Source organism: Amphiprion ocellaris, chromosome 13 (assembly GCF_022539595.1).
Source record: "Amphiprion ocellaris isolate individual 3 ecotype Okinawa chromosome 13, ASM2253959v1, whole genome shotgun sequence".
Taxonomy (NCBI): domain Eukaryota; kingdom Metazoa; phylum Chordata; class Actinopteri; family Pomacentridae; genus Amphiprion; species Amphiprion ocellaris.
Window position 1 is genome coordinate 31,729,049 of NC_072778.1, and position 111,342 is coordinate 31,840,390.

The 111,342-nt window shown below is 40.7% G+C and overlaps 6 protein-coding genes across 8 annotated transcripts; 4 read left to right on the forward strand and 2 right to left on the reverse strand.

Moving 5' to 3' along the window:
• Positions 1-5,722: 5,722 nt before the first annotated feature.
• On the reverse strand, positions 5,723-9,631 carry cysltr1 (cysteinyl leukotriene receptor 1). Of its 2 annotated transcripts, none has more exons than XM_035949063.2 (2): positions 9,092-9,631; positions 5,723-7,800 (listed from the first exon to the last, which is right to left on the reverse strand). In XM_035949063.2, exon 2 carries the CDS (start codon positions 7,792-7,794, stop codon positions 6,721-6,723), a length of 1,074 nt encoding a protein of 357 aa, XP_035804956.1. In that variant the 5' UTR covers positions 7,795-7,800; positions 9,092-9,631; the 3' UTR covers positions 5,723-6,720. The 2 variants fall into 2 exon arrangements, with proteins under 2 accessions (XP_035804956.1, XP_023128058.1); XM_023272290.3 differs by having other exon boundaries at positions 5,723-7,803; positions 9,092-9,629.
• Positions 9,632-19,413: 9,782 nt separating this feature from the next.
• On the forward strand, positions 19,414-21,842 carry LOC118470423 (uncharacterized). The gene is made up of 2 exons (XM_035949064.2): positions 19,414-19,616; positions 20,227-21,842. The coding sequence occupies exons 1-2, from the start codon at positions 19,582-19,584 to the stop codon at positions 20,981-20,983; spliced, it is 792 nt and encodes a 263-aa protein (XP_035804957.1). The 5' UTR covers positions 19,414-19,581; the 3' UTR covers positions 20,984-21,842.
• A 9,958-nt stretch (positions 21,843-31,800) lies between these two features.
• lpar4 (lysophosphatidic acid receptor 4) lies at positions 31,801-41,720 on the forward strand. Its single transcript, XM_023272281.3, has 3 exons — positions 31,801-32,121; positions 38,462-39,240; positions 40,101-41,720. Exons 2-3 carry the CDS (start codon positions 38,665-38,667, stop codon positions 40,584-40,586), a joined length of 1,062 nt encoding a protein of 353 aa, XP_023128049.1. The 5' UTR covers positions 31,801-32,121; positions 38,462-38,664; the 3' UTR covers positions 40,587-41,720.
• Positions 41,721-41,867: 147 nt separating this feature from the next.
• On the forward strand, positions 41,868-61,039 carry LOC111569873 (uncharacterized). The gene is made up of 6 exons (XM_035949060.2): positions 41,868-44,328; positions 46,981-47,230; positions 47,307-47,487; positions 47,572-48,489; positions 58,019-58,243; positions 60,051-61,039. Exons 2-6 carry the CDS (start codon positions 47,037-47,039, stop codon positions 60,870-60,872), a joined length of 2,340 nt encoding a protein of 779 aa, XP_035804953.2. The 5' UTR covers positions 41,868-44,328; positions 46,981-47,036; the 3' UTR covers positions 60,873-61,039.
• A 194-nt stretch (positions 61,040-61,233) lies between these two features.
• On the reverse strand, positions 61,234-70,914 carry LOC111569859 (integral membrane protein 2A-like). Its single transcript, XM_023272278.3, has 6 exons — positions 70,540-70,914; positions 69,908-70,045; positions 66,899-67,078; positions 66,684-66,794; positions 64,814-64,958; positions 61,234-62,578 (listed from the first exon to the last, which is right to left on the reverse strand). The coding sequence occupies exons 1-6, from the start codon at positions 70,609-70,611 to the stop codon at positions 62,484-62,486; spliced, it is 741 nt and encodes a 246-aa protein (XP_023128046.2). The 5' UTR covers positions 70,612-70,914; the 3' UTR covers positions 61,234-62,483.
• A 3,401-nt stretch (positions 70,915-74,315) lies between these two features.
• Positions 74,316-108,092, forward strand: tbx22 (T-box transcription factor 22). 2 transcript variants are annotated; one of them, XM_023272274.3, is made up of 10 exons: positions 74,316-74,434; positions 79,398-79,495; positions 94,285-94,537; positions 95,786-95,887; positions 95,966-96,140; positions 99,111-99,275; positions 100,086-100,150; positions 100,393-100,478; positions 100,557-106,650; positions 107,585-108,092. In XM_023272274.3, exons 2-9 carry the CDS (start codon positions 79,414-79,416, stop codon positions 101,084-101,086), a joined length of 1,458 nt encoding a protein of 485 aa, XP_023128042.2. In that variant the 5' UTR covers positions 74,316-74,434; positions 79,398-79,413; the 3' UTR covers positions 101,087-106,650; positions 107,585-108,092. The 2 variants fall into 2 exon arrangements, with proteins under 2 accessions (XP_023128042.2, XP_035804951.2); XM_035949058.2 differs by lacking the exons at positions 74,316-74,434; positions 79,398-79,495 and adding an exon at positions 93,354-93,888.
• The last annotated feature ends 3,250 nt before the right edge of the window (positions 108,093-111,342 follow it).

The window sequence follows — 111,342 nt, forward strand, 5'->3', positions numbered from 1 at the left end:
GTAACATTTTAGATCCAATCGGCTTGATAATTTTAATTAATTATAAAAGATAATTTGTGTTTTTCCAGCATGTGACAGGAGGGAGGTTTTTCAGCTTCATTTTCTCATGTGCCATTATTTGTTTACAGTCGTCCTCTGTAATGGATGAAGAGTGACAGCCTGATGAAACAATGCGTGCATGTACGGCTCCGAACCAATTTTCATGGGACAAAACAAGCCTTCAAACAGCCCAGTGCATTTCCCTGCAGACGGGGAAGAATGTCAGCTAAGCAGACAGGAAAATTGTGTAAATCTAACTGGGAGATCACCAGAATGACCCACTTTCACTGGACATGTTGCAGTGTGTTCGTGAATGCGCTACCATTTCCCTCCTCACTGCTTCAGCAAATCCTCTTTTTTCACCTCATTGATTTACAAAGAAGTTTTTCTGCCTCAGAAACTCAAAGCTGCAAAGCGATCGTTTCTTTGGAGCAGGAACAGAGACGTTTTCAGTTTGAATAACAATCCCCAAACTCAGGTTGTTGCATCCATTTACAGCTCTGGCATTAACCTCCTCTCCTACTGTGTATCCAGTATCTGGGCGGCTGGACGCCACAGCTGTGCAACTCCTGCTCACATTTAGCCAACTTACATTACACAGGCTTGGATGGCTAAATAGGAAAGGAAATAAGTGAAGTGTTGAAAGAAGCAGATTTTTTATTCCTTGTGAAACATGTGCAAGGCAGTGACTCATGACCATGAAGCTTATATTCAACTCTCCAGAGTATTATTCATTTTGTTTAGAGGAGAAGAAAAGGCACTTTTATAAGTTGTGCCTCCGGCAGGACATTTTGGGAGAAAGATGACTCTGTGGCTTCTGCTAAGAACAGCTGCACCGGAACCACAGGAGACAATGGATTAGCGGCATTAATTAATGGAACATTTGGACAAAGTTGTTAATATTTTCAATGTGGAATCAGCAATAAGACAGAGAAATGTTAACAGCGCTGAAAGCCTTCCTTCTCCTGATATCACCTGAGTTCCTCTCCGGTAGATGAGTTAATATAAGCAGGATAAGACAAGAAGACCATTGAAAAAAATCTAATGAAAGCGAGACAAAAAGCTCATTCTTTCATCTCTGCTTGGAGACGTTTGTGAAATCTGGAGAAGTGATGCATGATAACATCATAAAAATCAAGCAAACTGAGGGACTTTTCTTTCTGTGTGCATCACAATGCGAACAAAAATACTTTGGTGGCTCAAAATGCTTCCAGTGGCAAATACAGTCATTGTTGCTGTTCACAGGTTTCCTGTTAGAGCAGCGACAGACTCTGTTAGCAGGGGGTGGACCCTCGTCTGGATCTGTAGAGTGAGGAAGTTCAACATAAAGCAACAGGGACTCCCAGCGTGGCCGAAGTGTTAATGTCTGCTTTTATTGTTTAATGGTCTTCTTGCTGAAGATGAAACAGATGTCTGAGGAACAGCCTGACTTGACTCCTGTTCCTCTTCAGGCTCCAGACTCTGTAAATGGAAAACAAAACTGCACACAACTATACTCCAGCGTGGCCTGACAGGGGACAGTAAATCTGGCACAGGCTAACTATCTAAAGATGCCTACTAGCTAAATGCCAACAACTCCTCATCTTGAATTTCCCCCTTTAATGAAAACGATAGTTTCTGATGGAAAGAGTTAACTGGTCTGTGAGCTCTTTGACTGCCTCGCTGTCCTCCAATCTGAACTCAACAACGCCCATAAACCCTCAGCTTGGCCTTTAACCCTGCATGAGGTCTTTCCTGTGGCTCTGAATGGTCATATTCAGGGTGTCACATGTGGATGTGCACAGACACACACAAACATGCATGCAAACAGTATTCACGCACTCATTAGACAGAGCAGTGCTCCCCTCGTGTCCTTCATCTTTGCATGTAATTGACTTTACATGTTGCTGAGGTGTGTTCGACATGGCGAGTCAAAGCTACTTTCTAGAAATCATGAGAATCTCTGCACAGGAATCACATGAAGTGAAGTCAGTAAAGAGCACAAGGTTGTAGTTACTAATCCGACTAACCTCAGCCTGTTTTATATCTGAGGACACTGCAGAGACATGAGGCAGAAGATTTAATGCTGCTGATTCTGCTTCCTACACTGCTGAGGAGACCGTTTAGAGTTATTTTCTGTGACTTCATGGTTTCAGGCAGTTCTGGTTCCCTCAAATTGACAATTGTCTGTGGTTTTCCCAGTTATTGTCTGGAGAGGATTGTTTCAGTTCTAGGAAACCAGCTAAAACATGTACAATCATGAAAACACCTGCAGTCCTTCAAAGCTGCTTTAATCAGTATTTTTGATGGTAACAGTGGATGAATTATCACTTGACCCTGCAGTTCTGCAAAGTTCTTAATATTCTTAACATCTTTTAGCTCTTTGTTTTGGGTGTAAGGCTTTAATATTTTGGTTTACTGCTATCACTGATCGCAACAGTGTTCATTCAATGAGAATTTATTGGTTTTCTGTCTATAACATTGTAGTTCTTCACTGTTATTTCTCACATTATGCAGGTGAATTTCAAAGCACTTTGTGTCCGTATCATGTTGTTTTAGATGTGCTATATAAATTACTCTAACTTGACTTGTGCTCTTTCCTCTGTGGGTCAAAAAGCCATTTCATGCAGATTTTTGTACTACCCAATCATGTTTCATGCTATTTATTAAAGAGAATCTCTGATTTGCACAGTCTTCTGGTCTGGAGTTTTACTTTTTCGAGTTTAAAAACATACATAGCTTGGTTTTCAAGACCGAAAAACACAGAAAGCTTTTGCTACAAACTAGTTTGGAAGACATGACTGCCCTTTATGCAGGTAAGGTATATGAAATGGCATTATCAGGTAAGGTTCGATGTCTTAAGGGTTTCACCTTTACTAGAATCCAAACACTGGGTCAGATATCACTCCCTGGTTCCTACATAGTGCGTTACATTTACTGCCTGCTATTTTTGAGTGTGTACCGAGTTTTTCTTGGCTCAGAATGTACCTTTGTAAAATCTGCGTACGGTAAAAATCTGTGTTGCCCATCTAATCATTTTAACATTGGCGATTTTCTCTATGCATAAAAAAACCCTCTGTGTAAATGTATGCACAATATAGTGCACCCAAAAATACTACAAAATACCGCTGCTCAGTCTTAATTGGAGGTAAAAAAAAAAAAAAGCATTACTTCAGAAAGGAGGATCCCTGTGTTGCACGCATTTCTGAAGAATTCTTCTGCCATTTTTCAGACACACTTCTTGTCAGCTGTTCTATGTCGGAAAGGTTGTGTTGCTCCACTTTTCTCTTTAAAATACCCCAAAGTTGTTATACTGGATTCAGGCCGAGCGATGCCAGGTTGTTTTCTTCTTTAGAAACTCCTGCATGATTTTGGCAGTGTGCTTTGGATCATTATCATGCTGGAATATTCCTCTATTGCCAAGTTTCTGCAGAATGGAAGTCATCTCTTCGACCAGTATGTTGGTTTATCCACACACATTAACCCTTGTGTCGTCCTGCGGGTCAAACTGACTCATTTTAAAGTTTGAAAATGTGGAAAAATACATGTTTTCACAGTGAAACCTCTGATGTACACATTTTCAACATTTTTGGGAAAATGTTTTGGTGGAAAAAAAGAAATGTTAAAAAAATGTTTCTTAAGAATATTCACAAAAAATCAACCAAAATCCAGTGAATTTCTCTGGATTTTGGTTGATTTTTTTGTGAATGTTCTTAAAGAAAAAATCTGAAGTTTTACTGATGTATATGTAATCACTTTAGACATTTTTAGGATTTTATTGGAAGATTTTTACTAAATTTTTGAAGAATTTTCTTGCCCAAATTTGGGGGATTTTTTTAAAGGAATTATTGGAATTTTCTTCCTGAAGGTTTTGTAAATTTTCTAAAATTTGGGAAATTTGTTTTGCCGAATTTTAAAAATTTTTTTCAGACAAGGAAACAACATTTTTTGGTGACCGTAAATGAAGACAACAGGAGGGTTAAATTACACCTCCACGCTTCACTGCCAGGACTATGCATTCACTGTAGTCTTGACTGGTTTAAGTCAAACATGCTGGACTCTATCTGAGCCAAACAAAGTCAACTTGGTCTCATCTAATCAAAGGATTTGTCCCCAACTTTCACCAGGCTGCTTTTTATATATTTTAGCAAACTTAAATCTTTCTATAGATGTTCACATTATGCACTGTCCTTCACATGATCTGAGTTGTCACAGGAGTATAATCCATTGATAATTCCCCAACGTACTTATCAGTCTGTTTTCCACACCCAGATTGTAGAAGTAGTGCACTTTTTGTGGTGTCATTTTAGGAGGATTAGTAACACTATCACTTGTTCTTTACCTCCTGATTAAGTTGTTTGCCTGTCTTCTTTGTGAAGTCACACAGATTTTAAACTTCTTCTTGCTATTCATTTCCATGTGGAGCCATGGTGATAAACAGATAAACACAGCCCAGAGGTCCAAAACTGAGAAACTTCTGGTGTTTATCGCTCATTTTAAAACAGTGTTCATGCAGTTAAATTAACTGGAAAATGCAGGTGCATTTAATTTTGTTTCAGACTTAATGGAAAACCCCAAAGTAGAAACTCAATGCAACAAAAAGGAAAACTATATAGCTGTCAACTGAGAAATAATGCAATTACTAAGAGATGATACAGTTTGAAATCACTTGACATTGAAGTGATTGTATTCTCTTCTGTTGGATGCTGAATGTTGTCTACAGATGTGTTTAAAACTCTGACTGCAGGGTTATATCCCTTCAATAAAAGCAGTGCTCCGGAGAGCTCCTTCAACTGTTTCTGATCTGGCACAATGAACACTAACACGTGGCAAGACCAAATCTGTTTCCCCTGCAGTGTAACAAGATTTATTCCTAACCTTTCCTCCCCACACACTGCTGGTCAGCTAATAGAACAGACAAAACAGATTCCATTCTACTAACTTATCAACAAATACATGTCTCAGATCAGATACTACACTAATCAGTGCTAGGGCAGGGTCACTTAGCGGTTTATAAAGCTGAATAAGTAAAGCCATACTGATGATTGCCTTTAATGAACAGCATTGCATTGTGTTGCATATACCCCCTTAAGAAATAAATGCTAAGGAACTTGGCAGGGACTTTTCTTGCTTCCTGCATAGTGAGTATCTTTGCTGTGAGGTACACAAATACACAGAATCCCATCTCTAAGATAACCCTGCTTTACAGACTGAAACAAACGTGTTTTTGTGCAAACGGATGAGGGAGGTGATCATGTGCTTGATATTATCTGTTTATGAAGTGGTAATACAGTGGCCCTCTGTGTTCTAATGAGCAGACTTGGCCTCAGCAGTATAGTCTCTCTAGGTTGTTTTGTGTCTCTAACTAACTTGGAAGCCTGTTGGAGGAATGACGATGTCCTCTTAACCTCTTCTTGCCCTTATAACTGCAAGTTAATATGTTTATGAGGCGTACAAACAGTCTTTGGACTTATAGTTCAACACAAATCTAGTTTGTAGAAGACCGTGAATTTACCATGAATAAAAACAGCAACTCATTGTGTTCTCGGATTAAAAACAAATCATACAGATAAATGACCAGCACTGAATCTCTTAGAGAAAAGTCACAATATGTATGCTGGTGTGACCCCCAGTGGTCACAGTGTGGAACTCAGTATGAACTGTGATGGATTTCTGTGGCTCATATTGAACTGGCGCATATTGGTACATTTATTAATGCATTTATTCTACATAACATGAAAAATATACAACAAGAATACAGCAGCATATTTTCAGGTGTTTAAATGGATATTTTGACAATATTTCCTTCTTGCTAAGTGTTAAATGAAAAACTATAGAACAACCTTTATCATGTCTTTCTTGAAAATGTGAAACTACAGCCCTTTGTGGTTGGTTTCCAATCTGTAAACCTTATATTTTAAGGATTAAACCAACAAGATATCACTCATTGATTAGTGAGCATTAGAGGTGCTAGTGGTTGACCTTTGAGCTAATCAGCTGTTGGTTGTAGTTTCATATTTATTGTACAAACATGACAGTGGTGTTGTCTTCTTATCTAACAATTAGCGAAAAATTACACATCCTAAAATGTCTGTGTCTCTGAAGCTGCACTCCCAAATCTCAGTGTTTGCTTCCAGTGTGTATCTTTATTTTGTTTTGTTTTTAAAAATGTTATGTAATGGGAGAATTATTATAACTCAGAATAAAAAATGGCCAAAAAGGTAACAGAGGGACAATAATAAATAAAAAAAACAATAACTTCACTGCTAAAAATAACTACAATAGAGGAATATGTAGAAAATAATAGAGAAAAGTACATTTCTGCAGCATTTAACATATTGTTGTTATTGTACAGTGTGTAACAAAAAGCAGAGTTTAGCCCTTTTTTTGCAGGGTGCATTAAAACATTATTTCTACCATGTCTGGTTTATATTTGTAATCACATTGTAACTTTAGGAGCACCAGTACACCACATTTTGTGTTATACTGATAGTGCAGAACAACATTATTTAAATATTCAACAAGTAGGTATTGTTTATGATTATAAATATCAATTTAAGTGAAAAAATCCTCCTGAGACTTTCAGCTGAAATGTTTAAATACACATAATTGGACCAGCAACATCTGTTTAAGCTTTCTTTTCATGCCTCTCATTGTCCCATGTTTCTGTCATGAGAGTGATAGAACATCCTGAGCTCCTTGTCATCCCAGTCTGTTTGTTGTACTGTTACTGGACTTCAGCTGGCAGTTCTCCCCAGATTCTGAACCTGTGATGGGCTTCAGCTGTTTCATACGGTCCACTTGGCTGCTCGACTTTGACCTGTGCAGGGACGACATGCGGCTGCGGAAACCTTCTCCGGAGAAAAAATAAAGCAGTGGGTCAAAGCAGGAATTGGCAGCAGCCAGGCACAAGGTCACCACAACCGACTTCTGCATAGCAACCTTCTCCGAGCAGGTGGTGTCGGTCCGGGACAGGAAGTTCAGATGGACGGTGCGTTGGATGTGGTATGGCAGAAAGCTGATCAGGAAGGTCAGCAGGACGATGACGATCATTCGGATGGCTCTGGTGCCTGAACCCCGATTGCGCCGGGCGGCATGTTTGCGGGACAGCAGGGCGTGGATTATACCTGCATAGCAGAGCAAAATGACCAGGAACGGCAAGAGAAAGCCAATTACTAGAGACAAATAGTTCAGCATGACTAGCCTTTGCACACCATCGGCCTGTGGAGGCTCGAAGCATTTGAAGTTATTCGTGTCCGGGACTTGCTTCTGACCAACCATCAGGAAAGGGGAGGATGAGAAACAGATGAACACCCAGATTCCCAAACACACAAGACGAGCTCGGTTCTCGGTCATCAGGCGCAGATTCTGCACGGGGAACACAATGGCCAAGAACCGCGTGACAGACATGGCAGCCATGAAGTAAATGCTGCAGTAGAGGTTGACGTAGAGGGCGTAGGAGCTGAGACGACACAGGAAGTCCCCCAGGATCCACTCGCCCTTTTTCACATAATAAAGAACTCGCAGCGGCAGCGTCATGACACACAGCAGGTCAGACACAGCCAGGTTCAGCATGTAGATGTGAAAAGGAGAACTCTGGCGGTGCGTCCTGATCAGCACCACTAGGGCGAAACCGTTCCCCACCAGGCCCAGCAGGGTGATGAAGGAGTAGGACGTGGAGTAAACCTGGTTTCTGAAGTCATCGATGGGCGAACAGACAGTAGAGTTGCTCTCTACGCTGTCGGTCAGATTCTCTTCACCCATTTGTGGCCACATGTGCTGCTGCTGTTGAGACAGACAGAAATCACATGACGCTGTGTGCAGAAGCGTGTAAATGACAGACACTGTGTGTACGTCACAAACCAAAAAAGTAACCTACGCAGTCGTGCTGAGTGTGATGTGGTAGATTGTTTCAGAGATAGTCTTATTTTCTGCAGACTCTGGAGGAAGGTAGATAAGCTTTTGAGAAGGTTTTCCTGTCACGTGACAAAAGTTTGTTCTTCTCGTTTGGGTAAGAAATGGTAAATAGGTCATTTCTGTTTTTGCTGTAGAGGCAGTTTTTGAGAAATGTGATTTTACAGCTTTGGAAATAATCATTCCACCACCTGTTGTTTTCTTTGCAAAATCTACACAACAAGTCTTTGATGCTGATCATCATATTTGCATCTTACCTAAATAATTTCAGCATCTTTGAAAATACATGAAAAAGTCTTAAATTATGTTTTAAAAAAAACACCTCAGAACTCACACGAGATGGCCAAAAACATGGTTTGAGCCACCATTTATTGTTGTACATAAGCTGTATATGTAGAATCAAGAGATACTACAACCTAAATTATCACTAAACAACACCTAGAAGAAGAGAATTATTGATAAAATGACAAGAGGAAAGCCATTTTGATGCTGAAATCAACAAAAAAATATATTCATTACAACCTTAAGAAGAAAATGTAGTACAGTTTTAGCAAGAATTGCAAAAGAGGAGGCAGAAAGCAATGACTGCCTTGGTCTAAAAAGTGTCTCCAAAGCTTTACATAGCTGAAATACTGATAAAACTCGGCTGCATTGAAGGAGATAAGAGCATATTGATGACAAACTCTGTACATCAGGTTATAAATAATTAAAAACTTGCATACATGCTCCACTGTCTGTCAGTCTCAACTGAAACTGCAAAAGTAATTTAGAGAAGCTTTTTCTTACTGGCATTAATCATCTAAAATGCTTCCAGTAAAAGCAGAATCTCATTTACTGTCCTGGAAATTTGTTTATCTGCGTTGCTCTGATGCACTTTGCATCGAAGAGTCTGTTCACTGTGCAGCATAAATGAATGTTATCCATTCATTCATGCACACATTTTATCTTGACAGACTTTCTGTCGCTCTCCACCTTTTGACTGAGAGAGATCCAGTTTTAACATGGACTAACTGGAATGCTTATATTCTTCAAACACTGAACAATAGTGTATAACATTACAGTCACATGCTCTGTCAGTCGTTACCTCTTAAGAAAAGACAAAACATCTCAAAAGTAAATTTCATTTTGATCAAATCTGACTTTAACAAGTTTTGCTTACCGCTGAGTTGTTGTCTTTTGTCTAAACAGAGCAGCCGGTGTGTTGTGTTGATGTTCTCCTGGATGATGAACACAGCAGCAGCGTTGCTTCAGAGTGTCTCCTCTGCCTCATCTGCCAGATGTCACAGCAGCAGTGGGATGATGCTGCTTTTTCAGAACCTCATCTGTCTGCGAGCTGTTCAAAGTAGGACTGGTCTTTCTCCTCTACTGTGCAGCGCAGCAGCATCAAACCCACAAACACTCCAGCTCCACGTTCAAAGTAAATACAAGAGAACTGGGTGTTACATTTCAGCTATCTGGTTGCTCTAGACAATAATAATCCCGCTGCTTGAACACATTTGCCTAACTTCATCTTTCATGCACCTACAGGCTTTTCTCGGTGCTCAAATACCTCCTTGGCATATTATCACACAAAATCAAGTGTTTCGCAACACCATCTCTTTCTCTTCCTGAACTATCTCATATTTCTGTTTCAGTTATTTGTTTTTGCTTGTCAGACCTGTTGCTGTCTAACTGTAAACAAAACCGATATAAATTTAGGACCTGCCTGCGGTACTGCACCCTTTGACAAGTGTTTAGGCAGGGACACGTTTAAAATAACTGTTCTGCAAGATTGCAGAGCCTGCAGGGCAACAGTGTTGATTCATTATATTGAATATGTCATTTGGGACGCACCCTTTTTAGGCAACCTGTTGAGTTTCACGCAGCTGTTCTGTATGAACAAGTCAAGAGATCAGACGGCGGTGATAAAGACGACAGACATGAAGACATTTGAGTCAACCAAAGCAACCTCTCTTTCCTGGAGCATTTCCTTTGGATGTTGCTAATGAGTGCGGTTTACAGTTACTTAATGGAGTGCGGATACAACAGTGGAAATGGGAAAACCTCTTTGGTAGAAGGGCAGGGTTCATCTGTAACTCATTTAGTTGGACGTGAGCAAAGACAAACATTGAACAACACTTGCACTCGTGAGCCGTCTGTCAACACCACCAACTCGTTCATCACGATCATGGAGCTATTACTCTATTAGCCTGATAGTGCAGTAATTGCAAGGGCATCAGACTGTCAGAAGTGTTTCCGACCTTTTTGAAAGCTGTTCAAAGTGCACTGGTGATTCCTGAGTAATCCCATCTGAGGTTTCTGAGGAAGCAGATAACTCAGTCTTTAGCCATGATGCTTCTGTTTTATCACACACACAGTACATTTACAGTAAGTTCATTCTTCTTTGTGTGTCTTGATTGTTTACTGATTGAGGCAAGATGTCCTCTCTCCAGTCAGACAACTTAATAGGGCATCAAAACCAACTAAAAAACTGCCTTTATCTGCAGAGTTTAATCAGTACATCAGCAAATTCACATACAGGTACTCAGATTGCAGCTGCCCGTCTGGATCTGTACACTGTAGATGTCAAATGATGGTTGAGTCGAGTGCAGTTTTCATGAGCTGTTGTGGTTGTTTTGCAGATCGTAATTGCAACAATCTGCAAGATTGAATAATGTGGGTGGGTAAAGATGCCTAATGGCCTGCACTTAATGCATCATCCCAAGAAGTTTTTATTTGCAAGTGGATTTACCCTGGATTTTACAGCAACTGACTGAAATGGCTTCTTCACTGATGCTACTTCAGTTTACTCATCTCTGTATTCCAAGGTAAATAGTTTGTTTTAGTCAAGATACAAGAAAAACACGTGTTGCCAATAAAATAATGGCACACTTATAAGGAATGTAGTCATTCTGATGGTATTAATGAAATGAATTTAAAATGTCTGCTATGAGACAGACCTGTTGGTAGGTGGGAAGCCAGTGAGGGACCATTCCTGTTCTTTCAGCCAGAACTCCTGGTTACCTGGATGGTTGGTTAAGTGTGAGGAGGTGGGGTGTGCAAGTGTTAGTAAAGTTTTAGTAAAATGGACTGAATAAATGCTTATTGCTATTGAGGTGAAGTGTTGTTTGAGAAATGTGTATTTTGTCTTGTGAGATTCCTCTGAAAACTCAATATGTACAGAAGGAGACACACGGTTCTTTTTTGGTCTTTTTTGCCGTTATTGAAGTGCTCAGTGGAGAAAGAGACAGGAAACATTGGGAGAAGAGTGGGGGAAAGACATGCAGTAAATGGTCATGAGTTGGACTCAAACCCATGAGCACTGCATTGGGACTGTAGCCCTTGTTTATGAGTCGCCTGCTCAACCTGTTGAGCTAAAGGGGCGTCCAGAGACACACAGATCTGCCACTCTAAAACCAGAAAGGCATAACTAGAAGATCCTATAATGTTTTTAAAGTTCTTTTTCTTCATGTAATATCTGCTTATAGCAACAGCAGTGTATTAAAGGTTAGAAAGACACTGTGTAATGGCAAGCAAGCCATTAATGTGCCAAACATTGGAACATTAATACTGCATTAATATATCAGCAAGCAAATCTCTCTGTAAAGAAGAGCAATAGCATTCTTAGGAAAGAATGAAACCAAATTTCGTGTGTGTGCTGTAATTTGAGCTCCTCTGTTGTTTCTGCAGCCGGCCCAGCCTATTGACTGTTAGTGCATGTGAGTCCCTCCCTTTGAAACTGTTGACCCTCCAGTAGTTCTCAGTGTCACCTACAGAAGTTTGAGACACCGTTAGAGAAGTCATAGTCTCAATTTCAGATCTAGGACAGATTGCAGTTATGGGTGATAATCAAGAAAACATGTTACAAATCTGTGACATTTGCATCACTTTGATCTCCACGCCTTTAACTTCCTGTGTCCCTAAATGCATTGCTTTCTGCATTGGTACTGTAGTTAAACCCTGAAGCGCAGAATTCGCCTGTATGCATATCATTTTTAAGTATACTAGGTTGGCTCTAATGCATTAACAGGCACTGATGGTACCTTTTGTTTTTTATTCAGCATTTAGTAAATCAGGTTAGTCCCACTGAGATCAGAGATCTCAAGGGGAGATCTCAATTGTTTTTAATGTGGCATAGCAAGTTGAGATTGGGATTTATTCCAAGCATTCGGTGCAGAAAACCTAAAAGCTTTCTTGCCCAGTTCAGATTGAAGTTTGGGGACGGCAAACTGCAGAGTATCCATGGATCAGAGATTGTGACGTTCATGTTTCCCTGTTAAAAGACAAGACAAATAGGAAGGAACAGTACTCAGAATGGCTCTGTAAATAAACACCAATGACTGAGTAAGGGGACCACATCTGACAATGAATCTCCGTGCCCCATAGTACACACTGTCCAACATGCTAAGACAATTAGCAGAAGCCTTCACATACAACACATCTCCATAGTCAAATACAGCCGAAAAGGTTGTTTCCACCAACTTTTTCACACAAAAATAAAAGCTTCTTTCTGTAATAAAATCTTAATAAGAGTTTCTTTTTTTTTTTTTTTTTTACCATATACTGAATGTGTTCCTTCAAAGGCAGATGGTTGTCAGTTAAAAATCCTAGATAATGACAAGTACATACCAATTCTTTGTTGGCCATTTCTGTGTCAGATTTTTTGTAATTTTTCTTAGAAATGTGTAGAAGAGTGTGTGTCATCAGAGACTGTGGTTTTCCATGACATTTCCTTGTAAGAGTCAACAGTAGTTCCTCCTAAGCATAATCTTACCGTGAATTTAACCATGTAATTCCATCTGAGAAAACAGTGAGCCCTTATAAACAGGATTTACATATTAGCGGAAACAGGTTGCTTTAAAAAACCAAGTAATGTCTAAGTGTAAATGAAACTTGAGAGAATTTGCATGAAGAGCTTGAATTGTTAGTTGAAATTAAGTGAAGGTCAGATCACTAAATGTCATGTTTAGTTAGCTTACAACACTTAATAACACCAATTGCTTTGCCCACCTATTTTGCTTACTTGTCTGTCTTCAGTAAATGAGGATATTTAATTAGGAAAGCAAAGACAAAAAGCAAATAAAAGCACTTTCTTTAACAGTTCTACTTCAGTTTAGAACTTTTTTTTTTGGTAATGAGACGCACCATTTACGTCCATACCTTCATGACGTACTGTAGAAATGAGTGTGACAAACAACAACACCAAAGATAAAAGCTCTGTGGTGACTTTGAATGCAGTTCCTTGAAGCTGATGCCCACAAACACATCATCTCAGAGCCTGTTGTGAAAGTCTGCAGAGACCCAAGTGTCTGTGACCGATTTCCCAGCGGTGATGCATACGCCAAGCCGGTTGTGAAGGTTGTTTGTTGTCTTCTGGAGCAAACAATTTCCTCTAAATTACGACTTAATCTCTCATCATTATAGTAATGAGTCATTAGTCTAAGACCTTTAATCATAATTATGAAAAATATTGTCATTATTGTGAAATATAAGGTCATTTTTGTGACACAAATCCCATTTTTGACATAGTAGTTTATCATTATGGTATAAAAACATAAATGGGAAAGGCTCTCGCATTATTATGACATACTATGTGACAGTGTCCATATAATAAATGGTGTGATCTGCTAACTACATAATGATATAATAATAATAATAATAATAATAATAATAATAATAATAATAATAATAATAATAATAATAATAATAATAATAATAATAATAATAATAACACTACTTAATATAATACACCTACATTTGAATGTAATTAAACCAATCATTCATATGTTGTAGTTGAATTGTTTAATTAATGAATATGAAGTCTAAAGGTGAACTAGCATCAACTGCTTTTTGCTTGCTGTGATCAAACAGTGTGAGGTTCTGCAAAGACCTGTACTCTTCATTTTAACAAGCCACTTATCTCGCAGTACAGAGGAGAGCAACGAGGTCAGCAGAAGCAGAAACACTCAGATGAATTACCGGAGATGATCCCAGAGCCACAACAGCACTACTGAGTGAGCAGAACGATCTGGCACCAGAGTGCAGAAGAATCCGAAACCAGTCACTACACACTACATAGTGCTTTATATTTTGTGTTCGTCATTTTGAAGTGCTTTCCAAATGTTAACTTACAGTTGTTACACACTATACAGTGCACTCAAAGTATCCCTCTGTGAAAAGTAGTGCACAGCCAATGGTCACTTACCAGCAGTACGTACCATCATGCATTGAAAGAGATAAGTGAGCTAATTAAGGACTGGTGGTATTTCCACAGATTCCTGACAGCTGTTTGATACTGTTGAGATGTGTTTTCTTTGGAATATACGTTTTCTATACGTGTAGTTTGTCCAAATGACAACAGGCATTAGACAAATCCATAAGTTAGGCAGGAAAACATTCAATTAAAATGTGTTTTATGGCGGCAGACTGACGTACCACAAGACAAAGAAAGAAAGCAATTTTATTTATTGATTTTGGAAAGTATGCTAGGTAATATGGATTTATAATATGAATTTATAACAAAAATGTCAGTAGTCGGATATGATTTATTGAGCAACAGTTGTGATGAAATTAATAGAGCTAAGACTTGACCAGCTTCCAAAAGTGTTACATTTGCTGAGCGCTCTCTATGTAGCTCAGTGTCTAGTGATCAATAGGTAGGGAGTAAGGAATGACTGGATGATTTCAGACACAACCCAGTGTATTGTGGAGGTGCTGAAGAGCTGAATGAATTGTAGGTGTCACTAATCCGTCAAACCAGGAAGCCAAGTGACATCCTCAACCAGACTCAGTAGAGCAAAAGGGAGAGCAAAAAAGGAAATGGGTGGAAATAAAACCAAACACAAAACCAAATCCAACCAATAACACAACATAACAAAATAAGTTCCCTATTAAGCCGTCCTATTTTGTTCTTATGGTTGCCATTGATATGTGAACTCCAGAGAACTCCATCTTGGGCTTTTCCTTCCAGTTTGGTCCAGGTGAACCCAAACCCCTTGATGTCTGTTTGCAGATCCCTTCACCAGGTTATCTTTGGTCCTTCTTCACTTTCCTTGAGGGTTCCACATCAGGGGTTTTTCCTTGCTTGTTGCTGTGGAACTAGTTCTGTTAGTAGAATAACCATCCATCAGCTTAGCATGATCACCAAAGAAGAAGAAACCAGGGAGCATATGTTTACACTCCTAAAGAGGTCGGGGTATTAGGAAAGAAGGACTCAATGGTTCTTATATTTTATGGAAACTGATAACAGGTTCACACTTACATCTATGTATATATAATGTATAATATAAAAGCTGTTAAATTTGTACTTCGCCTTTGAGAATCTGGAGAATCAAATCTGCCAAGGACCCAGCAAAGTGTTTTGTGTTTTAACAATATAGCAAACTTCCAAAGCAGTTTGTCACTGTTTTTTGTAAAATAAGCCAAATCCAGTGCCTTCTTCTACTTCTTTTTCTTCTTCTTCTCCTTCCGATTTCTTCTTCCACTGACAGTTGCTGTTTTCAGCTATAGGTCTTTGTCACTGATCTCATCCAACCAGTGTATCTTGAGGATCTTTCTTAAGCAGTTGTTTGTCTATCTTCAGTCTCAGACCCGTAAAGAATTTTATGTTAGAGCTGAAAATCCTTACTTTAGTTTGTTGTAATATTCTAGAGCTCCATTTTTCAGGTGAACACAAACCATCTGTTTTAGCTCTACTTTTTGTCTCTACCGACTTCAGACAAAATGTTGTTGTATTTTGCTGCTAAAAGCTCTGTTATTATAACTAGGAAGTGGCTAACTTTCTCTGTTGTTTGGTGCCTGATAACAGAAAATCTAAGAGGAACTGCTAAGGATAACTTCTCTTGAGTCATTTTTGACACTGCGAATGCAAACATGTTAAAGACAGCAGCAGTTATGTTGACAAATCCTAATCATAGACATTAATCAGAAAACACTTGCGTGAGTTGTTGTGGAAGGCACGGACAAACCACTTATGTAGTTGCTGAGATATGAATGCTTTTGTTTATTAGACACCCTGCATATTTGACCCGAGCCCAGCAGCTCCTCTGCCTTTGCAACAGTCCTTTCATGGAAGTGAGAGCAGTCGTTTCTCTTTGTCCTGAGCAGATACACATCAGGGAACTTAATAATTTGTATGTTTTTATAGTGTTGGGAAGTTGTTAAGCTGCTGTTCACTCCAGTTAAGTAAAAATTTCAGTTGATGCATCATTATTTGGCAGACAGATTAATGGATCTGAGATAAGTGGAGGGATTTTAAAGTTAATACCTGGACCTGGGTGGTCTGCTGACGCTGCGATCTGTCGTAAATTACGACAGGATTCCATTTTTTTAAAAATTCAAATGGTCCGTTTTGTTTGTCTGACTAAAGTGGTGAAAACCTGCATGCCAGGATGTGTATGTAGGTCATCATTCGTCTCAGCAGTTCAGTGGATTGTTTCGCAAAGCAGAGCTCAGAGATAAAAACCCACCAGAAACCTGGGTGGAAACAAACAATATGTAAAGCTTTTGTGGTAAAGGTTTTGCTGACATTATAGATGCAGAATTATCTGTGTGCTGATGTAAAGATAATGTTTTCTACATCTTGGATGTTTCAGGACAGTGAAAAAAGTGCTCCCTCTGCGTGTGCATACATCAAAAAGGGAATTTCATACATATAATAGCATTTTATTGGTTAATATTACAAGCATATTAGAGAAAGCCACAGTATATTTGGACATGTGGTTGTACGAGGCTGCGGTATGTAATTTTTTCACTGTATTTGCAGGAAAACCTCCAGGCCTTGTTTAGATAACCTCCCAAAACTATCCAGTGAAGGTGCAACCAAAATCATTGATTGAGTCTGAACACACAGACAGATATATCAGTCTGACAGTTTATAAAAAGGATACTGGAGAAAAGTACATGTCTTTCCAGAGAGGACAGCATGAGGAAACTTCCTGTCACTGTTTATCTAATGATGAGCACTTTAAGCCATTTTGGTTTAAGCCACAAAGGAATAAAACTGTGACCATGCCTGCTGATTTAACAGCGATGAATCATCTTTATTGGCTCTAAATTCAAAGTAAGCTGAGGCATCATGTGAGTATTCCCAGATATGATCAAGCAGCTTCTTTAAAATCCATCCATTAGCTGTTATTATTGTTTTTCTGCAGAAGGTTGCAGAGGTCTGGAATCAAAGAACTATCTGGCTGTGAGGGTCACCACTGCTCCACTTTACAAATCATGCAGATACGTTGTTTTGGGTGTATTTTTGCTGTCTTTCATGCTGCACTCACAAAGCAAGCTCTGGGAAATTCATGTGGATTACATGTATTAAAAGTGTTGGAACTGAATTAAAAGACATAATAATTGTCTTGTTATCACACCATTTGTGCAGGATCAAAACCTAACCATTTGCCATAACAACTGCTTAAATACAAAGTTTGGAAATTTGGTAACTTTCCCATTTTCCCCCCCCATTTTTCCCATGAACATAATCCAGACAGGGCAGCAGTATGGTGCAGTGGTTTGCACTGTCGCCTGTGTGGGTTTTCTCCAGATGTCCCGGCTTCCTCCCACAGTCCAGAGACATGCATGGTCGGTTATAAGTGGTCACTCTGAATTAGCTGGTAGTGTGAGTGTGCACGGCTGTCAGTCCGTCTGTGTCAGCCTTGTGATCGACTAATGATCTGTCTGCTGGGATAAGCTCAACCTACAGGATAAAGTGAGTATAACTAATGGATGGATGTATAGCTTTTATGTTTAGAAAAATGTAATAGTTATTTTAACAAAAAGAAAACAGACAATGCCACAATATCGATGTTTATATTCAACTTATTGTTGGTTGGTATTTTGACTGGAACCTAAAGGCAGCATGGAATTTATTTGGCAAATTGATTTAAACCTGATTGATGGAAATAAGACCAAGACTGCACACTGTAAAAAAAGAAAACTTTCTGCCCAGCAAGCTCAATATAGTCTAGTCTTCCTTCACCGTTAAACAGACATTCTTGTGAGCTGACATCGCTGTATATCTTCTTCACGGGTGCAAACAGACTTTAGGTTCATTGCTGCCACCTACTGGGCTGGAGTGTTCATCAGTGTTACAGGTGTGCCACAAATTAGGGAACTGAGAAAGGGGCGATTAAATAAGTTATTTTTAACGCGTTATTTTTTTCTGTAATTATTAATTGAAACTAACGTGTTAAAGTCCCAGCCCTAGTAAAAATACAGATTTGTGATATGGACATTATTTAGTTTTAGCCCCTTTTTTACCTTTAGCATGTAAATACTTTTTTTTCTGTGATTTTTTTAAAAAAAATCTAGAATTTAACAAAACAAGGAAAATCTTTAAAATGATTGCATTTAAACAATAAAAGCACTCGGAGAGCGCAGTACTCCCCCAAGGGGGCTCATTCCTTGTATCATTTCCAACGGATGAAATCTTTAACAAATCCGTGGATCCAGACTATAAGCCGCATCACTACCAAAATCTAATCACTTGGTCCTTGTGTCATTTCTGACCTTCCCTGAAAATTTCATCCAAACCTGTTCATCCGTTTTTGAGTAATGTTGCTAACAGACAGACAGACAGACAGACAGACAAAAGACAGTCAAACCAATGCTGACTGTCACATAACTCCGCAGACGCTCCGCCTACTTGAAAGAACTCATAACTCATCTAGATGTTTTATATCCTCATCCTGCTAACCCACCACCTTTCTTCCATTACCTTCTTCCAACTGTGAGCACATTTAACATTTTTCCAGTTAGTTTTGTAAACAGTTTGTGCCAGGCGTCACACACAGATACTCGTGTAGTGCGCTGATCTTAATCACACACCTGGCCTATTAAACACCACTGTGTGTCATGTGACCAAACTAAAAGTAAAACCGCCTGTTTTCAATTGACACCTGGGAAAGTGGATAATATTACAGTCTGCGATTAATTTATTCATTTTGTTGTGTGATCTGGTACGAGTGAAACTTTTGGGCAATTGGTGACAGACATTTCCTCATTTTTTCATAAAGGAAAAAGTTTTTTCTGGAAAAAGAATAGCCAAAACATGCGGAAACCAGTGAATTAAGCAATGCATATCGGAAATCCAAAGTGAGTATGCCATTAGTCAGTTCAGAAGAAAGTCACATTACTTGGCACCATTGTAAAGGTGAGTTACTATTGTGGTCACGCCCTGGTTGCCATGGATACAGCTGTGTGTTTCACCCCACCCTCCCTAAATCAACATCCAAAACACTGCCAACGAATCAGGGACATAAATCAGACATCCGGCAGTGAAAACCATGTTATATGTGGTTCTATTAGTTGTGTATTAATCCTCATGACTAAAGGCTCTTCAGAAGCAGCTCCTTGATCCACACCTGGTATTAACACCCCCACAGAAAACTCCTTTTTTGGCTTTGTGTTGCCTGGAAAAACACAATGGAATACAGTCAGTGATGTAAGGAAGTCCCTGAGGCACAGAACCGTTACCATTGTGAGTCAGATGCTGTCTGGCTTCACTCCAGAGACATGATGGCATTTGTAGACTGCTCAAGTTGAGCTAGTGATAAAGAGAAGCCAGAGAGAATTTCTCCACACACTTTTCACCTCAGTGCTGTGGCAGTCAGGCTGGGATGAGGGGTTAACATGGGAGATAAAGAATACCAATCCACATACAGGTAAAACAGGACAATGACCTTCAATTTCAAGTCTCCGCCTTTACACAGGTGAGTCCCACGCAAATGTATTCTCTGTTCAAAGGCGTTTATGAAGTGGCTGTGAGTTAGATATCAGGAGGGAGGACACAGAGCTGCGGAAAAGTTCTTATGTCCCATTAATAAGAGTTAAATGTCTCAAATTCAATATAATATACATTCCAGCTATTATCTTCTATTTGTAAATCACTCAGACCTGCTTAATGTTAGTCACACATCATGTTATCTGTGTGTATTTAACCTTTTAAAGCCAGAGACTGAGTTGGAGCTGGATTTAGTTCCCTCAGTGTGAGATAATCTGTTTATGAGGCTCTGTTATCTCTTGTTTTCCGATGAAAAAGACGCCACGCTTATGTGTTTTCAGTGGAACTTCAACTGGTTGAAGGTTAACCACAGTCATCTTAATTGATAACTGTAACACTGAAGAATTTATTGGTGAATTGTTTGCTTGCCTGGGCCTATTTAGACAACACTGAATCCTGGTCATAAAGAAACAGGAAAAACGTGTTAAGAGAATCATGTGGAAGTCAGATAAGCCACCAGTGAGTAGACACTGGTGGTGCAGCAGAGACAATATTTAGACTAAATAAGTGTGACACTGAGCTTGTTCAATTCTCTGCAGTTCACGTCAAGTTCTGAAGTCTTTGTGGGAGATCAGCTCCCAGCGCTGGCCCGGTTCGGCGGCAGGAGGCATCCTCTCCAGAGAATGGCTGCGTCGCTTCTTACTGCTGAAGCTGCTGACTGTGCTGCTGTTCCCTCATGGATCAGGCCTCCCTCTGCTGGTGGGCTGCGTGTTCAGCCTGCTGGCCCTGTTGCTGCTGCGCTCCCCTCACATCTCCACCAAACCCTCCACTGTCTTACTGGGGCAGCTGGCTCGCACAGACGGCCTGGTGCTGCTGCAGTGGGCTCTCCGGCTGGGAGCGACGCTGGGCCGCTGGCTGGACGACTCAGGATGTGAGATGAAGGGGTGGAGGCCGGTTTGGCGAGGGGAGGCCGTGAGCGTGCTCTGTCAGCAGCTGCTTGATGCTCACCAGCTGGCCTCTCTGCTCCTGCTGGGGCTGCTGGGACTGGAGGCCACGTTGGTGTCACGCTGGCCTCAGCAGACTCGCAGATTCAGGACTTCTCACTGGGCGCAGATCAGCTGCGGTCTGGTGTGGATATTTGTGCTGCTAGAACTCGTGTCTTTGCTCTACTTGAAGCTTGTGCAGGACCTCAAACATGAGACGTATCCAACAACACTGCAAGACTCTCGGAGTTTCCCTCTGGGCCTCCCGACCTTCTGCCTCTGCCTGAGGAGGACTTTATGGCTGCTGAACTCATGGCTGCATTACGCCGTCTTCAATAGCAAACCACAGAGGAGGAAGAGCTCCTTTCATTGAAAGCTTGCCAAATAACATGCTATGTATTACAGTTTTAATTGTATTTAAGACTAATTAATTATAAATGTTGTAAATACTGCATATTTTATGTAAGATTGTGCTTTTTTTCCATTTTAGATGTTATATCTTTTGTGCTTTAATGAAGAGACCATCTCAGGAAATGTGTTTAGTCCAGAACAGAAGTGGAAGATTCTTTACTTGAGTTAAAGTGTCAGTGCAACAATATAAAATACTTTAAGTAAAAGTCCTTCATGAAAAATCACTTTAAAGCAGAAGTATATTAGTTTTAGCAGCAAAAAAGTATTTTAAATATTAAAGTGAAAGTACTGGTGTGGTCATTCTGACTGATATGTTATTATATACGACATCATTAGATGACTAATGGTGAAGCGTCAGTGTGTCAGCAGCATGTCAGTGTTGTAGCTGCTGCAGGTTTCAACTACTTTATATCCAGTTTTGCAAACATGAACAGCAGATAAAAAAGAAAAAAAATAAATTCTAGTTCAGACCTGTTCTAACTTTTGGAACTTTTTCCTCTAATATTTGATTTTTCGTCAGATATCGGACCATTTATTGAAATGAAACCTCTCACGGACATCTGAAATGACTACATACTTTGTCAGAAGTCCAAAAGGCTGGTGTCGTGTTTTATTTTTACATTCTACTCCACTGCATTTATCTGACATATTTCCCTGTGAAATGTAGTGGAATGGAAGTATAAAGTAGTGTGGAAAATACCTTCAAATAGTACTTAATAGGTGCAGCACTTCAGAAGATCTATTTAGTTAAACCACAGCTTTAGAATTAAAGACACAATAGTTAGACAAAAACAGACTGCATACCAAACATTTTAGTGAAATGGGTGTGTTACAGCAGGCCTGTAGATATTAGGTAATGAGAAATGTGTGATCTCCAACCAAAGGTTTCCTCAGTTTACATTTAGGATTCTTGTTAAATAAACTGATCTCACATTTTTACAGTTAGAGATTAGGATCTGCTTCTAACTGTAAACTTATTCTCATCCTGGAGCCTCACCAGTTATCTGGCACACGGCCCAGGAAGTGATGTTCTGCAAAAAAACAACACTAACGGTCAAAACGTTTGTGGTATTAAACAGCTCACAGCAGCATACTGTTGCTCCTCACAGTGTTGAACTCATCTGTCCTGCTGATAAATAGGTAACAAAGGTCCCTGATTGCATTTTTCTCATTTGTACAGCGAAGCTTAAATGCCAAAACACACAAACTGGAATGGCTCAGTGGCAAGATACTTTTTCAGATTAACAGAAATGACCCTAATTTGATTTATTTAATCTCCATCCACCCAGTCAGTCAGTTCACTACTATACATTCACACATTGGAACAGCATTTTCTGGGAACAGGAGTCAAACGTCAAACACCCACAGCTGCTACGCTCGCAGACAGCTTAGACATCAGCCACCACAATCATCCTCGCAGTACACAAATTTGTCACCGATGACCTCGAAGATGAAAGATCAAGATCCTGTAAGTAAACTGTTTACACTTGGAGAAAATCCGAAACCATATCCCACAACACAGTCACTGAGAAACATCTGCTGCGATTCAAAGGATGAGATCAAGGAGGAGAAAAAAAACTGAATACAGAGTCATTGTTTCAAAAAAAGCTGAATTTTACTTCAAAATTTGATTTTTGCAGGTGTGTCAAGCAGAAGGAAGCACAGGGAAACTGCTTTTTATAGATCCTGCTGTTAGGAACTCTTGGCAATGTGCAAAAGGCTGCAGAAGATGGATGAACTATTAGTATGACTGTTTCGGTGTGTAGCTGCTTCTTTAAGTGTTCCTGGAACTAATCAATTGAAGTTGGAAACTGAGGAACTACAGGCTGAAGAGGAGTAAAGAACACTGGTGGCCGCTTCCTTCCCATGATGCTCCCTGTTTGGCAGCAGTCATCCTCTGGTACCGTGGCTGCCACTCACCAGTAAACAATGTGGGAGGTCAGGCTATTAAAAATAACAATAGGTCCTGTTTGTGCTCCTCAACAAGTCAAGGTTCATTTGGGCTTTATGGACCTGAAAGGAGCAGAGAAGGAGCAGCACTGTGATGATTACAAAAACAGACAAAGAAAGGGGAGAGAGCAGTGTGAGGGAATAAAGGATCAAAAAAGCATAAAAAAAAGAGCAAAAAGTTATTGTATTACCCACAAACATGTTGCTCTCCATGAATAAAGTCATGCAGCTCATGTTTTCGGCATCATTAATATACTGACTGTCTTTTTGCTTTCACATGCGGTTCAACAGCACCCTCCTTTGGACTGATTTTTTTTACTGTGAGTATATAACACTGACTTCAGAAATGTTAAAGGCCTTGTTTCTGTATCATAGGTGAAGAATAATCAACATGCTATCTAATTAAATATCAGTTTTATCATTTTTATCTACATTTTTCATTCTTTTGAGTATTTCAACTGGTCCTACAGCAGGAGAAAAAGCACAGGAGCACGAATAACATGAACAGTGGATCTGCTCTGTTCTTGTGCCACAGTGAGCCACGACAGTGTGATAGTGGACCAGCATGAATAAGAAAAGCACTCAGAGAGCACAGTACTCCGCCAAGGCTGTTCATTCCCCCACATGGCATTGTCAGAAATGCAGCACATTTTTAAAAAAAAAATAATGCAGTATTTGTTTATTAGTTATTGATGATCACAAATCACGGCACTATAGAATGTGTCCATTTAATATAGAAGTAACCACAAACAAAATGACCTTGTGCTGAGCACAGGCATGTGTTATACATGTGTATGTTATGAATGGATACCGAATCGCGTGAACCAAATATGTAGCGGGCGGCGGGAATTGATGGGACTCGGAAACACCCCCACAATTTAATCAAGTGTTCCTTTTATGATATCGAGCGGATAAGTCCTGATAAGTCTACAGTGGTGGATTTGTAGTAGGATCACAATCATGTGATCGTCAGCAGGCAGCTGACGTAGTGTTCACTTGTTGTCATAGTTACAGTGATACAGAAATCTTTAACAAATCCCTGGATCCAGAGTATAAATCACATCACTGCCACAATCTAAGTAGGTGGTCCTTGTGTCATTTCTGACCTTCCCTGAAAATTTCATCCAAATCTGTTTGTTCATTTTTGAGTACTGTTGTGCACAGACAGACAGATTCGCAGATGAACAGACAAATGTACGCCGATCATCACATAACTCTGCCTCGTTCCTTGACAGAGAAATAACAGGCCAGAAAACACAATGAAATCATTTTAGAGGTCAACCTGACAGTTTTAAAATGAACAAAAATGAGTGTATTAAGAAAAAATATAGGGCAGCAGAGTTTTATTCATTGCAGCATGCAGATTTTGAAGTAATTAGACCTTAATGTTGGATAAAAAGTTGGTAACTCCATTTTATGGGGTAAGTTCCCAGTGATTCTCCAGAGAGTTACCTTAAAACAGCATAGCTGAAGAAACACCTACAAAAAGTACAATTGAAGTGCCCATTAGATTTTTAAAAAATGAAGGTGTGCTTATAAAATTGTAGGAGGAAGAAGAAATAGAGACTTTCTTTTTCAAGTAATTCGGGGACTTTTAGGGATTCTGACTGAATGATGTCAGTATTTGGTAACACACTATCATACAAAAGTTTGTGGTCACTTAGAAACGCCCTTATTTTTGAAAGAACAGCTTTTTTTACAATGAAGATAACATTAAATGAATCAGAAATGCAGTCTATACATTGTTAATGTGGTAAATGACTATTCTAGCTGGAAACAGCTGATTTTTAATGGAATATCTCCATAGGGGTACAGAGGAACATTTCCAGCAACCATCACTCCTGTGTTCTAATGCTACATTGTGTTAGCTAATGGTGTTGAAAGGCTAATTGATGATTAGAAAACCCTTGTGCAGTTATGTTAGCACATGAATAAAAGTGGGAGTTTTCATGGAAAACATGAAATTGTGTGGGTGACTCCAAACTTTTGAACAGTAGTGTAAGTCTGTTGTCTGCTGTATCACATCAATAAAGCAGATTAGGATTTAACTAAATTCATCATATCGTCAACTTCAAAGTCAACGAAGAACAACAAATTACTTTGAAATAGAACAAAAGAATTGCATTCCTTACAGTAAGAAGATTTTGAAGCAGTATTTAGACCTTCATGTTGACAATAAGTTGGTAAGACTCCATTTTAAGGGGATGTAAGTTCCTAATAATGTTAGTGGAAGTTACCTTAAAGTATGACTTTAAGTAAAAAACAGACAATAAGTTTTTTCAGAAGAAGAAAACATATCGATAGTTTCTTCTTTGAGTAATTAGTGGACATTTAGGGATTTTGACTTTATGACGTGGTTATTTGGTAACATAAGGCCTTTATCTGCTGTATCACACCAATAAAGCAGATTAGGACTAGACTAAATTCAATTATCTCCTTAAGTTGTGCCAATTTCTGAATCAATGAGAGCATGTTTGGAGAAGAGCTGATAAAATCTTTGACATTTTTTTACTGTATGTACCCTGAGACGAGGTACGTCAGCTCGTTACATCACAGAGACGAACAGCACCGTCTACACCAGCCGGGGTCAGTCTGGTCAGCCTGTCTGCTTCACCCATGGCTGCTCATGCTGCACCTATCAGTGCTGTGGGGAAAACAGCTGCTGCTCTATCTGAGCTTTTAGCTGCAGAGTCTCCCTCCGTGGCCTCAGTCACAGTCAGCACCATTGATCCGGTGTCGTCTCCGCTGTGCATGAACTGGCCTCTAATCAGGTCAGAGCTGAACGCTGCCTCTCAGGGGCGAAGGGCATCTCCAGACAGACACACAAACACACTCAGGACGCTCCCATCGCACTCATGTTAATATCAGTCCATAAAGCTCGAGGCTTCCTGTGTTGTACCGCCTCGCCGCTTTTGTCCGGCGTTGTTGTCAGGGCAGAGGTATGTACGGCACGACGGGGCTGCCCCTAAACCCTCCTGGAGCCAATGAATGAGAGGATGGACGGAGGCAAGGGGAGGAAGGCGAAGGAAATACACTCATCATCGCGTTAAAAGAGAGCAGGACAGAGGGGTCGGAGCAGAGGGGAGGTGGAGGCAGAAGCAGCAGAGGGGCTGCAGTAATGGGGTCTTTGTTCTGGTTGGTGTGACTCACAAAGCCTTAGCCAGGGCAGCACAGCTTAGTTACCAACTGTTACCAAACACAGAGAAAGAGGAGGAAGGAGAGTGTACAAGGACTTGGGGGTTGTTTCTGCACTCCAGTCAAACCATACATGTCTCCTGGTTCATCCAATCAACAGATTTCTCCTGTTCATGGTCTGTTTCAGATTTGATTAGATTTGTCTCTTGGCAGTTGGTTGCTTTGACTGTCAGACAGCCGTCATTACAGGACAGTTGCACAATCACCCTGTCAGAGCTGATTTGAAGTCATTCATTCAGCTTGTCAGACTTGGTTTTGAGGAGGCTACATGAAGCAGGTGAGTTTTGGAATAACTGACAGGTGACATGACCCTTTGTGTTAGTTTACTCAGCTTATTTATGCAAAACCATCTGGGGTATGTCAGAAAACATGGAATCACATAGTTGGAGTTGTGAGGTGTTTCTAAAGGTCCCTTATGGTGATAATCCAGTATTTTTGTGCTTCATGGTTGTTAAAACCTTCAAGGTGTGTAGTACTCCAGCATTCCTTTAAATGCTCACAACTAACCGGCAAGAGTTGCTATGTAGCAACCAGGCGTTGTGGTTTTCTCGCTCAAACTTTCCATAATCCTGTGTGCTGCTTACTAAATGAGTGATTCACAGTCACCCCACTCTGCCACTCATTTCATAAACATAACATCATCTGACAAACTCACCAAACACGAGTTAAAAACAACAGCTGTGCCGTGAATTCTGCAATATTTTCAAAAAGTCTTCATTTCACACACTCATTTATGTCAGCTGCTGCAGTCTATTGTTTGCTTCAGGCAGATGCAGAGAGAGTCTTCTTCCTGAAGGGGGCGGGGACAGCAGCAGCTCAGATGCATTTAAAGCTACAGACATTGAAATAGTTGGTTTAGAACAGGGCTAAAACCAGGAGCAGCCATGGTGAAATTAAACATTATTGTGGTATTCTGAGCTGAAAACAGACATATTCTGGGATCACATGAGATTTTCATTAATTTGCTGGAAAGGTACCTTTAAATAACCAGCTTGTACCACAGTGACTGGAAGGAAGGGATGACAGTTTAACAAGATTTGTAAAAACAACGCACATTTTAAAACTTTAGAGACCCCTCACTTTTTTGAAGAAATTTAACTGGAAAATATGTACTTTTAATATGATATGCTACAAACAGACATGAGAATGTTTTGTTCATAATATTAGCCACACTAAAGCAGCAATGGTGTCCGCTTTTATACAGACAGAAATATCTCAAAAACTGTTGGATGAACTGCCGTCACACTTGGTGTAGACATTCATGTTCCATTCAGGACAAACTGCCAGTTGTTTTTCCAACCAAAGAAGGATTTCTGAGATTAAACCATTAATTGCTTTGAGAGATCTGCGGGTAGTCATGTGTGCTTTTATTTATTCTCAAGCAGATTACTACACAGTGATGGAATATAAAGACGGACAAACCCTCTGTGACTTCACCCATGGGTTTCCTGAACAGTGGTGATTGAGTCCTCTTTACATCATAAAAAAGCAAACAGACAGAGCAGAGTGGCCTCACATTTTAATATGCAGAACTTTAAATCTCAATACAGTTGAAACGGGTGAGTTTTAAATAAATTCTCACAATGTACAGTGGTGAACATGGATATTTGCTATACACACCAAAATAGTTTTTTGTACCAGGCTGTAAACTTGTTTATTGCTGCAGTAAAGGAGAACATTTAAACACTGAGGGTCTATGGAGATTGACTCATTTTTGGAGACAGCCTCATGTGGACATCCAGAGAACTGCAGTTTTTGGTGCGTCTGTTTGGTTCATTTTTCATCTACTGTAACTCTCTTTACGTAAGTTTGAGTGTTATCGATCTCACACCTGCAAGTGCTACAGCTCGCCTTGCCATAAGTGAAACCACATTACTCCTACTTTAGCCTTATTTCACTGGTTACCTGTTTGTTTCAGAACTGATTTAAGAGTTTTTAACTGGGCTGGGTCCAACATATCTTGCTAAACTCTTGTTTCCCCCACTTAGGTGCTTCCAAAATCCTTTTAAATCCTTCTTAAAGACTTAGTACTTTGATCTGGCACATAATTCAGCCAGAGTTGAGACTATTTGTTATCTTACAAGATTTTCTAGGTTTTTTTCTCGTCTCTAACTGTTGTACAGCTCTTTGGTCAGTGTTTGTTGTTGTAATATGTGCTCTATAATTAAACTAGACTTCTGTCATTGCAGCTGAAATTAGCTTACATTTTACCAAATCAACGGAAAACACTTTAGATTGCAGCTAATGAAGCAATGACATGTTGAAGTTCTGTAAATGGAGGCGAATGCAGGAATCATGTTATGAAACAGCATTAAAGGAAATATGGCTTCTTCTGACTGTGTGAGTCATGCTTCTTTAAACGCATGTTCTTCAACACCAACAATTAAGACGGTTAAAGACATCTGGCGGTGTGTCGAGTGTTGTGTGTGTGTGTGTGTGTGTGTGTGTGTGAGTGTGTGTGTGTGTGTGTGTGTGTGTGTGTGTGTGCGTCTGGGTTCAGTTTATGCAGTGAGCAGGATGTCCTGTCCTCCCTGCTGCTATTGTGGAGTGGTCAGCCTGCCAGACGCTACCCCCAAAGACCACTTCCCCTCTGTCAAGTGCCTCCCTCTTTCTCCGTCACGCACAAACACACACACACACACACGCACACACACACACACACACACACACACACACACACGCACAAGTAGCCCCATGCCAGCCTGAACACAATGGGAACCTGTCCAACGCCGCCCTGTCACCTGGTTAAAAATAACCTCAGACGTTATGATTGTGTTACAACAATGGTGTGGCAGGACTTTGATCAGCCAAAATAGCACCGTGCTGTTATTCTGAGGTATCACGCACCGTACTTAGTTGTGTATTTGGCCTGTGTAAAATTGGCAGGAGCACCGAAGATGTCACTTCCATTTTGAACTTTAATTATATTTTCTTTTCATGCAATCTTTGTTTTTGTTTTTTTTTCACTGGAAGTCTGTTATTAGCAGGTCTAAAGCCAGTTGACTGTTGGGAATGTCTTGATCACAGCTCACACACAAACTCCTCGTGACAGTCTGAAAATCTTAACATTTTCCAGGCTGTTGTACCTTTCCAGTGTTACATTGCTTACAGTAAGCGGTGTGAAATTAAAGTTAAAGAATGAGAAAACTGTGTATTTGAAATGTTTTGCGTTTTTATTGCTCTGTTTGCCTTTGCTTGTGTATATATTTCAGTCACTGCTATAAATAAAGTCTAATGGCTGCAGTTAGCATTAAAAAAAATTTACCCACAGACTCGTTAACCTCTGTCATTCTGTTGGGTCATTTTGTGTTTTTGTATTTTTTTTGGACTCAACACACAATATGAAAGTTATTTGAGGGCAGAAAACAGTTGTTTTTAAATGAAAGGGTTGCTAAGAGTCTGGTTTGAAAATGTTTCCTTTTGTAAAAGGATTGTCAGGAAAATATGATTATCGGTGACATTTTTGGGATATTCTTCTTATTACTCTGCCAAGGAACAAGGCGGAGTTATGTGACGATTGTCGTATGTTGGTTTGTCCGTCCGTCTGTCTGTCTGTCTGTTGCAACATTACTCAAAAACGGACTACCGGATTTGGATGAAATTTTCAGGGAAGATCAGAAATGACACAAGGACCAAGTGATTAGATTTTGGCAGTGATGTGGCTTATAGTCTGGATCCATGGATTTGTTAAAGATTTCTGTATCATTGCGAGATAGCGGCATGGTGTCACTGTAACTATGACAACAAATGAACACTATGTCACATGGTTGTGATCCTACTACAAATCCACCACTGTGGACTTATCGGGGCTTATCCATTGGAAGTGATACTAGGAACAATTGATTAAACTGTGGGGGTGTTTCTGAGTCTCATCAATTCACGCTGCCCACTACATATTTAGGTCACGTGATTCGGTATCTGTTCATAATGTACACATGCATAACACACACATGTGCTCAGTGCAAGGTCATTTTTTATTAAAGATTTCATGTTTTCAGAAATGATACGACTGAGCAGCCTTGGCAGAGTACTGCACTCTCTGAGTGTTTTTCTTGTTATAATGAGATTAATTTGCAGTTTAAGGCATCATGGTTGGAATAGACCCACCAGGAACTATCTTTAATGACAAGAAGCACAAGTAGCTCTGCAACAGATTCCTAAATTCAACATCATGGAGTCCCTCTGTGGCAGAGCTGGGACATAACTAAATGCATTTGCTGGAGTTCTGTACCTAACTACAATTTTTTGAGGAACTTAAACTTCACTTGAGTCTTTTCTTTTTCATGCCACTTTCTATTCACACTCCACTACATCTCGGAGAGAAATATTGCACTTTTACTTCACTACATTTATCTGACAGCTTTAGTTACTTTACAGATTAAGTTATGTTGAGGTGTCTGTTTGTTTTTTTTTGTTTTTTTTTACAAACCAGACAAGTAATCAATGGATAAAACATTCAGCAGGTCAGTTAAGAAATAAAATAGTCATTAGTTGCAATTGGACACGAAATAATTCAAAAAGAGCTTGAACTCAGCCAACTATGACAGTAAAATACTGCTGTTACATGAATGCATTAACAGTTCTAATCAGGTTGCATAATATATAACAGTATAACAGTCACAGGGAACATTTTTCTGTTTTGAGTACTTTTAATTTTAAGTTAGTTATTTTAGTGATAAATTATATTGTCAGATTTTAACCTTAAATTAAAAAATGCTTAATGTAAATATGTGTAATACTAAATTTGTACAATAAGCAACGTTATAGGGTCTGACCCTTAACATTGAAACTTGTTTAATCTTCTCTATTAGAAAACACTGTGGGTCAACGCCTATCACAAGTCTGCAAAATCTGCTTTTAATTCACTTCTTAAAACCCATTTTTATAGACTTGCTTTTACATATTGTCATCTATTCATATATTTTATTCTCTTTTTAAAAATGATATATTTACATATCTATTTTATTTAATTGAACATTTCTTTACCTGTTTTTTATGGTATTACCCTCTATTTTCTGTAATTCAGTAGGTTCTTTATCAGCATTTTCTGTATTTCTGCTGCCTTTATTATTTTAGTTATGTCAGTTGGTGTTTGTTACACTGATTTATTTAAACTGAAGTTCTGTATCTTTTACTGTGTTTAACTCTGTTTGTCCATTTCTTGCTTCCCTGGTCTTTATTTTCCTGTTTGGCCTTCTGTTGTTTAATGGTCTTCCTGAGAGCCTGTTTTTTTAGACCTGTAAAGTTCTATGTAAACTCTATTTTTAAAAGCTGCTAAATAAATAAAGTTAACTCTATTATTAACTCAGATGAGTGACATTAATGACTTTTAATACTTTAAGTACACTTTTGTGGTGATACTTAGACACTTTTACTTAACTAACATTTTCAAAGCAAGACTTTTACTTGTAAAAGATTATTTTTATAGAGTGCTTTTACCCATGTAAAGGATACTAAGGACACCAATAGATAGATAGATAGATAGATAGCTAGAGCCCTCCGTCTTTTCCTACTTCACCAAAGTCCTCTATTCACGCCTCCTCCTCCCCCTCCTCCCCCCTGCCCAGCCGAGGTGCTATTGTCTCGTTTCCTGTGACCATGCAAGCACACGCACGCACGCACGCGCACATGCCCGCGCACACGGCCGGGCTGAGCAGGCGCGGTGGACCGATGCGGAGCCGGAGCGGACGGAGCGAGTCGTCAGGATTAATGGAGGAACTCACACCCGCAGGAGTCGCTTAAAAACGGTGGCGCAGGTTACTGGCGTCTTTTAGTTACAGTCTGACTCGGAGTTGAAGGAGAAACCCCCAAATAAGCCGGTCTGAAGGCTGAACAGCAGCAGGACTTCTGAGGGGAAAAGTGTGGAGTTTTCCCTCTTTGACAGCTGCGCCGCTGCGCTGCTGCCAAGCGGACAAACATCCAGGAGGCGAGCTGTCACCATCCATTCAGCTGCCAGTAAGTCTGCTCCACACACCAAGTTTTTGCTTTAAAGCTGATAAAAAAAAAAAAAACATGTGCTGACTGTAGATGAGGAGAACTTTGGAGGAGCTGCTGCTAAAAGCTGCTTTACGCACAACTTTACGCACCAGAAACCTAATTTTTCACCGCTGACCTATCAGGAAACAACTTTACTATAAATGTGTATGACCAGACTTTAAAATAACAGCTTTCACTGAAAGGTAAATGCAACTTACTACAAAATGATTCAACAAGTAAGTGGACACCAAGAGAGCTTGTTTGTGTGTCTGCTCACTGTAGATTAATACTAGTTTACACCTTTAATGCAGTTCTCTGTTACACAACATCCCCACAAATTACAATCCAGCCTCAATAAACAGGAGCTAATTCAATTCCAGCCCAGTCAACACCTCATTCTCTCCACATTTTGGTTTAGAAAATAGTTTTGTTTATAAACTGAACCATGTTTCTTCATTAGTTCATGTTTTTTTAATGATACAATCAAGCAAATTTACAGTTTGGTTCTTAAATTGTCATAAAATAATCCCGTCACAGATCATCCCATCTCAAATTATCTTCAAATTTCTTGTCTTGTTAGAGTTATCATCCAAATATTCCAATTCCAACTACAGAAACAGAAGAAAATTAGCAAATTTTTGCTTCTGTAAACCTTAATCCAGAGAGTTATAGTGACCTCTGATCATTAAAAATGGTAAAATGTTTGCTTAATTGACTCTTTGCTCCCATAAAAGTAACAATTCTTTCAGTAATACTCAGAGAATTTAAATTCAAACTGCTTGTTTTGTCTGAGGAACAGTCCAAATATTCCAATTACAACTACAGTTTACAGTTAGGATCAGTAAAAGAAAATCTAATGACTTCTAAACAATAAAAATGTTCTAAAATTTGCTTAATGGACTTTCTGTTTTAATAAAAGTAGAATTTCTTTCAACAGTCCAAATATTCCAGTTACAAAAACAGAAAAAAAAGGAAACTAGCAAATTCTTGCATTTTTAAAGCTGAATCCAGAGAATTATACCAACCTCTGATCAATGAAAATGTTTGAATATGTGCTTGAAATTGACTTTCTGCTCTAATAAAAGTAGAAGTTCTTTCAGTGATACTCAGAGGATTCATGTATTTGTGGTAGTGAGTGCGGTTCCTCAATGAGAACAGCCTCTGAGCAGTGAAGATGTCCTTTCCAGCTGGACATTGAGCTCCTGCTCGTCCTCCACCTCCAGCCCTCGCTGCTCTGTTTTCTCTAAGCATGTGAGAGAAAGGAACAGCTGGATGTGAGCTGAGCCTGAACTCGATCTGTTCCTATCAGCGGGTCCCAGAGGCCTGTTTCTGTGGCTGCTGTGGCCGGCTGCAGGGGGAAACCCTGTATAACCGTGCAGCTGTCCACAACCTGGACACCAAATCAAACAGAGCAACATGCCTGAGCGAGTCTCAGCTCCAGATCTGCAGCAGAGGTGGAGCTTCTTCTTACTTTCAAACATAAACTGTATCGCAGCCAAACTCAACGTTCTATAGACTGGACTCCCCGCAGAAACAACATCAGCTGAATATGAGGCCGGCACCGTCGGGGGTCCTGGGCCTGAGCCACAGTACACACAGCACTATAGTGTGTGTTTGTGTGTGGCACATGTAAGAGGTTGCCTGCTTGTGTGTTAACGTTTGCATCTAGAAGTGTGTGTTTGCTGCAGATGGGTACAGTGAGGGCATTGTGAGGCTGTTAGGGAGGCGTGTGAAAACGCAGTAAAGATGTCACACTGCAGCTGGCACAGGACACGACTGATGGACTGCTCACACTCACAGCCCCGCCTTTGTGTGTGTGTGTGTGTGTGTGTGTGTGTGTGTGTGTGTGTGTGTGTGTGTGTTGAAAAGACAGAGGGAATCCTATCCAGAGACTCTCTAGGCTTTTAACACACGAGGCCAGAACAGCCGACCACCTCACTGCCGCTTTAACTCTGTTGCATAACAAAAGATAAGGCCAGTTTAACTATTTACATCGGGCAGTGCAGCGATTTAGAACTGCGCTACTGTAAAGCTGGGAGATATACTGGCAAACAAAGCTAATAAAACAGTTTAAATCAATGCGACAGAGGCTACAACGTCCTGAGATTTTAGCCCGTAATGTAGGTCAAAAAATGCAGCATCCAGCATCTGCCATAATCCAACCTGGCAGTGTCAACAAACACTTCAGTTTCTAGTGCAGGATTTTGAACATTTGCCATAAAATCCTGGTAACATCAGTTCAGTCTCAGTTTGGAATCTTGTGCTCTGAGTCTAGAGAGAAATTCTACAACAGCTTCCACATGATTTATAGCACTCCTTATGACTAGTAAACTGAAATGAATGTGTCAGCCCTTTGAACCTGAAACAGTTTGAGTGTTTTTTTAACTCTGCCAAGGAAATTATGGAGGAGTTATGTGACGGTCGGTGTACGTTTGTCTGTTTGTCTGTTCGCAACATTATGCAAAAACAAAATAATGGATTTGGATGAAAATTTCAGGGAAGGTCAGAAATGACACAAGGACCAAATGATTAGATTTTGGCAGTGATGTGGCTTATAGTCTGGATCTATGGATCTGCTAAAGATTTCTGTATCATTGTGAGGTAGCAGCATGGCATCACTGTAACCATGACAACAAGTGAACACTACGTCAGCTGCCTGCTGACGATCACATGATTGTGATCCTGCTACAAATCCACTGCTGCGGACTTACTGGGGATGTTTCGGGGAAATTGTGGAGATGTTTCTGAGTCCCATCAATTCCCGCCGCTCGCTACATATTTAGATCATGCGATTCAGTATCTGTGCATAACGTACACATGCATAACACACTTATGTGCTCAGCACAAGTTCATTTTGTTTGTGGATACATCTATATTAATTGTCCACATTCTATAATGCCGTGATTTCTGCCACGAGTTTTTTCAAGATTTTAGTTGTTGGAAATGATACGAGTGATTAGCCTTGGCTGAGTACTGCGCTCTCTGAGTTTTCAAATTTGTTCCAGTTACATTTTTTCTCACTGTGGGCTCATTTTTCCACTGCAATATAAAGTCCTGCACCTCGATGGAAACACTGTCACAGTTATAATGGCATAACATGACAGCTGCATTTTCAGCATTTTATCTAAGTGCCCGAATGTGTTACCAATACTGAAAAAATATGGAAAAAATGAAGGCTCCACATGTTATGAATATTTAGATATTTACATATTTGCAACCTTTACAAACTCAACTCGCGCATCAACTCTAGAAAGATGTTTCACCATCCTGAATGTATCTTCCAACAGCTCATTCCTTTGCATACTGTTTTTTAACTATGCAACTATTACTTTATTGATCTATTCTCTGTGTAAACACAACCTGCAGTTCACATGGAAATCTGAATTATTGTTATGTAACTGTTGGTCACAGCTGAGGTTGTTCTAGTCATTGCTCTTTACAGAATACTTTGTAAATGGTTTATTTTGGTTGAAATTTTGACTGAGACCTCTAGTGATTGTTTTCAATGTGATCTTCATGAAAGTTTAACTTCATTTTTCAATTTAAACTTGTTTTGTGTTGTATTTCCTAACATGCGCTGCATTCAAGGACTGTTCAAAAGTGGTTAATCCAATTATTCTTTTCTGTTTTTAGTGTTTTTCGCTCTGATAAATGGTGTAATTTTTGTGATTTTTTAAAAAGAAAACGTAACTTTCAAACCCACCAGTGGGTTTTGGGGGTTTAGAGGGTTACCTGAGAGATGTGAGGTCGCAGAGGAAAACTACAAACTTCTGTTTTGGCTGAGTTTAGCAATTAAGTTAATGCTTTTGTTTGTTTGGCACATGCCTTCATGGTTTGAGTCTTGGGAAAACTGCTGATTGTGTGCAGTGCATCACGCTGTTTGTTGAGATTTAAGCAGTGCTAGAGTTTATTCTTTTCTGTTTACACGTGCAGCAGGTGCAGGAAGATGATGTGTGGCTTCTCAACTGAAGCAAGTTTGTTGTAGTCGCTGTTAAATTCACACTTCAAACTGGCAGACTTGAAGACTTCAACATGTGTCTTTTAGGCCACAGTCTATCAAGAAGTGAGTAAACATGATGGTGATTTAACCAATGACTCACTGAAGAAATTATATGAACGTTCTTTGATGTACAGTATAGTACAGAATTGGGTTTCTGAGGCGGCATTTCTGTGCAAAATCACAGCTGCACACCCTGCAGGTATAGTTCTGCCAGACAGGGTGGGAATCTAATGCAACAGGCTCAATCTTTAACTCACTTGAGGGTAAAGCAGAATACTGTTGTTCTCTCTGCTGTTTTTTCTTGCCTCAAGACATTATTCCCCTTTCGCCTTCATTGGCATACGATGTCATACAGGTGACACTGAATCTCTGGAAGTGGGTTCAAAAACACACCTGCACTTCCTGCTTATTGCCATAAATGCTGTAACTGCTCCCCAAATTTTTCTTCTAGTACAAATAAGCCATGCTCCAACTGATGTTTGACCAGTATTTATTCTCTTCTTTGCCACAGCAAATCTTCTTTTCAGCAGCAAACACCGTGATAAACTAATATAAAGTAAATGATACTGACACAAGCATTTTATCAGCACAAAATAAAAACACAAACCTAAACAAAATGTCATTACAAAACAGAATTACAATCACATAACATGTGTGCCTTCTGAGCAAAAATTTAGGGGTTGTTACAGTCCTTCAATGTCCTCATATTATATTCATTAAGCTTAAGCTTAATTTATTAAGCATCCTTTTACCTTTGCTCCTTCCAACATAAACTTTTTCTTAATTGATCATGTGAACACCGCATGCTGTTCACTAAGCAGTATGCACTTTGACCACTTGGCAAATTCACATACATTTCATAACAACAATTTTCTCTGTACTAACATCAGAATCTCTACAAAGAAACACATCCTGTGCGACAGCTACAAATGCTTTCAAAGACAATCGAGGTTGATCTTCAAGAAAAACACATAAACATAAGTTCTCTGTCAAATCCAACTGTACTGGTGCACAGTTTATATTGCTGCCATGGAAGTCTTTCTTTTAACTTGATGTTATAGCTCTATGAATTATTCCAAACACACACAAAAATTGGAAAAATACACACTTGATTATTTTACTCATAAAGATTTTATTGTAATATGAGATAAAACATGGATTTCCATGATTGGAGTCTTTGGGCAACATTTCCGCAACACAAAAATGAAGTTTACTGTGGATGTGGAATATCAAGTGTGTTGATAAAACACAACACACTGTGACACAGATAAGATAGTTTTCACTCCACACATTCCCAACAGTCTGACATCACATATTGAAGTAAACAGCCAGATATACTCATTGTCTTTCACAATGTCAAATCATTGGAATTGTTAACATCTGACAAAACTATTGTACGTTCTGTGCAGCAGAGTTGTGTATCGGTGGGAGCAGCTCTGCACTGCTTTCACCCCCCGAAGTCAGCATGCTGAGTTATTTACTTCTTCCAGCTGGAGTTCGGCCATGGATTCTTTTCTCTGCTTTTATGGTTGGAAGTGGATTTTGCATTGAGCTGTTTACGCTAGTTCATGAATGCATGTAGATGGGATGTAAAGAAAGTTTACTCTCCTCTACAGTCAGTCTGCAGCACATGTTCCTGTCTCTGGCAGCTATTTACATTCCATAGTCCAACCTGAGTGCTGCATTTAACGCTGTCATGTAACTGAACAGACTCGTATTTCTACTGACAAAAAGCAAACATGCAAATAGGCACAAACGTATGTGAAAGTTAGAACTGAAATTTTACTAAATCCATGCATTCAATTTGCTTCACGAACATGTAGCAATACTGTATGCGTTTGACTTTTGCTTTTTTAACTGTCTGTGCAACTGCACATTACTCTGATGAATGCAAAACACTACATTGATTGCATTTTTAATATATTATAGGAGAAAAATAGTAATGCTTGTACAGCTTTGTAGTTTAGATTGAGGTCCTCCAGCCTATGATGGTAAAGATATGATGATAGTGAAAAGAAAAGTGGATGATTTTAAGGTTTTTAATGGATCTTGGATGCTGATAAATAATGTAGCATTACCGACTCATTCACCTAGATAAATACTTTTCGGAGGTTGTGTTTGTATCCTACAATTTAGACTCTATTTGTGAGATTGAATTGTCACATACATTTCTGCCATCCTTGTTCTCCAGTAGGTGCCTTGTTTAATGGTGTAAACATGTCAGCTTCATCTTCTGAAAAGCTGAAATGTTTTGCTTCTTGTTTTTGTAACTTTTATAGTGAGGAAGTGACTGAGTGCTTTTTCCTTTTCTGTCTGCAGGAGGACCGAGCGGCCCTGCAGTCGTGCATCCTGAGTGTCTCTGCCTCCGTTTGTGTGTCCACGATGACTGGAAGGGGGTTCGACTGGTGGGTCCCCCGCTGACACCTCCGATCCCCAGATATCCGCTCCAGCTCCCCCTTTCCTGACGCCTTTTGTGCACCCTTTATTTTGGCGGAGACCTCCTCCCCGTCTGAGCTGTCACCATGGCAAGCTTGGTGCTGAACGAGACTGGAATGGAGGATTGTGGGATTGACGACTCCTTCAAGTACAACTTGTACTCGGTGGTTTACAGCGTGGTCTTTGTTTTAGGCCTGATAACCAACTGCGCCGCCCTGTTTGTGTTCTGCTTCCGGATGAAGATGCGCAACGAGACCACGATGTTTATGACAAACTTAGCGTTGTCAGACTTAGTGTTTGTTTTCACGCTGCCCTTCAAGGTGTTCTACAACGTGAACCGTCACTGGCCCTTTGGGGATGGACTGTGTAAGGTGTCAGGAACTGCCTTCATCACCAACATCTACGGCAGCATGCTCTTCCTCACCTGCATCAGCGTAGATCGCTTCCTAGCCATAGTCTACCCTTTCCGGTCACGTTCGATCCGCACACGAAGGAACGCGGCGCTGGTTTGTGCCGCCGTGTGGCTGACCATCGTGGGAGGAGGGATATCTGTGACCTTCTTCTCCACCATCAACAGCACCACCAAAGCCACCACCTGCTTCGAGGGCTTTTCCAAGAGCACCTGGAAGACCTACCTGTCCAAAATCACCATCTTCATCGAGGTGAATGGAGACACATCAAAATGCATGCTACTTGTACACTTGTTTTTCTTTATTAAGACGACGGCATCGCAATGAGGTCCGAGATAATTTCTTAGTTGTTCTAAACGAGTACTGAGAAAGTTCCAGCAATGTTTCTCCATAATGTTGTTCTTAATGGCAGGATAAAGTTCTCTAAACTTTTCCAAACTTTTTTGAATAGTGATTTGTTCTTCTTTTGTCATCACGTAACATAATCTGACAGCATCCTCCAAAAATCCGATGAATGTTAGAACATTCTGTCTTAGTTCATGACAAATATCCTAAAAACATCCTTTTAGCATTAGATTGAAATGTTGTCTTTACATCATTATTAGAACTTTCATGTAATGTTAGCCAGTGTTGTGGGAACATTCCCTGCTACCTGGGAATGTGTTTTCCTATAATTTGATGTATTAGCAAAGGGAGAACATTTTGCCTGCAATCTTCTGAGGACGTTCTGGGAAGCTTGCTGTTGAGCATGTTCTTTAATAAAACATTCCCACAATGTTACATGACAACAAAAGAAGAATGTTCTCCAAGCAACATTTGGAAATTTGGACATTTGTAGAGTGTCTTTAAAGAACTTTATTCTGCTTTTAAGAACAACATTCTGGGAACTAAAACAAAGCTTTCTGCTGAAAACATTAGCAGAACTTCGAGGAACGTTCTTAATGCAATATTTGAAAAGATGAATATCCTAAAACATTCCGTGAACATTAGATTAAAATGTTTTCTTTCAAACGTTTCAGTAATGTTCGCTGGTGTTGTGGGAACTTTCTCTGATAGCTGGGGTTCCACTTATATCAAGTATTTTTTTGCTCTACTTCTTGTTATTTCCTCAGATTGTTGGTTTCCTCATCCCACTCTTGGCCAACTTGGTTTGTTCCTCGCTGGTTCTTCGAACGCTGCGTCGCCCGATGACTGTCGGTCACGGCTGCGAAAGCAAGCGACGCGTCCTGCGGATGATTCTGGTCCATCTTGCCATCTTCATCATCTGCTTCGTCCCTTATAACTCCATCCTCTTCCTATACGCGCTGGTGCGAACCCAGGCCCTGGCTAACTGCGCTGTGGAGCGCTTTGCCCGAACTCTTTACCCCATCACTCTGTGCATGGCCACTCTGAACTGCTGCCTGGACCCTGTAGTCTACTACTTCACCTCGGAGAGCTTCCAGAAGAGCCTGACCTTGGGGGGTAAAGGGGGCTCCCGGCCTGAGAGCATCCCCCGGAGCGACACGGAGACCCAGGACACCTCAAATGCTGTCCTCAGAGACACTCACACTCTAGCCAGCAATGGAAAAGAGACAAAGATGTCTGAGAGTCGATTCTGACTCCTCTGAGGGAAATAAAGAAGCACAGAGTGGGTTTGACAGGAGCCTTGAACTTGAAAAATAAAGCAATCAGCTGTTTGGTAATGGAAGTGGCCAACACATAACTCACCAGATTAGTTAATTCCTGAGGTAAGTCCTGAGGTATGGCCTGGGCTTTATGGATTAATCCACCAGAGGAACAGAGGAATGTATCTGTGTTTATTATGAGAGAAAACTACAGGGACCAGAGACTCGGCTACACAGGGACTATTGGGACAGTCCAGAGCCTCTGAAAGAGAGTCCAACACATCACCACTCAGGCTTAACGCCCACAAACACTCACAAATGCACTGGATTGTGGATAAGATGGAGATTTCTATCCACGTTGTTGCTGTTTTGTAACCCAATGAGCCCTTAACTTTTATTCTTATGAAGATCAAGCCTTGACAGAGCATTTTATCACCTTAGTGTTATGACACTCTTGTTACTACTGTACAACGCAGCATTGTGTCGACCTGCTGAGTCAGATGTGTCCCATGTTGAAGTTTAAGGCCACTAAATGTCTGTTTTGATTTGCTTTTGCATTGATTATCTCTATCCCCGGCCGGCGCTTTGTGCCTGTCCTCTCGGTCAAACCTACTCTGAACTGCCCTTTTGTCAGCAAGACTGTAAGTTTGAATTCGTGGAGGAGTTTTTCTGCATTTTCACCAATTGCAAGCTTGTTCTCGGTGCACAGGGCAGCTCTGATTTAGTCTGGGACCTTGGCCTGTGTGCTGTGTCACAGGCCAAATGCTTATTATGACTGGAGCAATGGTCCATTGTTTGCTTCTGAATGAGCTCTCTCTGTCTTAATCTGGCCTTAGACTGCAGATCTGCTCAAAGTCTCTTACACACTGCAATGTGCACACACTCCAAAGTACAGAGGAACACTGTTGACTGTTTACCCAAAATCTTACAAAGCACGAAGCACAAAAACAGTAATGAGTCAGCAGATGCAGGAGTTGAAATTGCTGAATTTGCATGTATGAATTTGTGGGCAAATTGGTAACTGAAAAGCTCAACAGTGTGTCGAATTTTGTCACGCAGTCCCAGCAGGATGTAAGATCTGACCACACAAGCCCATAAAGTGGTGAAATAAACTGATTTTGCAGGAGATTATGTGGTCAATCTTTTGCATGAAGTTCCATTATGGGTTAGGCATGCAGAAACTGTAGAACTTATTGTAGCATATTAACTGTGTTGCACCATCCTTTTTCATTTAACTGCTCTATGATAGACAGAAACTTTTAAGCTAGTTGTGAGGTAGGCTTGCAAGGTTCCATTTATATTCAGTGGAATGACAAGTAATTCAGGCAACAGCATAGCAGAAGGAAGCCCAGTTTCCTACTGTCCTCTTTAACTTCACCAAACAGACCTGTGAGGACTAACCAAGCCTCAAGCACCAACTATTTTTTGCTCCATAAACTGAGCTGTGCAACAGGCTCATCTAAATGTTTCTGTTCATTAAGAAGGGAGCTGATTTCTGCCTGGTGCATTAACCAAAGTGTTGTTTACTCAGTCTTTCATAAAGCAATGCAGAGTTAGAGGTTCATGGCCTTAGCTGGAAATCTAATATGCCTCCATACCTGCTGCAGAGAATGAAGAAGAGAGAGAGAACAGATCTAGTAATCCTACCAGACCTCTCTGGTTTGTGAGTGATGTGCATTCAGCAACAGAGACAGCGAGTCGTCAGACTGGGATTTGGGGTCAAGGGTAGCAGAGAGGAGGCAGCCAAGCTGGAGTGGATAGAAGAAGGGCAGGAAATAAGAAGAGTGGGAGTGCACAAGCATGCAAAAGTTCACCTTTACCCCTTGAGTGCTTCATGTCAAGAATGTTGCTTCAGTTTTGCAACAGAGGATTATATAGAGGAGCGTTCTGTCCTTTTAGATGTACAAAAAAAAAAAAAAACCCACTGTAGCTCAGTAAGCAGGGCCTGTTCTGACATCTAGTGGCCATAAGCTGGAACAAAGATATATATTGAAGAAGCCAGACAGACCTTTACTGTGACATGTGAAATTCAATTCAATTTCAATTCAGTATACTTTATTGTCCCACTTGGGGAAATTTATCTTGGACTCAAAAGCTGTGCCATCAATGCCATCTCAACAACTACAAAACAGTATGACACATATCTCAAACATTACACATAACACATACATACGCCATAGTAAAAAAACTAAAAGAAATGATTGCACAATCTTTGGCCTAAGCAGCATTGTTCAGGAATTTGATGGAGGTTGGAACAAATGAATTCTTAAAACGGTTGAGTTTGCAGTTGGGGACTCTATATCGTCTGTAGGAGCTCGTATTCTGAGTAAAGGATATGTGAAGGCTCAGTCACGATCCTCTGGACTTGCCTAAGAACAGCAGGAGTCCGGGTCGCCAGCAGAGCAGAGCAGTGCCACCGGAAGTTATACAAGCCCAGTATGTTCTCCATGTTTGCTAATGGATGCTTGTTTTGGCTCTGCATTGACCTGCACGTGTTGAGGTGAAACAGCGCAGCAGAGGAAGATTGTGAGACTAAAACTAGCCACACATGTGCCTGTGAACTTTGGGACTTGATGGTTATCTCATGGTGTGAAAGTAACAGGTTGGATGGTTTTAGTATGTGAGGTATGTGAGAAACTTTATTGTCTCCATTCTTGTGCAGCTAAAACCATAACCACATGGCTAAATGTGCCACATGGTGGGTAGCCACTCCTCACCACCAGTGGTACACTACCAGTCACATTGGACACATCTTCCCATTCGATGCTTTTTATTTATTTGTCTTATTTTATACATTGTATATTAATGCTGAAGAGTAACACTTTGTCTACAACATAATTCCATATGTGCTCTTTTTTTTAGTTTTGATGTCTTGAGTATTAATCTGCAATGTATAAAATAATTAAACAAAAACCATTGAAGGAGGTGTGTCCAAACTTGTCCAGAAGAAAAAAAAACAAACTCAATTCTGCCTATTTTTTTTTTAAAGTTTCAGAGGAGTAAATGCACCTACACCATGTATAAGTAAAGTTTTGATACACAGCAGATTAAAAGAAGGAAGTACAGCATCTGATACAGGAAGCGGACGAGTGCCTGTATTTCTGTAACAACTCCAGAACTCAAACTGAGGCTGCATTTACACTCAGCAGCATCAATGTGTGCAGAGAAAGTGCATTTCCTCAGAGTCTGCTGTGACCAGATCACCTGCATTAGAAACCATCAACATATTAGAGGTAAGAAGAACTGACATCTGCCTCCATTCTGGTCTGTATTCTGAAATTAACCTCTCTGACTTCTGTTATTTTGTTTCTTTACCACATCTGTGCCCAACGCTGTCTGTCCTAAGATTTGGTTCCGTTGCTAAGGAACTTTGTGACGTAATAAACGGTAGAAAAACACTCACATGTAAGAGGGCTGAGCTTCCTCTTCCCCTCATCACCCTACCTAAGAAACCGAGAGACATTCGGGTCTGAGAACAGCCCACACGAAACGGCGCCACCTCATGCAGCGAGACATCACTGGTGGGGTTAATGCTGACTTCACATGTACGCACTTACAGGTTGTTGTGTTGATTTTTTTTTAGCCGCAGAAGCGCGAGCTGTTTGTTGCTGCACAGCTCGAGAAGGACAGCACGTCTGCAGGAGGGTGAAGCTGCTGGAGAATGTGTTCACTCCTGGCTCTGACCTCTCACCTGCGTCCAGGCTGATGATTTAGAGAGAAGATACAGAAACAAAAGGTAATGATGTGCTTTTATTTGTAGATATAACATCTGCGAGGCTGTCACGCAGCTGTGCCTTGCGGTGAAAGTCGTGTCAAATTTTGCTGATGCTGGTTGCCGTTTGCATTTGAATTTTCCACAAAGTGTTCAGTGAAGAATCTATACACACGATTTTGCTTCAAACACAAGGTTTAAGTTAAGGTAAAGTTTTGGATTATTTGTTTCTGTTGTCATGTCAGATAAATCATATCACTGGATCAACGTGATTGGACTGTTTAGAAATATTGTCAGTGATCTGATTTTAAAATATAGAAGTTTAAGGAACTGTTGACATGTGTTTCAGAGTGGCACATGGAAGTTAAAATCTTATCTTAACCCTGTATATAACTTTACTAAATTGAAGTTTTAGGGTAGATTTGTTAAGTCTGAACTGTCCAGGTAATGTGTTTGTGTGTCGGCTGACTGTGGCCAAGAGTCAAAACAGGTCAAAAACACAGTAAAGCAGGAAAAAAAGCCACTGTTTTCTCTTCCTCTTGTGGGGCTGGGATCGGAAGGGTGTGAACGCGTCTTGATGGTAGAAGGAAAGTTGATGCTTCAGTGATAAGCAGAGTAAATAGTTTTTTTGATCACATTTCCTGCTGCAATCTTTTGCAGTGCCTGGTTTACTATGATTTCCATCATTATTTTTAAACTCCCTGCTTCGTGTGGCACCTTACACATGCACAAAGATGTTTTCAGACCTTAAAACAATGTAAAGCTCTGGTTTAACTGGATGAGTCATACAAGATTAATTAAAATATGCATGCAGGCTTTTAGTGTGCAGCGTATTTCCGGTTGCTTTTTGTGACAATGTGACTTTGACACTTAATATAGCACCTAAGGCCCCATGAAGCATCTAATAAGACACAAATAAGAACTTAATAATGAGGTAGTAAGTTGCAGCTGATATATTTATGATGATTTTGCTGCAAGTTAATTAGAACAAACTTCCTTTGGGTTGCTAAGTTGTGAAAAAAATATTTTGCATGATGTTTATCTTGCACCAGCATGAGGTTTTTAGGATTTCTTTTTATAATATAACTTGATAATTCATCATGAGAACCACTTCAGTGGACTGTTGGAGCAGAAAAAGGCTGCGTCTGTGTCAAAATCCATTCGTCCATGAATCCTTATAAATTTAAGACATTCACAAGAGAATTTAAACACAACAAAGTCAGAGGTATCCTGACTTTTAGGCTCCACTGCAAGTTGAACTCTAATGACCGAATGTTGCTTTTCCTATGATGTTCATGATGAGCTCAGAGAAGTGTCCTCCAGAGCATCAGAAATCTTCATACAACTACAGATGGGTGACAAATTACAGGAAAAAGCTGAACCCTTTACCCGTACAGAGAGAGGATCCAGTGGCTCTGTTCTGCTTTGGAGCTTTTTCCTGGTCTGGTTTGGGTCCACTTAGGATGAGTCACTGGTACTCAATACGAAGTCGAATTTGAACACGTATGAAAATGATGTGAGTCATGTTTCTCCAGCTCTCAACCCAGCTAAACACTTATGGGACATTATGACATGTTTGATAGAACTCATCATTTCAAACATTAAAACACCAAATGTGGGAATATTTTTTGGGAAAAATGGTGTTTTATCTCTACGGTAGAGATCCAGAGAATTGGAAAATCAATAGGAAGGAGAACTGAGGTGGTTATATCTTACTAAGACACTTCATATGGATTTTTCCTTAAATTTGCCACCTGTCTATAATTCAGTCTGAGCAGGGTGCAGTGATGAAGTAACTCTACAACTTGTGCAACATCCGCTTAATGAGTTATTAACATGAACTTTTACACTCAATAGCAAGGGAGCGCAAAATTCTGATTGTTTACTTTGCATCATTTTTGCAGTATTTTTGTATATTTTGGATACAATTGTAAATGCATTCCTAACTGTAGACTTAGATAAAGAGACCGAAAACAAAGCATTCTGCATGTAGGAATAAGGTAATCGATGCATTTTAGTTTTCAATCAAGATTAGTGCACATTTGTCACCGTGCATGCCCCCTTTTTTTCTACCGTTTCTTACTTTTATCATTTTATTTAACACATCGCTCGACTTTTTCTTGTTCGCAACCTATTTACGCGGTTCCCTCGCCAACATTTCAGTGGAGAGAGTTTGGCCTGTATTTCTTTCATTCCGCCGAGCCGTTATTTTTAAGCATTATCCCCTCAAGGATCAATAAAGTATTTCTGATTGTGATTCCTTTCGCTGGAGCTAAAAAGACAAAGCAAGTGTCAAACCGTAGATGGATAAACACCTGCCAAAGATGAGACTGAAAGTTCTCCCTTGGCTGTTTTGTAAATGATTTGCCAACTTCAGATCCCAGTTTTAAAAATGAACTTTCAGTTTCATCTCTCAAGCCAACAAAACAAGAAGTCCTTACCAGTTTTATAATCATATAACTAAACTTCGACTACCAGGCTATTTTTATTCACAGAGGAAGATACAATCAAAAGCCACCAGTCAGTGCATCCCCATTTATGTCTATAAAATGTTATCGAGCTTTAACAGGACACTACTTGCAACCTATGAGCTCTTTGTAAAGTCTGCTTTAGAAAGTATGCACACCTACAACTTCAGCAGTTCCACGACAATAAATTCTGTCTTTTCTCTTTCAGATGGTTTTGGGCCTGTGGTTCGGTTCAGTAATGCCTTCGCTGTCTGTGTTAGAGAAATGATGAATCCTCTGAACACATCTGGATCACTGGAGCAGCTGCTGCCCAACTCCTCCTCCACAGGATGCAACCACAACTTAACCAGCTGGAAGGAAACCATGGATAAGATGTACACCTACTTCTACCTGCTGCTCTTCATCCCTGGCCTGCTGCTCAACACCACAGCTCTCTGGGTCCTCTGCAGACACATAAGGTACAAAACTGCAGAGTCACACATATCACAAAACACATCTTGACTGTGGTTGACTTATCTGTGTGTTCTTAAACAGCAAGAGAACGAAGACAGTGATCTTCATGATAAACCTGGCTCTCGCAGACTTGGTCCACATCCTGTCGCTGCCCCTCAGAATCTATTATTACTTCACCCACAGCTGGCCCTTTGGACCGGGCCTCTGCTTGTTCTGCTTCTACCTCAAATACCTCAACATGTACGCCGCCATAGTGTTCCTGGTAAGTTTAGTGGAATGCAACCTGGAGTGAGCTACTCACTAGAGGAAATAAGGGAATTCAAATGAGATTTTGCTGTTTTTTCAGGTGTGCATCAGCCTGCAGAGGTGTGTCTTCCTGCTCGATCCGTTCGCTGCTCGGCGGTGGAGGCGGCGTTATGACCTGCTCATCAGTATTGTGGTGTGGGTGGTGGTTGGTCTGGCCTGCTCGCCTTTTATTCTGATGCGCAGCAGCAGCAGCAGCCTTGTCTCAGCCAGCAACATGTCTGATTCTCCGGATGCCACTCCCACCCAAGTACCCGTAGTTTTCACCAAGTTCTTTGTGCAACCTTTGAGCACAATTCCCAGCAAATTGAAGACAGGCGACAGTCTGACTTCTAGCAAATCGACCTGTTTCAAAGACCTGCCTACACGCCATCTGCCGCTCCCACAGGCGATCGCCATCATTACATTTGGCGAGCTGTTTGGTTTCCTGATCCCTTTGGCCTGTATCTTGTACAGCTCCATCCGCATCGCCCGATCCCTCAACCAGAAGCAGACCCAGGATCAGCAGAACTCCCTCAACCCCTCGGCACGCACCCGCCTCCAGTCAGTCAACTCCACCTGCCAGTCGAATAAATACCACGAAAAGCAGACAAACAGCGAGAAGCGGCGAGCCCTGCGGATGGTGCTGAGCTGCTCCAGTCTCTTTCTGCTCTGCTTCGCCCCGTACCACCTCAACTTCCTGCTCTACATGATGGTGGAGCAGGACATCGTGTCGCACTGCGCCACCAGGCTGGCCGTCCGGCAGTTACACCCGGTGTCCCTGTGCCTGGCGAGCATGAGCTGCTGCCTCAATCCTCTTCTTTATTACTTCCTGACGGCCGAATTCAGGATGCATCTGAGCAGACGAACATCCTCCTTCTCCTCCTCGCTCCTCTCCTCCCCAGTAAACTCCCCAAAACAGTGCTCTCTGCCACACAGACTAATGAGCATGGAGAGTAGCTGCTCGGACAGGGAGGAGCATTAATCTATTTTCCTCCCTCTGGGAACTTTAAAACAGACTGACAAGCTGGACAAGATCATTTCACAGCTGTCTGAAACCACCCCCAAAAGCTCTGAGTTTAATGTGAAGATCCTGCTTTAGAATAAACAAATTCTAAAATGATATATGCCTGCATTTCCTGCTTTATCATAATAGCTGCCTAATGTTGGAAGTTGTGTTTATCTGTACACATTTCTCAGTGAAATGCAGCAACTTTAAATAACTTACGCCCATTAAAGCTGTGTGTAATTTACTGTAAATAAAAGCTCTGTGTTTGTCTCTGTTGTGTTTGTCAAGTTGTTTCATGATGAGGTTTCCTCTCTGTGGCAGGCAGCAATAATGAAAACAGGTGCCAGCTCATTTTTGCACTACTTCCTCTAACAATGCAAAGCGGTGAAGACAGTTGGCAGCAGCTCTGAAAACCAGTAACTGCCAGGATCTGAGGTTGGCTTTCAAACTGAAATTCAGCCCCCACCACCTCCCCAACCAACCAAATATCACATCTGCCGTCACAAGCCTGAGCCAGCTCTGACTCTACAGCCCTCTCCAACCAGGCAAACACAGCTCACCTTAGGAAAGTTACCACACTGAAAAAACATAAAGAAGAAAAACTGTAAGAAAAATCTGTCCGCAAGGGTGCCAGAAAAAATACATTAAAACAGTGGAAAACTGCAATATTTCAAAGCTCAAAAAACTGTGAAAATAACAGCAAGTATCTGTAAATAATGATATTTTTAAAGCCAGTGAAATAATATAATTTTATGGTCACATTATGTATGGCTTTGGCCGGTTATTTGCAACCAACATGTAAATTAATTTATGTTTTTCTGTGATTTTACTAGATATTATTTGTAAATAAAAAAAACAGGGAAAATCTTGTAAATAACATTTTATTTTTTGTTATAATTATTTACTATATTTCAATCCATAATATAAATATTTTTTCCTTTCAAACAATGGCAAATATATGTAAAATATATTTTTTTAAAGTACAAAAAAAATCGGGTAAGTTTACGGTCAAAATTGTGACAGAACAAACTACCATTTGCAACATTTGTTGTGGATATTCTTTTTAAATACAGTTTTGACCACTTTTGTTAACGGTTTAAGTAATTGAAAGTAATTTAAAATACAGTTAAATTTTACTGGTTATCATTTGCAATATAACAAAACAGGAAAAATAGTCAATAAAAAGTTACTTACTATTCTTCAGTCCATAATATATTATAATTGTATAATTGTAATATATATTATACAATATAGAATATTTTTCTTTCAAAAAGTGGCAAAAATTTCTAAAATAATGATTTCATAAAATGTATTTCTTATAAATGATTTAAATGCAGAAAGAAAATGTGTAATTTTTGTCAAAAGTTGCAAAAGATTTAACTTTCATTTGTAAAAATATAGATTTTTGATGGTGACATTTTTTTCCACTCTGTTTTTTCAACATGTCATGTTTGCGATAAATTTATTTATCGCAATTTTACTATATATACTAGTTATTATTTGGAAGTTAACAAAACAAGGAATCTTTTCTAAATATCTTTTAAAAAAACATTTTAAAAACAACATTTAATTTAAAAACTTCATTTTGTTTTCCTAGTCTGAGTCATTTAACAAAATGTGCCCAGTTCTTATCGGTCCGTCGACACATTCTGGCATCAAAATTTCATGTAGTTTCAGAGATTATTTTTGCTGTGATGAATCTGAACCCAAAACCTGCTTGGTTTCTAGTTGTAATATTGATCCTCATTTCTGACATCTACCTATATCACAAGTTGATCTGCAGTCGATAGGACACAAACTGTGGGTTGACTTTGTCCACAATCAAACAGATAGTGGCTGTGAGCACAATAGCAGAAGTCATGGTGTCAAAAATTCTTGTAAACCACACCCCTACTCTCACAGGAAGCCCCGCGTGTGCTGAAATCCCCACTACAGCAGGCAGACAGAGGCAGAGAGGCAACAGATATGTAGACCAAATCGAGTGACAAACAGGAAACGGCACAAGAGAGGCAACAGACAGATGGATAAATAATACAAAGAAAGAGATAAAGTCAGAGAAAAAGTGTGAGGGTCCGAAAAAGTGAACTCTGTTAGAGGGGGAGAAGGGAGGGGATTGAATGTGCCTGCTGATGCTTCACCCTTCTGCTTCTTGATGCTACAATGGTGTGAAGACTGAGGTGAGAGAATGACCTTCAATGCTACATCAGAAAAACAGTGTGCTTTTGTGTACCAGCTGGATGCTTTCAGTGTGGAGTCATGCCTCATGGGGGATCTCGTGTGTCTCCACTGTGAGGAATGCCTGTAATGTTGAGGCTGTATGTGTGTCTGTTGGGTCAGTGTCAGTGTGTCCATGGGAGTGTGTTTTGTGGAGATGGCGGCATGTTTTGAGGGAACCCAGGTGCTCGCTGCTAAATTTTTTGGGTGCTGATGCATGAGGCCAGATGTCGTGTCTGAGTGGGAAAGCTGTAACGTTCCTACAACCCACGGAAAGATGAATCACAGCAGACAGAGTGATATGTTTCCATTGGCAAGATCTGAGGTAGGGGTGCAGCGAATATCAGAGCTAGAGAATTTTAATTCACCCCTAACTCTTTTTACACCAAACTCCAGCCGGAACTCTTCAGTTTCTGTCATATGTGCAGATATCAACTATCTCCAGATACATAGAAAAATGCTTTTGTTGGACTTCAGACGGATTTGTGTTGATTTTACATGTTAAGCCACTGCTGCCAACCACAAAGAGGAAACGAGAGCTAAACTGACCGTGTCAAACAGATGACTGTATTGTTATCATTTAAGCATTGTATAGACAGTAGCACATGGTACGTGCAAAAGTAACAGTAATAAGAGAGGAGCTTCATTAAAACAGTATCACACAGGTCAGCAGTCACTGGAGCTAAAAGCCAGTCTGGGGACTCTGGGAGTCTACTGGGAACTGAGAAGGATTAAAGGCTGTCAGGGAGCTGTGGAGGAGTCCAAACTTAACAAAATCCCCACTTCACTTCCAAAAATTCCACTGCTTGTTGATGTCGTTAATGGGAAACTGCACTTCAGCGCAAGTATTTAGTGCTGTACTTCCATTTTATGCTACTTTATACATTTATTCTACTGCATGTTTGAGGCAAGCATCACAGTTTATGTTCCTGACATCTTCGTTAAACAACAACTGAGCTTCTCTTCTAGGTTCTTGAAGATGTTTCACCTTGCTCTTTACTGAAGCACCCAGGATATGGCCTAGATAAATTTACGCAGACATATTGTAGTTTATACTGCACTGCATTTTGGATTAACATAGATAAACTTGTAAAAACCAATACATTGCTAAAAGACAGTGGTTCACAACCTTCTCAGGGCCTTTTTCGAGGTATTGAAGGGAATTACGTTATTTTCACCTTGTCAACATGTTCATATGGTGTTTTTGTTACATGCAGGAAGACAAATCAAGCACAAAACAAGCAGTCAGCACCATATCTGAGCATTTCCACCTTGAAACTGCAGTGTGTTGATGACAGTCTCAAAAACACAAATTCAAACTTCCGGTTTTCCATCCATAACAAACCTAAAGAGACATTGCTGTCAACTAGCAGGGTGGAGCGTTCTGTATCATTACTCTTCCACAGAATCAGTTTCATGTTCGAGCATGTGTGGCCAGAGTACTCCAATATTACAACTTGCCATCCTGCATTATTGACTTGCTTTACAGTGTCTGAGCACAGTTGTAGGAGAGCTGGTGTGCTCGAGCCAACTTCTGAGTTGGCTCCATTTAAACAGCCATTCAAGGCTCAACCACCGGCACAAACCTTAAGTGTTGACAGAAGGTAGGTGGATCAATGCTTTAATGCCATTTACATCAGATTCTGACCCTCTCATCTGAATGAAACAGCAGGAATCAAGACTCATTAGACCAGGCAACGTTCTTCAAATTGCCCATTGTCCAGTTTTGTTGAGCCAGTTCCCAATGTATCCTCACTTTCCAGTTCTTAGCACTAATAGCACTAATGGCCCTTGTTGTCTGTAAACCATAGAAATGAGGTCCAGTGATTTCATAACACTTTCTGTCCCCAAGGTTCGCCCTGTTTTTGGCCGGAATTCCTTTCGATTTGCTGCAGCGATCGATTGGAATTCCCTCCAAAAATCTCTGAAACTGCCATCACTGCCATCACCTTACATTTTTAAACAGAAGCTGCAGCAGACCCTTGTTGACCACTGCACATGCTGAATGTTTTCATTGAATTAATTAATTTAATTTAGGGTGTTTTTAATCTCTGTTTAAACACTTGTGTGTAATTTTTTTGCATATGTACTTGTTTATTTGTTATCTTCCTTCCTGCTGGGGCCTCTTGCCAGGTCATCAATGTAAATGAGAAATTGTTCTCAACTGAGCTTACCGAGGTAAAGAATTTTTTTAAAAAAAGCGTGAAAACCCCAATATATCTGCTGTTTCTGAAACACTCCAACCGGTCTGTCTGGCACCAACAATCACATCACATTCAAAATCACCTTTATTCTCCTTTCTGATTCTTGGCTTAAACGTCAGCAAATCCTCTTGACATGTCTACATGCCTATTTAGAGTTTCTGCCATACGATGCTGAATAATATGAGTATATGTAGCAGAGATTAGTTTATTTCTTCCTTCCACTCCGTTGATCTTCTTAAGCCGACTCAAACTGAAGGAAGTGAACCACAAACTTAACTCTTTAGCTAAAGTAGGTAGATCCCCAGCTACAGCGGTAAAATGCTAGTAAAGTGTAACCAACTATCAGTATTAATCAGTGAAAATCTACAGAATGACAATGTTTATGGTTTTTGTGGCCAGTACTTAAGTCACGTAATTATAATCAAGTTTCAGTACATCTGTAATCTGCTGAGAAGTTTGTAAAGAAGATAAAGCAAAGGGGGATGTAAGATACAAATAATAATGACTTACTTTTTTTTTTTTCTCTTTTTTTTTTGTCTGCATTTGTTCTCATTGTTTAACTCCACAAGAGGGGAGTCAACATTGTATGAGATCGATGCATATTTTAGTCTTGCAGCCAAATATTTTAATATTTAGTGCATGTGTGTGACCATCACCAGCCCTCCCTGAAAGCTAAGCAGACATTCTTTATTAGAATTCCCTATTATAAGCCAGGGAGGGCAGTGCTACACCTCAGTGATGTGTGGGGGAAACAAAGACTGGGCAGGATGAACAGGACGAACAGGATGAACAGGGATAGAAATTAACAGGCGGTGCTATTGCAATTAAAGATAGTAAGGTGGTGTGTTATTCCCAACTACTAACTGTCAATCAATTTAAAAAAAAATTAAAAAATAAAAAAAAATTTTGAAAAAAGAAAAGAAATCCAAACCAGCAGAAAAGAAAAAGAGATACAATAAATAAATAATTAAACAAACGGTACTGAGCACCATAATTGTGGATGTCTTGATAGTGTAGAATAGAATAGAATAGGCCAGAAGAGGATACTAGTGCAAGAGAGAATGAGTTTAGGGTAGAGACTCTGGAGAGATTCTCAGCACATTCTGGCGGGACCCATCATTTGCTGAAATGGGACTCGGCAGTAGCTGGCGAGACCTGATCAAACATGCAAGTGTGAAGGACCCGGAAGCCCAGAACAGCAATCACGGCAAGGCAGGGCCAAGCCAACAGGGCACCCCTCCCCCCGGGCCGTAGGAGCCACAGGGCGGCACCCCCAGAGAGCCTCCGGGGCCACCGTGAACGACGCGAACCCGGAGAACAAGAGGGAGCAGCTACCGACACCCCCAGCACGCCCAGACCGACCCAGGCGGCCCGGGGCACGAGGACCCACCCGCCACCCAAACCCCAACCCCGCCCACCCCAGCCCCCACCAAACCCCCCACCCCACCACCCGACCCGCCCAACCCCACCCCCTCTCCCTCCCCCGAGGGGGCCAACGGCCCCACACAGCCAGGAAGCCAGACACAGGGGCCGAGCGGCCCACCGAAGGGGCGGCAACCAGCCCATCACAAGGCAGGCCGCCACCGGGAGCCGGTCAGAGGAAATCGGAGCCGGGACCCGATGTGAGTCCAGAGAGTAAAAATGGACAGTGTGGTGGGGCCCGGCGACGCCAACAGGGAGGCACCCCGCATACCCCCCGCACCAGGCCCCAGGTGAGCGTAGTACACCCAGGGCCCCCACTCCCTGCAATGCGCCCTGACAACCCACCAGGACAGAGCCACCACATGCCACCAGCCCGCAGTACAGCCACAGCGCCCACCAAGACGGCCAATCCAGCCCCCGCAGCCCACCAAGAGCCATCGCACCAGCCTGGACCCGTCGGGCACGCAGGAGAACCCCCCCCCCGACCACAGCCCCCAGGTTCCGGGGACCCCCCAGCCACAGCAACATGGATGATGGTCCACCCCCGCCACCCCATAGCCATAAGGGGGCCGGGTCCCACCAGCGAGGCCATATTAGTGAGATCCCCCCATTACTCCCTGTTAATATGTCTCCCGATCCCAGACTGGAGACATTATCCCTGCACCGTGATAGTGTAACCCTGAGTGTCATGTGGTGCATTAAAAGTGGGGAGGCTAGGCGAGGCGTCCAGGGGGCGGGCCAGAGGACCACAGAGGATGGCTACTCTGCAGCCTACCCTGGCCCAAGTTCCCCGAGCCGTCCCAGACCTACCCCCAAGGTGTGAGTGTGTGTGGTGCATTAAAAACAAATTAGAGAGCAGGGGAGGCAAGCAAGAGGGTGATGGGGAAGAGACAAGGCCGTAGAGCCCTGCCATCCGCCCCACCACAGAGCCCATCGTTCCTGCCCCCACCTGCTCTCAGGGCCCTAACTGTCATGTCCCTATATGTGCCTAAGAGTAACTATATACAGTGATGTGTGAAGTATGTGAAGTGCACAGTAAGAGGCAGTCTGGTGTGGATCCGGCCCATGAGGACAGAGCAGCAATAATGACTTACTAAAGTAGCACTTTGAGTGTGGTAAAAACAACCACCAAAAAATATAAATACATGTTTGGAATACATATTCAGAAGGTAAAATCTACCGTTAAACTGTTGTCTTTGTGGCTTGTGAGAGTTAAAACTAGGATAGGGAGTTTTTTAATTGGTACCATTGGGCAGAAAATGTCAAACTAACCTTGACTTCTGCACATTCTGGCTGAGGCTAAGAGAAGTTGCTATTGGCTGAAAATCTCTGGCCAAAGATTAGAAAATCTAGTCAGAGATTATAGCCAATCAGAAGTGTTTTTTTTTTTTTGTTTGTTTTTTACCCAGAGTAGGTCAGATGGTGTATCAGTAGCAGTCCTCCATGGTGAGAGTAGGATGTGGTGGTGCAGTGGGTTAGAGGGAGGGCTAGAATACAGGGTTAACCAACAAATGAATGTTGACTTTAAGTTCAACTGTCTTTGAGCGTTTTCATCAGAATCAGAATCAGTTTTAATGGCCAAGTATGTACACAACCTACAAGGAATTTGGTTTCGGCTGTTGGTGTCACCCTAGGAATATGGAATAATTAAAAAAATAAAGAAACTGTAAAAAGAGGAACAGGGAGGAAAATAAAAATAGTAGTAATAAAATTAAATATAAGACAATATATAAAGGAATTTACAGCTAGAAAGATGTATTTTTGTCTGTTTGGAGGAGCTTAAAACAGAATGGGAAGAGCTGCAGCAAGAGGGTGCATATTTCAGATTATGGTGTTTTTTTGTTTGCCTTTTCCAGACATCTGCTGACTGCAGCTTTCGATGACACACTGACTCTCTTACTAACTCTTCAGGCAATAGCATGGCATATTCAGTATTTCCACCTTGCTTTTTACTAAAGTTCCCAGAAGTACCATGAAGTTTAAAGTCCACTACACTTTGGATGAAGATTCCTAAACTTAGCAACACATAGTTAAAAGGCAGTGTTTCACAGCCTTGTTTTTTGGTTCATAACTCCTTCTTAGGATCCTTGTCATAATGTTGATCGAGTTCTTTTTACCTTTTTAACATGTCCATTTAGTGTTTTTATTTCATGCTGGAGAATGTATCAAGAGGAAAAACATCATATTTAAATATTTCCACCTTGAAACTGCAGAGTAGCTTTAACAGCCACAAAAACACAGATTTAGACTTCTAGTTCCATTTCTAACAAACCTAAAGAATCAGTCCTGTCAACTTGCAAGTGGTTTGTATAATTACTCTACTTCAGAATCAGTCTCTGGTTCAAACAAGTTTGGGTTATTGAAAAAAACAGCAACTCAGTAAAAGTAATGGTATTATCAGTTCAGTATCCTATCTGTGAAATCACTGTATATGTGAAAGAACAACTAGAATCTGTTTAGTCCAAGCAAGACAAGAGCCAAAAGCGTGTCAAAAATGAGGTGAATATTTATAGCTCAACGGTTCATATGAGTCGTGGCAACAAGTGAACAAAAACACACGTTGAACCACCAACTCATGTTATGAGTGGTGGGCGTATCACACCTACAAGCTGGAAGTTCTGCTCCAGATATTACTGTGCGTTTCCCTCTGAAGTTAAAATCAGTATCTGAACTTCATCAGGCTTTAAGGTCACCCTCAAATCTTCAAACATCTTCTGAATAACTTTCGTTTTGTGCAGGTGGTGTGTCATAAAACATGAAGGTGCTATTTATTTTGCAAACCGACCTGAAGCAGTTCTCAGCAGAGACGGCAGGTTTGTCTGACTAGTTAACCATTTTCCTGCTAACCGCGCTGGTTTCACTGATGCTGAGGCATTTCACACAGGCGTTATTGTCCGCTAAACCCTGCAGCTGGAGATGTTCAGCAGTGAACACTACGTGGGAGAGTGTAGCATCAACTTCTCTGTGGGTATACCTATTTACGGTTAAGGCCACCGCAAACAGCTGTGGTCACAAACTTGATTTGTCACATTATACATGGTTACATATAGTGTACAACAGGCCGAGGCTGAAAGGTGTCACTGTGCTTGTGTGTGTGACTGTGCTGTACAATGTCATATGTGTCTGATGGAGAAAGGCTTTTTTTAAAACCTAGTGGTTATCTGTGCAACATGCAAAACGTGCAGCCGATACGGCTTGATTTACAGACTCAAAAATAACCCTGCAGTCATTTATGTCACCATGCACTGGGAAATAGGTGGCCAGTTTACTGCAGCTACACACAACGACATCTCTGTTACAAGAGCAATTAAGAGTTTCTACTTCATCTGACCTACATATTTGTAGACTGAGGGAGGACAGAGACAGGACTTCTTCATGTGAGGTGACAGCGCAGACAATTTTCAGTCTGTTTCTCTTCAACTTTAACCCTATTTTCTCTCTACTACCAGATTATGCTTCAGGGACTAGTAGCAGCTTGACACACTGACAACTTCAACAACATCAAAGGACATCGTTCTTCTCGTCTGGCATGCTGCAGAGAAGGAGAAGCGCAGATCATGGCATAAACTCCTCTTCAACATAAAGGACAGTATGGAAGTTCAAACCAACCCTACGCTATCCGACTACACTCGGCTCCCCTGATACAACTTCAACGACATTAACGTCCCTCGGCTCACAGTACAATGACCTTTGTTAACCAAAGCTGTGAAAGCAGTGACAATCTGAGGACATACCAGCACCATGTGTATGCTGTGGTGTACAGTGTTATCTTGGCACCGGGCCTGCTGGGTAATGTGTTGGCACTCTGGGTGTTCAGGGTCTACGTCAGAGAAACCAAGAAGGCCGTGGTGTACATGATGAACTTGGCCATGGCCGACCTGCTGCAGGTAAAAAAAAAAAAACTTTATGTGCCGTTTGCACTTCATATTCTAGTGTTTTATTAGTATTACTACGATGATCTACCTATGTTTTTGAGTCATTTAATTGGTAACCCCACTAATAAGCATTTATGAGTAGGCCAATCTTGCTTAAAACAGTATGATGTAGTTATATGATGATAATGCAGTTAAATTCTTAACTTAGAGCCCAAGCTCAGACCTTCATCAGTAGCTGAAGTCTGCTCAGTTTACAGACAAAGTCAAGCTCAAGTAGCTATCAATCAAAAATACTTGAAAAAATAAAATAATAATATATACTGCCTGGCTAAAGAAAAAGTCACACTCTCTATTTTATCGGATCCCCTTTAGCTTTGAGTATGACACTCATTCGCTGTGGCATTGTCTCCATCAGCTTCTGCAATGTCACAGCATTTATTTCTGTTCAGAGTTGCATTAATTTTCTACCAAGATCTTATATTGATGATGGGAGAGTCAGACTGCTGCACAAAGTCTTCTCCAGAACATCCCAAAGATTCTCAGTGGGGCTGAGGTCTGGACTCTGTGGAGGACAATCCATCTCATGTTCCCTGATCCACTCATTCACAATGTGAGCCCATGAATCCTGGTATCGTCATCTTGGAACATGTCCATGAACATCAGGAAAGAAAAACTCCACTGATGGAAAGACCTGGTCATTCGAATAGATGGCTCTTATCTATCTATCTCTATCTGCTCTATCTGCTTAGTTAAATCCAGGTGGTGACTTTTTTTTTGGCCAGGCAGTGTATAAAACAAAGGTGGAAGATATACTTATCTGTTGCACTTAAGTAAAAGTTCTAATAACGCAAAGTAGAAATCCACTGCACAAGTAAAAACCCTGCATTACAATTTCTACTGAAGCAAAAGTACAAAAGTATTGACATTTACATACATCTGAAGTAGTGAGAGAAAAAGTTCTTGTTATGTAAGGCGGCATATTTCACAATAATGTGTAGTATTTGATTATAATTATTGATGCATGCATGTGTTCATCACTTTACTGTTAAAGATGGTAAAGGTGGTTTAACTGGTTAACATAGTTTATCTCCTCGGTAGCTTGTGAATTTGTACTTGAAGAATAATTAATTATTTTATATTCATCTATAATATTTCATAATAATTTATTGCTATATTATATTTTGGATTATTAATCAAAATCTGTAAAGTAACTAAAGCTGTAAAATAAAAGCAGTGGAGTAAAAAGTGCAAAGTATAAAGTAGCAAAAAAAAAAAATTAAAAAAAATACACCAAAAAATGGAAATGCTCAAGTAAAGTGCATGTAGCTCAAAATTGCACATAACCCTTTGATGCACAGTGTGAGTCAGGAGATTGGATTTGGGTCACTTTTGACCCATGTTGTGCATCAAAGGGTTGGTCAAAAGTAGTTTCCACCACTGATAACCACAATAAAGTGTATGAAAATAGTTCATTAACTGTTTATATTTACTGATATTGATAATGTGTAAGCGGGAAGTCAAAGTTAAATGTCACATGCTGACAAGCTTTTTAGAAACAGTTCAAATCGCAAAGAGAAACATCCAATAATATCAAACAAAACAATGCATATTAAAATGGAAGTGTAAAAATGCCATGAGCTGAAGCAGAAATGAGGCCTCAGCTCGCTGTGATGCTGAAATAAGGCCGGTATGTTCGACATGATTTAAATCGGGAAAGAGAAATAATCCCTTTAACAATGAATTATTGGAATTGTTGACTTAATGTTTGTTAAGCATTGAACTGATTGAGAAAAATGTTAATTGTTCTGACTGTCCTCAGGTTCTCTCCCTGCCTCTGCGGATCTACTACTACCTGAACAACACCTGGCCCTTCGGTCATTCCCTCTGCATGATCTGCTTCTATCTCAAGTACGTCAACATGTACGCCTCCATCTACTTCCTGGTGTGCGTCAGCGTGCGCCGCTGTGAGCTCATCATGCGTCCGCTGATGTACAACTCATCGAGGCGAAAGGGAGACCTGCTGATATGTGTCCTCGGCTGGCTGCTGGTCTGCCTCTGCTGCTTGCCCTTCCCCCTGCTGAGGAACCCCATCTCTGAAGTAAACTCAAACCTCTCGGCCTCAGGCGTCGCTGCACCTGAGCCGGTGTGTTTCTCTGAGCTGCCTCTGAGGACTGTCAGCGCTCCTGCAGCCTGGGCGCTGCTGATCATAGCGGAGCTGTTCGGCTTCATCATCCCCCTCAGCTTAGTGTTGGCCTGCACATTCATGACCGCTGGGAGCCTCCGGGAGCCGGCAGTGGGGGCTATTTCGGACCGAGGGGAGAAGCGGAGGGCGTTAAGGATGGTGCTAAGCTGTGCTGTTGTCTTCTTAGTGTGCTTTGTGCCTTACCACATCACGATGCCTCTGGACTTTCTGGTTAAAGCCAACGCTCTGAGCGACTGTGGCCTCAGGGACCTGATCCTGCGGTGTCACCCCGTCACGCTCTGCCTGGCCAGCCTCAACTGCAGCCTGGACCCACTCATGTACTATTTCACAACCGATGAGTTCTGGAGGCGGTTGAGCAAGCCGGAGATACCAGAGAGCATGGCTTTCAACAGGCGCCTGTCCTGCATAACTGGAGGAGAGGACTTAGACAATGATTAGCCTCCTGTCAGACAACAGTTTATTCTGAACCACTAATCCCTCAGATGAAGCATTCCTACGAACAGAAACATCATTTACATCCAAGCAACTATGTGAAAATATGGGACTGAGCTTCAAAATGTGATTTTTTTCTATTTATTTCTCAATAAAACATTAAATTTGCATGGCCCCTGTGAGGAGTGAGCAGTTTCTGTTAAACAGGATGAAACTGTCATCAGTAATAAGCATCAGGAAATGGAAAATACAGCAAAACCCTTAAATCAGCTCCACTTTTTCCCTCAATTTGAGTTCAGGATAAGCTAATGTCCTGCAGAGGGTGAGAAAAATAGTCAGTTGTAAAAACAACCAAACTGCAAAAATGTTCAGTAGGTAAAGAAATGCAACTTTATTCAACAACAAAGTGAAGTTCAGTTCAGTAGTTGTACACATGTTTTTTTTCTAATCTTCTAGTATTCGGTTAAAAAGCTAAGACAGAAACCCATTTTCACAAGCAGACTTCCTGTTGATTGTCTTTCTGTGGAGGCATCAAGTAGGAAACCACTGAAAATGACTTAGAAGTTATTTGGCAGAAAAACTTTCATATTTTCTCACGGGATTTCAAAATTTATGCAAATAAATTATAAAGTGTTCTTGTGACAATTTTAAATCCACTGTGTTCTTCAGACACCTAAAGTAACATTTAGAATATCGATTACAGCTGTCTCAGTAAAAGTCAACTCATGTTATGAGAATACAAACTCAGAAATTAGAAGTCAAAGTGGACAATCAAGAGTTTTCAAGTCAAATTCGGTGAAATTTCCCTTTAGCTTATTCACTTCTCCTTCAAGTCACACATGAGGTTTCTACACAAAGACAAAAACTGCTCATATACGGTGCTGGACTGTTTACCATCAGGTACGAGACCATCGGTTACACGAAATCACCACACAGCAGGACAGCGGAGGCCTCTGGGAGCAGCAGGGCACTCTGGGAAATATCTACAAAAGTGGTGACTGAGAGCTCTGGGTTTGTGCATCTCCGTTAACTTCGGTAAAAGTCAATGACAAGCATGTGTGTAGTACCGGGCGTTTCCATGCTGACTTGTGCTATAATCACACGAGAACATATCTGGTCGAAGCTGCTCTATAAAACCCTGGAACGAGTGGTGACAGTAGGCCGACACAAGACAAGTCTAATATGAAGGACTTCTCAGGTTCACTAGAATATTCAGTAGGATGACTCACAGCTCTTGTCTGGAGGTGGCTGGATGTTGTAATACAGTAAACATCAATAAGATCAGTCTGCAGGAAGCTACAGCAACGAAACAATAACCAACATAAATGAAACTTAGTATAAGTGCAGTTAGCAGGCTGACTTATCAGTACAAGACTAGCTAGCGAATACTTGAGCAAGAGAGCTATGGCCTATACAGGTTCAGGGGTATACAGCGGAGGAAAGGAGGGAGCTAGGCTTTAACACTGGAACTTAAATTCACTGAATACTAAAGCAGGGAGGCAAAAACTGTTTTTATACAAGAGGAACTTTCTGCTGAAAGTTGTTCCCTCCGTCACCCACTTTCCACTGACTCGGTCACTCAGCTTTCTCTCTCTGACCTATGCTCACGCTTTCCCATCAAGCCTTGCAGATCTTGGTCTCCGTCACAAACTTGTTTTCGAAGTGATGGATGGTGAAACATTCCTCTGCGGAACGCTTCTGGATGCCTCCACCTAATAAACACAAACACACACAAACATTAGTCTTAAAAATTCAGCCGGCTGCGTGTTGGATACATTCCTGTTCCACATCAGGCTCAAGTTCTTTCATGTTTTTGCTCTGAAGTTGGAAGGTTTGCTTTGACTTGTCTTGAGTAAAATCTGTAATTTTAACACTTCCATACAATTATTTGATAACTCAGAAAGGAACTCTGGAGAAAATCACAGTGTAATGTATAGGGCTGCAACTATTGATTATTCTGCTAATCGAGTATTTGATCGATTATTCTGGCAATTAATCTATTTATCGGATTTGGCGCTTGGTGTTACAGCATCAAAAGCGAAAGTGAGCGCACTGTGCAACAGAAATAACCGTCCTGATGGAACACGGGCAGACCTCTGTAGTGTACTGTACATATATAGTACAGGGGTATTGTACATGTATAGTATAGTATGGGGGTATTCAACTAAAACTGAAATCTATGGGAACATACGTGTATTTAGTTGGTGATGCAGAAATTGCATAAATATATTTTTATGTTTGGTTCATTTAAACTGCTGGTACTGCAGCTGATGGAACACAAATAAGAAAACTGATCAGTTTATTAGTATTTATTACAGAGAATATTCAATCAGTAACTTTAGTTTTACTTTGATTTGACCACAAATTAAAACGATTTCCTTCATTATGAGACAGTGTCTGAGCTACATGCACTTCAATACAGTATCATGTTTGAACATATGAAGTTTGATAGTTTTATTGTCCGTTAGAAATAATCAGCTGCATTGATCAGTAAAATAAATACATTACACACGTTTAACAGTTTTCTATCAGCACTCCTGTCTTACATCATTTCCAGTAGCAGCTTTTTACCGTCAAAATTTTTTATATTCCTCATTGTTCTCCATTAAAACAACCTGTTGACTGAAGGAGCTGCACATGATCATTTCATTTTGTGCAGAAAATGAGTCAAATGATCGTTAAACGCTCCTGTTTGTGTGACGAGTTTGAAGCAGAAAGTCTGAGCTAACAGAGAAAGTTGAGAACCACCTCATACCTGTTAACTCTGACGGAGGATTTAGTTTTTGTCAAGCCAACTTTAAGAAAGTCTGACTATTTTGAACTGCTGTTGTAGTTCAGTTCTCTGATCTGCTAAATGCCATAAACACTAGAAAAGCTGCGCCGGTGAAAATAGAGGCGTCCCATCAAATTTAAAATACTCTTATAATGTATTGATTATAGGTCCAGATCTGTATACGATGAAGTCTGGGTCCGAACTTGGGCCACGGTCCACTAGTTAGGGAGCTGGGATCTAGTATGTAGTGGATTAAACAAAGTATTGATTCAGAGAATTTTGTAATTCGGTAATTCGGGGAATTTCAGTAATTGAATTACTCACATAAACTGGAGGAATTGTTTCAGCGCTATTAATGTCCAGAGGCTGAAGTTAGAGGACTACCAGTGAAGTCATTTACTAACACAACTGGAAAACATGGAAGAAAGACAGCTAATGTTATCTAGCAGCTGTTGCATGTTTCTAAAATGCTGGATGAGCGCAACACAGAGCAGGTACTGAAATAACACCAGCATAAAGTAATGTCTGGTTCATTGCGAACAGTAAACTAAGCTAACTAGCTTTTACTTTTTGAAATTCAAACCTAATACACACAGTAGCAGTACTGAAGTTACTGGGTGAAGAGATGACAGGAAAATTAAAATTCATTTGTCTGTTTGTTTGAATTTTTGCTTTAAAAAATATACGAAGTGTGCTCAAAAAAGTTCCAGGTGTAATCAGTAACTGTCACAAGTCAGAATTCTACAAGAAATTGTGCAACAAATAAAAACTGCGTCAACTGTGGCCTGTGCCAACACAGGGCTGATAACAGCTTGTTGAAAACCTACAAGTTTTTGGTTGCATCTGAAAAATCCCCACTCCCCACTCACCCTCTTCTTCCCTAAAATGACATTCAAGTTGAAGGGTTCCTACTTTGACCCAATTTAGGTGATTTAGCACACCATCACGGATAGTAAATGACAGATGAGGACATTCAGAAAGTGTTCCAAACATGGCGGGAGCACTGGGAGCAGTGTATGGCTGCATCAGGAGACGACTTCAAAGGAGATATCAGCCAAATTTAAATCCACACACGGTTTTTGCTTTTAATAGACGCAGTCACAATAAACAACAACAATTAAAAGACATGCAGGTGCAGTTAGGAGTGTAAGCTTTGTGTCCAGCATATCTATACCTGGCAGGCTGGAACGACGTTGCATTCTGTACGTTTCCTTTCCATTACACAGCCGGCGGATGTAGAAGCCCAAAGGCTTGACATCATCAATGCGCTCTGTCACCACCAGGTCCTCATGCACCAGATAGCTGCGATACGAGTCCGACTGGAACAAGGAGAACAAAGATAAGATCATCATCGTTAAACCACTTTCACTGTTTCTCAAGAGAAAGAGCAGATCAATGAACCGGACAGACAGAGTGGGAAGGACTTGGTTTTTAATGACTCATTCCAAACTTCTGCATTTTGTTTAACATTTTCATGCAAGATAATAAAATTTGCTGATTGCACCACCCACCAGCAATACCAAATGCGGTGCAACATGTCACAGTGGATAATCCGGAGAAAATGATCATTTTAAACTGAAACTCTCAGCCTCCATCCTTTCTTAGGATTGGCTGCTTCGAACCTTGCTGAAAACATTCTGCTCTCGCCAAAATTCAAAAAACAAATATTTGACAATAACATGAATATTTACATTAAAAAAAACCTCCTGAACTAAAGCAAGCCAATATTTTAAAAAATAAAAGCACAGATTGTTTTTACTGGTAGAAAACACTCCTGGAAGGACCTTTTTTTTTTTTTTTAAACTAATCCAACCTGTTTCACGTGATAATAAAGTTATTTGAATAAACAGCTGGTTCCATACTAATATTATGTGGTCCTTAGCTTTTCATGACATGCCATCATAAAGTCAAAATTTATGACCTATGCACATCTTGGCATTGTCACTGTACACTACCTGTCAAAAGTTTGGACACACCGTCTCATTTAATGCTTTTTATTTATTTGTATTATTTTCTACATTGTAGAGTAATACTAAAGATTAACATTTTTTTGTTTACAACATAATTCCATATGTGTTCTTTTATAGTTGTGATGTCTTCAGTATTAATCTACAATGTACAAAATAATTAAATAAAAACCATTGAATGAGAAGGTGTGTCCAAACTTTTGACTGGTGGTGTATGTGTGTTATTAGCATGCTGATGCTAGCTTAGTGTGTATTGCACCCATGCCAGAAAGCATGCAGCATAAATGTTGACTTTTTTTGTTATTTTTTTAAGTTTCGGGCACTTTCATGCTTGCATTTTATAGTGGCAGTGGACAGTGGCCAAACAAAGTAGCGGAATGAGATGCAGCAAAATGAACCAGTGACTTGCTGCTCAGGGTGCCTGCAAAGTTTGCTAGCAATGCACAAATTATCAACAACACAATCAATAAAAAAGCAGAGCTGGAAAAAATGAACTTGTGGGTGGTGGCGAAACTGTGAAGTTTTCTCGCTGTTTATTGCAGTTTGATTCATCCCCAGCAACACATCTAACATATCATTTCCTGTTAGCATAAAATGTTCAAGTATGTTGATATTTGTATATGCTATCTGCAGCCACAGTATACTAGCAAGTAGAATATACTGTACAGCATTTGTACGTAGTTTGGAATAGAAGCACAGCTTTGGTCTTGTTGACTTTATGGCTTATGGAAAACTTTACACAAAATTAAAGCCGACTATACATTTAATAATGAGTTTCTTCACGTCACATATCTAATTGAAAAGAAATAAAAAAAGAACTTACCAGGTGATGTGTGCAAGAATTTTGTACTTTACAAATTAAAGATGCGGCCGATTTGCACAGGATTAAAGCACAGACAATCCTGGAATTATTATAAATCCCTGGATTTTCCTAGGTGATATTTTGTCCTGAATACAGAGCTAATGCCTGAGCTTGAGCGAGAGCATTGTGTGTAGTTTGTCTTCTACAGTTTTTCTCTCAGCTGCATCCTCAGATCCTGTTTACACCTCCATGATAGGAGCTGCTCAGTAACTCACCATCAGCTGTGAGAAGAGGTCAATGAGGTCCTGAGGGGGAAGCACCACCGAGGTGTTCAGGGGAATCACGAAGCAGGTCCTCAGAGTCAGGTCCAGATACGCTGTTAGCTTCTGCTCACAAACACATGAAACCATCAGGAAACCATTTAAAGCACATTGACGGCAGCAATCAGCGACAGCGGGGTAGTAAGTGTTTCATTATCCCCCTTCCTCACCCTGTTGAAGTCGTGGAGGATGTAAGCGGGGTCTCCGGGTCGGAAGTGGGGAGGTGGGACGCTGATGACGGCCATGCTGTCGGAGATCTCCACCTCCTCCTCCACCCGGGGCAGGTAGTACGGCTGGCTCTCTCCTCTGGCCGACACGTCGCTGAACTGCATCGCGCCATGATACAGCCTCTGGGGAGGAACCAAGCAAATGAGAGCAAATATATCACTCTGATGCCCACAATAAAGACAATTAAACATAGAAAATACAGTTGAACATGTATGTTTTTGTTGAAATGTATGAACATCTGGCCTTATGCAGAAACAAAACCAAGACATGCCCCTGATGTACATTCTTATTTTTCACCAGTGGTAAAGTGATTATGTGACTTTGCAACCACATGTGCCTCAGTTGGTCTTCCATAAATTTACAGTCAGTGGTTTCTCTGCTGAATAACTTCAACTACACCAACTTAATGCTGCCAGGGGGAGCCAGAGCACATGTTGGGTTTAGTGGAGTTTGCATGTTCTCTCTGTGCATGTGTGGGTTTTCACGGGGTTCTCCGGCTTCCTCCCACAGTCCAAAAACATGTTCAGGTTAATTGGTCATTCTAAATTGCCCGTAGGTGTGAATGTGAGTGTGATTGTTTGTCTCTATATGTAGCCCTGTGATAGACTGGTGACCTGTCCAGGGTGTCACATGCCTTCACCCTGAGTCAGCTGGGACAGACTCCAACTCCCCCTGTGACCCTACAGAGGATTAAGTGGTGTATAGATAATGGATGGATGGATGGATGTAATATATGGTTTTATGCAAAAAAAAAAAAAAAAATGCTGTAGTCTACATGTGAAGAAATAGTGAGATATTTAAGGGAGGATTTTCCTGCAGAGTAATTTTTGGCACCCCTCCAAAGGGGTTCAGCCAGCAGCAAAATGATAAGAATGGGGTAAAAAAAAAAAAAAAAAAAAGAAAAATTTAGCTAGTGTTGGTTATTAGGATTTTATTTGCTCAAGCATAGGAGATTTTTTGGTTTATCAAATGTTCAGAAATAACAGGAAAATACATCATTTCTGTCCGATAAGGCAACTCTTATCCAATTCTGAGCAGGAAAAAAAACCTGATTTAAGGTGAATAAATGTGAAAACTGAACCGATTTCTCCTCAACAAAGCTGAATTTGAGGCTAAATTTGAATTCACCCTGAGGTTATGCATTGTGTTAACAGTTTACTGAGGCATTCTTGGCTGGCTTCCCTGGCATTAGGTCTAGAGAACCTACAAAACACTGAATGCGAGACCCTCCCACTGACAAAGAGCAGAATTCAAAGAGGTGAAGTCTGCACTTTTTCCTGAAGACGGAAGTGAGCAAGTCTCAGCACTCTTGTTTCCCACAAAGACAAAAGTGTTCCATCAGCAGTCACGACCGGCCTTAATAATTCTTCCCAAACTCAAATAACACCCCCCTGTTCTCTCCCACTGCACGCCTCTGGTCAAAGTGACAGAGGAATTAAAGGACAGCGATTTATTCAGCCATGAAAAAAAATTTGGGAGGACTTGTGGAAGCTGTGCTATCTGAGCGGATAGGCTTTTCTCTGGGAAAGAAATCCTCTGATTGTAAATTATAGCTGCAAAGATTGTTATGATGCCTGCTAACAGCTGCTCTGTGTCTAGTCACACAGCTTAAATTTCATAATATGGGAAAGGTCAGTTAAATCAAAATGCGCTGAGGTGCAGACTAACTATTAATTTGACAGTTTCAGTGTGGATGCAGAAGAAAAAAAACACAGGAAAAGAGTGAAAAATTTATATCAAGCAACAAGGGTCACAGCTGGAATGAGACCTGGACAGTTAGAGAACACGGAAATGCATTTTCATCCCTACTGCATCAGATTTTCAATTTTTGACCTGCTGCTGTTACTTCAATGTTAAATAATATATCTCTCCATTCCAATATTGTCCATTTTAAAAACTGTCTTTTTGAAAAAAAAAAAAGAATGCCCCAATTACACTAGTTTTCAGAATCAGAAACTGTAAAAACTGGAAGAATCGTGGAACTTTCATCTTTCAGATAATCCTTGAACTACTCATCTGTGATGGGCTGTTTCATAGGAAAAAAATCTGAGTGGAAAATTGTGTTACTTTACCAAAATCACTTTATTCTACATGTGTCATTTTAAACATTGGACCAGCAGCAGTAGTAGTTAAAAATAATTATTCCATGCCACTAGATCTTCTGCTCGGCCATCTCTAATTTGCCTGAAACAGTTTGATTAGAAACTATGGACATTTAAAATGACATATGCAAAATTTATCTTGATATAGCAAATATTTTAAAAAATTACATTTTTTTTTTGAAAAATTGCTTGTTAATCTCCTTTCAGCACATTTTTTTTGCGCACTTTTTGAGGCTTTGTTTGAATCTCAGGAACTATTGAAAATAAAATCCTGTGATTTTGAATGTTATTTTTCACCATGCCATTGATTCAGGCTGTGCAAAATTGGACAAATAGATCAAATAATCTTTGGTTTTAACGGAGGTGAAACATGAAAAAACTGATACTGTCATGACAAGTGACATTTAGATAAATATCCATATTTTAGGGTATAAAATGTCAAATAAATTAAAGATGCCTGAGCAAAAATTGTTATAAAAATTTGTCAATTTAAGATGGAATGGCCCAGGAAATATCTATAATGAGCAGAATCACCATCTTTCCAGTGTTGGTGGCACCTGTGGGCACCAAGTTTTTCAAATTTCAATTTTTTATGATTGCTGGCATTAGAACCAATTCATCCTGCACTAAAGACATTCTGTTCTGTCTACTTCTAGCCATTGCTGTGCTGTTCCCATGGAAGCGCAGGATTTTATACTGCAGTAGAAAAAAATGAGCCCACAGTGAGTGAAAATATGACAGCAGCAAAGGAAAAAAATGCGCAGAAAGAGCTTGGAGTTAACATGTGTAATACAGTTTTCACTTCTTATTTAATCGCTTGCATAAGCACAAGCAAACGCACATACACACCTTTGGGGTGAAGTATCGATAGAGACACGCTCCCCCCACGATGAGCCCACTGAGGATGAAAGCGATGCCCAGCAGGGTGAGCAGACAGCGACCTGTGGAGCCCTCAGTGCTCGCTGGAGCCAAGGCCAGCTCCGGGTCCTACACACACACACACACACACACACACACACACACACACACACACACACACACACACACACACACACACACACACACACACACACACACACACACGAAAACACGAAACACGAAAACACACATGAAAACACACAATACTCCCAGCTCTTCTAATAACAATAATATCACGGTATGCATTTCATATCAATATCAACGTATATGAAGCTTTATTTAGCAGTCATATAATCCACTCAGTGTTGGTCCCTCTGCAGAACAGCTGTGCAGGAGATGGGCGGTCCAGGTGCAATATGACTCCATGCATTTTGCAAAAACAAACAAACAAACAAACAAAAAAACCCTCACTGCAAATCTATTAGAAAATCTAAATGCACAAAGAAGACGAACACGCTATGAATCTGCACATGGATTAACTGCCCGGTGCCAGCTCAGCGGCCGGTGCAGGCCTACACGCCAGGCTCTAACCGGACACCGCGGCTCGGACGCCGAATCCTCACCTTGTCCGCAGCCGGCGCCTCTTTGCCCAGCGCCTTCTGCGCCAGAGCCGAGTTGAAAGCGATCTTCACCATGCTGGAGAGGAAACAGTCAGCTCGGGGTTATTGTTGTGCGATCAGAAGAAGGTGGGAGACGGTCGGTGCTGGACTGCAGGCTCCGTGTGGTCTCCGCAGCTCAGCGCTGTGACGCACTTTGCAACCTCGGCTTTACGCAGCGCTCCCGGTGGTTGGAGGGGATTAAGAAGGCAAACGGAAGCTGGAGGATCCGCTTCAACCTCGAGCTACAGAACATGCAGACAGATGATGCTCGGCTTAATTTAGACGGCTGTTATTGCTGGTGCAACATTGGCCACTGAAACCTGTTATTGCCTCCTCACTTCAGACGTATTTCATGTAGATTTGGTGCCATCTAGTGGCTGCAGCGGGAAACAGACATTTTTCCTATCCATCAGGAAAAATCCATTCATTAAATTGAACCAAACAGCACTAGACATAACTATTTACACATTAAACTTAATTACATTACCAATTTTCAGTGCGGTACATGACATCAAAATGACTCAATCTTGCTCTGGCTGCGCTGTAATGTAATGAAAATAATACGTTGAGTGTATAATGTAGCTTATTCATCTCTAAAAATTCCACTCCTGCACACTGGGTGCTACCTGCCAGCGTGTCTGCCCACTCACACTGACACATGCACAGTCCACAGCCTTCACTGCACCGTGTGGAAACACAGAGCTGTGCCAAGGCTATACAGTCCATCTGACACATATCCTCAGTCCTCCCTCTGCCTCTGGCCTGTGGTGGTCCTCTGCTTCCTCTGCTTTCACTCTCCTCCGTTAGGATACGAGTAAATAAACACTTAACTGCTGCACCGGCACTCTAATTCCATGCAGCTCGGTGGCATCCCTCCAGCTCTCTGCACTGCAACTGTACCATATGCATCTCCCTCGCCTCGCAAACACACACAGGCGCACACACACACACACACAGTGAGGCTATGATATTTCCTCTGTTAAACAGACAGATTGGACCGGTAATCACCACTGAAAGGTACATAAACAGAGCAGCTGATTTCTGTACCTAACTCCCCCTCCGCGTGCCCCCTCAACACTGACTCTGCCTGAAAATCCTAAGTGGTCCTGAAGGCTTGTTTATGGGCTCGTCTTACGCTGTGTTTGATCTGAGAGCTTGCCCACACATGCATGCGTGGACACACACACACACACACACACACGCTGCAAGAGAGGGGGAAAGCCAGCATTAGCAGTAATAGCTGAGATGATAAACAAAAGACTTAGATTTAATCCTGAGGGCTTCTCAGCATCTCACACAACAGAGGGAAAGGGGAAAAAAAAGAAACAGTACTTTCCTTCCAGAAGGAAACATGGGATGATTGAGGAACGGGGGAAGTATGGAAGCAGGTGGGGGGTGAAATCTAGTGATTTAGGGAGAGAGTGAAGTGATGACTGGGAAAAAACAGAGAGGGAGTTACTGGGAGAGGCAGAGCAATCTGCGGCGTCTGATGCTTGAGTGAGTTTTCCAAGGAGCTGATTAACGGCAGATTAAACTCACTCACTCCGTATGTCCAGTTTACATCTCAAACTTTCTAACACGCCTGCTAGGTAGGATTTCTGTGCCGCTCAAACCGAAAAGGAGCAAAAAAACACACAAATGGGCAGCCCTGTTTCACAGAGGCAGCGAGCGTCATGGCAGGCAAGCATGATGGAGTTTGGATGCCAATGTTTCCCTGTGGTCTGCAGCAGACGTCCAATAAAAGCAATAAAAATACCCCGACTACACTCGTGCACATGTATACACAAAATGCACGCCCTTCGCCTGCAATGTCAGCAAACTGAGAGTCTGCAGGGGCAAAGCTGGATTCAAAAAGTGTGAGAAAAAGAAGCTCTCATGCATGACATCACCCGCACACAAGCCAACAAATATGAACACACATACAGACACACACCTCACAGATTTGTCATCAATTTCAATACCAGACATGTGAAACCGCAAGTGACAAATGACTTTGTCCTTTTCACTGCTCTCAAACCATTCAAACAGCACACACACTCACACACACACACACACACACACACACACGCACACACACAGGAGGACCACAGCTGCTATGGTAACAGCTGGCCACAGAGTTGCGTTGAACCAAAAAGTTAGACACTGCTCAGTGCTTCATAACGTCACTGACATGTCTTCATGTGGATCCGCCATAATCACCATGTGCCTGGAGTGAGAGAACATTTAGTGGTCAAACAGGGAGAGAGAGGGCATATGGAGAAGCAGAGGAGCAGATCTCTTGGGTAAGACCTGTGGTGGAGCTCAGTGATGCTGCTTCAAAGCCCCCTTTCACATTTCTCCCCCAAAATCAGCGTCCATCACACTCCCATGATCCCCGCCTCACCACACACTTTTGGCAGTCACATATGGCTTTGAGACAAGGGTGACAAATGAGCCTTTCCTGCAAGTATCAGCTTCTAAAGCTACCTTCGCTCTCTCAAAGCACTGCCTGTCTCATGCTCTTCATCCTCTCAGCTTGGCTCACCTCAGGGAAATGTAATAATTTCATGCTGAAGGAGCTGCTCTGTTGGGCAGGTTGAGGGGAGGAAGAGGAGGGGTAATGTCAGAAATGTCAAGAAGATAAGGGTCAGGTTGCACCACCTATTTATAAGTTTGTTAAAGTCCTTCTTAGGTCGTTGATTTAACTCCTAAAAACGTGTCTCTGTATTTTATTTAGTCCTTTCATGGCATACTACTAGCACGGCATTTTAAAAATTAGACCTATGTTGTGTTATTTTTGCGAAACGTAATGTTAGTGTTACTCTTTGATCATTGATCAAACACCTAGAACTTATCTCTGGGTATCAAAATAACATATTTAGAAGGTTTTTTTTACATGAAAAAAAATTCCATTTAGACTTCTACCTCTACAATATTCAGATCTACTAAGTCATGGCCTCTCGCTCCATGCATCACTCTGTACTCAAGCACTCCAGCTCACTTACAACTCTGTTCAAACGGTGCAAAACTACTCCACACCACAAAATGGCAAAGTTGTAATGTTGGAGTAATTCAGCCACACATATTCAAATCAGAAACCAATTGTGAAATACCATTTGGAAAGCCCACAAGTTGACAGGAGTTTCAAGACAGAAATACTCACTTGTACTTCACTCAAGATATGCTGCCCAGCATTTAAAACACACCATAAAGTGGCACTTTTCACTGGAGAGGGCTTTAAAGTTTGTGTGCAGAGTCCTTCTTTTGTTGTTAGCCACTAGCTAGTTTCTAGCCAGCTAAACTAGAAGACACTTGTAGCAGCTCCAAGCTAAAGACATTGAATGTCACAAAGAAGTCACTGTAGCATCCCAAGCTGCAACAAAACCTTCCACAATCAGCTATACAATGTCTCTGTCCTTTTTAACTGCAGGTATGATTTTGTTCTATTTAAATGTGCAAACAGAGGAGCAAAATGAGATCTAGCTAGCCTAATTATGCTAGCCTAATGACATTTGAATTATTAAAATTTGAGGTACGTTGCATTGTTACTCCACCATGGAATTGGGAGGAGCACCAACTCCTGTCCTTCCTCGGGGATTTAACCACCTTAGTTCTGCTCAAGCGTCGATCCTATTCTTGTCTATATGCTCTCATCTTAACAACACAGACTCTCAATTCAAACATCGAAATCCAAGTTTCTCTAATTCCTGTTACCTGCACTCCAGCTTCCGGGTTCGGGCCCGCTGTCACCGCCCACAAAGTGACGTCAGAGTCGATCCACGGAATACCGTGCTTCCTGCAGCTCCAGCACCTTCTACTGGTGTGACCTTTTTCCTTCAACCTGCAATGTTCCCTCACCTCTGTAGAAAGATACCGGAAGGTAATGACATTAAACTAGTGTATTTCTGTGTTTTTTTAAACTGAACCAGGCAGTACAAAAAGTGTCATTGGTTGCGCTGATATTTCAGTTATGCTCAAGTTCTTGATTCAGAGCAGTCATATTGTAACCATGACGAGTTTAACATACAGGAGCTTTTGGAGTTTATAGAGATAAAACTCGTGTTAGTGTGGTATGGTAAAGTTGATGGACTTGTCATCGGTCCTACTCCTCTGTGCCATCTTTCTTTAATCTTACAGTAGTTAATGCCCATGTACCGACTGAAATAGTATTAGAGATGTTCAGTTAAGGAAAGAAAACGTCAAAGATGCTTTTACACAATGCTGCAGCACCATCCCAGTGCCATCAATTTTAAGTTTAGTGGATGTTCTGACTCTTGTCATTTATTGAAAACTGTTAGCGTACCCCTGGCTGGTGGTGCTTCTGCGTAATTGCGTATTTCAAAAAGACGACCCGTGTTCATGTCTGCTAAGTGCTGCACCACAGAGTTCAATATCTGAGCCTTGCAGTGCAACAGTCAGTAAGTATGACTGCTATTTGTTTATTTACATTGTTTGAAGACACTGTGAGCATCAAGGTGGTGTTTTTTGGCGTTTATTTTACGTTAAGAAACCTTGCTAGCGACGCTAATGCTAATCGCGAGGCTAACCGCTAACACGTCATTAGTTAAGCTGCTACGGCTAGTTATTTTGTTGTGGAACCTCATTTGTGATGTATATGTGTACTTGCATCTCTGTTGCTGTGTTCATGTTATGTTTGACTTCCTGCAAGTGCATTTTTTCCTGTGGAAAAGGGTGTTTATTTGTTGACACTAAAATTATCTTTGTTACGTGATCTGTAGCCTGTGGGTGGAGAGTGTTTACTTATTTTATTTGTTTGTGACATGCACCCTTTTTTGTGTGTTGCAGTTTTACAAAATGTTATAAAGGCCAGAGACTCAGTAAACACGACTCAACCTCAGTCAAGCCTGCTGGGTCTCTCCTTTCTTTGTTCGCTATCTGTCTGGATGTACAGTTCGTATTCTGCCAGGACAGAATAGCGGAAGAGGAACTATATTTTGCTGCAATTAAATTTGTAATTACTTTTTAAATCTGCATCATCATAACTTAGTGAAAATTCGTCAGGTTAATCTCCCCAATTACTCCGCCAAGGAACACGGCAGAGTTATGTGACGATCAGCGTACGTTTGTCCATCTATTTGTCTGTCTGTGCGCAACATTACTCAAAAACAGAACAACAGATCTGGATGAAATTGTCAGAGAGAGTCAGAAATGACACAAGAACCACCTCATTAGATTTTGGCAGTGATGCAGCTTATAGTCTGGATCCACGGATTTGTTAAAGATTTCTATATCATTGCAAGATAGCAGCACGGCGTCACTGTAACCATGACAACAAGTGAACGCTACATCAGCTGCCTGCTGACGATCACATGATTGCAATTCTACTACAAATCCACCTCTGTGGACTTATCGGGACTTATCCATCGGAAATTATACAATGACCGAGCAACCTCGGTGGAGTACTGCTCTCTGAGTGCTTTTCTTGTTATTAATGCCATGGGGTCTTTGCCTTTTATCTGAAGTAGTTGGGTTAACCTCCAAAATCAGTAATACCGAAGGATCTTAGCTATGATATTAAATAGTACCTTGGCGTCTTCGCTGCAACGTCAGTTTATTTGGGTTAATCTCATTATTGATAATACTGTGAGATCTCAGCCTTATAATGTATTATAGTCCTAACCCTTACAATTTTGGTGGTTTAAATCATCAATGTTTCTAATTAAAAATGTAGTTAATTTATTTATAACGTAAATTCACATCATAAATAATTCTATAGGTACTTAGCCCCAATACCCACTGGTACACTTTTTAGGCAATTTGTGTTACCAAAGTAGTCTTTTTTAATTTTAATTTTTTTTTTAATTGGAAGCACTTTGTTGCAGCGGCTGTTGTTTTAAATGCGCTGTTTTAATGATGGTGATTTGACTCAATATCTCTAAATTCCAGCAAAAATGAGTATTTCTGCCTCAGGACCATTTAGATTGAATTAGAGATGTTTTGCAGATGCTGTATTATCTCCACCTGTAGTGAAGTATGACTTTAGGTTTTTTGTTAGGGCGACTTAACTTTGCGACATGAATAATTTCCCAAGCGGTTTCTAGACTTCTCAACTTCACAAATGTGTGAATAAGTTGCTTGTTATCGTATCTTGAGATGAAGGCTCATGATCAGATTTACAGTTAGTCCCTATTGTGCAGGCACTGGAACAGCATAACCTCCTTTTAGAATAACGCGCTAGAATTATCACTCATCTCAGGGTTCTTATCTGATGCTACTCCCTTGACTAATTTTAGGAGTCTTCTTTAACTACTACTGTCGTGCAGATGTTTGGTCAAAGGAGCTCGTAGTCTTTCCTGCTAGCTCTCATTCACCGCTCTGTTAGAAATATGTTCCTGTACCTGCATCAAGATAATTAGTAGAGGAAACAATCATAGTGACAACGAAGCATCTGTCAACATTACTAAGAGTGCTCCCCTGTCACATCTCTGCCTCAGTATTTCCTCCAGCAGCCTGCCTTGCCAACATTCAATGAAATCAGTTGAATCTAAATCTTAATCTGGTTCTATATTTGTTCAACACTTTCACCTCCTGTGCGAAGGAGTTCAAGTATCTCCGGATCTTGTTAATGAGAAATGGGAAAATAGAGCATGAGATGGACAGGTGGCTTGGTGTGGCTTCAGCAGTAAAGCAGATGTTGTATCGAGCCGTCGTGGTGAAGAGGGAGCTGAGCCGCAAGGCCAAGCTCTCGATTTATCAGTCCATCTACGTTCCAGTCCTCACCTATGGTCATGAGCTCTGAGTCGTGACTGAATGAGATTGCGGGTACAAGCGGCTGAAATGAGCTTCCTCCATAGGGTGGCTGGGCTCAGCCTTTGAGACAGGGTGAGAAGCTTGGACATCCAGAGGGAGCTCGGAGTAGAGCTGAAAGGAGCCAGCTGAGGTGGTTTGGACATCTGATTCAGAAGGGAGACTTCCTTTGGAAGTTTTCCGAACACATCCACCTGGGAGGAGACCCCGGGGCTGACTCAGAACTCACTGGAGGGATTATCTATCTCGTCTGGCCTGGGAATGCCTCGGGATCCTCCAGGAAGAGCTGGAAAGTGTTGCTGGTGGGAAGGACATCTGGAACGGCCTACTTTGTTTGCTGCCTCTGTGACCCAGCCCCAGATAAGCGAAAGAAAATGGATGGATGCACTTTCACCTCTTGAATCTAATAAATGTTTTTGTGGGGTCCAGTTAAACTTAAGATGCTGAGACCCTTCAGTTTTTGCCTTGCCTTGGAACTGATATTGTCGTAGGCATCTCCATCTCTTCATCAGTGGAGTGAAGAAGGTCACCCAGAGGGCAATGATAAACGTGTTGCTGTTACACTTGCTTTGGCTTTTTAAGTCCAGGTGTTTTAGTCCATACATACACCTCTTAGAACAGTCATTCTTGTGGCATGGGTTGTTTCTTAGACGTAGGGAGTTCATTTCATATACTGAGAATTTTTTTCCCTTGCATGATCTTACAATATCCGACTTCTCTTCAGATAAGCATCAGCCATCCATTAACATTAGGTTTTAAAAGCTCACTAATACTATAAAGCTTCTCCGATCTTCATTGCCAGTGCTCATATACTTTCTGTACCTTCTCTTGCATGGTTCTGTATCTGGACTAGCTAACCAGTGCAATAGGAGATGAGCCTCTGTTCAACATAGGCTCTGGGAAGGCCATGTCGAGGCCTTGGTTCATTTGCTTCTGCATTTCATGCCATTCTCCAATGGTAGAATATTTCCATTATTGTGTCTTGCTAGATGTTTATCTCCTTGCATTCAGCATGTTGCTGATACCCTGTATCCAGCTGTAAAGGTCATGCACATTTGCATGAATTTAAAAAAAAAATCATACTTGAAGCAACACACAGCCTTATACCCACATAATATATTTCCTTTGTATCAAGTCACTACATTACTGTCCTGCCAGATGTTCATCTGTTTGCATTCAGCCATGATTCCCTGCATTCAGATGAGAATTTCATGTATGCATAATTGAAGTCAAAGGAAATGTGACACACTTGCTGGTACAGATGGGCTAATTTCATTCAGTCACATTTCATTACAAAGTGACTTGTCTAATCTGCTCCCTTTGGGAACACAGGTTTGGGGATTCGTGATCTCAGGGACTGTCTACGCTCTATGCTTACTCAAACTGATCCAGAGCATTACTTGAGCAGAGTCACCAAACACAAATCTGTGTCATTATGGAATACACAGTTGAATTTCACAGTGTCCTGTGTGAATTTCACACTTAAAAGTTTTCAATGAAAATGACCCCTTTTATTTTTCCTTCCTCTAGAACTTGTGAATCTATGAGGTCTCTGCCTCTCCGCGTCACCTTTATTTGTATGCATAGATTAGAATAAATGTCTTCAAAATATATAGTTATGCCATCCTTGCCTAAGTATTAAGTCGTTCAGCCAAATGCTATTTATGAAGCTTTTAAATATTTTAACAATGTTGTATTTTATTGTAAGGTCATTTTATAATTCTTTTCACATTTAAAACCACATATTATCAAATGTTGGTTCTGCTTATCTTATTTACTCTTCATTCTTAATGGGTGATGTATTAACAAGTTAGTGTTGGTTTTGTTGGTTAGCTCAGTTAGATAACACCTGGCAGCTACTGGGTGCAAATAAATAATAACCAGTCTTAATGTAAGAAGTTAGTGTAATATAGCCAGTTTTAATTTAGTTATAAACAAATCTCTACGTAGTAAACTCCTTTAGTAATAGATACTTTTGAACATACAATAAGCTGGTCATATTTAAAATAAATGGGTGTTTTGTATTCCTTATGACCTAATGTTCCTGCCTGTCTGTCCATGTTGTCTGTTTGAAGACAGAAAAAGATTGAGATGGAAGCCCGTGGGATAAAAGGATTTTCGAAGCTCAGGAGTGAATTACAGGACAAAAGGAATGATTGGAAGAGGGAAAAAGGTGAGTCACACATACTGTACATACAAGTCAATGTAAGCTACTGGCACAGGTAGAAAGAGAAAGGTGGAAGAATCAGCAGACGAAAGAGCAGAGAGAGAATAGAGGGATGGAAATGGACGAATGTCTGTTATGTTCCTGAGGGTTAAACTCCAGGGAAATTACTTCATCATGAGACTGCTCCAGAACACTGCAGCCATGTTGACTTTGCATCGGCGGAGCACACACACACACACACACACACACACACACACACACACACACACACACACACACACACCCTCTGCTGAATTGTGGCCAATGGCATCATAGCCTGGACGAATCACTTCCAGATTCAGTGATGTCACCTCTGTCAGGTTCACAGGAGGAGCAGAAAGCACACAAACACACACTCAGAACACCTTTCGACCGGAGGGCAACAGGCCGGTCTGTATTTTTTTTCTTCAATTATGACACAGAGATCGCTTCAAGGCTTTTTATTCCAGCTCCTTTACTGAGCTCAGACAGAAACTATCCTCACATCACTCTGTGGGTACAGCAGAGGACTGACAGACTTAACCTCTTATGGCTAAATGTGATGGAGCTATAGTCCCCGCTGGACTCTAAAGTGGCCCTGATAAGGTTTTAGTAGCCTGCAGAGGTTATTGAAGAGGCTGCTGGAAGGCTGTTGGTTTATATCCCAGGGTGACGGGGAAAATGCAGGGGCAGGAGTGACACTGCTTTTACTCTCTAACTGCTGTTGATGTGCCAATGACCACTGGCCATTTCAACAGACTCATTTGTGGTTGAATATTGACCACGGCTGTGCTGTGAATCTCCCAGATGCTCGATATCAATAAAGACATTAGTGGAAAACAAAGGAGACACTGTATAAATATACTTAGTGAGCACCTAGTGAGTAAACTCTGCTCAAAAACTCATAGATCCATCATAAACCATTAAAACAGTTATAAATAGAGTGTTGTGGTATAGACATTTACTCCTTTATTGGCTTATTACCCTATAACTATAATCCAGTAATCAGTATGTTCTTCTAAAAATGTACTTGTGCTCTAAGGGTTATTACATTTTGCCTTTCTGTAACACAATTGTAATCTCTTCATGGTAATTATAATGATTAGCGCTATTAGAAGACAGTAACAAACTAATAAAAAGTTTTTGTTAGTAGGTACTGACAAAAAGACAGTACAGTAGGTCCTTGGTTTATGATGTCCTCGACCTACAGTGTTTCGTGGTTTTGTCACCATCGTGCGGGAACTAGTTGGCGAGTGAGCGGACGAATACATTGTCATGCGGTGCTATATGAGGATGACGGCTTTGGTCACATTCACCATTTGTTCTCCACATTGGATTGTGTTATATTTGCTTTCGTTTGTGTGTTTGTTTTTTTTGGAAGCTTTTTGCCCATCAAGTGTAAGTCAGACTCTTCTGATGGCAGTGCTTCAAAGAAAGGAAAGCCATCTCCATGGAAGTGAAATTAGATTGCTAAGGAATTGTTCTCTGTTTTAAACTGTACAGTGTTTTTATGTCCTAGATTTTGATTTTACCACTGTGTGAGCGTAGGGGAGTGAAATAGGTACTTATGTACATATGTGAGTTCCGACTTGCGCTGAAAATTGCATTGTGTCTCGCTGTAGGAATGGAATTCTGACGTGAGTTGAGACCCCCCTGTATTTGAATGGTCATTATGACAAATACATAGTATTTTGCAGCTTGAAAGGATTTGATCTGAATCTTAACCCTGAGCACCCTGTGGCCATATTATGTTTTTTTGCAGAAACTTGGGAGACGTTTTATTGCACCCCAAACCTTTGTTTATGTTCAGACTGTAAGAGTCGCCCCACAGAACCTCTTTCACGTTACTGTTTTCGTGGGAGAAATCAAGTACCATACCCTAACTGCTGTGTGAGTCTCAATGCTGATTGGTTAAACTCAAAGAAGACAAACACCGATTGGTTAAATCCAGAGAGGACAACAAATTTTTCTGCCCTCTTGATGTCTTCTTCGGGTAGCAGTCTTCTCCTCGCTAACGTCACGTAAAATTCACCCTACAGGCTACCATAACAAGCTTCCATTGTTCTATTTCCTGCATGCTCATAATACTAGAATTAGGTCTGGTTACTATTTGTTTTTGTTGTGGTTTACTCGGACACAGAGAGGCTGCAAGGGTTGATTACAGGGCATTTCCTGTAAGCGTTAGCGCCACCTTATACCTGCCTCGAGTTCCTGCAGTGGAAAGCCGCCTATTGTTGGTGTTGTAGTGTTATGTGTGAGATGTTTATGTGTGTGTATTTAATGGAAGGGGAGAGTTGGAGGATTTAAGAGTAAGCTGCCACAATTGCTGACCTCCCCAGCGCCACCCCTGTTTCTCACCATGTCAGAGTTCACCATGCTGGAAAGAAGACAAATGTGACGTGATATACGGAGGAACCGATAGCCTGTGTGGATGTATGTGTGTGTCTGATTGTCTGGAAGGACTTTCCTGTGTTTCAGAAGTCTAAAAATCCCTGGTCAGGATGTAGTTATGGAGCGCTAATTTGAGAGCTGTCTGATTGCGGGCTTTCTGTGGGCCCCTACCAAACACACACACACATAGACACACACTCTTTATCAGTCATTAATCTATCAGGTGTCATTAACAGGGGAGGATGGGCTGATTGGAACCAGAGGGAGACAGAATGATGTCACACAAACACACTTTGCTGCCAGAGCTCTCATGTGTCTCCACATCTTTCATCCACATCAACGCCACACACACAGTGTACATGTGACTGACATATAGACAGATAAAAGTGCAAAAGCAGGCCTGCGAGGGAAACACTTATTCATGCTGCTTCAGTCCTCTCCAACATCTGAGGCACGGCAAATGAGCTCCTATAAAAACCCGTCAGTTTAGAGTCTGAATGAAAAGCTGTGACTACAACAATAACGGGAAAGATAAATGTGTATCTATAGTGAGTGATCCTGTGTGAAGAAGGAAGAATTCTCCCACTACAATGGACTGTATGCCCACAACATACACTTTTAACACACAGCTTAACACTATAGCTATCTTTGGAGGACGTGCTATTGTTCAGCACTGACAGTAATCCTTTAAAGAGGTGCTGTGTTTCCAGGCTGAGAATGGATCTCTTTATTAACACTGACGGAGGCTCATTATCTATAAATACAGGCGGGAGCCACTAATAAATCATTTCTCATGGCCCTGATAGAGCACTAACCACAAGGCATTAAGGCATCGTGAAAGCAAACCACACGTTGGCAGGCGAGCCCTTGTGAGTGTTGTGTGTCTGTGTGTATGTGTGAGCTACACCATGCTTTGGCAGGCAGGATGATGGGGCAAGAACTGGGCTTTTGATTGAAATAGCATGTTGCCTTTTGAGTTCCCGTTTCGGCAGCCTTTAAATTATAGTGTCTCTGCAGGGCTGCAGAGAGTCTTTTCGGGTGGGAATAAAGTCAGAAAAGAGAATATGTTTTTCAATATATGTGAGGACATTTTGGATGAACACATGTTGAATGGCTCAGATTTTTCTTCTGGATTTTAGCTTCATTGACATAGTAGCAGGATTAATTAGTCTTTTTGGCTTCCATGTCAGTGTCGAAGCCTTATTTGTGAATTTTCATGCCCGCAGGTGTTGTGTCACAGAGTATAAATGGTGATGACATTCAGTGAAATTACAAGGGGGGTTGCAAGTTAGGTTCCAGCAGCTGCCACTGGTCCTTGCAAGTTTCAACCAAGGGATTTACAAAATTGTGTACTATGCTTTTTTAACATAGACTGTATAATTTATTAAAGATGGACATGGCCACTGTGACGTCACCCAATAATTTGTGGACTATCGTTTCAAGGCCTTGAGTTTGGAATTTGCCCATCACCATCTTGGCCTTCTAAAACCAGATGAGTACTGTGTCCACACCCTAAAACATCATCAATTTTACTCTAAATGGGACTAAAGTTTACTAAATGAACATCGTGTTTTATTGAAGGAGGCTTGAAAGTAACAACTGACACCACAAACCCAATAAGAACGTTTTTATTGAGGTCACAAACCAAGTGAGAATTTGGGTCATGTTCTCATAGACTTCTATACAGTCTGACTTATTTTAACAACCAAAGGAGTCGCCCCCTGCTGGCCATTAGAAAGGATGCTGGTTTAAAGCACTTCTACACTGACTTGTAATTTCAATTTTATATACAGTTCATGGTTTCTATACATTTACTTTATTTCCTTACTTACTCATCAGGTGGATGAAAACATGACTCCAGATAAAGGGGAACATTTCTTTGGAAATGATGGATGTGCAAATAAGCAACTGTTCACCAAGAAGTTTGCCATATCAGCTTGTGTGTGCTGACTGCGTAAACAGTGTAAATTGGTCATAGTAGCATCAGAAAGTGCAGAATATCCTACAAAGATGACAGTTTTTTGGTGGTAAATGTCAAATCAAACTTTTAAATTATCATCAACTCCCATGAAAAGACCAAAAACAAAAAAATTGATCCTGCAAACATCCAAAGTCTGAACTTTGTTCCTTCATTACGAATAATCCGGCTGATATGATTTAGAATTAGACAGCTAATCTCTGTGTATAAACCATGTGTGGTGCATTATCATGGGTTTTGGTTTTAAGCATTATAACTAGAGTTAACGAAGAGCTGGGACGAGCTGCTGTCATCCGTAGAAGGTCGAAGAGTTTCTCTGGAGAAAGAACGCTGGAACAAAAAGACATCTTTTGCTACATTGATTTTTTTCTCCCCAAATGGAAATATCATCTTCCCATTTAAACACATTGCCTTCATGTACAGTATGACCCACTGTTCTTTAGCCTAAACAGACACATTTTCATCTTTGTGACTTTTGGCTGAAAAGCAGAATTCTTGCGAGATTAACAGTATTACCTCTATTGTCATTCTTTGCTCAGTCTGTCCTGTCTATCCCAGCTAACTCGAGCCAGGCCAGACCAGCCAAACTCTGACAGTTTAACCTCCCTCAGAGGTCAGTCCTGTTCTTATGGCAGCACAGTCTCCTGCTTCGGCTCAGGACAGCCCTGTATAACCAATCATTGCACTATCCAGGCTTGTTCTGAAGAGATGTGGGAATGAAAGGTCCGATTAGAGCCTGCTGGAAGTATTCAGCGTACAGTCTCCACCCCGCCTGGCCCATCACCCCAGCCGGCGGCCCCTTCTAACCAGCCCCTCTCCCCTCAGCCCTGTGCTGCTCAGAGCTGTGATTGGCATGTGAATTACAGTGTGTGGTGATGATAATAAGAGTGCTAACCGGGGCCAGGCCTGTGTCTCCCAGCCAGCAGCCAATCCCAGCTGGCACAGCCTGAAAGACGACCGCTGCCACCATCTGAAGAGGCAAATAAAAATGACAAGCTAACTGTTAAAGAACTGCTGATTTTTCACATGTTGTTTTAAAAGCTTTTGTGACAATGCCAGTTTTTTTCCCCCCACTATTTCTCTCTTTTCTCCACAATTTTCACTCTTCTTCTGCCCCCCCTCACCAACCACATCCAGATATGTGAAACCCCTCATTTATCAGAGAAATCTAAAAATATTTCCCCTCCGCTGTGGTGCGGTTTTGATCAAAAATATTTGTGTTCAGAGTGATTGTGTTCAGCGGGACAAAAACAGATAAAGACGTGTGACTGTGGGGTCCTTCAACAACCTTCCACCACATGCACGCAAAACGATGGATTTCCCCTCAATAATTACTACTTCCCCTTACCATAAATGTTAACAACACCAAAAGAAGCCCTCAACACATATCAAACTCCTGCTTAAGTCTGCTAACAATCCAGAAGTGTGTTTTTGTTGGAGCATTGCTCACCTTTATGCTTTATTTTATCCAAATAGTCCAAAATCATGTGCTAGTTACACATTATGGTATTAGGAAATTACACACCAACACCCTGCGGATTAGTTTTCCACCCCTTGACATCCTTCTGGGAAGAAGAATTCTCATTCCCAGAGCTGTATTCCAAATCCCAACACCCCAGAGCCCCGTGGATCCCGGTGCCCTGTTCAATCAGATTCCTGCTTGGCAGAAATGCCCGTCTGGGACGTCCGAGACGGAGAGAAGACGCTCCACGGAGATCCTCACATGCACAGTCTGACTCTCATTATCAATTACGTCTGTTTTTGTTTCTTTTTACCGCAGCCATTAACCACATGGTTACTGGCAATGTGAGAGAAAGCGAGAGAGAGGGGAAGAGAGAGAGACTGGGAGAGAGAGAAAAGGCAATTTTCATCAAAAAGAATTAGCTATCCAAACAAGTGAGATGAATGTGCCGTAGAGTCAGCTTCACAGTTGGCCTCATGAAAGCATTGTGGACAGATGAAGATCTATATGTGTTTAATAGGAAGAGGGTGAGTAGCAAGGGATAACTCAAGGCTTAGGATGAGAAAAGAGGGAGGGAGAGGGAGAAGATAATTCACAACACACTTGTGGTGAGAGGAGGAGGCTGCATCTTGGCAGGGATGTTGCTCTCCTCCACTGTTTTTTCTCCTGCCCTCATCCCTTGTTACCCACCCGACCAGGCAGGAGCAGAAGGAGCCAGTAAAGGCTGGATGCCGTGGCACATGAGCCATTAAATCTTCCTACACTGTGGGCAGGGGGAAGGCGGTAGTACCAGGCCTCATGCCCAGGATCCCCTGACGCTGCCAGCCAGAGACCTATAGAGCACAGAGGAAAAAGAAAAGAGACTCGGACACACTGTTATGTGACCACTGCAACACTCTTCTACTTGATTCACAGCAAAAAAGATAAAAACAGACTCGTAGTTTGCTGCCTCTCTTAGCTTCTAACTAAGAGCAGAAAATGAGCAAATATTTTTATGCATTTTAAGGCTGACTTTTTTACTCCAACAAGGAACAGCGGAGTTATGTGACGATCGGCGCACGTTTGTCTGTCTGTCCATCTGTCTGTTAGTAACATTACTCAAAAATGGATTAACGGATTTAGATGAAATTTTCAGGGAAGGTCAGAAATGACACAAGGACCAAGTGATTAGATTTTGGCACTGATGTGGCTTATAGTATGGATCCACAGATTTGGTAAAGATTGCTTTATCATTGTGAGATAGCGGCACAGCATCACTGTAACTATGATGACAAGTGAACACTACGTCAGCTGCCTGCTGATGATCACATGATTCTACAAATCAACCGCTGCAGACTTATCAGGACTTATCCATTAGGAAAAATACATGGAACAATTTATTAAATTGTGGGGGTGTTTCTGAGTCCCATCAATTCCCTCCGCCTGCTACATATTTAGGTCACACGATTTAGTGTCTGTACAGAACATACACATGCATAACACACGCATGTACTCAGCGGAAAGTCATTTTGTTTGTGGGTACACCTATATTAAATGGCAACATTCTATGGTGCCGTGATTGCCGCTACAAATTTTTTCAAGATTTCATCCATCGGAAATGATACGACTGAGCAGCCTTGGCGGAGTACTGCACTCTCTGAGTGCTTTTCTTGTTTGATATTTTAATACTAATGACTTCTTGTACTGAATTGCACCAGCAAATATACTTTGCTACAAATGTTATAGTTTGCCTGAACATTACTAATTAATGTAACTGCTACGTCTGGAAAGATAACATATTGTTTTTTCTACTCTTTACACCCTTTAAATTCTCTCTTTAGCAAATCTAGCATGACTAAACAGTATTAGTGGTTGTGTTTGCCCTCATAGCACATGATTAACTTGTGGTCTTGTGTAATTGATGAAAAAGAGGCTTGAAGTTTTACTTTTAACAAACAGAATATTATGGAAATTTTAGAAATAAATGAACAATACTACTTGATTACCTCCTAAATATTTCAATTTAGGAGGCTGGGGTGGGTGAATGGGTCAAACACAAGAATTCACCCAGGAATCTGGGGTTTGTGTCTCATGTGAAAACATGTCAGTATTGTTTATTACTTTTTAAGGTACATCAACTTGTCATAACCAGTGCAGTCTTTTAGCATTTAAATTAAAATTACTAAAGTTTTCATTACACATTAGTTGTAATTGTTAATAATTCAAGGCAACTTCCCTCAGTTTTTTAAAGTAAATTCAACACATATGTGCTTCCAGTGTATTACTTTATAGAGCACTTAGCCATCCTGCATCTATATACTTGTCTAAAATGCTGTTCATGTATGAACCAGTAAAGTCTTTCACGGCTTCTGGAACGAGTCCTTAAGTTGTTCTGAAATGAACAAAAACATTTGGTGAGGCAGCTTTTTGCCTTTCATGCTCCAAGTCATTGGAACAGACTGCCAGAGGATCTGAGAGCAGCTGTGTTGATATCTTCAAAGGCCAAGGCTGGCAATATTCAGTATTTTTGAAATGTCAACAAATCCAATGTAAAATTAACTCCAACAGTGCTTTTGTCTGCCTCTCTGTCAGCTCCAGATCTGTTCCAATACTTCCTTCTGACAATGTAAATCTAAAATAAAAAAGGTCAGAAATTTCCCAAAACAGGTGACTTGAGCAAATGTGACATAAATAGTGCTAAAATAATGTGAATTAATGATTTGGGTGGGATTTCTTGCAGCTGATGTGGTGCAGGATGTTCCATGTGGTTTTGACTTAAAATAAATCACAGTGACGTTCTTCTTTGTAATGAAGAAGTGTATCAGCTGGTGCATCTATGAGGACAGGAAGAGGTTACATCAGGCTTAGGATACACAAGCAACCCTTGTTAGCAGATCAGTTGATCTATTGTGGCTTTTTCTATTAGAGCTTTATTTAGTTGTATCTAAAGACTTTAGATACAACTAAAGTGTAAATCTCTTTTGGCTCCTTTTCTTTCTGTTTTGTTTTATTCTCTTTTTAATGTCTTTCAGTCTTTTATCTTGATTTTTTTGTTCACATTTTTGTTACTATTTCCTCAGCAATCCTTAAAGCGGTTGGATTCACACTAACTTGTATCACAAATAACAGGACTCCTTTGCTGTTATTTGTGATACAAGTTAGTGCAAATGTTAAACAGGTGAGACTTTCCTATTTCTCATCCAGACATCAAGACAGCAATCAAATGAAATCATAAAGCAAATTTCTCTCATTGACAGCAAATCTGAGGAGAGTATTTGGATTCATTTCAACAAGTCAAGCGGCAGCTATGTTGGCAGACACAGTCCACTAACTCCTATAGGCAGAGAAGGATGCGATCGGTATCTTCTGTCAGAGCTGCTAAAGAAGCAGAAGCGCCGAAGAGACTTTGTTCCTGGGGATCCCTGCAGGGACTCGACAGCCTGAGAGACGCCGTGGACCTCCGACAGCCGAGCTTTACCCCCCGAGAGAGGGACAAGACGGAGGTTATGAGTAGCAGATGTGACACACACACACTCGTACATAAACACATCATGGAGCTGATGACATGTCGGGGTCAGAGGAATTTGTCACTCTGTAATTGGTCGCGTTGTGAAAAGCTTTGACTGGTTGCCTTTGATCTGTTCCTGCTCCTCTGTCTTCCTAGTCATCGTTCTTCACATTTTCAGCAACAACATCAGTAAATAACAAACAGCTCAACACCTGAGCTATTAGGGTTGTTACTAATTGCTGATTAAAAATATAGTAAAACCCAAAAATACTATTAACAACTACACAACAGTGTACAAAAATTATTTCAATTTGATTGCATTGCTATCAAATGTATTCTCCTAATTTAGACATATTTCAATGTAGTTAGATGGCATAAAATGGTTAAGTTCTAGTCATGACTCTTTATCTCCATAGACCTGCGAAAGCGGTCAAATGGGAAATTTACTTTTAATGACAACCGCAATGTTATTGAAGACGGAACCATGGTAATTTTGTGGAATAAATGATATGACACTATTAGCTCCTAAATACGTCATTCCAGAATTGGAAGACATTTTACATCCCACCCATTAAATTTCAAAAAATCCATGTACAAAATACTAAAATATGCAGTTGTTGTCTAAATTTTCTTGTCCCGAGACCAAATCTAAAAAAACTAGGAAAAAAGAATGTTTGAAAATATTTTTAAAAATACCAAATAAGTCTGGAGTTCCCCCCAAAATGCAATTTTTCTCTTGTCCCACCCCTCTGATGACCAAATTGAATCTCAAATAAAACTGTTAAAATTAGATTTCAATCTCCTTTTTTGGTATTATTATTTTCATTCATGTCTCTGGTAATTGTGGGATTTTTTTTTTAATCAATGTAATATTTTAATAATTATTATTCGTGGATAGTGTGTCCCACAACAACCCTGTTAGCATAACCTTTTTAGCTGGTAGAAGAAGAAGAAAAAAACAGTGAATCACATGAAACGCTGGAATTAATATCAGTTTTCCTAAAGAATGGGTACTTTTTTCTTTCCTTTTTTCCTTCAGTAACTTTGTCCTCTTGGTAACAGCTAGTTAAATATCTAGCTTCTACTCCTGAGAAAAAGGTAACATTAGCATGGATTAGCAACCATTCCTGAGATTAGGGTTAGCAAACATCACATAAAAACTGGAATAAAAATGCTAGCATTGATGATTAAGCTGAGCCAATCAAGCCTTTGATAGTTTATTACCTATTATTGATGAATATGGAGCAGAAAACTGTAAAAAAGAAGGTTTATTTTTCAATCATTTTGAAGCCCAAATGTTTTCCAATTCTGGAATGACCCAAATATTTCAGTCTTATTTCTGAGAAATCATGCTTTTATGTCAATTCGGTATGGCAGCAAAGGGAGAAATTTGCATTTTAGGGCTTTCTGCCAGAAAGGCTTGGCTTTATGAAGTTAGGTGAGGTCCATAAGGACAAGGTTTAGGTGGATAAATGTGTCAAGGCAGAAGAAGAAGGTCCTGCATGTCAGAAAATGTACTGTACATTAGCTGTAGTCCCTGTTTGTGCTACCAGGTGGAGCCTCTTACTGTTTAATAGGACGGAAGACTGAAGTTCATTTGCTGTTTAACTCTGTAGTGACCAGAGGAGATGGTTTCATGTTTAGCTAGCAAGGGCCCCCATGACAGAGACTTTTGTCACAGTTAATGCCCTCCAGTCAGTTAATGAAGACAAGTCTGATGTTACTAGGACAATGTTTATGTCGCTGAATGGTTAAATGTCAATGACTTCTAAATAAATGTCCACGATACTTCATAAATTAGAATGATTAGCAATTATTGATTGATCATGCAGGTATTAGTTAAGCAAATTGTTTAAAAATTTGCATCCGTAGTAACTATAAAACCAACTTTAGAAACAATTAGCTTATCATTGTCTTACCAGAGTATGGGTGTGTGTGTGTGTGTGTGTGTGTGTGTGTGTGTGTGTGTGTGTGTGTGTGTGTGTGTGTGTGTGTGTGTGTGTGTGTGTGTGTGTGTGTGTGTGTGTGTGTGTGTGTGTGTGTTTTCCAGGTGAGCTTTCATTCACGTCCAACACAGAGAACTCACATCCCATTAGTGCCACAATACACTAAGTGTGCACAGCGTTCAAACACTCTCCAAAAGTCACAGCAAACTGGTGGTGGAAGTTTGACGTCTGGCAGCGAGCGGGCATCCGCTCCAGCAGCTCATGCCCAGAATAACCCTCATACACACTTACACAACAACAACAACACACACACACACACACACACACACACACACACACACTAACTGCTCAGCATCAGGATCCAACTTAAAACAAACCATCAGGGGGCCCGTCACATCCATTCAGCACTGAGCTGCAGACAGACAGGCCTGTTTATAAACACACATGCACAGATACATTTAAAGTTGTGAGCGTGTGCACATATACAGTAGAGACAGATGCCTCACATGGCTGCACTGCTGGTCGTGATTACTCTTTGGGCAATGGCCTGCAGCTCCAAACACACACACTTTCAGCTGCACCAAGCCACAGTGAAAAACAAATGACACAGAATAAATAAAGCATCTGTACTGAAAAAGAGAAAAATACCAAATTAAATAAAGGGGGAGGAAGATAGATTTAGCTAAACTTAACTTGCGTTAGAGTTTTATTTGGGTACATTCAAGACCTTCCATACCAACAGGCTTCATTGGCAAACCAATTATTCGCAAATGATTATCAATCAGGCTACAAATCAACAGCATGCCAGCGAGCCTGAAGGCGCAAAATGATGGGAAAGCCTAATTGCAAGCTGGTCATCAAACTTCCGCATTAATGGAAACCTGAGGCCTCCTCTAAATTGGATTTGAGTCTCTTGTTTCCGCCAAACGGCCGTATTGTGCTTAATAAGAGGAAACATGTGTGCCAAGTATCCCTGAATGGGACAAACGCAGATTTGCACTGGATTACGAATCAGAAAGCAACGAGAAGGAGCTTCCTGTTGTGCTTAGCAAAGCCAGGCGAGGTGATCACAGGCCTGCACGCCCGTCATCACTCCACTGACATCTCATAATCCCATGAGGAAGATTTATGAGCTGACTGCTGAAGACAGAATGGAAAAGCAATCGCTCAGGGAAACTACACAGGCTATTTCTATCAGTTTTCCGCGTTTTATTGTAATGAAAGGCAGCAGCAGCGGGACCTTTACGCGCACAGCCAGCTTTGCGCATTTTCCTTTAGCAGGACGCAGCGTTTCAGATGCACTTTGTGACAGTTTTCAAAGAGAAGTTTGGACAGAATAAACACGGATCCAGGCCGCAGTCCTAAAACAGGTTATGATGACAGAGAGCATGTGATTCCGGTTGGTCATAGTTCTCCATTTCCCGGCTGTTGTCAGAGATTTCCATCACCAACCAAACCAACCGTGCCGTAAACACAGCCCTCATTTGTTTTCTCCTCACAGCAATTATAGCATGTGATTAAAAAACATTTTAAATAGAGCCTTCGCTGACTTGTATTTGTGTAAAGCGGATCTATTTCATGTCGAGCAGTAATGTAATAATCCCGAGCTGTCATTACAGCCCAGTTTTCCCCTGTGCGCCAAACTCCATCTGATCTCCGCATTTATGAGAACCAGACTGGCGCACACCCTCACCGGGTACCACAACAGAAAAGGAAGAAGGAGGGGGAAAAAAATCTCACTTCTGTACCGGAGAACCGGGAGACAAGAGAGGGCTCTAAGGAAAGCCTCCAAATTAATATAGGAAATGTTAGCTTCAACAGAAATGCAGAGAGTTTCACGGAGATATTTTACCTTCCAGATGGTCCGAATTAACAGACTTAAATATTTATGCCTCGACTCCACTTCCAATACTCTAAAAAAGTCACTTTATTTATCTGTCGGCTCTCTAAATGGAGGGAAGCAACTTGGAAAACAACTGAAAGGCTTGTTTCTGTTTAAAAATGTTGCCTCAAGGAAAGATGTCTAACAAAATCCCATTGAACACGTTCTAGACATAACCATAACAGGCCAACGGATCACTTTTAAATCGCTGTTTCTTGGCCTAATTCTCTGACATTTTATTTCTGACGATTTCTTGGACTTTCACAAGATTGCTAAAGGGTACAAACCTTATTAGCATGATACTCCTGAATTTGCCAAATTTATCTCAGCAAGACAGTGGCGCGTAAAGATGCTCCTCCTGGTTGTCCTGGATACTCCGTGAACACTGCAAGAAATACCCCTCATTTATTAAGTCTCATTAGTTTGTTCCAACTTGGAGGAAATGATTTTTAACACTTTTCATTTAAAATGACCTTGATTTAATTGCGAATTGAATCAGGTGTCGACTGTTGGTGCAGTCGATAACTAATCTGCCTTATTTTGTTGTTTTTTTCAGTATTGACATGTTTAAAAACAACCACTTTAGGCAGAAAAGTAATTATTTTTTCACTTTGGTCGTGGAACATTTTTGCCTTAGGGTCAAAAAATCCGATTTGAAGATCGAGATTAGAGCAAAGATGATATTTTTTGCAGCGCAGGCCCGTGCGGAGGAATGCGCGCTGCACTCTGCCCTCCCTCTCCCGTGACGCCCAGAGGGGAACCAGAGAAACAAGCCTTCAGTGAGACAGAAAGGGAAGGGGAGACGTTGAAACGGATAACGGGGGGAGAGAGGGAAATATCGTAGTGAGAAGAGGCGTGCCAATAATCAGGACTTTTGGATGAGGGCGCGCGTCTCGGCGAACACATGGGAACGCACCGGATCAATTACGCAGCGTCACGGAGCCGCTTTGAGAGAAGAGGGGCGCCCTGAGGTGCTGCTGCTGGTTTTTATTCTCCCCCGTCTTGGTCTGACTGAGCCGGGACACCGAACCCTGTGCGGGACCAAGTCAAAGTTCAGGCAGATATACGGCTCGTAGAGACAGTGTCTTTCGGCAGAATGCAGGGCCTGAGCTCCCGGGCTCACGCCTTTTCGGTGGAGGCGCTGGTCGGGAAACCCTGCAAGAGGATGAAAGTGTCGGAGGGACTCGAGTCAAGTTCTGCTGGAGACACGAGCGGAGACAGGAGCATCTTCACCGGTGAGACACAAGGACACGGATGTTGAATTTTCAGTAGCATCTGTCTGCTTTTGGTTCCAAGGATTTTACGCACAGTTTGGAACAGTAAAACGCACAAAAGTTTTTCATCTTCAGGCCACATTAATTTCTATGTTATTTTCACAACTTTAATAAATTTAGTTAAAAGCCCAAATGATGATAATATCAAAACTACTTTAGAGGATAAAGGTTTGCAAATATTAAACACCACAAAAACGTTTTCATAAAACAATAGTCCGTTATAAATAAAGTGTCGTCAAAAATAAAAATAAAAAAATCACCAATGTCAAAGCTAAATCTTTATAAACAACACAAGCGAAATTTTCTCAGCATCTCTCTCTTTTTCTATTTATTTATTTTTTCTTTTGCATTTTTCAGGGCAGCACAAATATCCCAACAGTCAGCTGAAGAGCGCAGGTTCAGCAGCGGGGAGGCCGGAGGACTCCCGTGACCCACAGAGACACACTGTCAGATCAAGGACCGAACCCTCGGACCAGGCCTGCGAGGAGAACAAGCCGAAGGAGAGCGACTGCCGGCCGGACAGAGAGGTCCGAGTAGAGCTGCAGGGCTCCGAGCTGTGGAAGAGATTCTACGAGATCGGCACCGAGATGATCATCACTAAAGCTGGCAGGTAGAAAGACCGAGAAAAAGACAGATTTTACTGGGATCTGCAGCTGTTATTGTGAAGGAATGTGGCCTTTTACTGGATTTATGCATCATGCACTGTAGATTTGTTTTGGCCTGCACCTTACAGGTTGAAAGGAGAAACAATCTGCAAGATATTGTTTGGTCTGTATGAGCTGATTTATTATTATTATTTTATGAGACAGTTTAACTTAGAAAAATCAAAGTTTCTTATGAGATCAGGGTTATGAGGAGCAGTCTGAAAGAAAAAAATGAACTAAAACTCGGTGTAGTTGCGTAAAAATACGGGCAGGGCCTATATTCTGCATCAGGGGCCTGACTGTTTAAACAGGGATCACCTATCTGCTTTTTATTTAAATTAATGCTCCTTTTATCTGTTCTGATTCAGTGTTAGAGATGTCTGTTATAAATTAAATCCAAAGTAGGGTGGTCTTTATCAGTGTGTGATATGATATTTACATGAACTGTTCTGCGGTCACAGGTGCGTCTTTATCAAGTGTAAAAAGGCTTTAAAGGCGCTGCAGCCAATCAGAGGGGAGCAGAAGAACTGCCAGTTTTACAACACTTTCTAAGCAAATGAACTGGGAGTTATCGAGGCTACTTAACAATAACTGAAAGCGTCATATTTACCTTTTTCTTGGTAAACATGCAGAAATATATCATTTCACCATGTGGGAATCCTGGCTCTTATTTTGAATAAACCGAAAAATGCGGAAAGAATAAAACAAATTCTTACATTTGATGGAACTGAATTTTAAACATTTACAAGAAAACCTGTTCGATGTGGCACAGGGCTGCCAGCTGCATGAGGAAACCTTGTGACATGGAGATATTCCCGGGTGTAGATCGATTAAATTAACTTGATGTTTCGGTTTCAAAGACATTCATTTACGGTCAGCTGCAGCCTTGTGCGTCCTCCTCTGTTCCTCCAGAAATGAGTTATTAGGACATAACTACTTGCTGAAATCTCGGTTCCGTTTATTCAATTACCGAGAACACAAGCTATAAATCTCGGCAGTGAAGATGCCCTCAAGGCCCCTCGAGGTTCCTGAACGTTCCTCTGAACTTGGCGGATACAGGCAGGAACGTTTTTTTTGCCTGGTCTAGTTTTGTGCCATAATATAATTGGAAATCCATGACATCTCTGCCTGTTTCAAAAAGATTTCAGAACTATTTTCTTATTTCTAATTGTAAAAAAAATTGTTCTGCGCTTCTTCTTCTCTCTTTTCTTCAGGAGAATGTTTCCCTCTGTGCGCGTAAAAGTGCGCAACCTAGACCCTTGCCAGCAGTATTACATTGCAATGGACGTCATGCCGGTGGACTCCAAACGCTACAGGTGCGAGTTTATTCAATTATTCCAACGTACATTATTCCATCTACCCGTTTTCTTACACGTATCCCCACCCCTCCTCAGGTATGTGTACCACAGCTCGCAGTGGATGGTGGCTGGAAACACGGACCACTCCTGCATCTCCCCGCGCCTCTACGTGCATCCAGACTCGCCGTGCGCAGGAGAGACGTGGATGCGGCAGGTCATCAGCTTTGACCGGGTCAAACTCACCAACAACGAGATGGACGACAAGGGACATGTAGGTAACAGATGAGCTGCTTCCTCTTTCTCTGTGCTAAAAATAATGGTTCAAAATAATATGATAGATAGATAGATAGATAGATAGATAGATAGATAGATAGATAGATAGATAGATAGATAGATAGATAGATAGATAGATTATAAATCCCCTTGGGGAAATGCAAAGTATCCAATATCTCACAAAAGTTGGGAAACGATTATGTAAAGTGCTGGTAGAAGAAATAAAGTGCATAAGTCTTTCTTATAGAAAAAATCAAGTGTATAAATCTTGCTGCTAAAAGAAATAAGATGCAAAACTCATGCTGGTAGAAGACCAAGTTAAGGTGCAAGAAAAAAACAGATGGTGCTGGTACAATAAAAAATAGAATATTAAGCAGTGTAAATACTGTGCAACAAATATAATAATAATAATAATAATAATAATAATAATAATAATAATAATAATAATAATAATAATAATAATAATGATGATGATAATGATAATAATAATAGGCATATAAAATGGGTGCTTGGATCCCAGGATGTGTTGTTTATTTTTCCATGTATCCTTGACTTATATTTAAAATGTAATTTTCTTTATATTTAGAATAGAATAGAATACATACTTATTGATCCTAACAAGGAAATTATTTGTAACAGCCGCATTTGATATACAGACAACCCACAAACCTGACAAACACCAACACAAAAGTCAAAATATTTATCTAATAGTCATATATCTATATAGGTTATATATATATATATATATATATATATATATATATATATATATATATATATATATATATATATATATATATATATATATATATAAAAGTTATGTTAAAACATATGCACAGCATATACTCATAAGTTAAAAATATGAATTACTAAGACTTACTGAGAATTGAAAAGTCTGATTGCAGCAGGTAGGAAAGACTTCCTGTTGTGCTCAGATCTACACTGAGGAGGAATTAATCTATGACTGAAGGTGCTCTCTAAGTACCTCCAGATTGTGTACTGGGTGAGAAGCATTGTCCACAGTCTTTTCTAAGTGTTGCTGCTGGTGTCGGTTAGCACAGCACCAGAATCTGCTTCAGTCCTCCTTAAATCACTCTAATACACACCTTGAAGGTCTGTTGAGTTAAAGCTAGAAAGAGGAAGGAATTACAATTCCTGTCTTGGCTCCAAAACTTCCTGTGAAGAATCAGTGATGTACAGATGTGGTGACCATTGAAGCCCTAAGAGGCTTTCGACCTAATCCTCATGTTTATGAAACTGCCCTGGCATTTGTGTGTATGGGACGTTCACTGTTCCAGCGTAGGATTCAGAAACTCTGTTTTCACTTGAGCTGAGACTTACTCCTCTAAAGCAGCCTCATAATCCCTGATACTTTTGTGGTCACTTTATGGCCTCTTTGGAAGCGTGTTATTTAGCTCGTTTTGGTTTTAAACACCAATAAAGTTTATTGTAGTACCTTCCTTAAACATAGTCCTGTTTGGCACTGTGTTTGTCTGTGTAGCTGTTTTGTGTTTTTAAAATAATCTGTTACCTCCACGGTGAAACCTCATATATATTACATTACTATGTATATTTTTATTTGGCTTCTTTTGTAGAGTGAAGAGTTCAAACGTGTTTATTTGTGCATTCATATATATATATATATATATATATATATATATATATATATATATATATATATATATATATATATATATACATATATACATATATACATATATATATATATATACATATATATATATATATATATATATATATATATATATATATATATATATATATATATATATATATATATATACATACATATATATATATATATATATATATATATATATATATATATATGTATATGTATATGTATATATATATATATATATATATATATAAATAAAATGTCCTTATTTATGAAAGAAAAGCAGTTTTTTCAATGAAGATAACATTAAATTAATCAGAAATCCAGTCTAGACATTGTTAATGTGGTAAATGACTATTGTAGCTGGAAACAGCTGATTTTTAATGGAATATCTACATAGGGGTACAGAGGAACATTTCCAGCAACCATCACTCCTGTGTTCTAATGCTACATTGTGTTAGCTAATGGTGTTGAAAGGCTCATTGATGAGAAAACCTTTGTGCAATTATGTTAGAACATGAATAATCACAAATTTCCAAGAAAAAAAAGTGCCGCAAATGCTTTACTCTGAGCTGTAAATATACCTTTTGGGAAATCAGTTTCAGAAAACTTCTTGTGCATGTGAGAGTAGATCAGTGCTGAGATTGAATCAATTTCAGCAAAATGGTTAGAAAGTTATTACTAATATGCTCTATTAACTTCAATGATATGTGTTGATTTATGTGTTTCGTTTGTGGACTTGTACATTTGCATGTTTGACTTTAAGACGTTTTGTTCCTTTATCATGTTACTTTCATAAATCTACAGTAGTTCATTTGTGTAAAAGTAACAGAAAAGACTTGTGCAGAGAAAAACACAAAAAGCTGATTTTCTGCATTTTTTCATAATTAATATTACATAATTAATATTTTTTTAAAGTAATTCAAAACAGAAGCTTTGGCAACAAACTACTGGACTACTAACTGTGTACAACAGAGCCAAGTAATTAGTCAGTAAGCTAAATAAACTAGCTTAACGACAGAAAACAAATATTGGCAACTGTTAGCATAAGCAATTCATTTTAAAAATAAATTCTTTTTGGACTGTTGTTATGACAAAAGCAGCAATGTGATGATGCTTTAAGATTCAGTAAATTCTATTTTCTTTTCACAGTTTTCTTCCCTTTTATTGACCAAACAATTCATTGAAATAATTGATTTACAGATAAATCACTAAAATAATCATGAGTCACAGTCCTATTTGTTTGTTACCAAAGTTTGTGTTACAGATATTAATATAGCAGAGGACACCTTGTAAAATTTTAATATCCTTTTCATCTTCTTGACCCAGATTATTCTTCAGTCGATGCACAAATACAAGCCACGTGTCCACATCATCCGGCACAACCCTCGGATGGACTTGTCTCAGATCCAGTCGCTGCCTGCTGAGGGAGTTCACAGCTTCTCCTTCCCAGAAACCGAGTTCACCACCGTCACAGCCTATCAGAATCAACAGGTATCTCTAAAACACACTGCATCCCCCTATAAAGCAGGAGAACATTGTGTAACATAATCCTGAATGTGAGTTTTCAAATTAAACACTAAAGATAAACTCAAAATGTTGGTTCTGTTCTTTAAGCAAAAAAAATGTAATATTTTATAGAAATGAGCCAGTGACTCTCTTACTAATTTACATTTCCCATCCTTTGTGTGCCAGAAAAATTCAAAAAGCAGATGTTTAGTCTTTGTCAGCGACACAGTGGTCGTTACGATGATCCAGTCAACAGCTCGGGCTCTTTGACCTCCCATTAAATGTTTGAATCTGCACATTGTGCAGCTGATGAGGCCTAATTCCATGCGGTCTCAGTGAAATCATAAATTTACGGTGTCTTGATTTTCTGCCGGGGCCAGATTCTCAGAGCGGGTGTGTGTGTTCCTGTGCAGGGGAGCTGACCCTGCTGCTGGCTACCATTCCTGCAGTAACAGAGCCGTCCACCGGGACTACCAGCTCTTTTCATCAGGGCTCATTTTACTATCAGTGAACGTATTATTACAGAAACTCAGTAACGAGCTGTGACTGTGCCGACTGTTGGAGTCCACAGCCTATTAAAGCGCAGAATAAAACTCTGTGACCCCAAAGCCCCTTTTCTCCAAGAGCCCTGTTTGACATGGCTGATCGCCCTGGGTGCTGCTGGGAGATGCAGTCCCAGAGGGGGGGGCTGTGCCACTCTCCACACTGTTGTAAAGCTGAGCTCATTGTTAGCTTAACACGTCAGTGGCTGACACGTCCCCTCTAACCCATGTCTGTTCCTCTCTCCCGGGCAAGATCACAAAACTGAAGATCGACAGGAACCCCTTCGCCAAAGGCTTCAGAGATCCAGGAAGGAATAGGTACAAAAAAACCTCACTGAACACTCCTTTTTTTCTTTTTTACCTCAGAAAGCACTCCACTAAAGGACCCAAGAGGGATTTTAAGTTAAACCACTGAAATTTGAAGCCACATAAAACCTTCAAATAAAACCGAACTGTATAGTGCAGAATTTCACACCTCTCAGAACCAATATTTAAATACCTGGAATAACATTTGTTACTGCTTTTACAGTATATATGTGGGTGTGTGTTTGTATGAACAGGGGGGTTTTGGATGGCCTGTTGGAGTCGTATCCCTGGAGAGGCCCGCTCAGCTTGGACTTCAAGCCTTTCACCATACAGCTCCAAGGTAGCGGCTCTTTTTCCTTCTCTGGTCCAAACTGAGGTTTTTGTTTTTTAATGTTGTGTTTGTGACGTCTGTTCACAGGGAGCTCAGCGTCGCCCAGCAGCGGAGTGAAAAGCCTCCTTCCTTTTTCTTCATCATCACCCCTTCACCCGTTCTCAGCGCTCCCCTGTCAGGACGCAGCTCTCCTCACCCTCCCCCTGTACGGCAAGACGTCCCCGGCCTCACCCGCCATCTCCCCGCTGGCCAGCCGAGCCTTCTCCTCCCTGGGAGCCGACAGACTGAGAGGCCTCCCCCCGCTGCCTCCGCTAACAGACCTCCCGCTCCTCTCGGCATTGCAGGGGAAGAAGCCTCCCCACTGCAGGGACCCATGTCCTCACGCGTCTCCGGGGGCCCCCTGCCCGATCCCTCTCCACGGCCCCCTCAGCCCTCAGGGGCCCTCTCTCCTCCCTCATCTCTCCGACACTGCGGGCCCCTACTGCCTCTACCACTACAGCTTCCCCCTGAGCCCTCAACTCACAGCTATTTCCCGGCACGCCAAACTCACCGAAGACTCCACAGACTGTCTGCTGCGCCAGTCTCCGTGGCACCCGACCACCAACCACTGCCTCTGACAGCTGGACCGCACTTGCAGGCTCCGGCCCATTGAGAGTAACAAGCCAAAGCTTATTGCAACAAAACAGAGGAGGCCGATTCTCTATTCGAGCGAGACTCAAAAGAGAAGTGCGGCTGCCGGGACGTTTTTGTATTTAAAAAAAACTATTTTATACACTGTGTTGGATTTACCAGCACATGAAAGTGAAGCAGCAGCTATGCACACTCATCTAGAGGCCAACAGTGGAGTAAACAGAAACATTTCTGTTCAGGCAGGAAGCAGATTTTTATCTGGGACAGAAAGCCCAGTTTTATTTTGCTACACAGAATCTATCCTTGACATTTCAGTCTCCCTGTTTAACCTCTTCAATGGTGTTACCAAAGAGCATCAGCAGTACGACCTGAGGTATGTAACATGACAATGACTGTTAAAACTGACCATTATTAAAGTATTTTTCATATCTTTGAAGATCAATCAAGATAGAAATGTTGTTTTGTTCCAAACAAACTTTCAGTATGGATAAAGAAAGTGAAAGATGGAAATACATTTCCCATGTTTTCCTGTCGTATTGTTGCAAAACGAAACACATGTTGTACCACAGGAAGTGACTTTGAACAAGAAATGATTATAGGACGGATATTATGTTGTAATTAGCAGCTAGCATTCATTGAAACTGAACAAAGACGTATTTTGTGTTCCTGAGTTGAATCTCAGTATCAGGCTTGGCCACCCCCCGACTAAAAACATGAGCTCATCAAGTCTGTGATTTTTAGAGGAAGAAACAACAGCTGCCAGAATTCAGGCAGCCAGTTTCCATTCCTGTGCTTTATTACCAATAATAGGACTAATCAGAGATGCATGGAGGTGAAACGGTTATTCTACCGAGACCTTTATTAGTCTGTTACAGGGCTGGAACAAGGCTCTGAAACTGTCCAAAGCGGTCGTGTCATCGCTGTTGTGTTGCAACGTTGTTCCAGGATCAACAGTAAATCAATACTGCTGCTTGACTTTTGGAGTTGTGGTGAAGGCTTTTCAGAAAAAGGGAATTTCATAAAGAACAGGGAGTCGAATGAAAACCACTCACTACTGTGGGGAAACACAACGCTGTGTTTTTTTGTCCGAACCAAAGGAGGGCACGCCCGTTCAGCCGCTGATGTGATAATTCCTGCCTTCAGCTCAGGCTCTTGACCAATCCCTCCCTCCTTGCATTTCGGCAGAGCTAGGAACAGCGGTTTAGGCAAAGCGGGGGGAAATAGCCTGTTTCCCGACAAACGGTCATAACCAAACAGCAATTTACTTGTCATGGCTGAGCGTGGCAGCGAGCTAACGTGCACTGGACGTGGAAATAGCAGGAAGGAGTTAATTGGAGGCAAAAGGGGGGATGGCCCGAGATTCGGCGAGCTGTCAGGTGCAGCGCTATCAAACAGCCTGCCCTTTGTCTGCAGACAGACGTAATCTGCGCCGGTTATTTGATACTGTCTGTCATTTCCATGTTTGGCTACGGGGGACAATCATTTTAAACTCCCAAGTAATTCCTGATCTTTCAATTAGGCAAATTGCTTTCATACCGGGAGAGCTGAACTCTGCACCTGCCACTCTCCAGAACAGGAGAGCACACACACTTGTAGCAAAAAATTACAAGGAAAAAGATGTCAGAAACTGTCATTTTTAGCATCCAGTTACTGCTATACCATGTTGCAAGCTGCAGAAAAATGTGTACATGTCGATGCATGCATTTTGCAAAGGTACAAATAGTGTTTGATGAAGCAATTCATAGCAGTAAGAGAAATAGTTGAACGTTTTAGCAGTTGCTCATGTCTTGATGAGTTAAATGAGAAGTTTGATGCCATTCTCGAGTCTTAATAGGAAGTTCAAGATTAGTTCAGATTAGCACAAAGCCTGGAATCCAAGTGAAACAGCATGCAACTGCTGAGTCAACCTTTTCATCAGGCTTTAGATGAATATCCATTTCTGTTCGTTGTGAATTTGCCTTACAACATGTCAACATAATAATCTTGTAGGTGGCGGCTGCAATAACATGGAAAGCGTGCTGATTTAAGTTAGCAATAACAGAAGGACGGACGTTTTCTGGGCCGTTCTAGTGATTGACAGGCAGTAAAGGCAGAGAAATTTGACCCTGAAGTCATTTGTTTCCAATCATGTGAAATGGCATCCTGAAACAGGAGAGAAGCCTCGACACAGAGCGGGGACATGTAAATATACTCTGCCTTCATTAGATTAACACACACATGCTGCACAAACACATGTATGTCAGTTATCTCCTAATAATATTCGCCGTACACTTAAGCTGCACGCGTCCTCTCGCCCGTTCAGCTTCGTGCCCTGCAGCTTCACTCGTACTTGGCTCTGTGCGTCTCTTGTGAAGGTTTACACTGGCCGCTATTTTCTCTGCAAACTCAATAAAAGCTGATTATTTATCAGGTTAGATTATGGGACATGACTGAGCTCAGCTGTAAAATTGAAAGTGAAACCAGCTGTGGCTGAAATTGAATTACACTCGGTGAGTAATGTGAAAAGCAAGAGCAGTTTAACAGTTATTAAGCGCTCCTCTACTACCTTATCAAGCAGCCAGACGCTGTACGGTCGCAGTGAAAGTGCTACTCTGTTTCTCAACATTATTTCTTTTCTATTTTAACCCTTAGATGCACGAGTGATGGGACCCTACACTCTTCCATAAGTGGGTCATAAATGACCCCTATAAGAATCAATGTGTTGGTTAAGAAAAATAATTTTTTTTTATTGTTTGAATTATATGTCGGTCCACACAAGAATGATTTCATGTTTGACACACAAACCTATCAATCAATATGTAGCTATATGAATAAACGCACACATGCACACTCACACAAACACACTTAATACATAGACTAATTCTAGCTAGCTAGCTAGTGTTAACTAACTATAAAGTAGGCTAATTTGATGATACATAATAATAACACAAGAGTCTAGAATGTGCAAGTGTGTCTAGAATGTGCAAGTGTGTTGAAAAATATCAATTTGTTGACATCAAATTTTTTCTGAGGTAAAACATGTAGATAATACTTACATGTATCAGGTCTTGCTGTGTAAAATAATCTTCTTAATCGGAGACATTTCAGACGTTGCGTGTGTGGTCCACAGTAAATATATTCCTGACAGTTACAGTTGATAAGAATCACAGGTTTCCATGAGATTCTATGGGAAATGCATGCGGGTCATTTTTGACCCACTTATGGAAGCTTGGGGTAGTGATACAAAGATGCTAATTTCTTAAAAAGTATAAAAGGTAACTGAAAATTTAAATGGAATGATCTCGAAAACATGTTTTTTGAGGAATACCTGAAATATGAAATGATAGCTTTTCATAACAAAGATCTTGCAAGAGAACGACCTCACCGGGTTATTTTTGACCCACTTATGCCTCTAAGGGTTAAATGCACCTCTGTTACTGGAAATATCAGAAACTTTGTCTCGACTCTTGAGATTCTCTTCTTAGACGACAGAACCAGGAGTCTCCGTGGATTTGCATGTTGCTTTGTGCTATAAATGTGTGTATTCCTTGCAGCGCGGCCACACTTGTGTGCAGACAGGGGTCACTGGGGCTTTGCAAAGGCATGTGCGCCCTGACAAGCGGCTGTCTTACAGGAGCAGAGGTTAGATAAGTGGAGGACCAATGGTTTTAACATGTGGCCTGGCAGCTGGCCTGCGTGTTTGTGTGTGCGTTCTGGAGTTTCCTCTCAGAGCTCCATCTGGGCCTCAGACTGATTCAGTCATTCATCAGAGAATGTGTTAATCACCCACACTCCTTAACTCGCACCTCAACTTTTTATTTTCACCTTGTATGCTTCATTTTTGTGGCACAGACACTCAGTGCCATTCTGCTTTGTGTTTCTGCTGAGAAAAATATTGCACTTTAACCCACTTTGATGCATTTAGAATCAAAAGAATAATCTCAATGCCCAAGCAGTTTTTCTCAAGAATCAGCAAATCCCCAAATGCATTATTCTCTTCAGACAACTACTTTTTGATAATAGGTGTACTTTGAGTTGCATGTGAATGGTCCTGTTTTGCCATCATCACGTTTAGTGTAATTCAATTACTCTCCCCTTTCTTGTTGAATGTTTTATCATGAATGGAGCTGTGTGTGTGTGTGTGTGTGTGTGTGTGTGTGTGTGTGTGTGTGTGTGTGTGTGTGTGTGTGTGTGTGTGTGTGTGTGTGTGTTTGCGCGTTTGCGCGTGCGTGTTTGCGCGTGCGTGTTGGTGCAGGGTGGTTGGAAGAGGGGCTGTCAGCACTGTTCCCTCTAAGCTGCGCGCGTGCGCAATTGCGCACTACTGACACGGTCTCCGCGCACAGAAAATCTGTGCTGCGCACAAAAAAAAAATCCAACCTAAATTGTAAATAAAATAAACACGTAACAATTCATTCTGTGCTATTTTTCAGTGTGAGTCAGTGAGTGACCGGTGACTGGCTGCTGCAGCCAATGATGCGATTCACATACGTATTTACCATAGACTGTATATAATGGTATTTACGCAGCTAATCAACGTCATTGACAGGCGTCCTTATGTGCAGCTACCGTTGTTGTCATAGATATGAATGAGTAGATAGGACACGCCCCTTTGAGCTGCGTGCTACAGCGAGGCTAAGCTAGTGGGGGAAAAGTTTCAGTGCATTCCGTTGATGTAGACGGCGTGAAAACGGAAACAAGAAGTATGCTGGCTCACTGTACTGCATACAGTTACACACTACGTCGTACGATTGAGACAAGGAAACTTGGAATGACTTTTCATAGGTAAGAATAGTTTTTGGCTGTTTTTTCATTATGAAATCTTGTTGAGAGCTTCCAGTCTATGAGAGCTAACTAGTTAGCCACTAGCAAAACGCTAAGGCGAGCTAGTAGCTTGACAACCAAATACCAGACGATTAATAGTAGCTGTAGTATAGTTGTACAAGCAGTAGTAGTAATGCTAAAAGTACAAGCAGCAGTAGTAGTAGTATAAACAGCTGTTAGAGTCGTAGAAGTAGTATCAGCATTTGTAATAGTATTACAAGTTGTAGTAGCAGTCCCAGTATCAGCAGGAGTAGTGTGTACTACCACTAGTACTAGTAGTAGTCACATTGCTATTACTACCACCAATACTACCAATAGTAGTTATAAAGCCTAACTCATGTATATCCAGATTACCATCTATGTTCTTCCTCCAAACCCATTTTATGATTGGGATTACAGGCAGTTCTTTAGGACTGCTCTCAAATCATTGAAATGTTACTAAACAAGGTTATACTAATCAAATTAAATAGCTCTGGTCTCCAGTATATTGGCGAATTCAGTTCTTTGTACTTAATTTATTAGCATGATTTCTTTTTAATATGTTGTGTACAGACTTAATTACTTCTCTGTCTACTTTTCTTACTCCATGTAGCTTTCCCAGAAACTATGGGTTGAGGAGGAATTGGAAGTTTGTCGGCTTAGACCTGGTGTCATTCCATCAGTGTTAAACTTCCTGGCTCATCTTGGAAGAGTACGTGCCAGAAAGACCACGACCAAGCAGCCTTGAGATCTTAGGCAGCGTCTCCCTGAGGTGGGTATCAACAGTGTTCATGGTCAGGTCTGTGGTAATCCCATCAAAAAACAAAACAGAAAAAAATCTAGATTATAAATCAACATGTAACCAAAGCACTCTGTGTATAACTCCATAGTATAGGATGTAGTTCAGAAAACGTCAAAGTATAGTATACTGTACTCAAGAATAACATAGTATGGCCTGTAGTTCATAGTACAGCATGTTGGCAAGAAAAAAAAAACAAAACAGATTATTATGTGGTTCAAAAATTGCAAAATGATAGGATGTTGCCTAAAATTGTCATGTATGATATGTGGTTCAAAAAATGTCATAGTGCAATGTATTGTCAAAATAGTATGTTATTCAAGAAAACATCAGAGTATAATATGTCGTGTAAAAAATGCCATAGAATAATAATTTCATTGCACAAGTAAAAGTATAGTAACTTTTAAAACTGTTCAAATTCTTATATGTTGCTAAAAAAAACAAAAAAACTAAAACAAAAAAAAGTCACAGTAATATGTCAATTAAAAAAGCCTATAGCATAGTGTGTCGCCCAACAAACATCAGAGTATAGCATGTCACTCTAAAAACGTCACAGTATAGCCTTTAGTCCACAGCTGTCAGTAGGTGAGGAGCAACACAAAAACAGTCCAAACGCTGGTTTCCAGAGGGTTAGATGTTTATTTATTTGAAAGAGTAAGTTTACAACACAACATGTGAGGGGGTTAAAAGCAAATGGGTGTTAGTAAAATAAAAATAAATAAACAGAAATAAAAGTGAACTTCCTGTTGACATTGATGGGCATTCCAACCAGGAACAAAGTAAAAGATCATCAATACGGAAAAAAACTCTTCCTGTTCACCTCTTAAAACCCAAAAACACACCGCAGTAGCACCTTAAACTAAAACTACCAATGGGTTCCCTGTTTTCCTTTCTGAACAATTCAAAGGTCCCTCTCTATCTCCCCACACATCCACCAACCACTGGAACACATCTCCAAAGTTCTGCCGGGCCAGCTCAGCTTCCCCTCAGAAGAAGTGCCGCCACCTGCCAGATGAAGGAGCCTTTTGAGAGGCAGCTGGCATCGTGATTGGACTGTACTTTGGTCTGTTCCAATCCAGCTTCAGCTCCAGAGACGGCAGGCGGGACGAGTCAACGGAGGCCGGGTGGACGAAGGCATGCAGCTGAGTACAATCCAGAAAACAACAGAGGAGGAGTGCAGCAGCCCAGAGCCAGAACAAGCAGAGTAGCATCGTATGTCTCTTAGAAAACATCATAGTATAGCCTTTGGTATGAAAAAACGCCATCATATACATCGTATATTGTACAAATAACAAGTCAAAGCAAAGAGACATACATTGTAGAATTGTAGTAATTGTGGACTGACTGATGTACTGATTATCAGTATTTTATTTTTTACTGATTTACGGTAATAAATACATTTAAAAATGGCGCTACTTTGGCTCTGAACCTTTATCTACCTGTGGTCGCTCTGTCTTCTGGAGTGATTTGATTGGTTATACGTCATGAATAAAACTCCTTTAACTTAACATCTGTAAACAAAACAAAAACGTATCACTAAAGTCCTCTGTTAGAGTTTGTGTTCGTCTAAGTTTAACTCCAAGATTTTAAATACTTCCATTTACTGCAAATGAATATCTACTCCAGATGTCTCATTAATAATCATTATCAGCCTTAAAAACCCGCAAAACACCCCTCTATACTGGACCACACTTAGTACAGTCCGGTTCCCCCTTCTATAAATCTGCTTGGAATCTTCCACTTCCTGTTTGTCAAAGTGGCCTTCTACCTGGACAGGTTTTGTTGGAGCTCATGCAGCAAACATTTTGGGTAACTGCACTTTAATATGGATGGATGACACTGAATTAGAGTCTGTTTTAATGAGACTGAGTTAAGATGTGTAGCTCTGTCATTAAATAGGAAATTATTTCTCAGAATTCACAGAGAAAAGTCTGAAATGTTTGCTAGGTTAGCGTCCCACATGTTCTTCGGCTCAGCTAAAGCTAACTCTCTCCAACTTGTGGATCTCTTGAGTTGCTTGTTGTTAAAATATCTTGCTAGAGGTGCTGAAGCTCAGAAAGTCTGAGATGTTTGTTCAAAATAAGCTCATTCTCAAGTCTTATCTGAACTTTCCTCTTTTGTTTGAACTTTCCCTAAACTTAGGAGTTAATATCAGAGCAGCACATCCAGACTCAGTCTCATTTATGTAGAGATTAAACTTCAGTGTCATTCATTGATGTTAAAGTGCAGTTTTTCAATGCTCCCGACCAAACCAGTCCAGGTGGAAGACGATGTGAAGAGAAAGCTCCAGAGGATGAATATCACACATTTACGTTGGAAATAAATGTCCTTTAATGAGACATTGTCATGCAAAAGTTGGATTTCCCTTTAATAATGTTCAGATCTTTGAGTGTTTTGTTGATGTTGGTTTCTAAATGTTTTCTGACACTCGGCCCCAAAGATTAAAACCTTTTACGGCTCACAAGCTGCAACAATTCACACATTATCAACTATCTTTCTGACTAAACTAAGATAAAAAGTGAATAACTGCCTGATTCCTGCATCATGAATGTAAAACTTTTTGGTTTTTATGACAGCAAACTGAATATATTTGGGTTTGACATTTTCTAAACAAAACAAGAAATGAATTAGTTGAGAAAACAATCAACAGATTAATGGACAAAGAAAATGTGTTTTCCACCATATATGGCTGAATTACTCCATTACAAGATACATACAATTTTAATTCAATTTTATTTATATAACGCCAATTACAGGTCAAAATGTCTCAAGACGCTTTATTTTTTATATTTTTTTGTCATATTTAAAATATGACTAAGAAATTTAAACCTCTTGACTAATCCAATTTATTACCTGGTTTTTAAGAGACTATTGGACAACTAAAGTAACTTTCTCCACTAAAACTAATAAACATGAGGTCAAATAAAAGGAACAGTTTTAAATACTGCAGTCCCACGACGACAAGAATAAAGTTTGTCAACAAAAACTAAATTTGCTGGTGGATTCCATTAAAGTCCTAATAAAGGATAATAAAGTGTGATACTAAAGGTTTGTGGTGCTAAAAATCTCAAAGATATCAAGTTGAAGATCTGGATGGAGGTTGATAAAAGTTGACCTTCCTTCATTTCTCTGGAGCGACTCCATGGATTTTATGGATGGTGGTTAAAGACCTGCTCTTCTAGTGGTCTTCCTTCTAGTCGCTGTAAAAAGTCAGTCCATCCTGGCCGACTTCAACACCTCTTCATGACAACTTGTTCTGCCTCGGACCTGGTGGAAACTCCAGAAACTGGGGAAAACCCGTGGAGACTCGAAGAACTCGTCGAGACTCGAAGAACTCGTCGGGCGGGGGAAGGTGTGGTGGGCGGTGGGGGAGTAGAGGGGGGAGGCCGCCACCCACCTCCCCACCTACTCTCCGCCCTGACTCCACCCAGACTCCGCCTTGGCTCTGCCCATGTGGTCACTTCAGGAACTACGATGTCAAAGGGACGACGAATTTATTTCTTTGTATCTGATCTGTAGCTCAGTGAGTTAAGGATTTGCCTATGGAGCTGCAGGTCGCTGGTTCAAGACCAGACACTTCTTAAATTTTCTCAAAATCCTAACAAAGACAAAGAAAGAAAACTGCCAGTGGCGGGTCTTGAACCTGCGACCTTCCAGTTGGTAGTCCTCTTCTTATCCCCCTGAGCTACTCGCTCAGATACCAATTCTTCTTTTTTTTGCGCATTTATCATCTATTTTTTGTCGTTTTCGAGTTTTTTTTTTAACTCGAGTCTCGACTCGACCGTTTTTCTCAGGAGGTTGGACTTCAGCCTTTGTTCTGGAGGGTGGAACCCTCAGTTCCAAGACTTTCCAAAGCCTCCACACCTCCCGAGTCCTCAGGACCTGAGCTTTCACACAGTCTGAGGGCTGAAATTTTCTAAGTCCCACAGTAGTTCTCTGTTAGTTTGAACCTTCAGACAGTCTGAGGACTGAAAACCTAAAGGTTCTTGAGTACTTCTCTGTTAGTTTGAACCTTCAGACAGTCTGAGGACTGAAAACCTAAAGGTTCTTGAGTACTTCTCTGTTAGTTTGAACCTTCAGACAGTCTGAGGACTGAAATTTTAAAAGTTTCTCAGTACTTCTCTGTTAGTTTGAACTTTCTGGTTAACAGAAGCCTTAAAACTTGTGACCATGAGTCTTGATTTCACATTTAGACCATCAATCTGGGTTCTTCTCAGACCTTCACCTGTGGGTTTTTTAGATATCCTCAACAAACTTTGATTCTCTTCACTGAACAGTAAAGTTTGTGGAGATCAGAAGGTAACATTAGTTTGATCGATGCCTTCAACTACTAGTAGACTTTATCTGGAAAGCAGTTTTCTGAAATGAGTTCTTAGTAAATCTGTCCACAATCAAACCAAGAACATAGAAAGAGGAAAAGTTTAAAGCAACAACTTGATGTTTTCATTTCAGACTAGAAAATGCTTTAAGATCTTTATCTGTTTTTGCTCTTTTTGATCGTTTAATTGTCTCTTCTGTTTAATTTAATCTTCTAAACTCTAAGTGGTATCTTTTCAAATGTTTTGTCTTTAGTTTGATTCTTTTTAAATGTTTAGAAAAAAATAAAAGGTGAGAAAAGTGATGTCAAACTAATGTCTGATTTCCAAATGTTTTGTCTTTTTTAAT

Excerpts from the sequence above, each read along its gene's own strand:
- cysltr1 (XM_035949063.2), bottom strand. The coding sequence starts at position 7,794 with ATGTGGCCACAAATGGGTGAAGAGAATCTGACCGACAGCGTAGAGAGC.
- LOC118470423 (XM_035949064.2), top strand. The coding sequence starts at position 19,582 with ATGACCTTCAATTTCAAGTCTCCGCCTTTACACAG. Across the intron at positions 19,617-20,226 it reads AAGTCTCCGCCTTTACACAG|TTCACGTCAAGTTCTGAAGT; the intron begins GTGAGTCCCACG and ends AATTCTCTGCAG.
- lpar4 (XM_023272281.3), top strand. The coding sequence starts at position 38,665 with ATGGCAAGCTTGGTGCTGAACGAGACTGGAATGGAGGATTGTGGGATT. Across the intron at positions 39,241-40,100 it reads AAATCACCATCTTCATCGAG|ATTGTTGGTTTCCTCATCCC; the intron begins GTGAATGGAGAC and ends TTATTTCCTCAG.
- LOC111569873 (XM_035949060.2), top strand. The coding sequence starts at position 47,037 with ATGATGAATCCTCTGAACACATCTGGATCACTGGAGCAGCTGCTGCCC. Across the intron at positions 47,231-47,306 it reads GTCCTCTGCAGACACATAAG|CAAGAGAACGAAGACAGTGA; the intron begins GTACAAAACTGC and ends GTTCTTAAACAG. Across the intron at positions 47,488-47,571 it reads ACGCCGCCATAGTGTTCCTG|GTGTGCATCAGCCTGCAGAG; the intron begins GTAAGTTTAGTG and ends CTGTTTTTTCAG.
- LOC111569859 (XM_023272278.3), bottom strand. The coding sequence starts at position 70,611 with ATGGTGAAGATCGCTTTCAACTCGGCTCTGGCGCAGAAGGCGCTGGGC. Across the intron at positions 66,795-66,898 it reads TCCTCCACGACTTCAACAGG|AAGCTAACAGCGTATCTGGA; the intron begins GTGAGGAAGGGG and ends GTTTGTGAGCAG. Across the intron at positions 64,959-66,683 it reads ACCTCTTCTCACAGCTGATG|TCGGACTCGTATCGCAGCTA; the intron begins GTGAGTTACTGA and ends TCCTTGTTCCAG.
- tbx22 (XM_035949058.2), top strand. The coding sequence starts at position 93,750 with ATGCAGGGCCTGAGCTCCCGGGCTCACGCCTTTTCGGTGGAGGCGCTG. Across the intron at positions 93,889-94,284 it reads AGACAGGAGCATCTTCACCG|GGCAGCACAAATATCCCAAC; the intron begins GTGAGACACAAG and ends TGCATTTTTCAG. Across the intron at positions 96,141-99,110 it reads AGATGGACGACAAGGGACAT|ATTATTCTTCAGTCGATGCA; the intron begins GTAGGTAACAGA and ends TTCTTGACCCAG.